The sequence below is a fragment of the Mobula birostris genome, chromosome 17 (assembly GCF_030028105.1).
Source record: "Mobula birostris isolate sMobBir1 chromosome 17, sMobBir1.hap1, whole genome shotgun sequence".
NCBI lineage: Eukaryota > Metazoa > Chordata > Chondrichthyes > Myliobatiformes > Myliobatidae > Mobula > Mobula birostris.
The window spans coordinates 10,640,673-10,784,851 of record NC_092386.1 but is presented as its reverse complement, the minus strand read 5'-3'; positions in this window follow the sequence as shown (position 1 = coordinate 10,784,851).

Below are 144,179 nucleotides of genomic sequence, written 5' to 3'. Positions count from 1 at the left end.
CATGCCCATCACCTTCCTCTGTAACGCCCCCCCCCTTCCTTTTCTCCCATGGTCTGCTCTCCTCTCCTATCAGGTTCCTCCTTCAGTTCTTTACCTCTTCCACCTTTCACCTCCCATCTTCTCACTTCACCCCTCCTCCACCACCCTCCCTCCTTCACCCTCAACCAGCTTCACATCGCACCTGCCAGCTTGTACACCTTACCCTTCCCTACCTTCTTACTCTGGCTTCTGTCCCCTTCCTTTCCAGTCCTGATGAAGGCTCTCAGCCCAAAACGTCAACTATTTATTCCTCTCCACAGTTGCTGACTGGCCTGTTGAGTTCCTCCAGCATTTTGTGTCGGTTTCTCTGGATTGCCACCATCTGCAGAATCTGTGAAGTTTATAGATTACATATAAATATTTTGTCATCATAGTAAGTGCCTGTGAGGAGGATGTAGAAAGCCTTCAATGTAGAAATACAGGTCAAGTGATTGTTCAAGGACATTACAGACTGATCATACAGCACTGTGCAAATGTTTTGGGCACCTTGATTATTTATGACCTTGGCTTCACTAAAAGGGAGATCAAGTCAACCAGCAGGGCTGTAGCTGAGGCAGCAGAGAAAGGATCAGCATGGGTGTGGACCAAGTATGTCCAGAGGGGTAGATAGTCAGACAGTGTGTACATATCTTGCAAACCCTTCAGTAGTTGCATAGACACCTGAAGAGCAGACTATCTGTTGGATGGAAGTGACCAACAACTCTGATAGAGGCAGATGCCAAGTTTTTAAGCTCACCAGTGGGAGGTGGTGCTTTAGCACTGCTGTCCCACCACCTAGAGGAAGTCTTGATCATAAGCGGGCCGAAAATCCTGAAGACAGGTGGCAGATCAACTGATGATCCCACTGGTGATAGCACAGGACAGTTATCATCTTAGTCCGTGTGTATTTTGTAACTCTATGGTTTCAGTGGTATGGCCTCCAAACAGCCCTGTTCTCAATCCATTGAGACTGACTGATTACCAGGAGAGACAGAAGTAAGTGAGACACCCAAAGTCTGCAGAACAACTGTGGCAAGTTCTCCAAGATGCTTTGAACAACCTACCTGCCAATCTTCTAAACCTGCATGACAGTGTACCTAAGAGAAATGATGTAATTTTAAAGAGAAAGGATGGGCACGTCAAGTATTGATTTGCTTTAGTTTCTTTACTGCTTTTTGTAGTAATTTTTTGATATTTAAAAATTTTTCATTATTGTTGAAAGCATCTTCACTTTAGAGGGTTTTTTACATGTGCCTGTACAGGACACTGTGGAAAAACTGTTCCACCATTGACCTTGGCAGTTAGAACAGAAACAGCACGTGTTTTATAAATGGTGAGGATCTGAGAGTCCTAGCTATTCTACACTGGGCAACAATTTTTTTTGAATATGTTGCTTCCTCAGAAATTCATTGTGATTATGATAGACTGCTTGAAGCTGAACACAAATACATTTTCGGACTACTTGTATCACATACGAATTTGGAGAGACAAGAAATTAACTTTTATTGGATATAATGTGTTTAATTGCATGATGGTGCAATAGTTATATGAAACTAAAAATGTTTTGTTGATGATTTTCACTTGTAGGCAGTGTCTGAGGCTTCTCGCTTATATATCCAACAATAATCAGCCAGCATTGATGGATTCCAGTTGCCCTGATACCGTTTCTCAATGACTGCAATGTCCTGGTGAAACCTTTCACCCTGGCCATCATTGACAGTGCCAAGATTTGCAGGGAATAAGTCTGAATGTGACCGCAGCAAACCTGAGGAGCCCAGGCTTTGTCTTGTCACCAATTTTACACCCAAGGTAGAGCTCACAGGCTTTCTTAATAAGAGGAGTTATGCTCGTTCTATGAGATTTAAGCGTATAGTCACCACAAATATAACAGACAGTATCGCGGCTGTTGCTATATGGTTTGTAGCATTTTATTGAAAAATGATTTTAGTACAGGAGTAAATAAAGGTTATAAAGGCAAAGACTAGCTTTATTTGTCACATGTACATTGAAACAGACAGCTGCAGGCATTGATCCCGTCATGCATTAGCTGCTATGCTACCATGCTGCCTGTTGCAGAAGTTATTTGTTCACTAAAAAGAGAAACTTAAAAAAAACGTAAGTTAAACTTTTTGAGGACTCTGTAGTTTTTAGCCAATTAAAAAAGAACGTAATTCATCATATTTCAAAGACATACAGTGTTGAAGGTTAATTGGTCACATGGGTGTAATTGAGTTCACTGGGCCAGAAGTTGTACCTCTAAACACAAACAATAAAACTATAAAAAAGGATCTAATGCTTTTCCAGTGTATATGATAAGTAAACTCTTCTCGGGCTTCCAACCAAGTACAGGTATTGATTATAACCAATGTTTCAATGATAAACTATGCCATCTTCATCAGGGATGATGCCTGGGCATGTCTAGCCCGGTGATATTTATACCCCTGTAGTCAATCCCTCTTCATTAGTTAGTCCTCATCCAATTAGGTTTCCACTCTCCAAACTTGAGAGCGTGGGGATCTCATTAAAACCTACCAAATGTTGAAAGGACTAGATTGGGTGGATGTGGAGAGGAAGTTTCCTATGGTGGGGGTATCCAGAACTAAAGGGCACAGCCTCAAAATTGAGGGGCGACATTTTAGAATAGAGGTAAAGAGGACTTTTTTAGGCAGAGAGTAGTGAATCTGTGGAATGCTCTGCCACAGACTGCTGTGGAGGCCAAGTCCGTGGGTATATTTAAGGCAAAAGTTGATCATTTCCTGATCAGTCAGGGCATCAAAGGATATGGCGAGAAGGCAGGTGTATGGGGTTGAGTGAGATTCAGGAACAGCGATAGGCTGAATGGCCTAATTCTGCTCTTATGTCTTATGGTCTTGTTTACAATTGCGTTCCAGTTCTTACTTAGACTGAGATCTTAGTCTTTGCTAAAATTCTTTTCTTCCAGCTTTATTTCAATAGCTCACATCAAGGAGCACAGGAGGTGGATCTATTTGGGTTACCCAGAGTCTTTGGCAATAACAAAACATTGCATTCCCAATGGCCACAGGATTGATGTTGACAGCACAAAACTACTGTGCCGTGCCAATGGCTTTTGAGGCTGCCTGGTAAAGGAAGCCATTGAAATAAAACTGGAGGAAAATAATTTTAATAAAGACCAAGGTCTCTCTCTAAGTAAGAACTGAAATTCGATTGTAAACAAGGTGGGAGAGCAGAAAACTGATTGGATGAGGAGGGATGGACTACAGGGGTATAAATACCACCAGACTAGGTATGACCTGATGAAGTTGGGAGAGTTTGTCATCGAAACATTGGTTATCATTGATACCTGCTCCTGGCTGGAAACCTGAGAAGAGTTTACTCATAATAAATCCATACTTTGTATTTTAATGTACATAATCTACTATACCCATGAAAAGTTTTACCTGCATTATTCTGTTGTTATATTTGAAATAATATACTCTACATGACTGATATTCAAATTTAGAGGTTATAGTTCAAAGTTCGAAGTAACTTTATTATCAAAATACGTATATATTGGCACATACAACCCTGAGATTCATTTTCTTGCAGGCAGTCAGAGTAAAACCAAGAAATAGAATAGAACCAAAGAAAAACTACATACAGACAAAGATTGACAAGCTTTTGGGTTTCTTGCTTTGCAACTGCCTGTAAGCAAACAAATCTCTAGGTTGTATAATTTCTACATTCTTTGGTAATAAATGTACTTTGAAACTTTGAGACAACTTAAGTGCAAAATAAAAGACAATCAGTGCAAGGAGTGTAGCTAATTATTATCATGATGTGACATGCCGTAGGATGTGGGCGATCATGGTCTACGGCCATCTTTGATCTTGGCAATAGTGTAATGTATTCTCAATAGTAAATGATAAGTCATGTTAATAAACCCGATGTTTTGGTATCAATGGTGATTCAATCTCCAGACGCATTGTTTTTATTTCACTTGTTTTTCACAGCCTCTGTGATCATTGTCTGTGGGTATGTGATAGCTTTGCTCAGCATTACATTGCTTGTCCTTTGCAGGCAGCCAACCTGCAGGAAGGTCCTTTTGGAGAGAAGCACATCTGTGGATAAGGGGTTTCCCGTGAAAAAAGGGCTCACCAACATTGTCTATATGATTCCAATAATAGTTTCCTTGTAAGCTCATAAGGTACTTCTAACCATGCCACATTTTATCCAGGAAGATTTGACAAGGTCAGAGCTCAATACTATTAGTGTTACTAATTTTTTAAAGCCTTCCTTCTTGGGTGTGTGGGATTTCTAGGAAGGGGTAGCACCTTTGGTCAAGGGGCTTGTCCTGTCCATTCTTGGGAAAGTCCTTCAACTTTGGGCACCACCAGACACTCAGCTCACCTGTGGCTCCAAATGGCCATTTGCATGTGACCAGCAGTCACACTACGGTACACTGCTTTGAAAGGCAGGCTAAACCAGATGAGGGTAGCTAGCAAGCGCCATACCCTGGTGAGATATGGGTCATGCCTGTTGTAGCATGCGAAGTCAACTCTGGCATGCTGGGCGGATGAGATCTACAGTGAGATTCAAAGTCCAGGAGAGAAAGTCATGGTCATTCACTGCAACCAAGGAAGACCTTTGTTGTGACAACTATTCTTACCACCGGACCTGGACTTTTGAGGTCAAGAGAGTGGAACTGCCTCAGTGCAATGGCTTTTTCACTTTAAAAACTCGCCCACACAGGTTTCAAACTGTCATCGTCAGATATGATGGGCAATCTATCAATCAAAGCCCTTCTTGTAAGCCAGCATGTACAAAGTTGGCCTAAATAAGGGATCATTTTTCTAAATTAAAGAAAATGGTTCTAGCTCCCTAAATATACTTCTGTTGTTTTTCTTGGACCTAATAAGTACCAGATTTATATTTTCAGTGGAGGAAGCTATCTTATGCATTTATAATTGTTCTGGTCTTTATCTTTTGTGTCTTTTCCATGCCACATCAGATCTGGAGTAATAATTATTTCGTTCTCCTCCACACTTCTACACAGGAAATGGCATTAAACAGTTTTGAACCTTGAATCTTGAAATGATATATCACAACTTTATAAGGGTTTTCAAACTGTGCAATAGGAAATGAAATGTGCTCTAGACCAGGCAGGGATTGAATAGAAAATATTTTGCCATCTTCTCATCTCCACTTACTTATTGTTACCTCCTATATATTCTTCCAATTTCATCAAGTTATAAACCATATCAGAAGGTATGGATGGAAAATACAGGAAAAATAAACTCAGGATTGGTTATTGTTTCAGTGTCCAAATTGGCAATCTTCTCAGACCTCCACAAAACAAAACAGAATTACATCTCAAAAAAATCTTTCATAAATGAATTCTGTAGAAACTAGCAAAGCAGGGAAGATATGATTTAAAATAATAGGTAAACCATTTCCCCTCAAATAAATGCTTTATACACAGAATTGTATATCAAAATGAGCCCTAAACTAACATATAGATTTCAGATAAAAAAGCAATGAAAATGTCCTCTTATTTCACCTTGAAATCGTGATGTGTGCATCTGCCTCAGGCGAACAATGCTTTGTGTGTGCGCGCCTGTGTGTGCCTGTGTGTGTGTGTGTGTGTGTGTGTGTGTGTGTGTGTGTGTGTGTGTGTGTGTGAGCAGAATCATTAGAAAGAGGTGACTTAGAGTCAGAAGGTGTAGAATCATTGTGGACAGAGCTAAGAAACTGCAAGGGTAAAAAGACCCTGGTGGAGTTGTATACAGACCCCCAGATAGTAGTAAGAATGTAGTCTACAAATTACAATGGGAGATAGAAACTGTATGCCAGAAGGGCAATGTTACAATAGTCATGGGGGACTTCTATATACAGGTAGATTAGGAAAATCAGGTTGGTGCTGGATTTCAGGAGGGTGATTTTCTAGAGTGCCTACGAGATGGCTTTTTAGAGCAGCTTGTGGTTGAGCCCACCAATGGATCAAATATCCTGGATTGGGTGTTGTGCAATGAACCAGAATTGATTAAAGAGCTTAAGGTAAAAGAAGCCTTCGGGGAAATGATCATAATATGATCAAATTCACCCTGAAATCTGAGAAGAAGAAGCTAAAGTCAGATGTATCAGTATTACAATGGAGTGAAGGGAATTACAGAGGCATGAAAGAGGAGTTGGCCAGAATTGATTGGAAAAGAACATTGGCAGCGATGATGGCAGAGCAGCAATGGCTGGAATTTCTGGAGGCAGTTCGGAAGGCACAGGATATATACATCCCAAAGAGAAAAAAGTATTCAAAAGGCAAGATGGCACATCTGTGGCTAGCAAGAGAAGTCAAAGCCAACATAAAAGCCAAAGAGAGGCATATAATAGAGCAAAAATTAGCCGGAAGTTAGAGATTGAGAAGCTTTTAAAAACCAAAAGAAGACAACTAAAAAAGTCATTAAGAAGGTAAAGATGGAATACTAAAGTAAGGTAGCTAATAATATTAAACAGGATACCAAAAGTTTCTTCAGATATATGAAGTGTAAAAGAGAGTGGATATTGGACCACTGGAAAACAATGCTAAAGAGGTAGTGATGGGGGACAACAAAATGGCAGATGAACCGAATAAATATTTTGCATTAGTCTTCACTGTGGAAGACACTAGCAGTATGCTGGAAGTTCTAGGTATCAAGGGTCATGAAGGGTGTGAATAAACCATTTCCCCTCAAATAAATCCTTTATACAATCAGAATCGCCAGCAGGTGGTAAGAGTGGGCTCGCTCACCACTGCCCCTCTGACCCTCAACACAGGTGCCCCTCAGGGCTGTGTCCTAGGCCCCCTCCTTTACTTTCTGTATACCCATGATGCATTTGCTAACGATACTATATTGATTGGCCTTATCTCAAATAATAACAAGGCAGCCTACAGAGAAGGAGTCACCACACTGATGCAGTGATGTCAAGACAACGACCTCTCCCTCGATGTTGCAGAATCAAAGGAGCTGGTTGTGGACTACAGGAGGAATGGAGACAGGCTAACCCCTATTGACATCGATGGATCTGGGGTTGAGAGGGTGAACAGCTTTAAGTTCCTTGGCATACACATCACTGAGGATCTCATGTGGTCTGTACATACCGGATGTATGGTGAAAAAAGCATTACAGTGCCTCTTTCACCTCAGACAGTTGAAGAAGTTTGGTATGAGTCCCCAAATCCTAAGGGCTTTTTACAGGGGTACAATTGAGAGCATCCTGACTAGCTGCATCACTCACAAAATGCTGGAGGAAGTCAGCAGGCCAGGCAGCATCTATGGAAAAAAGTACAGTCGACATTTCAGGCTGAAACCTTTTGGCAGGACTGGAGAATAAAAGATGAAGAGTAAAGATGGGGAGTAGGTTTGAAAGGTGTGGGGAGGGGAGAGAGAAATGCCAGGTGATAGGTGTAACTTGGAGGGGGAGGGATGAAGGAAAGAGCTAGGAAGTTGATTGGTGAAAGAGACAGAAGGCCACAGAAGAAGTTAAAAAGGGGGGGGGAGTACCAGAAGGAGGCAATGGGCGGCAAGGAGATAACATGAGAGAAGGACAAAGGGATGGGAAATGGTGAAGGAGGTGGGAGGAGGCACTACTGGAAGTTTGAGAGATCGATGCTCATGTCATCAGGTTGGAGGCTACCCAAGCGGAATATAAGGTGTTGTTCCTTTAACCTAAGTGTGGTCTTATCCCAACAGTGGAGGAGGCCATGGATGGACACATTGGAATGGGAATGGGTGGCCACTGGGAGATCCCGCTTGCTCTGGGGGACAGAGCGTAGATGCTTGGCGAAGCGGTCTCCTAATCTACAACGGGTTTCAGTAAGTTTCACCTATTGCCTGGCGTTTATCTCTCTCCTTCAGCCACCTTTCAAATCTACTCCTCAGCTTTTTTTCTCCAATCCTGCCAAAGGGTTTCAGCCTGAAACATGAACTGTACTTTTTTCCTTTGATGCTGCCCGACCTGCTGAGTTCCTCTAGCATTTTGTGTGTGTTGCTCGGATTTCCAGCATCTGCAGATTTTCTCTTGGTTGTAGCTGCATCCTGGTATGGGAACTGTACTTCCCTCAGTTGCTGGACTCTGCAGACAGGGGTGTGGACTGCCCAGCACATCTGTAGACGTGAACTTCCCACTATTCAGGACATTTACAGAGACAGATGCATAAAAAGGGCCCAAAGGTGACTCGAGTCACCCCAAACACAAACTGTCCCAGCTGCTACCATCCGGGAAATGGTACCGCAGCATAAACGCCAGGACCAATGGGCTCCAGGACAACTTCTTCCACCAGGCCATTAGACTGATTAATTCACTTTGATACCATTGTATTTCTATGCTATATTGACTGTCTTGTTGTACATACTATTCATTATAAATTACTATAAATTGCACATTGCGCATTTAGATGGAGACATAAAGTAAAGATTTTTACTCCTCATGTATGTGAAGGATGTAAGTAATAAAGTCAATTCAAATCAATTCAATTCATTATTGCCACATGTACAAGTGGCCTGTCTAGAGTCTAATAACAGTGTTCTATTAGAAGCTGTTATTGAGCCTGCTTGTACCTGAGTACAAAATTCTCCATTTTCCGCCTGGTGGGAAGGGGGGAGCGGGTTGGAATGGAAGAAGGGAGAATGTCTGGGTGGGTTTGGTATTTTGATCATGCTGACTACTTTACCAAGGCTGTGGGAAGTATAGACTGATTCCATGGAGGAGAGCTGGTTTCTGTGAAGGACTGAACAGAGTCCACAACCATGTGCAATATCTTAATGTGATGCATTCTCAGAACCAGAATCAGTTTTAACTTCACCGGCAGATGTTGTGAAATTTATTTTTTTGCAGCAGCAGTACATTGCAATACACAGTAGGAAAAATTATAAATTACACGAAGAAATATATATTAAAATAAATTCTGTAAGTAATGCAAAAGGAGAGTGGAAAAAAAAGTGAGGTAGTGTTCTTGGGCTCATTGTCCATTCAAAAGTTTGATGGTGGAGGGGAAGAAACTGTTCCTGGAACATTGAGTGTGTGGCTTCCGTTTCCTGTACTCATCCTTGATGGTAGTAATGAAAAGAGAGCGTGCCCTGGGTGATGGGGGTCCTCAATGATGGATTCTGCTTTTTTGAGACATTGCCTTTTGAAAATATCACTGATGCTGGGGAGGCTACAGCCCATGATGGAGTTGGCTGAGTTCATAACTTTCTGCAGCTTTTTCCGAACTTACGCAGAGGCCTCTCCATACCAGATGGTGATACAGTCAGTTAGAATGCTCTCCACAGTATATCTATAGAAATTTGTGAGATTCATTGGTGACATACCAATTCCCCTCAAACTCTTAATGAAATATAGCCTCTGTAGTGTATTCTGACAGTGTTCTATATGCATCTATATTGGTGCTGGTCAATAGGAACATGCCGAATTTAACTCTTTTTTTTTGCTGAGAGACACTCCTTGTATGATATCCCTACAGCACAACCTGTACTTTAGCCCACATAGGTTTCTCTGCTTCACAACTGGCGTGTGGTCAGTGAGGTGTGTAAACTCATAGAAGAAACTGAGTGTAACCGTATGAAGGACAGCATGGCAGCGTAGTGGATGGCATAACAGTTTGCAGTGCCAGCAATCAGCATTCATCTCCCACCTTTGCCTGTCGAGAGCCTGCATGTTCTCCCTGTCACTGCATGTGTTTCCTTCGGAGGCTTGGTTTCATCCCACACCCAGAGACACACGGATTAAGGTTAGGAAGTTGAGGGCATTCTGGAAACAAAGAGTCATTGAGTCATAAGGCACTGCAGTACAGAAACAAACCCTTCAGCCCATCTATTACATACTGAACTATTATTCTCTCTAGTCCTATTGACCTGCACCTGGGTTGTCCCCTGCCAGTCATGTTATTGTTCAAACTTCTCTTAAATGCCAAAATCAAACCCTCATCCTTCACTCCCACTGGCAGCTCAATTCACACTGTCGCTACCCTCTTAGTAAAGAAGTTCCCCCTCAAAGTTCAAAATTAAAAGTACATTTATTCTCAAAATATGTATGAATTATATAAAAATGAGCTTCATCTCCTTACATGTAACCACATAACAAAGAAACCCAAAGGAACCCATACGAAGACTGACAAATTCTCAACATGCAGAGAGAGAAAAAAATTGTTACCCTTAAGCATTTTACCTTTCACCCTTAACCCATGACCTCTAGTTCTGGTCACACACAACCTCAGTGGAAAAAAGCCTGCTTGCATTTACCCTAGCTATACCCTTCATAATTTTGTACACCTCTGTCAAATCTCCCCTCATTCTCCTGCGCTGTAAAGAATAAATTCTTAACATATTCAAACTTTCGCTATAACTCAGGTCTCAAGTCTTGGAAAAATCCTTATAAGTTTTCTCTATCTTCTTTCAATTTTAGTTATACCTTTTCTGTAGGAAAGTGACCAGAACTGTACACAATACTCCAAAATATGCCTCACCAATGTCTTAAACAACTTCAACATAACATTCTCACTTCTGTATTCAGTACTTTCAGTTATGAAGGCCAATATGCGAAAAGCACCATTAATGGCCCAATTTACCTGTGATGCCACTTTCAATGAATGATGGATCTGTATTCCCAGATCCCTCTGACCTACCACATCCTCAGTGACCTACCCAGGGTTCTCTTCCCAAAGTACAACACCTCACACTTGCCTTCATTAAATTCCATCTGTCATTTTTCAGCCCATCTCTCCAGCTGATCTAGCACCCACTGCAAGCTCTGAAAGTCTTCTTCACTGTCCCACAAATCACCCCATTCTTAACATAGAACATAGAAATCTACAGCACATTACAGGCCTTTCGGCCCACAATGTTGTGCTGACTATGTAACTTACTCTCGAAGCTGCCTAGAATTACCCTACTGCATAGTCCTCTATTTTCTAAGCCCCATGTACCTATCTAACATTCTCTTAAAAGACCCTATTGTATTCGCTTCCACTACCACAGCCAGCAGTGCATTCCGTGCACCCACCATTCTCTGTAAAAAACTTACCTCTGACATCCCCTCTGTATCTACTTCCATAAAAAAAGGGCATCCGTTAGTCTTGCGAGACCATGGACCTGTGCCTGGAAAGTCTTCACTCTCCAGGGCGCAGGCCTGAGTGAGGTTGTATGGAAGACCAGCAGTTGCCCATGTTGCAAGCCTCCACTCTCCACGACACCAATGTTGTCCAAGGGAAGGGCATTAGGACCCATACAGCTTGGCACCAGTGTTGTCGCAGAGCAATGTGTGATTAAGTGCCTTGCTCAAGGACACAACACGTTGCCTCGGCAGGGGCTCGAACTCACGACCTTCAGGTCGCTAGTCCAATGCCTTAACCACTTGGCCACGTGCCTAAACTACCTACTTCCAACACCTTAAAACTATGCCTCCTCATGTTAGCCATATCAGCCCTAGGAAAAAGCCTCTGGCTATCCACATGGTCAAAGCCCCTCATCATCATACACCTCTATCAGGTTACCTCTCATCCTCTGTCACTCCAAGGAGAAAAGGCTGAGTTCACTCAACCTATTCTCATAGGACACACTCTTCAATCCAGGCAACATCCTTGTAAATATCCTCTGCACTCTTTCTATAGTATCCACATCCTTCCTGTAGTGAGGTGACCAGAACAAAACACTGTGCTCCGAGTGGGGTCTGACCAAGGTCTTATATAGCTGTAACATTACTTCGTGGCTCTTGAATTCAATCCAATGGTTGATGAATGCTGTCAACACGCCAAGATTCCCCAAGAACTCTCTGATCCTCCACACTGCCAAGAGTCTTACCATTAATACTACATTCTGTCTTCATATTTGACCTACCAAAATTAACCAATTCACATTTATCTGGGTTGAACTCCATCTGCCACTTCTTAGCTCAATTCTGCATCTTATTGATGTCCCATTGTAACCTCTGACGACCTCCAGACTATCCAGCACACCCCCAACATTAGTATCAGCAGCAAACTTACTAACCCATCCTTCCACTTCTTCATCCAGATCACTTGTAAAAATTACAAAGAGGAGGGGTTGCAGAACAGATCCTTGTGGAACACCACTGGTCATTGACCTCTATATAGAATACAAACCATCTACAATCATGCTTTGCCTTCTGTGGGCAAGCCAATTCTGGATCCACAAAGCAAGGTCTCCTTGAAACCCATGCCTCCTTACTTTCTGAATGAACCTTGCATGGGGAACCTGAAATCCATATACACTACATCCACTGCTCTACCTTCAATGTGTTTTGTTACATCCTCAGAGTATTTAATCAGGCTCGTAAGGCATGACCTGCCCTTGACAAAGCCGTGCTAACTATTCCTAATTATGTGACCATCACTGAAGTAAGACTCACTGGTCTATAATTTCCTGATTTATTTCTACTCCCTTTCTTGAACAACATTTGTAACCCTCCAATCCTCCAGTACCTCGCCCATCCTTATTGATGATGCAAAGATCATTGCCAGAGGCTCAGCAATCTCCTCCCTTGCTTTCCACAGTAGCCCGGGCTATATCTCATCCAGTCCCGGTGACTTATCTAACTTAGTGCTTTTAAAAGCTCCAGCACATCTTTTTACTTAATGTCTATATGCTCAAGTGTTTCAGTACACTGTAAGTCATCCCCACAATTGCCAAGGTCAGCTTCCCTGGTGAATACTGAAGCAAAGTATTCATTAAGTACCTCTGCTACCTCTTCCGACTCCATGCACAAGTGGTGGCATCCACAAATTTTCTGATCCCGTTCACCACTTTATCATCCAGATCAGTGATGGCGGTAAAGGAGGCTGACAATAATTATTCTAATTTGACAAGAAGGCAGTCATTTTAACAGAATTTTGAGTGAGCCATTTCTCCTTCCATTGCTTGGGAAATATCTCTACCTGACACCAAATGACTTATTGCATTTGGAATTCAACCTCCCACTTTAATTTCCCTTTCTGCTAAATTTTCTATTCCCTTATGGTCGCTGCAATTCATCATTCACATCAATTCCTCCCTTCAGGACACTGGAAGTAACTTTCAATCACCTCCCATCACAACAGAACACTAGCACCTCCTTTTCACCTTGCAGCCATGTGGTACATTTTGCACTCTTAATGAATGCGTGCAACTTCACCTCCATCATGGTTGTGCAGACCAACAAGCAGGTCCAAAATATTTTTAAGTTTTAATGTATGATAGATTATTATATAAAAAAAACCAATTCCATTGATGCCTATCCATCAGAAGATATGGAGGTGGGGGTAGACATTATCCAGAAGTTTATTCCCCATCAGTAGTTTTAATTTTGCATAACTCAATAAAATCTCCCCTTATTCTCTTGCACTCTATCCTAAGCTAAAACTAAGATCATAGAACTTTAAAGCACAGTACAGGCCCTTCAGTCCTCAATGCTGTACTAGCCCTTTATCGTACTCCAAAATCAATCTAACCCTTCCCTACTAAAAAACCCTCCATTTTTCTATCATCCAGGAGTCTATCCAAGAGATTCAGGTCAAGTGAAGGTTATTGTCATTTAACTACATGCATGTACATAATGTATATAACCACATAATGTATATAGAAACGAGACAATGCTTCTCTGAACCAGGGTGTAAAGCACAGTAGTACACATAACACACGATAATTTATGAAGGTCAGGATAAAATCTACAGATGAATCTCATATGTAACAAGCAAAAGTACATTAATATTAACTATATAAGGTATGGAACAGATTAACCAGTGACACTGAATATGAGGCGATAAGGAGATTAGAAGCCTAATGGCCTGGGGGAAGAAGCTATTTCTCATCCTGACCGTTCTTACTTTTATGCATCAGAATCTCCTGCCTGATGGTAGAAAGTGTAAGAAGATGCTGGATGGATGGGTGGGATCCTTAATAATACTAAGGGCCCTGTGTATGGGCCCTTGGAGGGTCAGACACCCTGAGCCAATAGGCTGGTCCTGAACTTATTTCCTGGCATAATTTACATATTACTATTTAACTACTTATGGTTTTATTACTAGTTAATTACTATTTAATTATTTATGGTGCAACTGTAACGAAAACCAATTTCCCCTGGGATCAATAAAGTATGACTATGACTATGACTATGATAAATGTCCCTGATGGATGGTAGGGAGACCTCTATGATCCTCACAATTGCTCTCACAGTGCTTTGTAGGATCTTCTGCTCCGATGCTCGATTGCTCCCATACCAGATGGAGATGCAACATGTCAGGACACTCTCAATGGTGCTCCTGTATAACACAATTAAGACGGGGAGCGGGTACCTTGCTAGCCTCAATCTTTTTAGGAAGTGGAGATGCTGCTGTGCCTTCTTGTTCGGGGAGGTGATATGAAGGGACCAGGTGAGGTCATCCGTGATGTGAACTCCCAGGAACTTGATGCACTTAACCCTCTCTACAGAGGAGCCACGTATTCACAAAGGGGGATGGTTTGTCTGCACTTACCTGATGTTCACAATGATGTCCTTTGTCTTCTCCAAGTTCAGGCTCAGGCTGTTCTTCTCACACCAATCCACCAGCTGCTCCACTTCCTCTCTGTACTCCATCTCGTCATTATTCCTGAAAAGGCCAACCACTGTTGTGTTATTTACACACTTGATGACACGGTTTGAGCTGGATCCTGCGACACAGTCGTGTATCAGCAGTGTGAACAGCAGCGGGCTGAGCACACAGCCTTGGGGAGTGCCAGTGCTCAGTGTCATGGGATGAGAGACGTTGCCGCCCACACAGACTGACTGTGGCCTTACAGTTAAGAAGTCCAGTATCTAATTGCAGAGGGAGGTGTTGAGACCCAGCAAGGACAGTTTCCCTACCAGTTTCTGGGGTATGATGGTGCTGAATGCCGAACTGAAATCTATAAACCGCAGCCTGGCCTATGAGACCCCAGTTTCCAGGTGGGACAGGACAGAGTGGAAGGCAGAGGCTACTGCATTATCAGTGGATCAATTTGAGCAATAAGTGAACTGGAAAGAATCCAGTGTTGCCAGGAGAAAGACTTTGATGTGCTCCATGACCAACTGCTCAAAGCATCTCATAATGGTTGATATTAATGCCACTGGATGATAGTGGACAGTCACAAGGCTGCGGGACCGGATGGCATCCTAGGGTGAGTGCTTAGGATGTGCGCAGCACAACTGGCAGCTGTGTTTACAAACATTTTTAATCTTTCCCTCTCCCAGTGTAAAGTGCCCTCCTGCTTCAAATTATCCACCATTGTCCCTGTATCAAAAAAGTCTGAGATAACATGCCCGAATGACTGGCGTTCTGTCACGCTCACCTCAATAATAATCAAATGCTTTGAGAGGCTGGTCAAGGACTAAATCTGCAGCTTGCTATCACCCAAACTGGACCCCCAACTTTTCACCTACTCACACAACCAATCGACGGATGACACACGAGCCACTGCTCTAAATACTGTCCTTACACATCTGGAGAAGAAGGATACTTATGTGAGAAAGCTCTTCTTGGGCTACAGTTCAGCATTTTACACCATAATTCTATCCAGGCCCAAAAAGAAGCTCAGAGACCTCAGCCTTGACCTTACCTTGTGCAACTGGATCCTAAACTTCCTGTCAGATCACCAGCAGGTGGTAAGAGTGGGCTCCCTCACCTCCACCCCCTTGACTCTCAATACAGGAACCTCTCAGGTCTGTGTACTGTCTCCTTCTTTACTCCCTGTATATACATGACTGTGTTGCCACCCACGGCTCTAATCTGCTCATTAAATTTGCTGATAATACTACATTGATTGGCCTAATCTCAAACAATAACGAGGTGGCCTACAGGGAAAAAGTCATCTCTCTGACACAGCGGTGTCAAGAAAACAACCTCTCCCTCAATGTCGCAAAAACAAAGGAGCTGGTTGTGGATTACAGAAGGAATGGAGATGGGTTAACCCCTGTTGACATCAATGGACCTGGGGTTGAGAGGGAAAACAGCTTCAAGTTCATCGGCATCCACATCACCGAGGACCTCACATGATCTATGACAGCTTCCTCCACTGGGCCATCAGACTGATGAACTCTCACTGACTTGAGAGTACTCACTGGCTGTTCCATTTATTATAAATTATTATAAATTACTATGATTGCATATTGCCCATTTAGATGGAGACGTAACATGAAGATTTTTTCTCCTCATGTATGTGAAGGATGTAAAAAAAAAGTCAATTCACTCGTGATTTAGGCAGGTTACAGTTGCCTTCTTTGGAACTGGAATGATGGTTGCTGCCTTGAAAACTGAGGGGACAATAGATTGTTCCACAGAGGTGTTGAATATATCCATCAGCACCTCCATCTGCTGGGCTGTGCAAGCTTTTGGAGCTTGACTTGGTATATTATTGGGGCTTTGTAACTTTGCGTTTCTTAAACTCTCTAATATATCTGCCACTACTGCCATCCTGGCAGGGCGTTCCATGCACCCACTAGTCTCTGTGTGACAAAATTAACCCACCAGCACTCTATACTTTCCTCCAATTACCAGAAAATTATGTTTCCCCATACTAGCCATTTCTGCCATGGGAACCAAGTCTCCGGCTGTCCACTCAATTTATGGCTCTTATCATCTCTATCAAGTCACCTCTCATCTTCCTTTGCTCCTAAGAGAAAGGTCCAGTTCACTCAACCTTTCCTCATAGACATGCTCTCTAATCCAGGAAGCATCCTAGTAAATATCCCCTGCACCCTTTCTAAAGCTTCTATATCCTTCCAATAATGAGGCAACCAGAAATGAACACAATATTCCAAGAGTGGTCTAACCAAAATTTTATAGAGCTGTAACATTACCTCACAGTTCTGGAACTCAGAAAAGGATAGATACAACTACTGTTGGTTATGTTTGGTATCACCAACTGGAATGGCCTACTGGTCATAAATCACTGATGTTCCTCCACCCTGTATGTTTATATTCAGAGCATGAATGTAAAATAAATAGATGCAGATGTGGACTATTCACTTTCTGTGGCCCATTAGAAGAAGGATGGGGAGAGGATTTTAGCTGGATGCTGCCTAGGTCAGAGAGCATATGCTATTTGGAAAGGTTGGAACATGAGTTGCAGAGTTCTTGAAAGTGACATAGATTCTGGACTCAGTTTAATGTTAGAAAGGCCATGCTGTCTGTCCCCAACTAGGCCATGGTTTTCCAAATGTTCACAGATCTTATCCGTAAGGATCCTGACCAACAGCTTCCAGGATTTTCTCTATTTGCCATCCTGAACTAACACCTTACCGACAATGGTGGAACAGAACTCGAGTCACTGGTCCTGTAATTGTGTTAGGCTATCCGTGCTACCCTAACCTCATATCCCTCACCGCACAGATGGAGTTGTTGTATTGAAAGGCAACGTAAGGAGGTTGTAATAAGGTGACTCTGCATAGTCAATCCTCTTTCTCCATTCACACAGCTGATAAGTATGCCTAAGCCCTCAACAACTAGATACACTGTGTGTGTGTGTGTGTGTGTGTGTGTGTGTGTGTGTGTGTGTGTATGTTCTGTGGTTTATTATCCTCCCAAAATCCATTACAAAATGTAAAGCTTGAGACACATAAAACATGATGAGTTTGAGCAGACTTTTTTAACTGCCTGCTTATGCAGCTTGCAAGTTCAAGTTCGAGTTCGTTGTGATTCAACCATCTCACAGTAGTGTAGTAGTTAGCATGACACTATTACAGCTTGGGGCATTGGAGTTCAGTTCCTGGGCTGCTTGTAGGAAGTTTGTACATTCTCTCCATGAGTGTGTCGGCTTCTCCTGGGTGCTCCAGTTTGTTCCGACAGTCCAAAGACGCACCGGTTGGTGGGTTAAATTGTCCTTTAATTGGGCTAGCGTTAAACAGGTGGGTTGCTGGGGAATGCAGCTTGTCAGGCCGCAAGGTCTCGTTCTGCACTGTGTCTCTAAGTAAATAAACAAACGAGATGTCATTCTCCAGAGACCGAGGTGCAGAACACGAAACGTATCATCACGCACATCACATATAGTCACGACCCAGCAAACACAGTCACAGAGTAACATCAGCACACGTCTCAGAGTGGCATGGACTGAAGATTGACAGGCGAGCTGCTTGTTTATGTTACTGGCACTATCATAGTGAAGTAGCAGTCATATAAGTATGTGAAACATTAGCAATAAAAGATGAAAAGTGACCATAGAACATAGAACAGTACACCACAGGAACTGGTCCTTCAGCCCACAATGTTATGCTGATCCAATTAAATTTAGCAATCAAATGGGCAACCTAAGTTAATTCCGTCTGCCTGCACTATGTCCATATTCCTCATATTCATGTGCCTACCTAGACGTCCCTTGCAAGTCCCTAATGTATCTGAGGTAGGAGTCGCCCCTGTAAGTTTTGTGAAGTGTTTCTCTACCCTTACAGTGTGCAGACAGAAAGAAAAATGAGCTGGTGTGCCAAGAATTTGACCTCTCCTGCGCCATCATCCTTTGTCATATCTTCAAATCTAAACACCACTGTATCCTACAGAAAGCATCAACGGAGGGCCATAAGACATGCCAAAACAGTTCCCTGCCCTTTTTTTCCCAGCCAGTAAGATTCGGAACTGAAGTTGACGAAAGTGAGTTCACAGGCACGAAGCCAGTTGTCACGGCAACCGATTCAGGAGCCCATCAGCTGCAGGCCACAGCTTCAGTTCAGCACAGAGATGAGAGAACCTCCTCAAGCAGCGAGCTGAACACTGGCACGTCCCTCGAAGTGAACATCATGACAAACAGCGCCATTGGTGGCTCTCACAAAACTGGAGGCCCTATCTGGACTGCATTGTAGAGGAGGAGTAGAAAAATTAACTCAATCCTTTTTAAACCCACTTAGGATATCAGGCAGCATAGTGGTTAGCACAACACTTTACAGTACCGGTGACTCGGGTTCATTTCCTGCCGCTGCCTGTAAGGAGTTTGTACGTTCTCCCCGTGACCGCGTGGGTTTCCTCCGGGTGCTCCAGATTCCTCCCACAGTCCAAAGGCGTACTGGTTGGTAGGTTAATTGGTCATTGTAAATTGTCCCGTGATTAGGCTAGGATTAAATCAGGGGTTTGCTAGGGCACTCGACTCAAAGGACTGGACAGGCCTATTTCACACAGTATCTCAATAAATAAATAAACAAATAAATAAACAAACAAACAACAAATAAATAAAGCCAGAATGGAAATTAATAACAATGGAATTCAGACCTCACAGTACAGAGTCGAAAAATAATGGATATAATTCTTACAATTTAAGTCTCTCCAAATTGGCAATTTTCTGATCAAAGTACTTAATGAAGATCTCCAAGTATTTGCATATATATATTTGTATTTTACCCAGTGGTATTCAGCAAATGCATTTCATCGGGAATTTATTGCCATATCTCATAAATCACAAGCAGCAAGATCTGCAGGAAGAGAATATTTACTAAAGTTATTCATTCAATATATTTCACTTAGGGCTGAAAACTTAATGTACTGCTTCAGAATCAAAGCTGAAAAGAACTTCCAAAGGAACAAACTGCTGGAAACTTGTAAAATAAGGACTTCTTTTTTTAGACTGCAGCTTTCTCAATAACGTGCACACTTATTTGTTGCATCTGTTTGCCAGCAAATATAATGATTTAAAGTTAAGCATGTCTTAATGTAGCTGGAATGTGCAGGCCACTCATTTTTTAACTGTCAGTGAAGAGTGGAAGAGAAGAGTAATCACAGGCCAAGAGCCATCAAATGCCTCTCACACGTTAACCCTTTCATTCCTAGAATAATTCTTGTCAACGTCCTCCGGACCCTCTCCAATATCAGCACATATTTTCTTAGATAAGGTACTCAAAACAAGAACAGAATGCAAAGTAAGCTGCTAGGGTCACAGAGAAATTGCAATGCAGGCAGACAAAAGTTCAGAGTTCAAAGCAAAATTTATTATCAGAGTCCATACATGTTGCCACATATAACCCTGAGACTCTTTTTCTGTGGGCATATTTAGCAAATCTATAGAACAGTAGCTGTAAACTGTAAACAAACTGTGCAAGCGCTGATATAAATAAATAGCAATAAATAACAAACATGAAATAAAAAATATAATGGAGTCCTTAAATGAGTGTTGCTATCCTCTTTTGTTCAAGAGCCTGATGGTTGAGGGGTAGTAACTATTTTTAAACCTGCTGGTGCGAGTCTTGAAACATCTGCATCTTCTACCTGATGGCAATAGGTTGCAAGGCCATAACAAAGCAGACTGTGAGGTCAAAAGTATAATGGCCATTAAGTAGTCTTACAGCAATGGGATAGAAGCTGTCCTTGAACCTGGTAATATGTGTACTCAGTCTGTTGCGTCTTCCGTGCAATGGAAGAAGAGAGAAGAGTGAATGTCCAGTGGAATCTTTGATTATGCTGTCTGCTTTACTGAGGCTGCGAGAAGTGTAGACGGAGTCCATGGAAGGGAGGCTTGTTTCCAGGATGTCCTGAGCTATGTCTAAAGTTCAAAGAAAGTTCAAAGTAAATTTGTTATCAAAATCCGTATATGTCATCATACACAGCCCTGAGATTCATTTTCTTACGGGTCTACTCAATAAATCCAATAACCGTAACAAAATGAATGAAAGGCCGCACCAAAAGGCAGACAACCAGTGACAAAAAGGCAACAAAGCGTGAACATACAAAAAGAAAGAAATGATAATAGTAAATAAATAAGCAATAAATATTTAGAATATGAGGCGTCCTTGAAAGTTAGTCCATTGGATGTAGGAACATTTCAGCGATAGGGCAAGTGAAGTTATCCCCTTTGGTTCAAGAGCCTGATGGTTAAGGGGTAATAACTGTTCCTAAACCTGCTAGTGCAAGTCCTGAGGCCCTTTGACCTTCTTCCTGAAGGCAGCAATGAGAAGAGAGCATGACCTGGGTATTGAGAGTCCCTGGTGATGAATATTGCTTTCTTGGGACAATGCTCTGTGTATATATGCTCAGTGGTGACGAGGGCTTTACCTGTGATGTGACTGGGTCACATCCACTCTTTTTTTGCAGGATTTTCCATTCAAGGGCATTAGTGTTTCCATACCAGGCTGTGACACAGCCAGTCAATATACTCCCCACCACACGTCTACAGAAGGTAGTTAAAATTATAGATGTCATCCTGAATCTTTGCAATCTCCTTAGGACATAAAGGCGCTGATGTGCTTTCTTCGTAATTGTACTTCATTGCTGGGCCTAGGACAGATCCTCTGAAATGATAACACAAGGAATTTAAAGTTCATTTTTACACACTTCCATAAAGGTCCGTAATTCTCCATGCAATTCTTAGGTAGAGCAATTGCTATATCAAGCAGTTATGCCTTGGTGTAACAGTATAAATGATAGAAATCAGCCATGACTGAATGGCAGGGCATCGTTGATGGGCCAAATAGCCTAATTCCATTTCTATGTATTATGGTAATATGGTCTCATTGGAGACACCAGTGCTTGAAGATGTTGGAATCTGGAGTAACAAACCATCTGGTGGTGACAATAAGCATCTGTGGGAGGAAAGGACTTGTTGACATTTTGGTTTGAAATCCTTCTTCACTCTCTCAGAATCTTGTAGTTAGACAAGAATCAAACCTTTGTATTTAGCCAACTGTGGTGAGAAACAAATGCTTATGGCTATAGATGTCCTTAGCCTGTGGCTAAATTAGCTTTGGGCAAATTCAGTTTCGGAAGCTGTTTTCTTTCCGACCAAACTTCACATTTACGTTCCAGAGTAGTTGTGATTCTTTCTTTAGCATTGCCATCTGGTATGGAGGCACCAACGCACAGGATCTAAAAAAGCTGCAGAGGATTGTAAACTCAGCTTGCTCTACCAGGGGCATAAACCTCCCCACCATTGAGGACATCTTCAAAAGGCAGTGCCTCATAAAAGTCAGCAACCATCATTAAAGACCCCAGCACCCAGGATGTGCCCTCCTCTCATTAGTGCCATCAGGAAGTAAAGGAGTGAAAAGACATCCACTCAACATTTCAGAGCAGCACACACAAAATACTGGGGGAACTCAGCAGGTCAGGCAACATGTATGGAGAAGGATAAAGACCGGACATTTCAGTCTGAGATCCTGTTTTCTGAACAGCTTCCTCCCCTCTACCATCAGATTTCTGAATGCACCATGAACCCATAAACACTACCTCACTAGTTCTGCTCTCTTTTTTGCACTTCTTATATATACGAAGGGTGATTGATAAGTTCGTGCCCTAAGGTAGAAGGAGTCAATTTTACAAAACCTAGCACATTTATTTTTCCTACATCTACACACTTAGTCCAGCGGTCGTGAAGCATACAGATCCCTTCTTTGTAGAAGTCGGCGTCTTGGATCTCCAGAGTGGTCCACAGCAGGGGTGATTGATAAGTTTGTGGCCTAAGGTAGCAGGAGATGAGTTATTAACTTCAAATTTTCTGCATTTTCACTCAAGGAGTTGAACTGCACATGCATGTAACGAGAGCTATATAACTCATCCCCTTCCACCTTAGGCCACAAACTTATCAATAACCCCTGCTGTGGACCACTTCTACAAAGAAAGGATCCGTATGCTCCTCGACCGCTGGACTAAGTGTGTAAATGTAGGAGGGGACTATGTTGAAAAATAAATGTGGTAGGTTTTCTAAAATTGACTCCTATTAACTTAGGCTACAAACTTATCAATCACCCGTCATGTATATAAAATCCTATATATATAGTATTATCATTTCTAATCTATTTAATATATTGCACTGCAATACAGTTGCAAAACATCAAATTTCATGACCTATGTGTCATCAGGTGACCGTTGAATATCAATTTTATTGTTAGAGTGCACTGTGTATTCACCTTGATAATGCTAAAATGGCTGCCTGTGGCTTTAAGAGATGGCACTTTGCACGTGTGGAGTAGAAAGAAGAGCTGCAACGTTCTAGAAAGGAAGCTGAGAGCTAGTCATATGGTGAGGAAAGGTGAATAATATTTGATAATGTCTATGTAGGTTTGTTTACACTTGTTTGTAAATCTAGAATATGGGTAATTTGATGTATTTTACTTGAGGATGCTTCAGATTTTCGAGTAAGGTATCAGCGCTGGATAGCATGGTTGTGTGAAGTCCCTTATCGGCCTAGTAGATTTCTCTTTTTAGTAAATTAAATCCCAAGGTAATATATTGTAAAATATTTTGTAGAAGTTTATTTTTGTCTTTCTTTATTGTTTCATGACTAAATGTGAATGTAATGGAGTAATGTGAATGTCTTAATATCTGTTCATGTAGCGTGACCGAGGACAACTCGTTTCGGGGTCTAGCCTAAATGTGTTTGGAAGATAAACACATGTGTGCCAAAGTGAGTATATCTCCCAGTTAAGATGAAATGTATTTATTCATATTTCTAATTTGTGTAAGGTACAGAGTTGGTGGGATTCTAATGTTTGTATTGTATTTTTTAGAAGAGCCATTACCGTACTGGTTCTGTATATTTTGTTTTAGTTATTTTCATACTGCATACGTAACTAGGGTGTGGACTGAAATTAAACTGAGATTGTAACAGCAGGAACTGTGTTTTTTTTATTTTGTCATTTTTATTTTGACACCTTCTTTCTGCATTAAAACATCTAAAACAGATAAAGGAATTAAAGACACAAAAAGTATTTGTTGTCCTGGGTGTGTATTTTTTCCCCAGGCTATAAAAAATGTTAGTGATAATAAACCTGATGCTGAAATCTTTGATCAGGAGTCTCCATCCCGCAATTTTCTCACCTCTCCCCACTTTCCTCCGTTCCTCCTGAAAAATTGACTTGCGTTTGTTTGTTGCCAGTGCTTTGTCAATAGTAAGTATTGTATTGAACCGAAGAACACCCTGATTAGTCACAGGATTGCTCAGGGATTTCCATCCTTTTATATGCCATGGACCGCTAGTATTAACCAAGGATAGGAACCTACTCTAAACTGCTCCTAATCTCCCAAATGTTGTTGAAGCTTGTCACATTATAAATTCATGCGGCTTTGTGCAGCAGGCACTAAATTATTCTATTTTACTTTATAAACGCGTGATTCCTGATTAGTACAAAATAATTGCATTATTTAAAATGATGCTTCATTTATAAACCATATTAGATAGGTCTAAAAGCCAATTAATTCTGTAATCACCAGAAGCAGTTCATGTTCGAGAACTTGACAGAACTGAGCACCGCGGGCACTTGTTTCCTGATGAAGTGTTTTGGCCCCAAATGTCGATTTTTTATTCAGATCCATAGATGCTGCCTGACCTGCTGAGTTCCTCCAGCATTTTATCTGTGTTGCTGTGGATTTCCAGCATCTGCAGATTTTCGCATGTTCCTATTTTATTTATTTATTTAGTTAGTTAGTTAGCGATACCGTTACCCTCTACTACGTTGAGATTATTTTTTGCATGCAGGCATTTACAAGAAAATCAAGAAATACAGTACAATTTATGGACTGACAGCCAAAATGCAAAAGAAGACAAATTAAGCAAATACAAAAGTAAATAACACTTGAGAGTGAGGCTGTAGGTTGTGGGATCAGTTTAGAGTCATGGTGAGTAAAGTTGCCCATGTTGATCAGGAGCCTAATGGTTATAGGGTAATAATTGTAGAGTGTAGAATGAATCGAGATGAGGCTGACAATACAACACACAAGCTAGTAGGCATATCTGTCCAATGGTCGTAAAAAATTTTTATTGTACCTGCCTCCACCACATCCTCTAGCAGCTGATTCAACATACCTACACCATTAATTATGGACAATAAATTGTAAACTTACCATTTTCTTGGTGTGCATATCACGGATGACCCCAACATCACCTCTGGTAAAAAAGGCACAGCAGAGCCTTCACTTCCTGAGGAGACTGAGGTGAGCAAGGCACCCCACTCCAACTCTACCACTTTCTACAGGAGCACCGTTGAGCATATCTTGACCAGGTGTATCACCGTCTAGTTTGGGAATTGCGAGGCATCCGATTTGACCACAAAACCCTGCAACGGATTGTGAGGACTGTTGAGAGAATCTTCAAGACCTCATTCACAACAACCCCCCCCCCCCCGCAACTATCCAGGACATATATCAGAAGTGGTGTGTTCACAGAGCTCTCAGCATTGTCAATTGTCATTGTCTTGGACAATGTCTCCCATCCACTACATAATGTACTGGTTGGGCACAGGAGTACATTCAGCCAGAGACTCATTCCACCGAGATGCAACACAGAGCGTCATAGGAAGTCATTCCTGCCTGTGGCCATCAAACTTTACAACTCCTCCCTTGGAGGGTCAGACACCCTGAGCCAATAGGCTGGTTCTGGACTTATTTCCTGGCATAATTTACATATTACTATTAATTATTTATGGTTTTATTACTATTTAATTATTTCTGGTGCAACTGTAACAAAAACCAATTTCCCCCGGGATCAATAAAGTATGACTATGTATATGACTATTGTCAAAGAACCCTCCCATCTGTCCCGCAAACTTGTTGACCTACTCCCATCAGGCAGAAGTTACCGCAGTATGAGAACAAGGCCTGTGAGGCTGGGTAACAGCACCTTCCACTGGGCTGTGAGACATCGGAACACCCTATACAGCATATAGTTAAATATACAACAGTAGTGCTGTTTCTGCTACCACCCTGTACACAGAAACAGTATTACTGTTGTATATTTAACTATATGCTGCATATGCACTTTATGTCAACTTGTATATCCACAGTATACATTTTAAATTAATTAATCTACAGAAAACTTTATTTATTTATTAGTACACAGCACAGTGTAGGCCTGTCTGGCCCATTGAGCCACGCCACCCAGCAACTCCCAATTTAACCCCAGCCTAATTACAAGACAATTTACAATGACCAATGAACCTACCGACCAGTACACCTTTGGACTGTGGGAGGAAACTGGAGCACCCGGAGGAAACCCATGTGGCAATGGGAAGAACGTACAAACTCCTTACAGACAGTGGTTAGAAGCTGTTTGATATTATTGTGTTATATGTTCCAAGGTTGTCAAGCCGAGGAGTGGTAGTGGGGACAAGCTCCCACTACCTAAAAGTGCTCCTCACAGCATGCTCCTCAAATAGCCTCTGACAACCACGTCCAACTCCTGGCCTTCTCGTGTGGCTTCGCCTCTAAGCCTGGCGGAACTGTTTCTACTGACAGGAGAAGGGGCGAAGGCGGGTCCTGATGCCTTAAAACCAGTATTTCGTTTAGATGGAGTTTGTCAGCCTGGGAAGGCAGTCCATCTAAGAGAGGGAAAACTCTGATTTCAAACCTCTACTGCCTTGCGGCCATACCCACTCATGGGAAAGGCTTCGGGAGTAAACCCTGAGGACAAATCCGGAGCTGGAGTCCCTAAGACAGTCCGACGTTGCCTTCAACCCCGTTCTGGCAACTCCTGCGATGACACCGGTGCCAAGCTGTATCGGCCTTTGCCCTTCCTTGGACAACATTGGTATCATGGAGAGGGGAGACTTGCTGCATGGGTAACTGCCGGTCTTCCATACAACCTTGCCCAGGCCTGTACTCTGGAACCAGGCGCTGATCCATGGTCTCGCAAGATTAACGGATGCCACCATCACCAACATATGTAAAATACCCACTATGTTTTTCACCTTGGTCCTTGACGAATATTGTTTCGGTTAGCTGTATACATGGTTACAGTTGAATGAGAATATATTCGAACTTGAACAAAAACTTTAGTTTCATGAACAAAATATTTTTGGGGACCTTAGGAACCAATTGTTAAACATTCATTCATTATGCATCTATTCTCATGATATTAATTTGGTCAGGACTGGTCAGCAACTGTCAGAAGGCTGGATGGAGAGCGAGGTGTCTCCCAGTGGAGGCTGGTTGTAGGGGATTCATAGCCCGTTCTTTAGTTAGAGCCTTTAGCATTTTGGGCATTGAGGGAGAGAGGAAGAGGAGAGCCATCCGCAGTACCACCGATGCGGCAGAGAGGGCCTCAAGATGTCTGTGGCTCAAAAGAGGGGAGCCATGGAATCATAAGTAGCTAGCCATCTGGACACAAGCTGGGGTCTGATCAGCCCTGGCTGGGTCACCTGGAGGAGGTTGTATGATGTTGAAAGACCCGAAACACCCGATGATTCCAGGAACATCAGTGAAGATGTGTCCAGAGGCAGCAATAGATGTATGTACACAGGTTAATATAAGGCATGATGTAATTTATTCTTATGAATACTGTAAACTTCATCTGCATTTTATTAAAATTAACTGGTTTTCACTTCCAGGCCTGTTGTTCCTCATGTAAGATACGATAATGAGAGTCTTCTATACCCATCAGCCTCCCAATTTCTGATCACCGTTTGAATTACACATCATCTTCTCAAGCTTCACTGTATTAGCCAAAAAGATAAAGAGCCTTTTGTATCATTAATAGGCTAACTCAGCCTGAAGAAATTAAAATATACATGGCCATTCAAGTCATCTAATGAATACTAATACAGTGTAAATGAAGTATGCAAGGGTAAGATTAACTAAATATTCAAGAAGGCAGAATCTTTAAACTATGACTATTTCATGCTGCATTAACAATATTTTGTATAATAAAACATGCTCTATGATGTAACTTACTTAAAGGAATGGAAATCAGTCCTGATACTGATGAGCATCAACATGATTTGGCAAGCAATAAAGCCACTTTAGTATCGTGGTTAATGCAACACTATTGCAGCTCTGGACATTCCAGAGTTCGGAGCTCATTTCCGGTGTCGTCCTGTAAGGGGCCTCTGTTCATCCTCCTTGTGGAGTATGTTGGTTTTCCCCTGGTGCTCCAGTTTCTCCCCACAGTCCAGACGTGTACCAGGTGGGTTGATATGTCTTTGTCCATTGTCTTGTGGTCACATTAGAATTAATTGGGGTTATAGGGTTGCTGGACTGGCATGGCTTGGAGCTGAAAGGGCTTAATCCATACTATATCGCTAAAATAAAAAGAAAAAGCACGAAGAGGTTTATGGCACTAAAATCTGTAGACCCTGGCATAAAACTCCTAGCACTGAGAAAGGCTTATAGAGTCAGAGAGTCATAAAGCAGGCAAACAGGCCACTTGGCCAACTTGTTCATGCTGATCAAATTGCTCATCTAAGAAAGTCCATTTCTTTGTGTTGGGCTCAACTCTCTCAATTACTCATCCAAGTTTCTATTAAATGTTGTTAATGTTCCTGGTGGGTGGTGGGGTGGAGATATACCTTTACCAAAGGAGGCATAAGGCTCTCCTCCCTCTGCTAGCCTACAGATCACTCTTGGAAAAGGTGCTTAGCCCACCCCCCTCCACAGGTCAGGGTCATGTGAAGCCATGGGAGCATTTTACAGCATGTTTCAAAGTTGCTGGTGAACACAGCAGTCCAGGCAGCATCTCTAGGAAGAGGTACAGTCGACATTTCAGGCCAAGACCCTTCATCAGGACTAACTGAAGGAAGAGTTAGTAAGAAATTTGAAAAGGTGAAAATATTGCGCTGGGGGCCAGGGAACTTAAAATCATCGAAAAGTTTAAGAGCGTGAGAAGTGTCACGAACATTAAAATCATTGAAAAGTTTAAGAGCGTGAGAAGTGTCACGAACAAATCTTTTCAAATCTCTTACTAACTCTTCCTTCAGTTAGTCCTGACGAAGGGTCTCGGCCTGAAACGTCGACTGTACCTCTTCCTAGAGACGCTGCCTGGCCTGCTGTGTTCACCAGCAACTTTGATGTGTGTTGCTTGAATTTTCAGCATCTGCAGAATTCCTCGTATTTACAGCATGTTTGATGTTTTGATGTACATGTGACAAAGCAGATCTACATTGTTATCTTACCTTTAACTTTTCACTGTATCTCCAGCTTTTCACTGTATCTTGATACCTGTGACAATATAAACCAAATATCCTTGTGGATCTTTGCTCATAAATATGTGAAGCAGCTTGCCTCTTTCAGCATAGGGGAAGTTCCCTTGAACTGACCCCTAATTAGTATGATGAAAGAGGCTGGTCTGAGATCCTGCTGCTAAAGTTCTCTGCTATTCCTCTCTTGCCTGTCAGTCTCGGTCTCATTGCTCGGTTTCTCCAAGAATCTGTACTATATAGGTAAGGATATTGCCTGGAGCATAGCAGAATGATCAGAAGGTTTGGAGAGGGGGATAGTGGGTGTGATGAGGAAAATGCACAGGAAGAAGCTTCGTGGTGGTGTTGGGTTTGCAGGTACGATTCCTAGACAGTGGAGACTCCGAGTGGCGCATTTTGGCTCACATCCAAATTTTTACAAATACATCCAGTCCTTTGGGTACATAATTCATTTAGAAAAAAATAGATTAAGTCATCTTGGCTTAAGTGGAATTTACCTACCAGCTGTTATATAAGCATATATTTGCCTCTGTTGAGAATTTGATCCAGTCTAATAATCCATTTGTTTCTAGTCAAGCTTAGACCCATAGCAGATGCATCTGGGAGTTCTTCAATTAACTTGGTGAATTTCCAAGATTATAGAGACATCTGTCCAACCAAACATTGAAGGAAATTAGCTGCATGTATTTTGTGCTTTTCATAGCCAATAGAATATTCTAAAGCAATTTATAACCAATGCCAAACTTCCGAAGTGTAGCCTTTGCTCCATGATAAGAACAGTAATAGCAAAGTTTGCATGTAGGAAAATTCCACAGAAAGTAAGATAAATACTTTTAGCCATAGAAGTTAGGGTGTATGGAGCATCCAGGCAGGAATAGCGTCCCTAGTGAAAGGGGTTGTTGTGTACATTCTGGGGAAGCTCAATCACCTTTCAAGTTCAAGTTTATTGTCATTCAACTCTAATATATATACAGCTAAATGAAACATTGCTCATCGGGAGCCTAGGTGAAAACACAGTACGTATAGTTATGATCCAGCACGTACAGTCATAAAATAATATTAGCTCAAGTCCTTGAGTTCTATGGCCTGACAAACTTGACCTACTGTAATTTGTATTATTAACGTCCAACAGGGTCTTGTCATCAAAAGAAAAAGATGTATGACAAATGGTTCCACCATTTGTTGGATGAAAAGTGGTAAAAGCTTCCTCAAAAGCACAAAGTTAGTCAGACCAAAGAGCTCCTGGTCTACTTGGCAAGTGCAATGAAGTGCATTAAGTAACTGAGTCTCACACAATGTCTACATCTGTTGATCTACCTTCATTTTATTTTATTAATGAGATACGTGCAGAATTGGCCCTTCCAGCCCTTTTAAGCATAACAACCCCCAATTTAACTCCAGCTTAATCACTGGACAATTTACAGTGACAAATTAACCTACCAATTGATACATATTTGGAATATAGAAGGAAACAGGAGTACCTGGAGGAAGCCGACATGGTCACGGAGAGAACTTACAAACTTCTTCGTCCTGAAGAAGGATCTCGGCCTAAAACTTGGACTACCTATCATTTCCATAGACTCTGCCTGACCTGCTGAGATCCTCCGCCGTTTTTTGTGTGTTGCTTTGGACTTCCAGCATCTGCAGAATTTCTGCAGTGTTTATAGCTTATTATCTTGTCTGTGTTTAGAAAGTACAAAACATTATGTTGGAAGAGGATTCTACATTCCTCACAATAGGAGAACGAAGGGAGATTTGATAGAGGTATATAAAATTATAAGGGAATTGGATAGGGTAAATTCAAGCATATTTTTTCCACTGAGACTTAGTGAGACTAGAGGTCATAGGTTAAGGGTGAAAGCCGAAGGGGGAACTTCTTCACTCAGAGGGTGGTGAGAGTGTGGAACAAGCTGACAGTGGAAGTAGAGGATGCAGATTCAAAGCAGGCATTCTAGAGAAGTTTGGATAAGTACATGGATGGGAGGGGTGTGGAGATCTATGGTCCAGGTGTGGGTTGATGGGACTAAGCAAAAGAATAGTTTGGCATGGGCTAGATGGGCCAAAACCCTGTTTCTGTGCTGTTGTGCCAAAGAGACTCGCAAATTTCTACAGATATATCGTGGAGAGCCTTCTAATTGGCTGGATCAGTATCTGGAATGGGGGGAGGGGGGACTATTGCACAGGACTGAAAGAAGCTGCAGGAAGTTGTATATTGAGTCAGCCCCATGATGGGCAGTAGCCTCTGTAGTATCCAGGGCATCTTCAAGGATCAAAAAGATGGCATCCATCATTAAGGATCTTATCACCCAGGACGTGCCTTGTTCTCATTGTTAGCATCAGGAAGGTGGTACATGAGCCTGAAGGCGCACACTAGGTGATTCAGGAACAGCTTCTTCCCCTCTGCCATCTGATTTCTGAATGGACATTGAATCCATGAAAACTACCTCCGTACTTTTTTATTTTTATTTTTGGACAATTTATTTAATTCACTATTTATATGCGTGTGTGTATGTATATATATATATATATATATATAAAAAATCACGTACATACTGTAATTCATGTTTTTAATGTTTCTTTTAATTATAATGCATTGCATTGTACTGCTGCTGCAAAGACAATGAATTTCATGACATATGCTGGTGATATTAAACCCTGTTCTGATTCTGACTATTACTTTATCCGCTGTGTGAATAAAGAATTCTATATTTCCCAGTTACCAGCTTCTGTGTGTCTCAGTTTTATCAGTCCCAAGTTGGTATTTTTCTTTAAGTTGGAAGAAAAATAGAGAGTATTACTTGTCCTCATACTTCTGTGCCAAATTCAAACTGGTGATAATAAATTTCAGCGTTAATGCAATTAGAAATCTGCTTTTGGAGGTGGACCCACCTCCTTTGGCTGAAGCACTTTGATGGATGATGTAGATGCATTTTGGAATGCCATCTGGACCCAACACAATTTTCACAAAATTTTATGTGAGGGCGTGAACTGAAAATGACTTACTATTCTCCAGATGTGAATTTTACATAAGCTGGTATGCTTGAATACTTCGAGTGATTTAAATGCTTGCAGTGAGGTTAAATGAAAAGCACATATGGGACACAACAGATGCTCTGAAATTTGGAGTACTTTCTTCTAATGTCATGGAGGAGGGTCAGGATCCTGAAGACCACGCTGAATATTAGAGACACAAGAGCTTCTGTCGATGCTGGAAATCCAGAGCAACACACACAAAAAGGCGGAGCTCAGACGTCAGATAGCATCTATGGAAATGAATAAACGTCAAAGTTGTGTGAACCCATAAACACAGCCTCATTAATCCTCTTTTGGGTTATTTATTTATATTTTGTAACTGTTAGTAATTTTTATGTCTTGCACTGTACTGATGGTCTAAAGCAACAATTTTCATGAGCTACATCAATGATAAGAAATCTGATTCTGAATCCTGTATTATTGTTTAACAGAAGACCAAGGAGATCATTGTGGACTTCAGGCATGCCAGTAGTCACACTCACGTCCCCATCTACATCAATGGAGCTGTAGTGGAGCATGTATCAAGCTTCAAATTCCTTGGTGTCCACATTTCCGAGGATTTCGCCCGGTCCCTGAACTCCTCCATCCTGATCAAATAGGCGCAAGAGTGCCTTTACTTCCTGCAGAGCATGAAGAAAGCTCACCTCTGTCCCAGGATACTGACAGACTTTTACTGCTGTACCATTGAGAGCATACTCATCGACCGCATCTCAGTATGGTATGGCAATTGTCCCATATTGGACTGCAAAGCACTCCAGCATGTGATGAAAACTGCCCAGCGGATTATCGGCACCCAATTGCCCACCATTGAGAACATTTACCATAAACGCTGCCTGGGCAAGGCGAAAAGCATTATCAGGGCTGCATCTCACCCTAGCCATGGACTTTTTACTCTCCTCCCATCCAGTAGGCGCTACAGGAGCCTCCGCTCCCGCACCAGCAGGCACAGAAAGAGGTTCTTCCCTGAGGCTGTGACTCTGCTGAACCTCTTATCACAGCACTATGCAGTATTGCATCTGTATTGTACTGTCTCAGTACTTTTATATTTGTGTGCTGTAGCACTTTTTTTATTCGCAGTTATTTTTGTAAGGAACACTATCCTTTGCATTCTGGTCAGATGCAAATTGCATTTCATTGGCTTTGTATCTGTACTCGACACAGTAACAATAAAGTTGAATCTAATCTAATCTAATCTCACCTACTAACACCACCACCAGGACTCGCATAACCAGGTTCAGGAATAGTTATTACTCCTCAGCCATCAGGCTCTTGAACCAAAGGAGATAACTTCACTCAACTTAACGCCCCATCATTGAAATGTTCACACAAACTATGGACTCACTTTTAAGGACTTTTCATCTCATGTTCTTGATACTTAGTGCTTATTAATTTATATTATCTGTGCATTTGCATAGGTTCTTGTCTTCTGCACTCTAGTTGAACACCTTAGATAGGCAGTCTTTCATTGATTCTGTTACAGTTACTATTCTATAGATTTGTTGAGTATGCCCACAAGAAAATGAATGTCAGGGTTGTGTATAGTGATATATACGTACTTTGATAATAAATCTACTCGGAACTTTTTAGAGCACAGAAGACATACAACATATATAACCAATTGTTGTAAAATTATAAGCCTGCATTTTCTGGCAAAGTCCTCACCACCTACAAAAATCCAAAACTATTTTTTGTGAAGCACTCAGAATAATGCACACAAAATGCTGGAGGACCTCAGCAGGTCAGGCAAGAAAATAATTGACTTTTTCGACTCGACCTGAAACTCAGACACAGTTTTTTTTCCCTCCACAGATCCTGCCTGACCTGCAGAGTTCCTCCAGCATTTTCTGTGTGTTGCTCTGGATTTCCAGCATCTGTAGCCTCTCTTGAGCCTCCGTTCTGTGAACCATCTCTTGGTTAATTAGAAGACAAAACAAACTTACTGATCACTTATTATTCCTTTCATAGTCAGCATTATAGCTGCAACGTAAATCATTTGCTCTCTTTGCAAGTTTCTGATATAAAATCTGATAGAACATATTCAATATTAGACAAGATTTAGAGCATAGGGGCAAAGAGTAATAGAGCACAGGTGCAGGCTCTTCAGGACCATGCCTACCCCAGCATCTTCCCTGCGAGTGCAAGTTGACCGTCACCAGCCCACAGTTCTCTGTACCCCACCACTCCACACACCTATCCAAATACATCTTAAATCTTGAAATTGAACCCAGGTTCACCACTTGTGCTGGTAGTTCATTCCACACTTGCATCACCTGCTGGGTGAAGAAGCTCCCCCTCTGGTTCCCCTTAAGTATCTCACTTTTCACCCTAAACCTATGACCTGCAGTTCTAGTCTCTTCTATCCGCTTATACTTACTCTAACTATACCTCTCAGAATTTTGTACATCTATATCAAATCGCCACTCATTCTCATAATTATAGAGTCATAGAGCACTAGAGCACAGAAACAGGCCTTTTGGCCCATCTAGTCCATGCCAACCTATTATTCTGCTAGTCCCTTCAGACCTGTATCTGGGCCATACCCTCCCCTCCATGTACTTATCCAAACTTCTCTTAAGTGTTGAAATCAAGCCTAAAACTTTATTTACACACCTCATCATTTTATAAACCTCTATCAAATCTCCCTTCATTCTCCTACACTTCAGAGAATGATTGTAATTAGTTCTTCTGGCTTTTGCGAGTTGCTTGAGAGCCTAGGGCTCTGAATTGGTTTATTGTTGTTTAATAAGAGTCATTAATCGTTTAGAGTTCCTTGAGCTTGTAATGCAACCTCCTGGTGCTTTCTGTTTAAGCTTGTTAAGTTTATTTTGCCAGGCTCAGAGATTCTGGGTTACTTGTTTTAGTTAAGTGGATACCTGATTAGCCCCGATCACTGGGTCCTAGTTTTCAGAATGATTTGTTTTGCGCTGTCGCTCGGTTGAGCCACCAGAGTTCTGTTGGGATTCCTATGTATAAGCTTTTTCCTCCGCACCTGGGTTCAATTCTTTGCCAGCGCACACTGTGACAACAATGTCATAATTATTTAAAGTTCTCTATGTTTTATTGATATCTTTCCACAGGAACCATATGAGGTTAACATATGAGGAATGTTTGTCCACTCTTGGACTGTATTCCTTGGAGTTTAGAAGAATGAGGGGAGACCTCATAGAAACATTTTGAATGTTGAAAGGCATGGACAGAGTGGATGTGTCAGGGTTGTTTTCCATTGTGGGGGAGTCTAGTACGAGAGGGCATGACTTAAGGATTGAAGGGTGCCCATTCAGACAGAAATGCGAAGAAATTTTTTTAGTCAGAGGGTGGTGAATCTATGGAATTTGTTGCCATGGGCAGCAGTGGAGGCCAGGTCATTGGGTGTATTTAAGGCAGAGATTGATAGGTATCTGAGTACCCAGGGCATCAAAGGTTATGGTGAGAAGGCGGGGAAGTGGGACTAAATGGGAGAATGGATCAGCTCATGATAAAATGGTGGAGCAGACTCGATGGGCCAAATGGCCGACTTCTGCTCCTTTGTCTTATGGTCTTATGGAACAAAAGTGCAAATGGCCTGCCTTTGTGTTGTCGTACCAATGATTTTATTGTGCCAGTACACAGAAATATTAAAATACATTATTTGCCGGAGTTTGTGATCTACAGCTACGGATTGGAGTATGGTTCTGCACAAGCAGCGGGTTTTTGGACCGGCCACGTGGCCTGACATTTCGATATTTCCAGGAGTGGCCTGGAAGAAGTGCACGTTTGGGGATCGGCCCTGTAGACGATTTGGTTCTTTGGGGTTTTGAGTTGCTATCATTCATTCTTTGGGATTCTTGTTTTGTGGATGCATCCATGAAGAGTAAGAATTTCAGGTTATATACTGTATATATTCTCTGATATTAAACTGAACCATTTGTTAAAACACACTGAAGTATGTGGTGTTCTCTATGTAACTGGTACCTCAACTGTAAGGACAGTTGCACAGTTAAATAAAAATTTGCAATCCTTTTTGTCCGTGCGACACTAGCTCACCCCGCTCTTCTGATAAACTGCAAGTGGCATCACTAGAACGTGAAGTAAAATGCGAACTTGCTGCAATTGCACAGAATTACTGAAGTGAATTTGGTGTTATTTACTTTTTATCTTACACAATTTGTCTTCTTTTAAGACCATAAGACAAAGGAGCAGAATTAGATCATTTTGCCCATCAAATCTGCTCCGTCATTTCATCTTGGCTGATCCATTTCCCTGTCAATCTCATTCTCCTGTCTTTTCCGTGTAACCTTTCATGCCCTGACTAATCAAGAACCTGTTATCCTCTGCCTTAAATGCACCCATTGACCAGGCCTCCGCAGCCACCTGTGCAACAGATTCCACAGATTCACCACTCTCTGGCTAAAGAAATTCCTCCTCACCTCCGTTCCAAATGGACGTCCCTCTATTCTGAGGCTGTGCTCTCTGGTCCTAGACTCCCCCACTGCAGGAAACATCCTCTCCACATTCACCCTAACTTAGCCTTTCAACATTCGATAAGATTTCAGAGAGATCCCCCTCATCCATCTAAATTCCAGTGAGTAAAGGTCCAGAACCTTCTTTTGCACACTGGGTTGTTTACCAGCCTTTGTTTATGTGTAGTTTTTCACATTCTATTGTATACTGTAAATGCCTGCAAGAAAATTAATCTCAATTTACTATATTGAAACATATATGTACTTTGATAATAGACTTACTTTCACATTGACTTTCATTCTGTAATGGTATTCCTTCCCCTCTCCGCAAACTTCTGGTACCCTTCCTGCTTCCCATTTTGCTCGGGTCCACTGTTGTCTCTTATTATATTGATTCTTCTTCAGCCCTCTACTTCATCCACCTGTACAGAAAGGGAGTGTGTGTGTATGGGGGGTGGGTGGTTGAAGTCAAATTCCACCTATTACCTCTCAACTTCTCACTTCATCCTCCCCTCACCCTCCCACAGACCTTCCCCCTCACCTGGCCTCACTTATCACCTGCCAGCTTGTACTCCTTCCTTTCCTCCCATGGTTCACTCTCCTCTTCTACTGGATTCCTCTATTTTCAGCTCTTTACCTTTTTCCACCTATCACCTCCCAGCTTCTTACTTCAACCTCCCCCCACCCCACCCCACCCACCTTCTCCCTCGCCTGGTCTCACCTACCTCCCAGCTTCTTACTTCACCCTCCCCCTGCCCCACCCACTTTCTCCCTCGCCTGGTCTCACCTATCACCAACCAGCTTGTACGCCCCACCCTCCCCCACCTTCTTATTCGGGTTTCTTCCCCCTTTCTTACCCGTACTGAGGAAGGGTCTTGACCCAAAATGTCGACTGTTTATTCCTCTCCATTGATGCTGTCTGACCTGCTGAGTCCCTCTAGTGTTTTGTGTGTGTTGCTCAGTATTTTAAACATTTGTTGCCAAGTTACACTGTTAACAGGTTGTGCTGACGGATTTTGCCATCCAAAAGTGAGAACAAACAGAGCAATGGATTCTTGCTTGCACTCACCGATGGTTGAATAGGAATGCACAGACATGCTTCAGAGACTTTTACTGGAGTGGACATCAGGAGGTGAACAAGGTTAAAATGAAAAGATAATGGAAGTGTGTTGAAACGTCCTTAAAATGACCTTTACAGGTGATGAAGCCAGAGGCATTTTTGGAGAAGATTGCAGAGCAGAAGTGCATAGCAATTTGAGATGGAAAAATGGCGGGCTTGGATGAAGACTGGAGATCAAAGGGAGAGTATGGGGAGACAGGGCTGGTAGTAAAGATGTGATAAGTGTATGTGTTGCAAAGCGGGCAGAGCCAATCTGAGTTTGCTGCAGAAATCAGGAATCAAGATAATGATTGGAATTAGGACTGGCATTGGTTTATTATTGTCTCCTGTATGGGTATATAGTTCCCATCATCCAGGCTATGCTCCCTTCTCACTACTACCATTGTGCAGGAGACACAGGAGTTTTATGTCCCACACAACCAGGTTCAGGAACAGTTATTACCCTACAACCATCAGACTCCTGAACCAGTGTGAACTAACCTGAACATTGAACAAACTCCACCACTCACTTATAGAATCACTTTCAAAAACTCTACCACTCAGTAGTAATTATTTTCTTTTTTGATATTATTTGCAGCATTTGTCTTCTTTTGCACATTGGTTGTGTGCCAGTCTATGTTATTTATGGTTTTTCATAAATTCTATTTCATTTCTTTATTTTCCAGCGAATGCCTGCAAGAACACAAATCTTAAGGCAGTATATGGTGACATATGCATACTTTAGTAATAAATTGACTTTGAAATTTAAAGTTTGAAACAGTGAGTGAAATGCTGGTTTTGCACATGTTCATACTGATCAGGTTGTTACACAATGTTCATTTGTTATGTGCCATGTTGTATGACATAGGCAATCATGGTCTTTACGTGACCATAATCGTTCTTGGCAAATTTTTCTACAGAAGTTACAGAAGTGCTTTGCCATTGTGGAATGGCAAACTGGAAACTGTTACACAGTGTATAAGGGTAAAACAAGGAATTGCTGGGGGGTGGGAAACAAACTGAAGTGACGGAGGAAAGGGAGGTTGGCTCACAAATAGAGAAAGCTTGGAGGCAGTGCAAAAGGGAAGATAAGCAAGTGATAGAGAAGGGACACACTCAAACCGATGGTTTGAGATGTATCTATTTTAATGCAGGGAGTATTATGAATAAAGAGAATGAGCTTAGAGCATGGATCAGAACTTGAAGCTATGATGTCGTGGCCAGTACAGAGACTTGGATGGTGCAGGGGAAGGAATGGCTACTTCAAGTGTCAGGATTTAGATGTTTCAGAAGGGACAGGGAGGGAGGCAAAAGAGGTGGGGTGTGGCACTGTTGATCAGAAATAGTGTCATTGCTGCAGAAAAGGAGGAAGTCATTGTCTACGGAGTCACTGTGGGTGGAAGTTAGGAATAGGAAGTGGTTAATAACCCTACTGGCTGTTTTTTACAGACCACCCAATAGTAACAGGGACATCGAGGAGCAGATAGAGAGACAGATTCTGGAAAGGAGTAGTAATAACAGGGTTGTTGTGGTGAGAGATTTTAATTTCCCAAATATTGGTTAGCATCTCCCTAGAGTGAGGGGTTTAGATGGGGTGGAATTTGTTAGGTGTGTTCAGGAAGGTTTCTTGGCACAATATGTAGATAAGCCTACAAGAGGAGAGGCTGTACTTCATCTGGTATTGGGGAATGAACCGGGTCAGGTGTCAGGTCTCTCAGTGGGAGAGCATTTTGGAGATAGTGATCACAATTCTATCTCCTTTACCATAGCATTGGAGAGGGATAGAAACAGACAAGTTAGGGAAACATTTAATTGGAGTAAGAGGAAATATGAGGCTATCAGGCAGGAACTTAGAAGCATAAATTGGAAACAGATGTTCTCAGGGAAACCTACAGAAGAAATGTGGCAAATGTTCAGGGGATATTTGCATGGAGTTCTGCATAGGTATGTTCCGATGAGACAGGAAAAGGATGGTAGGGTACAGGAACCGTGGTGTACAAAGGCTATTGTAAATCTAGTCAAGAAGAAAAGAAGAGTTTACGAAAGGTTCAAAAAACTGGGTAAAGATAGAGATCTAGAAGATTATAAGGCTAGCAAGAAGGAGTTTAAGAATGAAATCAGGAGAGCCAGAAGGGGCCATGAGAAGCCCTTGGCAGACAGGATTAAGGAAAACCTCAAGGCATTCTACAAGTATGTGAAGAGCAAGAGGATAAGATGTGAGAGAATAGGACCAATCAAGTGTGACAGTGGAAAAGTGTGTATGGAATCGGAGGAGATAGCAGAGGTACTTAATGAATACTTTGCTTCAGTATTCCCTACAGAAAAGGATCTTGGCGATTGTAGGGATGACTTACAGCAGACTGAAAAGCTTGAACATGTATGTATTAAGAAAGAGGATGTGCTGGAGCTTTTGGAAAGCATCAAGATGGATAAGTCACCAGGACCGGACGAGATGTACCCCAGGCTACTGTGGGAAGTGAGGGAGGAGATTGCTGAGCCTTTGGCAATGATCTTTACATTATTAATGAGGATGGGAGAGGTTTCAGAGGATTGGAGTGTTGCAGATGCTATTCCTTTATTCAAGAAAGGGGGTAGGGATAGCCCAGGTAATTATAGGCCAGTGAGTCTTACTTCAGTGGTTGGTAAGTTGATTGAGAAGGTCCTGAGAGGCAGGATTTATGAACATTTGGAGAGGCATAATATGATTAGGAATAGTCAGCATGGCTTTGTCAAAAGCAGGTCATGCTTTACGAGCCTGAATGAATTTTTTGAAGATGGGACCAAAGACATTGAGGAAGGTAGAGCCATAGATGTAGTGTATATGGATTTTAACAAGGCATTTGATAAGGTACCCCATCGAAGGCTTATTGAGAAAGTAAGGAGACATGGGATCCAAGGGGACATTGCTTTATCGATCCAGAACTGGCTTGCCCACAGAAGGCAACAGGCGGTTGTAGATGGGTTATATTCTGTATGGAGGCCGGTGACCCATGGCTTGCCTCAGGGATCCCTACTCTTTGTGATTTTTATAAATGACCTGGATGAGGAAGAGGAGGGATGGGTTAGTAAATTTGCTGATGACATAAAGGTTAGGGGTGTTGTGGATAGTGTGGAGGGCTGTCAGAGGTTACAGCGGGACATTGATAGGATTCAAAATTGGGCTGAGAAGTGGCAGATGGAGTTCAACCCAGATAAGTGTGAAGTGGTTCAATTTGGTAGGTCAAATATGATGGCAGAATATAGTATTAATGGCAAGACTCTTGGCAGTGTGGAGGATCAGAAGGATCTTGGGGTCTGAGTCCATAGGACACTCAAAGCTGCTGTGCAAGTTGACTCTGTGGTTAAGAAGGCATATGGTGCATTGGTCTTCATCAACCATGGGATTGAGTTTAAGAGCCGAGAGGTAATGATGCAGCTATATAGGAACCTGGTCAGACCCCACTTGGAGTACTCTGCTCAATTCTGGTTGCCCCACTGCAGGAAGGATGTGGAAACCATAGAAAGGGTGCAGAGGAGATTTACAAGGATGTTGCCTGGATTGGGGAGCATGCCTTATGAGAATTGGTTGAGTGATCTTGGCCTTTTCTCCTTGGAGCAAAAGAGGATGAGAGGTGACCTGACAGATGCGTACAAGATAATGAGAGGTTGTCATAAGGCGGTGGCTAGAAACGGACCAAAGTGCAAGATACAGACACTGAAGTACTAGGGACAGGACTAGGATACAGGGTAAGAGCAAGGACATGGACACAAAAACTGGGAACCCAGAACAGGACTGGACAAGAGAGCTAGGAGCCCAGGCTTGGACTCCGAGGCAGAGACTGGACAAGGACCCAGTACCTGGGTTTTGCTTCTGGCTCGGACCCCAGAATTAGGCAAGGACAAGGCTTGGCTGGCAGGCAGGATGAGGCTGGAGTCTTAGAGATTTGAGGCAAGGCTTGGCAGGAGGCAGGAGACTTGAATCTTCAGGCCTGAGCCTAGAGACTTGAGGCGAGGCTTGGCTGGAGGCAGGAGGCTAGAGACTTGAGGTGAGGCTTGGCAGGAGGCAGGAAGCTGGAGACTTGAGGCTTGAGGCTAGAGGCTAGAGACTTGAGGTGAGGCTAGGCAGGAGGCTGGAGCCTTCAGGCTTGAGGCTAGGTATGAGGCTGAAGTCTTCAGACTTGAGGCTAGGCAAGAGGCTGGAGTCTTCAGGCTTGAGGCTAGGCAGGAGGCTGGAGTCTTCAGGCTTGAGGCTAGGCAGGCTCCTCCTGGGCAGGGTGTGGTTCACCTGGGCAGGGCGCGGTACTCCTGGGCAGGACGCAGATCACCACCCGACGCAGGCATGGGACAGGAAGGGACAGAACCAACTGCAGGTAACGGCAAGATGGCCTGGCTTACCCGACGGAGGCAAGGGACAGGAAGGGAACTAGGTACAGGGTGGCTCCAGGACAAGACTGCAGGCAAGAGTTACCAGCAAGACAAGGCGAGGCTTCAGGCAATGCAAGGCGAGACGAGAACTTCAGGAGAGGCGAGAGTTACCGGCAAGACAAGGCAAGGTTTCTGGCAAAGCAAGGCGAGACAAGGACTTCAGGTGAGGCCAGGGTTACTGGCAAGACAAGGCAGGGCTTCAGGCATTGCAAGGCAAAACGAGAATTTCAGGCAAGGCGAGAGTTACCGGCAAGGCTTCAGGAGAGGAAACAGAAGGCAGAGGAAGGGGTACAAGGAGTAAGAACAAGAACAATCCAGCCACCACGCGCTGGTCTCTGAAGATATTTTTGCAGCCAGCCCCAACGAGCATCAGCTGCCTCAATTAGAACTCAACAAGAACAGAAACAGAGTAGACAGGAAAACCTGGAGCAAGGGTCGATGGACTGGACCGTGAACCAGAATACGGACTTCACTGACTGGACCATGACAGAGGTATTGATAATGTGGATAGTCAGAGGTTTTTTCCCAGGGCTGAAATGGCTAGCACTAGAGGGCATAATTTTAAGGTGCTTGGAAGTAGGTACAGAGGAGATATCAGGGGTAAATTTTTTTACGCAGTGAGTGGTGAGTTCATGGAATGGGCTACCGTCATGTTTGGCACAGATTTGTGGGCTGAAGGGCCTGTATTGTGCTGCAGGTTTTCTATGTTTCTAAGGTAAAACATTAAAAGAGTGCAAAACTGAGTGTGATTGTAACAGATAAATTACAGTGCAGGTAAACAATAAGATGCAAGATTGTGAAGTCAAAAGTACATCTTATTGTACTATGGGGTTATTCAATAGTCTTATTAAAGCAAGATTGAAGCTGACCTTGAGCCTGGTGATGTGTGCTTTCAAGCTTTTGTATCTTCTGCTAGATGGAAGTGGGATGAGAGAGAATGTCCATACAAGATCGGAGCAGAATTAGGCCATTCAGCCCATCCAGTTTTCTCTGTCATTCCATCACATCCATGGTGGGTGGGGTGATTATGCTGGCTGCTTTATTGAAACAGCAAGACTTGTTTACAGAAGGGGCAAGGGTGGTTTATGTGATATGATGAGCTGGGCCCATAACTCTCTGCAGTTTTTTTTTTGAGGTCTTAGGCTGAAGTATTGCTGTCTGTGTGCTTGGCATTAGAGGTGAAATGATAGAGTTGGAGCAGGACCATTGTTCCCTCTAAACTGTGCGGGTGCACAGCCGCACAGTAACTGAAATGTTCCCATGCACATAGCCTTTGTTGCCGTGCCACTGGAATTGGGTACAGCTAGAAAAAGTCTACGACACATGAAAGATTTTCTTTGTTGTACTATATTTCATTATACCCTTCAATTAATAAATAAAATCAGAAGTATGTGATTTTTCACTTTTCATTGTAAGCGTTCATAGTATGCATATTACAAAAAAAAAACATTTAAAGTGCTGCACAGTTTTCAGGCCATGTAAAAATAGCAAAAACAATTAATGTGAAAGTTGAGCAGGACCTGAATTCTGATAATATGATCTGAAAAGAAATTTCAAAGTGCATTTATTATCATATACTGAGATACACCAGGCTCCTACTGTGGAACATTTCAAAACACTTCTAAAAACCTACTTTTAAAAATTTGGCCTACTTATAGTATTACTCAATGCCTGTTATTGTTGATCATATTTATATAATTTGGAATATTAGATTACATTTTATTCTATATAATGTTTGTACTTATGATTTTAAATTTTGACTCAGATTTTTAGGACTATATTGATTTTTCTTTACAATCTATGTAAAACACCTTGAGCCTGCATCTTAATGTATGAAAGGTGTTATATGAATAAAGTTATTATTATTATTATTATTATTGTTGTATTTTTATATTTTCTCAGTTCAAGCTGGTAAAACCTGAGGTATGGGCATAGCCGAACACACTCATTTCTCAATTGCTAGTAACTTCCTGGGTGTCAAGATCTCTGAGGATCTAACCTAATCCCAGCATATTGATGTAGTCATAGAGAAGGCAAGACAGTGGCTATACTTTATTAGGAGTTTGAAGAGATTTGGTATGTCAACAAATACACTCAAAAACTTCTATAGTTGTACTGTGGAGAGCATTCTGACAGGCTGCATCACTGTCTGGTATGGAGGGGCTACTGCACAGGACTGAAAGAAGCTGCAGAAGGTTGTAAATCTAGTCAGCTCCATCTTGGGCACTACTCTACAAAGTATCCAGGACATCTTTAGGGAGCGGTGTCTCAGAAAGGCAGCATCCATTATTAAGGACCTCCAGCACCCAGGGCATGCCCTTTTCTCACTGTTACCATCAGTTAGGAGATACAGAAGCCTGAAGGCACACACTCAGTGATTCAGGAACAGCTTCTTCTCCTCTGCCATCCGATTCCTAAATAGACTTTGAAGCTTTGGACACTACCTCACCTTTTTTTTAATATACAGTATTTCTGTGTTTGCACATTTTTTAATAATCTATTTTGGTTTCCTTGTTTATTTATTATGTTTTATTTTATTTCTCTCTCTCTCTGCTGGATTATGTATTGCATTGATCTGCTGCTGCTGAGGTAACAAATTTCACGTCACACGCCGGTGATAATAAACCTGATTCTGGTTCTGAACTTTCAGACTACTCTAGTGGTGTTTAGTATTGTGGCTTTCTGGAGATTTACATAAATATTGCTGTCCAGCACTAATTGTGTCGTGACTTTGAGATGATACCAGTTGTAGATATTATTGTTATTATTAGGTTATAAATACCACATACAACATTGAGATTCTGGAATGGGAACATTAAATGATATACATCAACTATAAAATACAACTGAGACTCATTTTCCATATCCAGGTTAGATTATTCCTGGGCCTTTACATCGCCAAAGATTTATCCTGGACTCAACCCATTAATGCAATCATACAAAAGGCATGCCACGAGCTCTACTTCAGTCAGAGTTTGAGGAGATTTTGTATGTCACCAAAGACTCTAACAATTTCCTACAGATGCACAGTGGGGATAATTCTGAACAGTTGCATCACACGTACATATACACACACACACACACACACACACACACACACACACACAAACAGACTCACACTCACAAATACACACACTCACAGACATACACAAACACACTCACAAACGCATACCTACGCCCACAAGCACACACACCTACTCACAAACACATACACACACACACACACACACACACACACACACACACACAAACACACAATCACAAACACACGCACTCACAGACATACACAAACACACCTACAAACACATGCACATTCATAAATACGCACCCACTCTCTCTCTCTCTCTCACACACACACACACACACAGCTCGCAAGGCAAAGAAAGGTCAGTTGTGGTTAAGCTATAAGCTACCATTCTACCATTTCATGAACTATAGCTCACTCGTTATTCTTATCTTGGCAAAGAAAGATGAAGTCAAATGCTGTACAAGTTCATAACAATGTAAAGAATTGTCACCAGCAACAACCTCCTTTCTCAGTGTCAAAAGCCGGTTCCATTAGCATGACATTTTCATGCCATTTCTTGAGCCATTCATATTATTCTGTCAAAAGCGGATTTCTTGCTGCTAATTTATTCAGTTCTGTGGATTTTTTTTTCACATCGTAGCATTGCGGCCACTGAATCTACCTCCTGAGAAGTTTAATCAAACTGAGGTGGTTTCAGAAAACTTTCCTCTATGTTAAATCTGGAGTAAGTTTTCACGCAAAATGTGAACTTCATGACATGACCATTGATTTCAAAATTCAGTATTTAAAATAGTATGATCTTGCCAGCCAGTGAAAAAAAACAAACATCTGTTTAAAAAGCAAATTTATGAGTTTTAGGGCAAGAGTAACATACGGTATGTAAGATTATTACAAAACAGCTAGAAAGAAACAATAAAATCGATTTTCATTTTTGAAGATGTGTCACAGTTTATTCGGTTCAATTGACTATGGAGAGATTTGGAGAGCAGAACCTTACCCCTTCTCTCTTCTTCCGTTCCTCACTCTGGCACTTCCCTTACTGCTTCTCTTCTCTCCTGACTATTTCCTCCTCCTGGTGCCCCTGCTCCTTCCTTTTCTCCCGTGGCCCACTCTCTTCTCCTATCAGATTCTTTCCTCTCCGGCCCTTCACCTTTCCCACCAATTACCTCCCAGATTTTCACTTCATCCCCCCGCTCCCACCCACCTTCCCCCTCATCTGGCTTCACCTATCACCTACCAGCTTATCCACCTTCCCCTCCTCCCCGCCCTCTTATTCTGGCTTTCTCCTCCTCGCTTTCTCCAATGCTGTGAAGTGTCCCGGACCAAAACGTCGACTTTTCATTCCTTTCCGCAGATGCTCCCTGACCTGCTGAGTTCATTCACCATTTTGTGTGTGTTACTTTGGAGTCCAACTTCTGCAGAATCTCTTCTGGTTTAGTTTTCCAAGGACAAAGGTCAGTAGGGAAGGACTGCTACTTTAAACACACTTGTTTTCTTTCAAGTAATTAATGATCAAGTTCAAGCACAGATTTAATATAATTCAACCTTATACATATATACTGCCAAACAAAACAATGTACCTCTGGACCAAGGTGCACAACACAGTATATATAACTTACACAGACTGTTAACACCCAAACAACAAGGACACATTTTTCTTTTGTTTAAACAACTTTGCTTTCAAAGTATCCATTCAATTCCTGAGGGCCACCATCTTTCCATCCCACAATTTCCCTCTCTCCTCCCTCGTACACGCACATAAGATTGAGAGTGTGCTCGCGTACTAAATACTTACATTGCCCAAATGAACAGAACTCAACAATCTCCCATCCTTTTATGTATGCTACACATTAAAAATCAAATTTGAAAAAAAAGTTAAAGCCAATTCAAATGTCCAAACAATTCAAATATCTCTTGGGAAATGTGAATTCTTTCTAACCCTGCGTGTGTGTGTGCGCAGCCCTCCGGTGAAAAATGATATTGTATCTGTTAAATAGGGGCCGTGGACAATTCTGATTTGATGGAGAATGGTTGTGAAAGCACAGAGGAACATCTGGAGAAATTTCTGAAACGCCCGTTCGCTGCTGTCGTAACTGTTTGGTCGGGAATCTTCTTGAGGGTAGGCTTCAAAATCCCCGGCCTTGCCTGCTTTTGGCGACCGAGAAGGAGGTCGAATCGTTCGGACAGAGATGGCACTCAGTACTCGGTGTCGGAGAGCTGATCAGAGCTCGAAATTTTCGGATGAGTGAGAGTCGGATTGTGGTCGGCATGGCAGGGAGAGTTTTTCCTCCTTCTCCCGTCTACGTGAGATGTGGGACATTTGAGAAACTTTGAACTTTACTGTGCTCACGAACTTCTTCATCAAGTTATGATATTGTTGCACTGTTGCAACTATATGTTATAATTATGTGGTTTTGTCAGTTTTTTCAGTCTTGGTCTGTCCTGTGTTTTGTGATATCACACCAGAGGAAATAATGTATCATTTCTTAATACATGCATTACTAAATGACAATAAAAGAGGACTGCGTGTCCTCATAATCGTAACCCTTGATGTTAACACAATTCTTAAGGTACAAAATGCCTTCACTAATTGCTTTTAGTTGGAGCTACCTTCTTTGTGAGACAGTCAGTTAGTTATTCCTTTGTAGTTGACCATAGCATGTGATGAACTTTCTGTGCTTGGACAAGTTCTTTGACTCTGCTTATCTCTAGATAAAGCCTCTTCTCTGTCACAGACTTGGCGGATTTGACGGCATCAACTGAAGAGTAGTTGTCTGTGACACAAGTTATCTGTAGACTGTCCTTTGGGTCACCATGGAAAAGCTCTGAATAAAGTGTGGCCAGAAAAACAGCATTATCAATACCTTCAGACATTACAAGGGTTGCTCCTGTCAGCACATCCCTACTAAATACTTAAGTTGTCCAAATGAACAGAACTCAACACACACAACACATAAAGTAATATTACCACTAATAAATTTACAAATAATAAGGTGCATATCCAATACAAGTTAAAAAGTAAACAGTATAACACTACTGGTGCTTTATACATGATAAGACTGGTCGGTGGCAGGGAGTTCAGTAGTCTTATGACTGGGGAAGAAGCTGTTTCCCATTCTAACAGTCCTTGTCCTAATGCGATGGTATCTCCTACCTGATGGTAGGGGGGTCAAAGAGATTGTTGAACTGATGGGAGGGATCGTTAACAACGCTAAAGGCTCTGTGTATGCAGTGCTCTTGGTAAGTATCTCTGATGGGTGAAAGGGAGATCAATGATCATGTCAGGAAGTTCTAGTCTCTGTATGTTGATCCTGTTAGCAACCTTCACAACCCTTTGTAGCGACTTGCAGTCGGATGCCCTGCAATTCTAGCACCACATGGTAATACAGCTGGTCAGAATATTCTCAAAGGTGCGCCTGTAAAGGTTGGTTAGAAAGGGGGTGGGAGACCCTTAGTCTCCTCAATCCCCTCATGACGTGGAGCCGCTGTTGTGCTTTCTTGATCAAAGAGGTGGCATTGAGAGACAAGGGGATGATTTATAAATTAATAATTTTGATATTCTCCATAATCAATTCAGCTGCATAAAGTGTGACACAGTGCACATCTTTAAAAATTAAAATTGATTTTATTGTTTTCAGAGGATTTTTTTTAATGATCTTAAATGCAGTTATATTGTGTGCTTTTCTTGCTCTGAAAATCATAAATTTGCTTTTAAAACAGATGTCTGCTTTTTTCACTAGTATGATCATCTGATTGGTTTAAATGTTGAATTTTGAAATCAGTGGTCTTGACAGGAAATCCTAGTCTCTGTACAGTCAGATATTTTCTAGTGGCATTATCCTTCCATTTAAACCGGGTTTGTTTGTGTTTGTTCTGGATGGTCGTGCCATGGTTAGCAATCTGCTGGGAAATTTTCTCTGGAAAATAATAACATGTAAAATAAAAAGGAAAAACAATTCCCTTCCCATCAATCTCTTACTAAGGACTGAGGACAATGTCTCTCTTGTCAGTCGCAAAATTGAAATGCAAAATACACACTTCCAATTCTTTTACATCCAAAATTGCGATAATTAACTGTCCACGTTGCTTTATGTACTGCCTGTGATTCATTGCTTATAATCACATGGTCCATTAAGGAACAAGGCTATCGTCTAACAGGACAAGGTGATGAATGTCTTTGTGTAATGTCATGTCATGCCATTATCTATTACAAAAGATTCAGACGACGTGCCTGCACGACTGTACAACCCAAGAATGAATTGCAGATTGACTTCAAGGCTAGGTGGAAATTGCATACCAATGTTTATAAATTTGGCATTCACATCATGCATTTTTTAGAAAATAATTAGGGAGCATTTCAAATAATTTCAGACTAATGAAAAATGAGGATTGATTTAAGAAAGAACCTACCAATAAGTATACCCTTCCACAACACTTGTACCTCAGCTTGATTGGATTTCCTGAAAATGTCAGGAAAATGACATCATCTGGTTGGAATGAAATATTTTTCTTTCAGATGGAAGAGGACTAATTTAGTTTTCTATCCATTGCACACAGAATTCAGTAGTAAGTGAATTGGATGAGCCTATTTTAAAACTACAAAAGAAAACAATTCAAATCAAAATGTTGAATGTGCCACTTTTTTTTATAGGTGTCTCCAGAAAATAATATTTTATGGAATTTATTGACAGCCTTGTGAAATTCAAACCCTGGAAAATATAATTAAACTACTGACTGGTCCTCTTTTTAAAATTCAGTGAGATCCAGTGAAGAGTGGTGCTCTTATAATGTGGTCAGTTGCTGGCATATTGACAAGCTGGATTTTTTAATGCAAGTATTGTAAATCATGATGTCAGGTAAACTGGTTAGAAATGAACTCTAAAATGTACATACCTTCCACGTTCCCTTAACAAATGCATCACTTGCAATGCTTGACATCAATTAAACTACAAACGTTTGTAATAACCGCTTATAATTATTAATTTAATTGCTACTCAATTTTTTACCAAGAAAATTTGATAATTCTATATATTAAACTTAAAAATCTCAAAGATTAAAGAATAGTTTTTTTTTATTTGTCACAAGTACAGTGAAACTTCAAAGCATGCAATGAAATTCATTGTTTGTGTCAAAAAATGTGGAGTAGGCAACTCACAAGTGTTGGCTTGCTTCTGCTGTCAACTTAACATGACCACTGTTTACTAACTTTAACCGGTAGGTCTTTGGAAAGTGGGGGGAAACTAGAGCAGCTAGTTGAAACCCACACAGTCATGGAGAGAAGGTCAAACTCCTGACAAACAGTGATGGGAATTGAAGCCTAATCTTCCAATCGATCGCCCGTGCTGTAAAGCATATCATTAACCGTGCCGCTCAATTGGAACAAACATGAGTTATGCTAACATGTTGAGTCGCTGGCAACGACTCAGTCCATGTGCGGAAGAACAGCAGACTCTGTCATGGTGAGTACTGGACACAACTCAACCCAGGTGTGAAGGAATAGCAGGCTGCCACGTAGAGACAAGCAAGGGGTTAGACACAGGAATACCAGTAGAGCTTTGGAGGCACAGCCGAGCTACACTGCAAGACAAATCATTCTCCACACACAAGGACTCCCCAAGAGCTAAACGAGAGTCTGCTTTAAACAATCATAAAATGTGGAAAACTCAAGCCAGTCACAACTAATTTGACATGATTTATGCAGCAAACAAGGCTGATTTATGAACACAGATAACAACAGATGAGATGTTGAGATTTTTTCTGAACGATAGTATTTTCTTTTGGATGAATCTTGCTCCATTTTTATGTATTCAGTTATGGGATGTGGATATTACTGACAAAACTTAATTTATCCATCATTAACGATGCATGAATTGAGACAGCTCCTGAAAGCCAACTGGTTTGACTGTAGGTCCTGGATTCAGACAGCCAGGCCCTACAGACCTAAAGCCCATAAGGCCTGATGCCAGGAGAAGCCTGCCAGACAGCCCATATTCAAATAGCCAGGCACTTAACAAAAGGCTTCGCACGGAGCATAGAGCATAAAATTTCCTCAGCAAACTTGCTCAATCAATTATTCAGCGACTGTTGACTGTTGTCCAGGCATCCGTTGCTACAAAGCAGGGGCATGCAGTACCTGTGCACCGTGTACAGCTCTCTGTTGCTAATTGCTTGACTCCTCCATCCTCACTGACATTAACCACAAACTGCCGGGCAAACTTCCCAGCATAAAAAGACTTGTACTTGGTATGTCTAATGACATTCTGCAGAGCCTGATGCATTGAATCCAAGTTCAATGTTCAAAGTACACTTCTTATCAACATATGTATACTACATATAGCGATTAGAGGTTGAAGTATGGATATGGAATAAAAGGTGCATAAATACATAGATATCAACCTGTATTTTCAATATAAATAACATTATAAAACATGGTTTAAAGTGTTTACAGTGCATTGCAGTGATGGTGTCGTGGTGTCACAGTGGCAATGAGTGAACCCAGGTGCAGAGAAACGGCAGACTCCCCATGAAGAGACAATAACAAGGAAGTAGAAATACCAACAGAGCATCAATGGCACAAATGAGTGACACTGCGAGACAAATCATTCTCCACACTCAGGGACTCCACTTTACTAAGCAAGAGTCCACTTTAAATAATCATAGAATGCAGAAAACCCGTGCCAGGCACAATTAACTTGACAAGATTTATCAGAAAACACAAGGACTTAGTGACTCTAGTTAAGACAACAATTAGTAAATGCAGATACTCAAGAAACCTAGAAGCCCAATGCTAGCCATAGAGGCCCACAGGGATCCAATTTATGAAACTGCTTTGGATCCAATGGGCTTTACTCTTTTGGAACATCGTCCCATGTGAGACCTTGTGAAAGCCTTATTGAAGTTCACATAAATCATACATACTACTTATCAATTCATTCATTCACTGCCCATTACACCGCTGGCATTTAGGGTAGCAATGAAGGCCGTTCATCTCTTAGGTGTTCATCATGACAGTAGCTTCCTCCTGGTTTTCACTACTGTCAGTCATGCAAGTCCCGAGCAAAGACCCAGGAATACATCACGCTCAGATGCAGAAGGATTCTTCATTGCTGTTTGACCAGTCAGGGTAGGTAGCCCTGAGCTGAACCCCCAAACCTGGAGGACTGGTGTACTACTCTTAGTCTGGTCTCTACCCTTTGACTTGTTTGGCGTGGGTGACTCTACCAAGAGCCAAAGCATAAAACCCTGACTCCAGCCAACATAGCTCTCCAGGTCATTGAGGCACGCAAACCTCCGCATTCTACAATAAAGCTGCCCTCATCAACATATTTTGTTACTTTCTCATATAGTTCAATCAGATTGCTCAGACCAGATCTGTCCACGAAAAAGCCATTCTGGCTATCTCTGGTTATTTATTTAACTTTAATTTGTTTAGCGATCAGCACAGTACAGGCCTTTCCAGCCCAACGAGCTGCACTGCCCTGCAACCCCTCTGTTTAATCCTAGCCTATCAGAGGACAGTTTACAATGACCAATTACCAACTGACCATTAGGTCTATGGAAACTGGAGAGTCCACAGGAAACCCACGTAGTTCTTGAGGAGAACAGACAAACTCCCTCCGGTCGGCGCTGGAATTGAACTCTGAATCCCAGAACACCTCGAGCAGCAATAGCTCCATGCCATCCACTACACCACAGTGGCACCCATGGTTAGTGCTTCCCTTCCCGAGTAATCATAAACCCATTCCCTTAGCAGTTTTTCAAATAACTCCCCTACTTCTGATATTAAGCTTCTTGGTCTGTAACTACCAGGCTTTGCCCTGCTGCCTTTCTGGAGCAGCTGGGGTGGTGTGTTGTCAAATATGTTGTTGCTTAATATCCCCATTATTCAGGTGGGGGCTGTGACTGCATGTCTACAAAATGGGGACAAATTGTCTGTCCCCAATCTCCCTCAACACCCTCTATTCGCATTACTCTCACATCTCCCTCAACTCCCTACATTTACACCCCCCACGCATCTCCCTCAACACCTTCTATTCACATCCCCCCCCCACACATCTCCTTCAACACATTTCATCCACATCCCTCATCCCCCCACCGTATCTCTGTGGACTCTACTTTAATCCATTTTCTGAACTGTTACTCTCTCTACATTTTTTACTCTCCCATTTGGAGACTCAGACTTAGATTCATTTATTTATCACACGTACATCGAAATGTACAGCGAACTGTGTCATTTGCGTTAACAACTGACACATCCTGAGGATGTTGCTGAGGGCAGCCTGCAAGTGTTGCCACACATTCTCTCACCAACATAGCATACCATGATGCTCGGCAGAACAACACAATCAACAATAACAACAACAGCAACAAAACAAACCCATTTCACACACACACACCACCTCCAGTCCCAGGACAGGCCACAGCTAGGCCTCAGTCCTCCGGTCCGTAGCCTGGACTCGCAAACCCCTGCAGACGTCGAGCCTCAATATCCAGATTCACCAACCTTAGTCTTTGACCTTTAATCTTTAATCTTTGGTATCGGCACTAGAATTTGCCAATCACAGGAATTTAAACTCCAGGCTTCAAACTCTGGACTCCTGTAGACCTCCGATCCCAGGACTTGCTGTTTGATACTAGTGCTGTTTGATCAAAGAAATCAAAAATCTAGTTTGGCACTGCTGGCAAATTTCCAGGCCAATTGTTTTAAGTAAAGGAATTTTTTTGAAATTATGTAAATCGTCTGGTTTTTTTTCTAATTTTAACACAATAGTTTTTCAGACAAAGTTTTATCTTCACAGGACTTTGAACAAAGGAGATATACTCTTTACTCTGCAAAGTAATAGGTGGATTATTTGTGCCTAATTATTGGAATGCAGATATCAATTTACAACACTAATGATCTATTTTATAATTATACAGGGAACCAATCACTGGTGGGATGACAGGATATTATTATGAGCCATGTCTCCACACATTTGATTGCAACCTCAGTGGTTTCAAAATGACCTTTTTTATTGTGTTATGTCTAGGAGGCAATTCATTTTAGCAACGCTTCACAAAAATTAAGTTTAAACTGTTTTAAATTGTTTCAGTTGTATGAAAATAATTACAGCCTTTATAGAATATCAAACCTTGGAAATGGAATAAAACATTTTCAATGTTTCATATTTTATATTTATCTTGTGTTACTGGTCTACTTAGCACTTAAAACATCAGGCTCTTCAAAGTTCAAAGTAAGTTTATTATCAAAATACATACATGTGATTTTATACAACCCTGAGATTCATTTTCTTGTGGGCGTGCACAATAAATCCAGAGTAGAATAATAAACGTAATATAATTAATGAAAGACCACAGCAACTTGGGTGTTTAACCAGTGTGCAAAAGACAAAAAACTGCAAATACAAAAGAAAGAAATGATAATAGGAAATAATAAACAATAAATATTGAGAACATGAGATGAAGAGTCCTTGAAAATGAGTCCATTGGCTGTAGGAACGTTTCAATGGTGGGGCAAATGAAGTTTGGTGAACCATTGGGGACAACTTCACTCACGCCATCACTGAACTGGACTCACTTTCAGGGACTCTTCATTTCATGCTCTCGATACCTATTGGTCATTGATTATTGTGATTACTTTCTTTCTTTCTTTTTGTATTGGCTGAGATTGTTGTTTTTTTGCACATTGGCTGTTTGTTCATCTTGTTGGGTGCTGTCTTTCATTGGTTCTATTGTGTCTCTTGTATTTACTGTGACAGCCTGCAAGAAAATGAATATATATATAGTTGATAATAAATTAACTTTGAATCAAGCTGATAGGTTCACTCCTATTCCTGCCACATTTTATACAGTAACAGAGTTATGCAGCACTACAGGCCCTGTAAACAGTTCCTGAAAATAGGCCCTTTGGCCTGATGTGTTCAGTATTTAGTGCAGAGCACACCAAGATGCCAGGCATGCAGGATATTCCTCTGAAATGTATTGATAATGCTGCTTGTACAGTATGTGAGCTCCTTCCATGTGGGAATGGCTAACCGAGTGGCACAGGAATAACACTATTAACTACCACCACATTGCCCCTCCTTGAAAAAAAAACAGAAAACAGGTATGTACTTCTTGTCTCCAGAACTGCATTGAGATTAGACTTACTGAAATTGAGCGATTCAGTTCACTTCCCCCATAGCATGTTATTTATGCTCCTTATAGAAACATAAAAAAAATTGCCAAAATTATAACTGTCTTTCTTTTTGTTTTAATGGTCATTCACTCTCTTTGCATACCTCCTTTATTTTCTCCAGTTTCTTTTTTTTTTAAGAACAGTCTCATTTTGTGAAATGTTTTCAACATTTGAACTCTTTTTAAAAAAACGATAAATCTAATGGAGGTCAGGGTAGACTACCTGAACACTTCAGTTGACGGTGCCTGGAGGTTTATGGCAGCCAGTTTCTCCCTTCTGCCGCCTGCTATCGGGGACTCGGGAGTCGATCGACTCGGGACTTTTGAGACTTTATTTACCGTGCCCATGGCCTGTTCTTCATCAAATTACGGTACTGCTTTGCACTGCTGTAACTATATGTTATAATTATGTAGTTCTGTCAGTGTTAGTCTTTGGTTTGTCCTGTTTTCTGTGATATCACTCCGGAGAAACATCGTATCATTTCTTAATGCATGTATGCATTTCTAAATGACAATAAAAGAGGACTGAGTGTTCTCATAATCTAAAAAAAATGAGCGGATTATTTTGCCACTACACAGGTTGCCATGCTCCTAGGCGACATTTTTCAATGCCTTGTTGTACTTGGTGGATTTAATTGATGATCGTGGCATGCATGGAAGTAGGAATGATGAGTCTGGAGCCCTTTAGCAGCAAACCATCAAGAATAGTGAGTGTGTCTCTTTCAAGCCAATAAGGTATAAGTACGTGAGTTCCTTTTGGTTTTTGGAACAGTTGACCATCCATGCTTACAGTACTGCATGACCGTGCTGCAGATTTGGTCCTTTTAGGTTAGATTAGACATTTATATTCACATGTCTGTATATCGCATGCAAAGATTTTACTCCCTCATGTTGTGGGATGGATGTAAGATTTTAAACAAATTCTAAAAATTCTAATTTTTCAACTCAGCACGAATTTTGTCCAGATTACTCTGTGATGGAGGAAAGCTTTCACATACCTGAGCTAAGTAGATATTGGTATCCTCCATGAGGGTAGAGTCATATTCCATCCACTCACTTTTGCATGGCACCTTTGACAAAATGTCGGGTGTTGTGAAAGATTTGCCAGGAACATGTTTAATGTCATAACAGTCTCACATATGCCTCATCCTGAATCTTTGCAGATGTGGAGGTGAGTTATCCAAGTGTTTTGAGCTGAGGAGGCTGGCAAATGGCTTGTGGTCTATTCTATTTCAAGCAGCAATTTAGTGCCTATCAAGTAACAGCTGAAGCATTCACAAGCCCACATGTTGGGCATTGTCTCCTTCTCGATTTGGGTGCAACGCTGTTTAGTAGGAGTCGGTGTTCTTGATGCATATGTCACCGGTTTCCATACACCACTGCAGCTTTGCATGAGTATTCCCCTAGAACAAAGGAAGAGATGCCTACTGAGATGTTGGTTGCTTTGTTCATGTCAATGAACGCCAATATTTGGGGAGACATAAACTCTGCTTTAAGTGAGCAGAATGATATGTCCTGTGGTGCATCCCAGGTCTAAACATTTCTCTGAGAGAGGATGTCATGTAGTGGCATTGTTTTCTCTGCCAAATCTGGAATGAACTTTCCCAGCTGGTTTTCCATGCCAACGAAACTGTGGATCTCTGATACATTTCGAAGGCTGGTGCATGTTTCCAGCTCCTGCCAGTTTGCCTGAATCTGGTTACTCTCCCTCTGAAGACAATTGGTGGTCTAAGGACTTCACCTCCAAATTCCCAAATTCACATTTCATTTTGTTTTGGGTGATCCCAGCCTGCTTCAGTTTCTCCAAGGCAGCTTCCACTCTTTTGTCATATTCCTCATTTGAGCCGTCCATGTGGCAGATTACTGCTTCCAGTCCCTCCAAAATTTGGCTCATCCTCATCTGAAAGAGTTCAAGGGCTGATGAGATGCCAAAAGGGAGTCTATTGAAGGCATGGCATCTAAATGGTGTGGTAAAGCTCATGACTTTCTGTGACTCAGGAGCTAAATGGATCTGCTAGGACCCTGAGTTTGCATCTGGTTTGGTGAAGAACTTTGCTCTATCCAGCATACCTGATGTGTGCTCAACAGAGGGCAGAATAAACCTCTCCCACCTCACTGCATTATTAAATTCTGTTAGATCAGCACAGACCTTCACTGGGCCATCTGCCTTGGGAACAGGAACAATGCCTGCACACCAGTCAGTAACTCCATTCACTCTAGATATGATTGCAAGTGCCACCATTTTCTTAAATTCAGTTTTGACTTTGTTCCTCAGTGTAACTGGTATATCCCTCACTGTGGTCAAAATGTAGTGTCACTCTTGGCCTCAGATGGATAAGGTCATCTTCTTTCAGCTCCCCAGACCTGTGAACAATGCTAAGTACTTTGCCTGCCAGTGAACATTGTTTAGCAAATCCAGCCTTGCAAGAGCCTCAACTTCTCGATGGCATGTCGTTCCAGTAGTGGTGAGAAGAGATTCTGAACAATGTAGACATCTTCTTTTAACTGTTTTTCATTTTTTTTTTATGGATGGAAGTAGTAAACGTTCCCTTCACACTGAGTTTATGTTTCTCTGGGCCCCATGAGCACAATTTTTGTTGGATTTAGCGTAATGCCTGTTTTCTTCGCCAGGTTTTTGAATCGACATTTGCCCCAATATTCATTTTGAATGTCACTGCCTCATTTTGCAACTGAACCGTAATACACCGGCCTTGACTATTTGAATCTAGAAGCCCAAGAAAAGTTCTCTCTTCGCCTGAATCTTGTCTTCATTGACCTCCTGAAGAATTGCTTTTGTGTAATACTGGCTTTTATAATGGCCAACTCTATTGCATTGGTGACATTTCAGTTCTTTTGCTGGACGGAGCTCTTTGATGTGGAACGGAGACTTGCTGCAAATCCTGCTCTTTGTTTTTCTTGCCTGTTTCGTTTAAGCTGGCCTCTACTGTCCCCTCTTTCTGTAGACTTTCTGACTGCACCTTGTTTGTATCCTTATTTCCGGACAGTTTGGAGTGTATGTTTGTGGTCTGCTGCTGCTGTAGCCTATCCACTTCGAGGTTTAATATATTGTTTGTTCAGAGATGTTCTTCTGCACATCATTGTTGTAATGCGTGGTTATTTGAGTTACTGTCACCTTCTTGTCAGCTTGAACCAGTCTGGCCATTCTTCTCTGACCTCTCTCACTAACGAGGCATTTTTAACCCAAGACCTGCCATTTGCTGGATGTTTTTTGTTTTTCTTACTATTTGCTGTAAACTCTGGAGACTATTGTGCACGAAAAGCATGGCAGAGTCGCATAGTGGTTAGCACAATGCTTTACAGTAGCAGCGACCCGGGTTCAATACCCACTGCAGTCTGTAAGGAGTTTGTACGTTTCCCCCATGGCTACGTAGGTTTCCTCCGAGTACTCTGGTTTCCTCCCACATTCCAAAGATGTACTGGTTGGTAGGTTAATTGGTCATTGTAAATTGTCCCATGCTTAGTTTAGGGTTAAATCGGGGGCTGCTGGGCGGTTCAGCTCGAAGGGCTGGAAAGGCCTATCTCAAAAAGTAAACAAATAAATAAAATCCTAAGAGACCAGCAGTTTCTGAGATACTCAAACCATCCTGTCAGGTGCCAGCAATCATTCCATAAGCAAACTCACTTAAATCACATTTCTTCCCAATTGAATCGAATTGACTTTATTTCTTACATCCTTCACATACATGAGGAGTAAAAATCTTTACATTACATCTCTGTCTAAATGTGCAATCTGTAATTGATAGTAATTTGTAATAAATAGTACGTACAACAGCACAGTCAATATAGCGTAGAAATACAATTGTATCAGCATGAGTTAATCAGTCTGATGGCCTGGTGGAAGTAGCTGTCCCAGAGCCTGTTGGTCCTGGCTTTTATGCTGCAGTACCTTTTCCCGGATGGTAGCAGCTGGAACAGTCTGTGGTTGAGGTGACTCAGATCCCCAATGATCCTTTGGGTCATTTTTATGCACCTGTCTCAGTAAATGTCCAGAATAGTGGGAATTTCATATCTATAGATGCACTGGGCTGTCCACACCACTCTCTGCAGAGTCCTGCAGTTGAGGAAAATACAGTTCCCATACCAGGCAGTGATGCAGCAAGTCAGGATGCTCTCAATTGTGCCCCTGTAGAAAGTCCTTAGGATTTGAGAACTCATGCCAAACTTCTTCAATCATCTGGGGTGAAAGAGGCCACGTGAGATGGCCACGTGAGATCCTTGGTGATGTGTATGCCGAGGAACTTAAAGTTGTTCACCCTCTCAACCCCAGATCCGTTCCTCCTGTAGTCACAACCAGCTCCTTTGTTTCTGTGACACTGAGGGAGAGGTTGCTTTCTTGACACAACCGTAGGCAGCCTTGTTTTTATTTGAACACAGGCAGGAGGCAGTGAGTGGGAATAAAGGGGCCTTTTCTGGTTGACTGCCAGTAACTAATGGTGTTCCTCAGGGGACAGTATTGGGACCGCTACTTTTCACATTGTTTGTCAATGATTCAAATAATGGAATTGATGACTTTGTGACAAAGTTTACAGATGATATATGAAGATAGGTGGAGGGGTAGGTAGTGCTGAGGAAGCAATGCGATTGCAGAGGACTTAGACAAATTGGAAAAATGGGCAAAAAACTGGCAAATGGAATACAGTGTTGGGAAATGTATGAGAATGCATTTGGGTAAAAGGAACAATAGTGCAGACTTTCATCTAAATAGGGAGAAGGTTCAAACATCAGAGGTGCAGAGGGACTTAGGAGTCTTCGTGCAAGACTCCCAGAAGGTTAATTCTGTGTTGTGACTGTGGTAAAAAAGGAAAATGCAATGTTGGCATTTATTTCAAGGAGAATAGAATATAAAAACAAGGAGATAATGCTGAGACTTTATGAAATACTGCTCAGGCTGCACTTGGAGTATTGTCAACAGTTTTGGGCTCCATATCTCATGACAGATGTGTTGTCTCTGGAGAGAGCCCAGAGGAGGATTGCGAGGATGATTCTGGGAATGAAGGGGTTAACAAATGAGAAGCATTTGGCAGCTTTGGGCCTGTACTCACTGCTTTAGACAAATGTGTGGAGATCTCATTGAAACCTATTGAATGTTGAAAGGACTAGATAGGGTGGATGTGAAGAGAATGTTTCCTATGGTAGGGGTATTCAGAACCAGATGGCACAGCATCAAAATGGAAGGGTGACCTTTTAGAACAGAGGTAAGGAGGAATTTTTTTAACCAGAGAGTAGTGAGTCTGTGGAATGCTCTGCCAGAAACTACAGTGAAGGTCAAGATTGTGGGTATATTTAAGGCGGACGTTGATCATTTCCTGATCGGTCAGGGCATCAAAGGATATGGCAGGAAAGCAGGTGTATGGTGTTGAGTGGGATCCGGGATTAGCCATGATGGAATGGTGCAGCAAACTCGATGGGCTGAATGGCCTAATTCTGCTCCTATATCACATAGTGTCACGATTTAATGCAACACATGATAGTGTAGAAAAAAAACAAATCAGTTACAGTAAGTTTATATAAATTAAATTAAATTAAAAATAGTGCAAATACAGAAATAATAAAAAAGTGAGGTCGTGTTCATGGGTTCATTTAGGAATCGGATGAGAGAGAGGAAGAAGCTGTTCCTGAATTGCTGTGTGTGTGTCTTCAGGCTTCTGTACCTCCTTCCTGATGGTAACAGTGAGAAGAGGGCATATCCTGGATGACAGGGGTCCTTAATGGACCCGCCTTTCTGAGACACCTCTCCTTGAAGATGTCTTGGATACGATGGAAGCTAGTACCCAAGGTAGAGCTGACTAAATTTACAACTTTCCATAGCTTCTGTAAGAAGAGTGGGAGACTTAAATGGTTTAAGGGAATGGGCAAAAGTGGCAAATGAAATACAATGTTGTACAGTGTATGGTCATGCACTTTGGTGGAAGAAATAAACGGGCAGACTATTATTTAGATGGGGAGAGAATTCAAAATGCAGAAATGCACAGGGACTTGGGAGTCCTGGTGCAGGATACTCTAAAAGTTAACCTCCAGGTTGAGTCGGTTATGAAGAAGGTGAAAGCAATGTTGGCATTCATTTCTAGAGGTATAGAATATAAGAGCAGGGATGTGATTTTGAGGCTCTATAAGGCACTTGTGAGATCACACTTGGAGTATTGTGTGCAATTTTGGGCTCCTTATTTTAGAAAGGATATACTGACATTGGAGAGAGTTCACAGAAGATTCACGAGAATGATTCCAGGAATGTAAGAGTTACCGTATTAGGAAAGTCTGGCAGCTCTTGGGCTGTATTCCCTGGAGTTCAGGAGAATTAGGGGGATCTCATAGAAACATTCAGAATATTAAAAGACCTGAACAGATTAGATATGGCAAAGTTATTTCCCATGGTAGGGGATTCTAGGACAAGACGGTGTGACTTCAGGATTGAAGGATACCTTTTGAGAACTGAGATGTGGAGAAATTACTTTAGTCAGAGGGTGGTATATCTGTGGAATTTGTTGGCACAAGTGGCTGTGGAGACCAAGTGATTGGGTGTTTTTAAGGCAGAGATAGATAGGTTCTTCATTAGCCAGGGCGTCAAAGGGTATGGGGTGAAAGCAGGGGAGTGGGGATGCCTGGAAGAATTCGATCAGCCCATGATTGAATGGTGGAGCAGACTCGATGGGCCGAATGACCTACTTCTGCTCCTATATCCATCCTGTGCAGCAGCCACCACCCCACAGCCCACATCAGACAGTGATGCAGTCAGTCAGAATGCTTTGCGCTCTACATCTGAAGACATTCTCAAGTGTTTTCAGTGATAAACAAAATCTCCTCTAACTCCTAATGAAGCATAATCCCTGTCTTACCTTCTTTATAGCTGTATCAATATGTTGGGATCAGGTTAGATCCTCAGAGATTCTGACACCCAGGAACTTGAAATTGCTCACTCCCTCCACTTCTGATCCCTTCATGAGGATTGGTTCATGTTCCATTGCCCTACCCTTCCTGAACTGAACTGAAGCTCTTGACTGTGTCTGCATGCTTTTTTGCATTGAATTGCTACCACATGTTTGGCTGATTAATTATTTGCATTATCAAGCATGTATGCAGGTGCATCAAATAAAGTGGCCACTGAGTATGTATGTACTGTGATAATAGATTTACTTTTAACTTTGAACAAGAAGATGTGGAGTGGGACTATATCTGCACAGGGATTGTGCTGCACATTTCTTCCAATTCAATCAGACATACATTACATCCATATGCAAACATTTGATTGGTTCTCTCACCCACTGCTTTGCTCCTAATCTCGTGGCTTTGTCCCTCAGGAAATCAGCATTGACAGTAATGCACTTGATCGTGGACTTTGAAGACCCCCAAGTCAATGTAAATGAGAAAGATTTGTATTTATAATGGTTTTCTTGAGAACAGGGTAAAACGAAGAACTTTATAGCTGGTGAACTACTTTGCAAATGTGTTCACTGATATAATATAGGAAAATTGGCTGAAGCTAAGTTTAAAATAGCATTGTGACGTGAGTTTATAATCCATTTTCAGCGATGGAGTTTGAATGATAAATGATGGCAAGAAAACCAACGAAAATTATTCCGTTCTTTTATGTTATTTTATCCTAAATCCCTTATATTCTCTGGGGAGTGTAGAGCGGGCCAGCATTGAATACAAAAATCTCTTCACTTCTGTGCTAATAATGTCTTCTTTAAGTGAGATCTAGAGTCATAGAGTCACAGTGTGAACAAGGCCTTCGGCCCAGCTGGTCAGTACTGACCACAACGCCCTGTCCAATCTAGTCCTGGTGGCATGGTTGCATAACATTTAGCATAACACGATTGCAGCGCCAGTGATCGGGATTTGATTCTCACCACTGTCTGTAAGGAGCTTGCATATTCTCCCTGTGACCACATGGCTTTCCTCCAGGTTTTCTGGTTTCTTGCCACATTCTAAAGATTAGGGTTAGTAAATTGTGGGCCTGCTGTATTGGCAGGTGAAGCATGGCAACACTTGTGGGCTTCTCCCAGCACTTCCCTGAACTAAGTTAGTTACAGACTCAGACAACGTATTTCACTCTATGTTTTGGTGTTTCGATGTACATGTGGCAAATAAAGCTATCTTTACCTTAATTTTTACTTTTATATAATCTACAGTCCCATTTGGCTATAACCTTCCAAAGACGTATTGGTTAGAGTTAGTGAGTTGTGGGGATGCTATGTTGGTGCTGGAAGCATGGCGTTACTTGCAGGCTGTCCCTACAAATGTTGATTTGATTTGATGTAGATGATGCATTTCCCTGTAAGCTTCAATGAACGTGAGACAAAGTAAGCTAATCTTTATTTTCTTTATCCAAATCCTTTCAGCACCCTTTCCAGGTTAACAACATCCTTCCTGCAGCAGGGTGACCAAAAGCAAACACAAATCTGAACATGAGTCTACAATCACTTAACACAAAGTATCCAACTTCCTGCTCACCTCAGCTGACAAAGAAAATTCACGCTGCCCCCGCTCTTCCTGTGACACATTCAGATTAGTCACATGCCATTGCTCAGGACTTGCATCTTATCTATTTTCTACTCAGAGAGATGGGGATCAACTTGCTAAACTTCAATCAACAATTATCACTGACTTAAAATAAGCTTCTTATACTGTATCGGTTATGAGATTCTAGCCATCCAGCTGAGGGAATGATGCAAAGCATTCAGTATTCCTGTCAAACTAATACTGATAACGCTCTCAGTTTCAGTTAGATTTATCTTACAAACTGTTTCCCAGTCTACTCGGGGAGTCTACAATCTAAAGATTTCCTTGTGTTGTTTAAATGGTGTGCTGCATGATTTGAATAACAAAGTTTTTCGGTTCAGGGTAGTTGACACTGCTGTACCATTTCAGACTTCTCCAATGATCATCATCTCATCGTGCTGGAGAGGCTTGTGAGTTGCTGAGATCCCGAGAGTGATATTGTCTGGAGCTAAGCTCCTGGTAGGGCCATCCATTATGGTAAGGTGAAGGAGAAGAATGCAAACACAGAGCGACTCAGCCAAGTCCCCATTGGTGGAGCAGGTGGAAGGTGATGACACATCACAATGTCAGAGTGTCCCCAGTTCTCTTGCACTTCATACCACCGGACCCTGATCCTCATCTGTCAAGCCCCGTGTGATGGCTGCCATGCATCAGCCTCCCCACGTTAAGCAAAGTCGTGCACAGGCGTTCTCCATTAAGGGAATAACCCCTTAGGAGAACATTATACTTCACACAAATGATTGCACAATCATTTCAGAATTTAATTGTGTTCACTGTTAAATATTTGACATACAATTTTTAAAAGCTAAATGAAACTCACAGTATTTTTCAAATTCACTCATGAAGCTTCATCTTTGTTTGGAACAATATCCAGTTTTTCAGAAGACTCTTGAACAGACATCTTATACAATAGCAACACACACAAAATGCTAGAGGAACTCTGCAGACCAGGCAGCAATCTATGGAAAAGAGTAAACAGTCAACCTTTCAGGCCGAGACCTTTCATCTTGTACGGTAATATGGTCTACCCCAATGTGATCTTGCCCTTTATCGTTTACCTGCACATCACGTTTTTTGGTAGTTTTTACGTTTATTCTGCATTGTTATTGCTTAACTCACTGTGTAATGAATTGGTCTGGGTGAATGGCATGCAAGACAACATATTCACTGTAAACACAAGAAATTTTGCAGCTGCTGGAAATCTGGAGCGACACACACAAAATGCGGGTGGAACTCAGCAGGAGAGATTTAACAGTCAACGGTCTTTGTCGTGACCTTTCCTCAGGACTCCTTTTCACTGTATTTTGGCACATGTGACAATAATTAACCAATCACAGTGGGATCTAGCTACCAGAATCTCATTGTAGGACGATGCTCACCAACATCTTTTCAGAAAGGGCCCCGAAGGCTTTTGCACGGTACTGTATTTGTCAACGTGGAGCGGAGAGAGAGTTTGTAAATCTGGTGGGAACAAAGGATGTTGGAAATGGCGAGCAGGGAACATCGTGGCAGGGGTGTGGGGCAGGTGGCAGAGAAGCAGTGCCAGACATGGGGGCTGGCGTAGATAGCACCCAGCCCTGAGACTCTTGGCAAGGTGACTTGATTCCAAATAATTGGTTTATTGATCATTACAGAATGTCTTTCTTGTGCTTTTCCCAACCATGATACCCCTCTCTTTGCCTCGTTCCCACTCCCGGACCACAATAGAGACCTGTATCAGCATTGGATTTATCATCACTCACATATGTCATGAAATTTTCCTGCATATTCCAAAGGTGTATGGGTTCGTGTTAGCAAGTCATGGAAATAATATGTTGGTGCTGATAACATGACGAGTCTTGCAAGCTGCCCCGAGTGTATCTTGTACTGTGCTGGTCATTGATGTAAATGAAACATTTGTATGGCTTAACGTTCGATGCACATGTGACAATTGAAACTAATCTTTAAATATTCCTGTTTCTCTCACCCAGAACCGGATCTCCTTTCTGGATGCATCACAACTTGTTATGGCAACTGCTAAGATTGTGAGACCATGCAGAGTTCTGAATGCAGCCTGATACATGATGCAAACCAACCTCTGATCAACGGCAACACCCACAAAATAAAAAGGTTGGGAGAGGGGAACGAGGATAGCTAGAAGGTGAAAGATGAAGCCAGGTGGGTGGGAAAGGTAAAGGGCCAAAGAGGAAGGAATTTGACAGGATTGGAGAATGCACCACAGGAGAAAGGGAAGGAGGGGGTGTTATGTTTTGTAGCTTCAGAATATTAAACTAATTCAAATGAAGATATGAGAGTCTGAAGCATGGGTCTAACTATGGGCTTGAGGTGTGCAAATATCATGTGGAGCATGATGACATACATAGCTAACTCATTTTTAATATAACCTGTAATTAATTATTTAAACAAGAATAATTAACCAAGATATATACTAATTATAACTCAAATATAACTGAAGTAGTAAATATACAACAGAAGGGACCCGGGGGAGGTGATAGGCAGGAGGCAAAAGTGAGAAACAGCAGAAGAGGGAAAGGAGAAGGGGGAAAAATTGTTTTACTGGAAGGAGAAATCGATATTCGTGCCATCAGGTTGGAGACTACCCAGACGGAATACAAGATGTTTATGATGCAAACCAGCTTCTGCTCTATTGACTCTGTTTACACTTTCTGCTACCTTGGAAAAGCAGCCAACATAATCATCACTCCCTCTTTTCCCATCTCCCATACGAAGAAAAATAAAAGACAAATGTACAAATAGACTAAGGGACAGCTTCTCTTCTACTGTTATCAGAAATATCATTCACTAAAGGTGAACTCTTGGTCTCCCAGTCTAGTGGCCCTTACACACTATTGGTTACCTGTGCCACATTTTCACTGTAGCTGCAACAATTTATTCTGTGTTCTCCAACCTGTTTCTTTTTACTACCTCAATGGAGTGATGGGGTGGAGATATGTCTCTGCCAAAGGAGGTGCTCCTTTCCTCCGCTAGCCTGCTGTTCACCCTTGGGCAAGTTGTAGCACCTGCTTAGCCCCCCTGGTCAGGGTCATGTGAAGCCATGGGAGCAGGTGGTGGATGGTTGTATGAGCAGCTGGTACATATCACAAATCCTAGTTATGCAACCATTGACCCCCAAGCAGACAATCTCTGAAGAGATTTGATAATGATTGGGGTCATCCGTCTTATAAAGACACTGCCCAGAAGAAGGCAATGGCTAGCCACTTCTGTAGAAAAATTTGCCAAGAAAAGTCATGGTCATGGAAAAAGACCGTGATCACAACTGCCATACGACACAGCATGTAACAAATGAACGAGTGTCCCTAATATGGTAAGTTCTGCCTGTTTGACACAAAGAAAAGTTTATTTTATTTTATTTTTTATTTAGAAATGCAACACCTAGCAGGTCCTTCTGATCCAATGAGCCCACTCGACTAATGACCCACATGTGACCAATTAACCTACTAACCCATATGTCCTTGTAATGTGGGAGAAAGCTGAAGCACCAGCTTTCACAGAGAGAACATGCAAAGTCCTTACAGACAGTGGTGGGAATTGAACTCTGATCTGTGATTATTGACGATAGTAAACATTCTGTACATGTGATAACAATAAACAAATTTACCGATTTTCCAGTCAGTGTCAGGAAACATAGCAGAGCCTTGACCCAAAGGCAAGGCATCTGAGACGACTCAGTGATGACAACAACTTTAATAACAGACTGCAAAATAACAAGCCATGAGGGGCCTCGAAACAAGAGAGAAACGAAACTAAATATAACAGGCACCTAGGTAAACTTTAGGGAGGGAGATAGCTAGGAGCCACAGGTGAGGCTGGCTGGTTCAATGAGCGAACAAGAATGGTGAATGAGAACGGGGGTTAAATAGGCTGCAGGTGACGAGTTTGGAATGAGCAGCAGGTGAATCGTATTAGACAGGTGGAGACTGAGAAGTTCCTATATGTACAGTCTGAGAGGAGTCAGTGGGAGCAGGCCATACAGGAACTCCTCCTCCAACCCCGCCCCCCCCCCCCCCGACTCCCACCGTGGCCAGTACCTGATAGCCCAGGATGATCTGAATGGGTCTGGTGAAACTCATCAATGAACGATAGATCCAAGATGTAACTGGGCGGCACCCAATGCCACTTCCCTGGGCTATACTCTTCCCAGTTGACCAGGTACTGCACACCCTATCCACGCTGAAGTGAATCCATTAACTAGTGAGCCGTGTATACTGGATCACCTTCCACCATCCTACGTTCCAGAGGTGCAGGCTCAGCTGGATTGAGTGGTCCATGGACAATGGGCTTGACGCAGGACATGTGGAAGGTAGGTATGATCCTGAGGGATGGTGGCAGCTGTAAATGGTAAGTGACTGGACTAATGCAATGGATGAGCTTAAAAGGTTGAATGAACTGGGGTCAGTCAGTACGCAGGGTCAGTTCTCGGGTGCAGAGCCGCACATGGCCCCCGGGCTGGAGTAATCTGGCCAGGCACTGACTGGGGTTGGCCTGATGGCAGTAGGTACAGTTGCGGCTAGGATAACCGTCTGTGCCCTCCTCCAAGCATTCTGGCAATGGCACACCGGGGCCCTGGCAGGCAGGATCTCCACTGTGGGCTCTTCTGCAGGGAGCAATGGGGGTTGCTAACCATGAAGCTCCTCAGATGGTAACTTACCCATGGCATTGGATGTGTGCACTTTGTGGGACAGCTCAGCCCAGAGCAAATACTCCGGAAAGAGGAGAAGGTGGCAGCGCGACGGCAGCGCACGCAGCCTCTCCAGTGAGTGATATCTGTTATCTGTTAAGTAGGGGACCATGCACAATTCTGATTTGATGGAGGCGGACGTGAGAGTACTGAGGAATATCTGGAAAACTTCTGAAATACCCACTTCGCTGCCACTGCTACTGTGTGGTAACCGGAATCTCCGGAGCAGAAGGCCCCAAAATCCTCGGCTTTGTGTGTTTCAGCGGCCGGGGCGAGGTCGAAGGCGCTCGGCAGAGAATGGTGCTCGGGAGGCTGTATCCGAGGGGCTGGTCGGAAGCTCAAAGTTTTCGGACGGATGGACTCAGTGTCGGCTGTGGTCGGCTGCTTCCAAGGCATCGGCAAGTTGACGGTGCCTGGAGGTTTATGGTAGGGAGTTTCTCCCTTTTGCCACCTGCTATCGGGGACTCGGAAGTCGATCGACTTGGGGACTTTTGAGAATTTTTTTGCTGTGCCCATGGTTTGTTCTTCATCAAATTATGGTATTGTTTTGCACTGCTGTAACTATATGTTATAATTATGTGGTTCTGTCAGTGTTAGTCTTTGGTTTGTCCTGTTTTCTGTGATATCACTCCGGAGAAACATTGTATCATTTCTTAATGCATGTATGCATTTCTAAATGACAATAAGAGAGGACTGAGTGTTCTCATAATCTACACACATTTGTAAATACTTCTTCCATGTTGACGGGTTAGAGGTAGTGAAGAATTGCAGAAACTTCTCCACTTGCTGATTGGCTCTTTCTGACTGACCATTGGTCTGCAGGTGATAGCCAGAGGGCAAACTCCATGCTGTGCAGAGGAGGAAACAAAAGGTTTGCCAGAAATGCGAGACAAATTGTGGACCCCGGACCGACACAATCTCCTGCGGGAAGCTGTTGAGGCAAATTATATTTTGGAGAACCAGGTCCACCATCTCAGAGGCTGATGGAAGCTAGGAGAGGGTGATGAAATGGGTCACCTTGGAGTAGCGGTCCATACTGTCTGGCGCCGTGGCCCAATCAGAGGTGAAAAACCCATGATGAAGTCCATGGCGATGTTGGACCATGAGTGTCAAAGGACCGGTAAGGGACACAGGAACCCAGAAGGGTGTTTTTTGAAAGAATTCAACCAGGAGCATCAGGCAGCAACAAACCAATAAACATGGTGGGCCACCAGAACTGGCATCGCGTAAAATCCAAAATCCATCGTGCTCCTGGGTGGCCGGTGAGTGGTGAGGAGTTGGCTCACTGGAGGGCATCAGAGTACATGTCTGCCGAGACGTACATCTGATTATCAGGTGTGTTGGCCAAAGCAGGCTTGTGCTGTGGGGCCCGGTGGATCTGGCTCTCACAGTCCCGACCATCTGGATCTGAGAGGATAGAATGATGGACCAAGAGTTGGTCTCCTTTTCATCTGGGCAAAACTTTCCTGACAAGGTGTCCATTTCTGCGCTCTTGGAACTGGGTCAGTAGGTGATGTTGAAGATGAATTGTTCAAAAAAGAGAGCCCAGCAAGCATGATGTGGATTGAGTTGGTGGGTCTGATGTACGGATATGAGATTCTAGTGGTCACTTCAGATCAGGAAGGGCTTGATGCTTCGTGTCAACCAACGTCTCTATTCCTCCAAGGTCCATTTAATAGTGAGCAGCTCCCTGCGTCCTGTTCAATAACGGCACTATGTGGGTTGAACTTGCACAAGAAGAAGGCACAAAGGTGTGTCTTCCTATCCAATCCTTGCTGGGTGAGGATGGCCTTGAGGCCCACATCATATGCGTCCACCTGTACCACGAAACGTCTAGACGTGTTTGGATGGCGGAGGATGGGAGCGGTGGTGAAGCATCGCTTGAGTTCCTTGGAAGTGTGACCCGTGGCAACAAACCATGTTGTCCACAGGGTTGTTGACTTGGTGGTGGAGGTGAGAGGAGTGGTGATTTGGCACCAGTTCCTGATGAAATGGCAGAAGAAGTTGCAGAAGCACAAGTAGCACTGTGGCTGATGAAGGTGAGCGGTGGCCAGAGTTAACAAAGTTAATGTGGAGATTTTGAGCATAAATTTATTGCTGTTAATCTCTGGATAATCTTTAACAGAGGCACCTGCATATCTGGACCCCTAGGTTCCGTATCAGAGTGGAAACTGATAAAACCTAGCTCTGAAGAGGACTGAATTAGAATAAACAACCCTCTCTGCCATTTGTCCTATAGTTTATCTAGAATATCATTTGCTTTATCATAAACTTATTATCCATTTTGTTGATAAGAAGTTTGGCAGTATATTTCTTTTTATTTCCCTATAGGTAGATCGAACAAAATTTCAGGATACGATCTCCTCTATTTCACATTTACAGTGACAGCCTGTTTCCCATAATGCAATGCTACTGAGATGCCAGCAAATTCATGTTGTCTGTGTGGATTTTTCCCCTAGCTGATATAATCCAATAACATTGAAATATTATCAGAAATATTTTACACCTTTTATTATTGTCTTTAATAAACATCATGGGTATTTCATAATCTCACTCTACGGTTTATCAAGTGATTAAAAAGTGGTCCATGAAAATCCAAATAATTGCAGATGCTGGAAGTCTGAAATAAAAACAGAAAATGCTGGAAACACTGAGCATGTTGGACATGTCTATGAAATTGGAATTGCTTTATTAGTGCCAGGTATGCTGGCATACAGTAAAAACCTTTAAGGGTTATGGGGAAAAGGCAGGTAGGTGGAGATGAGTCCTTGGCCAGGTAGAGCAAGCTCGACGGGCCTGATGGCCTACTCCTGCTCCTATTACCTACGTTCCTAAGCTTGTCTTGCATACTGTTCATTCAGATCAATTCGCTGGATAGTTCAAGGTAAAACGATAACAATGTAGAATAAATTGTAACAGCTACAGGGAAAGTGCAGTGCACATAGACAATAAGGTGCAAGGTCATAACAAGGTAGATTGTGAGGCCTGTAGTCCATCCTATCGTACTAGGAAACCACTTAGTTGTCTTCGATCACTGGGATAACAGCTGTCCTTTTGCCTGGCAGTATGTACTTTCTGGGTTTTGTAACTCCTGCCTGATGGGAGAGGAGAGAAGAGAGAATGTCTGGGGTTAATGGAGTGTTTGATTATTCTGGCTGCTTTACTGAGGCAGTGAGTATAGGCAGAGTGCATAGAAGTGAGGGTAGTTCCTATGTTGTGCTGAACAGTGCTCACATCTCTACAATTTCTTGCAATCATGTGCAGAGCAGTTGCCATAGCAAGCCATTTTACTACATCCAGACAAACGTGTGCCTTCTTTACCGTGTTACCTACCTGTAGACTGTTGATGCTCAGACAAGTCCTTGCATTCCTCAGGGGCAGAAGCTGTTCTTGAAACTGGTGGTATGTGATTCATGCACTTGTATCTTCTGCCCAAGGGAGAGAGGAAATACAATAGCCTGAAAGCACTTACCAGCATGTTCAGGGACATCTTCTACCTAACTGTAGTATTTTTTCTTGTATTAAAGGGGAGAAGAGCAAATGTCTGAAAAAATAAAGAAACGGAGTTGATATTTCGGGTCTCTAATCCTTTGCCAGAACTGGTTAAAAAGATAAATAAACTAGTTTTAAGTTGTTATCATATTGGTTTTGTGTTGGATTGCGTTCAGGGATCATAACACATGGACAAATTCTACAGATTTGCATGCTGAGACACTAAACTAGATCATATTCTGTTTTGAAGAATCTCTTGTATTTGCCTTTTTTATCATTTCTAATTGACTCAGTTTATCAACATGGTAATTTCTTTTTGTCAAAATGCTTTTACCATTTATTTTTCAGTGATTTTATTTGCAGAAAGATCAATAAAAGCCTAAATATGAATGTGCTGCAGATTTTAATGTGACCTGTCACCTACAGCATGCACTCCTCCCCTGTACCTCACCTTCTGCCCCCAACCTTTCCAGTCCTAGTGAATGGCCTTGGCCCGAAATCTCTCCATAGATGCTGTCTAATCTGCATTTTGTGTGTGTTCCTCTGGATTTCTAGCATCTGCTAAATTTCTTGCTTTTATACACAGTGCCTAAAAATATAACATTTTGTTGCACTCCGTAGATTAAACAGCTTAGTCTCTGTACAGTTGACAGTTGATCAAGTTTCTTGACTTAGCTCATAGCTGGAGAAGAACTTTTGGCCCGCAAAGTGGTTAAACATTTGAACATTGCATTTACAATTCAGCTTAGTGTAGAGGTTGGTTACTATCTGTGTTACTTTCAGTGTGGCCTAACTGAAATGATGAAATTTATCAGCAGGATAATGGAAACTATCCTGAGCCTGTTAGACACAGCCAAGAAGTAGATTGAGAATAATAATTCAAGTTTTTTTTTCTCTTTTATGACTATCATCGCTGTGGCCTTTCTGCCCCAGAGTTGTCGTGGATATTATTGACTTTTCTAAATTCACCATTGTGCATTTTTCACAGCTTTACAATGACTTTAGATTCATATTCAGACTTATTTATCATGTGCTGGTGGATTGAAACACACAGTAAAATCTGATGTTTGCTTTAACAAACAATACAACTTAGGGGTGTGCTGGGGTAGCCAGCAAGTGTTGCCGCACATTCTGGCATCAGCATAGCATGCCCACAGTGCTCGGCAGAACAACACAGAACACGACAAGCAACAAAACATGACCCTGTCCTCTGTCCCACCCACCCACCCATACAGTGCTCCAGCTCCAGATCAAGCCTGCAGCCTCCTGTCCCCAGCTTTTAGGCATCACTGGAGAAAATTTAGTTTCTGTTCTCATAAAGTATTTATTTTTAATTTTATTTTATTCAGAGATACACAGGGTATCAGGCCCTTCTGGCACGACCAGTCTGCACTGTCCAATTATGTGCACGTGACCAATTATCCTACCAACCCATACGTCTTTGGACTGTAGGTAGAAACCAGAGCACCCGGAGGAAACAGATGAAGTCAAGCGGAGAATGTACAAACTCCTCACAGACAGCAGGGCAAACTGAACTCAGGTTGCTGGCTGTGATACCACTGTACTACTGCGCTGCCTCTATGTCCTGTTTTTCTAAAGTTAATCAAAATAAATCCAACTCAGGGGCACTTATGTAAATTTATACTGAAAGATTAAAACAAGTGTTACATCTCAATTATATTTTAAAGACCATGCTTACATTAAAATATTTGCTTGAGCAATGCATTGTAGTGCAGAATGCTGGAATTTTGATTACTTAACCAGTAATGAAATATAATTTCATCTTGAGAGACGGGCTGGACAATTTTATCCCTGCATCAGTCTTGCCTTTGAGGTGACCTCTCATATAATTGGTTACTGCATAATTTTAAGCTAGGAGACAGACACTGCAGTGGGAAGCATACAAAAGAGAGACAGCTTTCAATTTTGCACTTGCAATCTTATTTAAGCAATAATCTCTTTGCTCTTAAGTACCACTCCACAATTCTACATCAATGCATGCTGACAATATTCATCAAAATTACTCGTGGCTTTACGGCTGGTCCTGCACATTGCCTGGGAATATGTGCTGTATAACTCAATCATGTATCAAGAAATTAGCTGTGGTAGTGTATCATGCTTAGTTTCACTTCTGTTTCTTAGGGCAATACAAGTTAATAATTTGTTTAGCATGATCTTCTGCATCTGATGCAAATAACTTTGCTGATTGCCTTTCCTTTGTCACCATCATCAAATTATTTTGAACCTGAGGTTCTTTCAGATGACATGTGCCAGAGCACTTCACTGAAGATCCCAGCTAGACAGTTTTGATAAAAGGATACTTTCAGAGTCAGATTCATTTATCATGTATGCCTTGAAACATTCTGTGACATGTGTCATTTGCATTAACAACCAACACACACAAGGATTTACCAGGGGCAGCCTGCAAGTATCACCACACATTCTGGTGCGACCTACACTGTGGCCACTTTATTAGGTACACCTGTACACCTGCTCGTTAATGCAAATATATAATCAGCTAATCACGTGGCAGCCACTCAATGCTTAAAAGCATGCAGACATGGTCAAGAGGTTCAGCTGTTGTTCAGACCAAACATCAGAATGGGGAAGAAATGTGATCTAAGTGACTTTGACTGTGGTGTGATTGTTGGTGTTAGATTGAGTGGTTTGATTATCTCAGAAACTGCTGATTTCCTGGGATTTAATGCACAAATCTCTAGAGTTTACAGAGAATGGTGCAAAAAACATTCATTGTGTGGTATTTCTGTGAATGAAAATGCCTTGTTAATGAGAGACATAATGAGTCGACAATGCACACCACATTTAGCAGAACAACACAGAGCAAAATAGGCACAAAATAGGCAAAAAAACAACAACAGCAAGCCTTTTTCCTCCCTCTGACACACACACACACACACACACACACACACATACACACATAGAGACACACACACACATACACAGACACAGACACACACACACAACACACAACACACACACACACACACACACACACACACACACACACACACACACACACACACACACACACTATTCCAACACTAGGACAGGCCTCTGCACTTCCAGTCTCTAGGCTTTAACATCTGGACATCTGATCAACAATCAGGCTCCAATATTTGCTGTCAACCCCTGGACTAGCCAATAAAGGAACCCTAATCTCCAGACGTGCAGACCGACCAGCAACAGTGCCTCCTTGCACTTCTTGCTTACACGGATTCTGATCCTAGCTGGCCTTTGAGCACGAAGTGGAAATGAGTCTGGATGTCCTTTGTCCCATGTCCACAGCGTGAAGCTGAGGCATGCACATCTGACGCCCTTCATGATCTGTCGCTGACCTCTGAACCAGGAGCGCAGAGTGGAGTTCTGAATTGGTAAGGTCAGGGCTCTGCTTCTATAATTCCTCCACATCATTGTCCCTAAACCCTAACCTGACTCCTAACACCCTTCTCTGGACCCAAAACTATCTCAACAAATTTTAAAAAAACTATGCCTGATCCATAATGTCAATGGTGATCTTACATGCATTGCTCTTATAAGTTTAATGTGGAATTGCACTGTACTGTTGCCACAAAACAAAACTAATTTCATGATAACGTATGTAAGTGATGATAAACCTGTTTCTGATATGGGTCTTTATTGTGGAAGGGAGCAGGGCAAGGGGAATCAAGGTTGGGAAAAGGGGAAGGGGGAGGGGAGGGAGCAGGAAGCACCAGAGAGACATTCTGTAATGATCAATAAACCAATTGTTTGAAATCAAATGATCTTGCCTGGTGTCTCAGGGCTGGGTGTGTCTGACCTGAGCCAATCCCCACCCAATCCACTGGAACTCCTTCTCTGCCACCTGTCCTAAATCCCTCCCATGGCACTTCATGATCACCATTCCCAGCATCCCTTGCTGTCGCCAGATTTACAAACTTGCTCTCCAGTCCTGATTGGCAAATACACTATTGTGCAAAAGTCTTAGGCACCCTAGTTATATATACGTATGCCTAAGACTTTTACACAGTACTGTATATAGTAATAATAACAATAAAATAACAACAGAATAAAATGTAACAGCTACAGGGAAAGTTTAGTGGGGGTAAAAAATAGGATGCACGATGCTGGAGGAACTCAGCAGATCAGGCAGCATCTATGGAGAAGAATAAACAGTCATCATTTCTGGCTTAGATGTTGTGACACCATGTCACTAGGCTCTCCATGCCGCTAATTGTTTAGATCAGCAATGGAATTTCATTACTGTTTCCATTACAATTTATTTTGACCAGTCAGGGGTATTAGCCCTGAGCTGAACTCCCGAACCTGGAGGACCTGTAGACCACTCTTAATCTGGCCACTACCCTTTGACCTGTTTGACATGAGGTGATCATACCAAGAGCCAAAGCACAAGGCCCTGGCTCCAGCCAACATAGGTGTCCAGGTCATCGAGGCATGCAAGCCTGCAAACCCTATGACAAGACCATGGTCATCTTGTGGTGTACGGGAAATACAAAATGATTCTGAGGATGCAACCTTATGGCGCAGCAGGATGTTCAGAATAATTGTGGTAAATACTGTCAAAGTCCTGCCTTCTTTTTTGTCGTTAGCGGTTACTGAGAAACATGCACAAAATGCTGGAGAATCCCAACAAGTCAAGTGGCATCTATGGAGAGGAATGAACAGTAGATATTCATTGGGTTTGGCCAAAATGTTGACTGTCTATTCCTCTCCATAGATGCCGCCTGATCTGCTGAGTTCCTCCAGCATTTAGTGTGTGTTACTCTGGATTTCCAGCATCTGCAGAATCTTGCGTGTTCATGATTTACTGGGAAACTTGTGCTTCTTATTTTTCATTAATTTTATTTTCCAATCTGTTCATTACTTTATTTTTAAAATTGTAGCAGTCTAATTTGAATTATATAATGTTGAAGCTGTAAATTGCCCAGATGAACTCCCAACCAAAGTGTCAGTGGACAGGAAGATGGCAGGAATAGAAGTCTAAGTTTTGTATCTTGATGAGGAGCCCCAAAGCAGAGTGTTGACTCTTATTCCTCTCCAAAGATGCTGCCTGATCTGTTAACTTCCTCCAGCATCTTTGTTTGTGTTACTCTGGACTTGCATCATCTGCTGAATCTCTTGTGTTTATTCTAAGTTTTATATTCTAATTTCAAGCATATTATTTTTCCCATTTTGTTGCAATGGTGAAAGTGAGGAGTATTGAATGCATACTGATGCCAGGTACTTTGGCCCCAGTTTGCAGAATCATACACAGCATACAGTACTACAGTGAAAAACTCGAACAGTGGAGTGGAACATGCTGCTGTAATTATGTGGCTAAAGAATGCAAAATTTTATAAAATTGGGCAATCACCTTCCCAATAACATTGAAAAATATTGCAATATAGTGATTACATTTTTTGTCTTAATTCTGTAAATAAATTCTTACAACAATCCATGTTCTGGTAACGCTTCAATCATTTGTGGTATAGACATTGAAAATGTAACATCTTCTTTATTGAAAGATCAGCTTGAAACAATTCTGTTTATATAGTGTAAGTGAGAATTTATTGGAGAGAAGTAAAATTGGTTGGAGTGCAGATAAAAAAAACATTAAGATTACCTACCCACAATTGAAGAGTGTCTGTTCAGAGTGCCAGATAAATTGCTTTGACATGCAAACTATATAAGTCTTCAAATGATCCAATCTGCCTCTCCGAAGATTCTTTTGTTATCAAATCATGTTGATATGAAGCTATTTGATTTTAGCTATGAGAAGTGACATTTATTCATTCACTGTTCTAATTCTTTTTGATGTAAAACAATCTTCTATATTTTGATTCAGCAATAAACCATTCACTGAAACTCATGGGAATGCTCTATTCAAATCGGATAACTTCACATGCAAAGTTAGTTACTAACTGTTATGCAGCTGGTGTTTAGGGCAGCAATGAAGGGCTTCCATCTCTGTCTATCCTTGGGCATCCTCTCTTTTGTTCCCCTAGTGTGGTTTAGGGTGCTCATTTCTGCCTCCACAGTATGATACCAAGTTGCCTTTGGTCTCCACTTTTCCTTTGCCCTTCAGGGGCCTAATGAAGTGAAGTTTTCATGATGGAGTTGGCTTTTCTTCTCATCATGTGCCCAATCAATCTCCATTATTTCCTCATGATGATTGTGGCCATGTCCTTTTGATGACAGCGAAGGAGAAGGGTGTGGCTGGAGATTTTTCTTGGCCAGAAAATATGGACAGATTTCCAGAGACTCATGTTCTGCAATGATGACCGCTTGGCAAGGCCGTTCTCTGTCCTGTGTCAGCGTTCTTACCCATTTATCAGTACGGACAGAACACAGCTCTGATACAGCTTCACCTTGGTGTGGACACTATATTTGGTTGATCCCCATATGTTGTTCATTGATCTGAAGACATTACTTGCTTTGCTGAATCTGCACTGGATGTTGTCTTTGGTCCCACCATCCTACCAAATGATGCAGCCCAAGTAGGGTTTGATATGTTATGGTCTCAGTCTTTGTCTGGCTGTCTCTGAGTCCAACCTGTCCATAATGATACACAGGTGCTAAGTTTTCTCTTGCATGTGCTGATATACATGTGATAGGCATATGGATCAAGGCAACACACTAAAAACTGGAGGAACTCAGCAGAGCAGGCAGCAACAGTGAGGAATAAACGGTCAATGTTTTGGGCCAAGACTGGAAAGCTTCCTTGGAGCTCCTTCCTCTCCAAGTCCAAGTTGCAGTGAGTGATCCACTCAGCAGAGATCATTGCCTGTCACTACTAATATTAGAAGAGCCATTCATCACCAGAGCAAGAAAAGAGCTGGAAGAATTGCTGCTGACCCACCCACCCTAGCCATCACCTATTCACCAAATTGCCTTCAGGAAGACGCTGCAAGCCCATCACCACTAGGACTACACCTCATCTCTGCAGCTTCTTTCCTGTAGCTATCCAGCTTTTCAACAAAACTCACTCAGGTGTAATACCATAACCAACCCTGCACAACATCCTTTAAATGGTATTTCCTGCTCTCCTTGTCCTGTTGATAATTATTGAGTCTGATATTCTCATCTATTTAAGTTTGATTATTGATCTTTGTGCATGTGGCTGTTCTGCTAGTTGTTGATTGCTCATGGCTGCTGGAACTATTGTCTTGTAAGTTGTTTGGTTGCTGTTGTGTTGAGTGTTCTGGTATTGTCCTGTGTTTTATGCTTGGGCACCTAACCATTCATTATCAATTCTGGTATGTTTCATTACTGGCAATAAAGTGACTCTGATTCTGATTCTGAATAAGAAGGGGAGGGGAATGAGGACAAATTGACAGGAGATGGGTGAGACCAACAATTCCTCAATCTCCACTCCATCACCAAAGCAACTTGAGTTGCTGAGTTCTTCCAGCAAGTTGTTTGTTGTTTCTTAACATTACCCTTCTGATCAATATTCTCCCACATTGCTGCTGGGAGGGGATATCCGGCAAAGTCAAAGGACTAGAGAGACATTTCCAAAGCAGGATGAAAATAAAATGAAATGCTGAGATTTACGTACCCTACGTATCATCTGGTAACCAAGACAGATAAGTTTATTTACTGAATCATCTCTTGATTCAATGTGATGATCATTGTTCCCTCTAAGCTGTGCTAGTGTGTGGCCGTGCACTAACTGAAATGCCCCCGTGCACATAGCCTTTGCTGCCGCACAGCAGTAATATGACGCAGCAAGGAAAAGTTTACAAAACATGAAAGATTTTCTTGGTTGTACTGTATTTCATTATACCCTTCAATTAATAAATAAAATCAAAAGTTTGTGATTTTTCACTTTCCTTTTAAATATTCATAGTATACTGATTACACTTATTGTACTTATTTTACGCTCAGTATTCAGGTTGTGCAAAAATTTCCTGCTCAGGGGAATGGTTGGTCCACGCAGCTGTAGAAAAATAATTAGAGGGAATGTTGGTGATGACGTATGAAGCTCACTGTCTGAAAGGATGGTGGAAGCAAACGTCCTCGCATCATGGAATTGAGGAGGTGTACAGAAGTGAGATAGATAGAGTAGTGTTGCAACAACAACTCTGCACTCAGCTTAAGCAAGAACAAGGAATTGATTTTGGACTTCAGGATTGAGAAGCTGGGAGAACAGACACCAATCGACATTGAGGGGTCAGTAGCGGAAAGGGTAAACAGTTTCAAGTTTCTGGGTGCAAACATCTCAGGGGATATTGTATATCATGGGTTTAAACTATTGATACAACCATGATGAAGAGATGCCAGTGCTGTATTTCATTAGGAGCCTGAGCAGATTTGATATTTCTCCAAAAGCTCTTGCAATTTACTACAGATGTACAGTGGAGATCATCCTGAATGATTGCATCACCACCTGGTATGGTGAGACCAATACATAGGATCAGATGAGGCTGAAAAATGTTGTAGCGAATTCCATCAAGGCCCAACTCTCCCCACCAATGAGCACATATTCAAAAGTAAATACCTCAAGAATACATCAATACTATCCATCATTAAATACCCTCAGCATCTGGGACATCTACTCCTCTCAATGCCCTGGTGGTGGAGGAACAGAAGCCTGAAGACCTACACTCAATAATGTAGGAACAGCTTCTTCCTCTCTGCCATCAGATTTCTAAACAGCCCATGAACCAATGAATGTTAACTTGCCATTTCTCTTTTCAAAGGTTCAAAGGATCATTTATTATCAAAGGGGAGGTGCAGCGAGACCTGGGTGTCATTATACACCAGTCATTGAAAGCGGGCATGCAGGTACAGCAGGTGGTGAAAAAGGCGAATGGTATGCTGGCATTTATAGCGAGAGGATTCGAGTACAGGAGCAGGGAGGTACTACTGCAGTTGTACAAGGCCTTGGTGAGACCACACCTGGAGTATTGTGTGCAGTTTTGGTCCCCTAATCTGAGGAAAGACATCCTTGCCATAGAGGGAGTACAAAGAAGGTTCACCAGATTGATTCCTGGGATGGCAGGACTTTCATATGAAGAAAGACTGGATGAACTGGGCTTATGCTCGTTGGAATTTAGAAGATTGAGGGGGGATCTGATTGAAACGTATAAAATCCTAAAGGGATTGAACAGGCTAGATGCAGGAAGATTGTTCCCGATGTTGGGGAAGTCCAGAACAAGGGGCCACAGTTTGAGGATAAAGGGGAAGCCTTTTAGGACTGAGATTAGGAAAAACTTCTTCACACAGAGAGTGGTGAATCTGTGGAACTCTCTGCCACCTGAAACAGTTGAGGCCAGTTCATTGGCTATATTTAAGAGGGAGTTAGATATGGCCCTTGTGGCTACGGGGATCAGGGGGTATGGAGGGAAGGCTGGGGCGGGGTTCTGAGTTGGATGATCAGCCATGATCATAATAAATGGCGGTGCAGGCTCGAAGGGCCGAATGGCCTACTCCTGCACCTATTTTCTATGTTTCTATGTTTCTATACAACTCTTCTGGAGATCCTTCTTCTCCAGATAGCCATGAAACTAAGAAAAAAAAGAATGGCAACATGATCAACCCCCCCCCCAAGCCCCACTCCCCTGCACATTCAAGAAGAAAGACAGATGTAAAATGCAGAAAAAAGAAGTGAAATTAATAGTTTTGTGGTCTATCCAGAAGATGTCAACCTTTTTGCACTATTTGTTTGTTTATTTATTTATTTATTAGTAATGTATATGTAACCCTCAGGCTCAGCTAGCACGTGTTCGTCTAGGGGAAAATAGCTTCTGGGCCCGCCAAACTGAGAAATCTCGCTTGTGTGGATGTTGCGTCATGAGTTGCTCGGTTACAAATCCGCACCTCAAAATATCAGACAGTACACCATATCACCATATGATACCGCTATTCATCGACCTCCTCCGAGCGTCGCTGACCTCTTAGCGTAGCCAGCCCTTGGACCCTCACTCCTCAGTCCACTCTGTTCGATGGTCTTCCGACTCTTTCCATTCGTGTCCTCTCTCTCCATCCCACCCTGACGAAAGATTGCGAAAAACCCGACTCCCAGACACACAAGAAAGAACAAAATTTCTCCCATTGGATAACAAACATTCCAAAGTCCCGTTATCTCTGGTCATAACCCAAACATTGCTACTACAGAGAAACCATTACCTTTACAGTGGAACATTACATAGAAGCCATTACATTAGCCTTAGCAGTGAGACCTTACAGTGTGTTACATATAGATATTTTTATGTTTTGTACTCTAGATTTGTAGATTCTTACTTTCTTAAGTTATTTTATGTTATGTGTACTACTGTCCTTTACACCTGGGACCAGAGAAATGTCTCATTTAACGGAATACATGTATATAGTTAAATGACAATAAACTTGACTTGACTTGTATTGCCACCACAAAACAATGAATTTCATGGAACAACTCTCAAGAATCAAGACAGGATTATATGAAAGTAAAGTTTGAAGTACAGATATGGAATAAAATGTGCACAAATGCATAAATGCCTTCATGTATTTACAATGACATATGTCAGTGATAATAAACGTGATTGGGAATCTGATTGCCTTTGTGGGAGTACTTGAGTGAACAGTTGCAGAGCGATGGGCTGTGAGATTGGAATTTCGGCTATCAGAAAGTACATTTTTGTCCAGCAGTGATTTAATGGGGGGAATGGCATGCCATTAATTTCCATGGCTTTTGTATTCAGTATTGTGTGATTTGGAGGGAAGCCGAGCAGAGTTGATGGCACAGATTTGAGAAATGACGCCAGAGTAGATTTGGCAAGTAACTGCAGTGTGTCGTGAGGATGGTATGAGGATGCAATTCATCCTGAGAACACATTTGTCTGTAGATGCTCAAGTCGTCTATGGAACAGCTGTTCCAATTGGGAAGCACATCATCAGGTAGTTGTAAGAAGTACTTTGCAAGTTTAGACCATAACACATAGGAGTAGAATGAGGCCACTCCACACACTGAGTCTGCTTCACTGTTCCAACACGGCTGATTTATTATTGCTCTCAATCCCATTCTCCTGCCTTCTCCCCATAACTTTTGATACAATCACTAATCAAGAACCTATCAATTTCCACTTCAAATATACCCAAATGACGGAGTCCACAGCTATCCGTGGCAATGAATTCCATAGATTCACCACCTTCTGGCTAAAGAAATTCCTCCTTATCTCAGTTCTAAATGGACATCCCTCCATTCTGAGGCTATGCCCTCTGGTGCTAAGCTCCCCCACTCCAGATCCACTCCTGTTACTAAGTACAGTGTTGTCGTGTCTGAACTGAATGCTCAGGCTGTGCAAAGTAGTCAAGCTGGTTTTTATTTATGATACAACTCAACTGATTGCCTGATTATTTCAGATTATCATTAAGAGAGCCGGCCGGTGGTGTAGTGGCATCAGCGTCGGACTTTGGGACGAAAGGTCCTGGGTTCGAATCCAGCCAGCCGGCTCCAATGCAGAGAGGCGTGAAGGGAAATCATTCACTAACCGGAGAAACTCCGGATGCAAAGTACCTTTCCTTTTCCTATCATTAAGAGCCAATTACACTGCCTTATGTCTGGAGGTTTACAAAGGCCACTTACTGCAGAGACATCAGATCTCTTCCACTGAAGACAGTGCAAAGGAGGTTCACCAGGTTGATTCCAGGGATCAAGGGGTTAACCTATGAGGCAAGATTGAGTCGCCTGGGACTATACTCTCTGGAGTTCAGAAGAATGAGAGGGGATCTTATAGAAACATACAAAATTTTGAAAGGGATAGATAAGATAGAGGTAGGAAAGTTGTTTCCATTGGTAGGTGAGACTAGAACTAGGGGACATTGCCTCAAGGTTCAGGGGAGAAGTTTTAGGACGGAGATGAGGAGAAACTGTTTTTCCCAGAGAGTGGTGAATCTGTGGAATTCTCTGCCCAGGGAAGCAGTTGAGGCTTCCTCACTAAATATATTTAAGAAACAGTTAGATCGATTTTTACATAGTAAGGGAATTAAGGGCTATGGGGAAAAGACAGGTAGATGGAGTTGAGTTTACGGACAGATCAGCCATGATCTTATTGAATTGCAGGGCAGGTTCGATGGGCCGGATGGCCTACTCCTGCTCCTATTTCTAATGTTCTTATGTTCTTATACAAAAGAACCAGGTGGATTATGTAACACAGCCCAGGGGTTGCATGGGTACAATCACTAGGACTAGCTTCTGCCGTAAATTCCTGATTATTTAATTAACTTAAAGCAAATTTGGGTGGCACAGTGGTGTAGCGATTAGCGCAATACTATTACAGAGCTAGCGACTCAGGCTCAATTCCTCCACTGTGCTGTATCCCTAAATAAATAAATATTCTAAGATTAATTTAATCCTTCCTCCACATACACATAGCCTTCACTTTTCCTTCATCCATGTGCCTAAGAGCATCTTAAATGTCCCTAATGCATCTGCCTCTACTGGCACCCTTGACAGATGGCTGTTGAGGTCAAATCATTGGGCATATTTAAAGCGGAGGTTGATAAGTAAAACCATCAAAGATTACAGGGAGAAGCTCGGAGCTTTGAGATGGATAATAAATCAGCCGTGATGAAATGGCACTTGATGGACTAAATGGCCTAATTTTGCTCCTGTATCTTATGGTCCTATAAACTGCCAACACAAGTGGTGCACATGAACTCAATTTCAAAGTTTAATCAAACTACATGACTGATAGGGACATAGGAGGCTCTGGACCCAGTGCAGATCAATGGAAGTGGGCAGTTTAAATGGTTCAGTACATATTAGATGGGCCAAATAGCCTGTATATGCGCTGTACTTTTCTGTGGCTCTGTGACAGTATGTCCACATAGTGACTGTGAGCTGCACATTTCTTCCAATGCAACCGGGCCTGCAGATGTTTAATTGGTTCTGAACAACAGCTGACCCTCTTGACCATGTCTGCATACTTTTATGCATTGAGTTGCTGCCACATGATTGGCTGATTAGATATTTGCATTACAAGCAGGTGTACAGGTGTACCTAATAAAGTGGTCACTGAGCTTATTTGTGATCTTGAAGAACCATTTGGGAGTGGAACCGTAGATATGCAAGGCTTTATTCAGACATCCATGGTAACAGCTTCTTTCCAACTGTGGTAAGACTGCTGAACGGATCCTGACCCGGATCTGGGCCGTACCCTCCAAATATCCGGACCTGCCTCTTGACTTTTTTGCACTACTTTGCTTCCCATTTTTCTAATTTCTATTTATGATTTATAATTTAAATTTTTAATATTTACTAATTTTAACTATTTTTAATATTTTTAATATTTTATATTTGTAATCCAGGGAGTGTGAAGCACAGAATCAAATATCGCTGTGATGATTGTATGTTCTAGTACCAATTGTTTGGCGACAATAAAGTATAAAGTATATACAAGGTAGATCAGGTGAAGGAATTTCCCTGACAACCAGATAATAGATTTGCATACTTTGTAGTTACAATGATAATACAATACAGGTGATTGACAGACCATCAAATATTGCCATGACCACCTTAGTGAGCTTAGGCAGCTATAGAGTATTGTGTACTGTTCTGGTCACCAACCCATGAAAATGATATCAATAAGATTGAAAGAGCACAGAGAAAATTTACAACAATGTTGTTGGGACTTGAGGACTTGAGTATTAGAGAAAGTTCAAATTTATTTACCTATTTATTATCACCATATATGACATTGAGATTCATTTTCTTGCAGGCATTTACAGGAAATACAAATAAATACAATAGAATTTATTAAAAGCTATATATAACAAGGACTGATGGACAACCAATGTGCAAAAGAAGACAAATCTTGCAAATAATTTTTTTTAAAAAGCAAAAGGATCTCTTGTGTTCACGGTGATCAATGTGGTCAAAGTGTTGCTAAACTGTAGTGATTAGAGTTGTGCGATTAGCTTTTCAGCTTAAACAGGTGTCTAATTGCTATTGCAACGCATGCAAAACGCTGGAGGAACGCAGCAGCCAGGCAGCATCTAAGGAAAAAGAGTAAACAGTCGGCATTTTGGGCTGAGAACCTTCATCAAGACATGAGTCCTTCTAAAAGGTTTCAGCCTGAAACGTTAACTATTTATTCATTTGCATAGATGCTGCCTGAGCTGTGGGTTCCTCCAGCATTTTGTGTGTGTTGCTTTGGATCTCCAGTATCTGCAGATTTTCTCCTATTGGAGGAGCATGTGTGTGTGTGTGTGTGTGTGTGTGTGTGTGTGTGTGTGTGTGTGTGTGTGTGTGTGTGTGTGTGTGTGTGGCTGGTAGCGAGGCAGGGATGAATGGGGCTTGTTTTTCAGTTGGTTTTTTTTTTGGCTGTATGCTCTGTCTGTGTTGTCGGCCGAACATTTTGGGCATGCTGTTGGCACCAGAATATGTGGCAACACTTGTGGGCTGCCCCCACCACATCCTTAGGTTGTGTTGGTTGTTGATACAAACAGTGAATTTCATTGTATGTTTTGATGTACTGTACATGTGATAAATAAATTTATCTGATTCTGAATCTGAATCTAAATGCCAAAGACAAGCTTCACAACAATTTATAGCTAGTATGTTCCAACCAACAAAAGAAGTATCACTTGTTTTCCACTGTTCTATTGTTACGGAACTGAATTTGAATCAGGTTTAATACCACCGGCACAGGGTCGTGAAATTTGTTAGCTTCACGGCAGCAGCACAGTGCAATACATGGTAACAGAGAGGAAAGGAAATTTTAATTACAGTAAGTATATGTTTTTTCTATTAAATAGCTAAATAAGTAGTTCAAAAAAACTAGGGCATAAAAAAGGAGAGAGGTAATGTTCATGGGATAACTGTCCATTCAAAACTCAGATGTCAGAGGGGAAGAAGATATTCCTGAATCATTGATTTTTCAACAAAAGTGTTTTTCAAATAAACTTCCCAAGTGAGCTCAGGACAACAGTTCTACTATTTTATTAATTTGATAGGATTTGGAAAAAAGTTTAAAAATCAAGTTATTATGTAATTACAAAGTTGACAAACAAGGTCTGAATAAACCTAAAACACATTTATTAGAAACTTGTATGTGTAACCTTTAAATCAGCTTTGATATTTTCTTTGACAGGAACCAATTTGTGGATTCTCACTGCTTTTGGAAGAAAGCCCAGAGTGTTAAGAAGTGCCCAACATTAAAAAGTGTGGCAGACAGGAAGGCTCTATAATAGTTAACAAAAACTGCGCAATGCATCACCGGTACCAGACATCCCATCAACAAGGACATGTATACAGATAAGTTCCAGAAAAGGGCCAATAACATCATGAAGGATGCCCCATACCCTGATCATGGATTGCTTGTCCCACTCCCATCAGGAAGGAGGCTACGCCGGGACCACCAGACTAAAAAACAGTTACTTTCCTCAAGTAGTAAGGCTGATCAACACTTCCACCCACTAACCCACCCCTCCATACCCCCAACCACCACTACGTTGTCATTTTCTGTCACTTACCTAGAGTAAAGACACTCCTATGCATAGCATCACTTTATTGTCATGCAACCAACCTACGTATATAAGCTATTTTATGTATTTATATTTATTGTGTTTTATTATTATTGTGTTCCTTATCTTTTGTGCATTTTTTGTGCTGCATCAGATCTGGAATAACAATTATTTAAGCAACACACAAAAATTGCTGGAGGAACTCAAAGGCCAGGCAGCACCTGTGGAAAAGAGTATAGTCGACGTTTCGGGCCAAGCCCCTTCATCAGGACTACAATTATCTAATTCTCCTTTACACTTGCTAACTGAAACTGACACCAAACAACGATGAATCTTGAATCTTGAACATAATTTACCAGCAATTACTGTTGTGAGTCAGAAAGCTCAAAGTGAAATGCACGAGAAATGAAGAGCAATCAATGTAATTTTATCTCATATTAATTCATGAATAAATGACTGGGAAAGTGATGTTACTTTAGTCTAATTAACCCATCACACGTTAGCGTTTTATTCATCAGTTTGATTTCATTATTTTCCAATTAAAGTAACTACGATAGGATGTAAATGAAATAAGATTAAAACAGAATAAAGAAAAATAGGTCAAGCAGCCAAGGTCATTATCACACAGACTAAAATATTACCAAAATTAAAAATAATATTAAATAAATAAATTATTTATAACACACTCATTACTTACTGCCAATTCTGCAACTGGCGTTTGGGGCAGCATTGCAGGTCCTCCATCTCTGGTGGTGTTCATGGCTTCCTTCATCATGTCAGTAGCTTCCTCCTGGTTTTCACTACTGTCAGTCATGCAAGTACCAGGTGGAGAATGCAGAATACACTCACACTCAGATGTAGAAGGATTCTTCATTAGTGTTTCTGTTAAGGTTTTGTTTTTTACCAGTCAGGGTTGTTAGCTCTGAGCTGAATCTCTGAACCTGGAGGACCAGTGGACCACTCTTAGTCTGACCTCTACCCTTTGACCTGTTTAGCATGGGTGACCCTACCAAGAGCCAAAGCATAAAGCCCCTACTTTATGGGTCAATATAGCTGTCTGGGTCATTGAGACACACAAGCCTCCAAACCATGACAAGTTTGTGGTCCTCTTGGAAGGTAACACTCTCAGGGGGCACTTTATTAGCTACACCTGTACACCTGCTTGTTAATGCAAATATCTAATCAGCCAATCGTGTTACAGCAATAAAAGCAGACTTGTCCAGAGGCTCAGTTGTTGTTCAGACCAAACATCAGAATGGGGAAGGGAGCAGGGAGAGGGGAATCATGGTGATCTAATTGACTTTGGCCATGGAATGATTGCTGGTAGCAGATGGGGTGGTTTGTGTATTTCAGAAGCTGCTGATCTCCTCAGATTTTCACACACAACAGTTTACAGAGAATGGTATGAAAACAAAAAAAAACATCCAGTGAGCTGCGATTCTGTGAGTGAAAATGACATGTTAATGAGAAAGACCAGAGGAGAATGGTCAGATTGGTTTAAGCTGACAGGAAGGTGACAGTAACTCAAAAAAAATGCATTACAGCAGTGGTGTGCAAAAGAGCATCTCTGAATACACAATGCGCTAAACCTTAAGTGGATGGGCTACAGCAGCAGAAGACCACAAACATATACTCATTGGTCATTTTATTAGGTACAGGAGGTATCGAATAAAATGGCCACAGAATGTATTTAACAATGTGAACAAATAAACACAAAACAGTAGGAAAACTTTAGCAAAAACCTCAAAACTTTAAAACAAGCATTTATGTCAACATACTCTGTCTCCTTCCAGGTCTAAGTTCTCTTCATCTGCAAGGTATCCTCAGACTGAGCACCACTGTCATCATATCCTCCCAAGTATTACGTACATAAGTATATTTCTCAATGTGTCTCTTTCTTTGTTACTGTTTCCTTTTGGTTAGAGGGGAAACAATAGTGAGGGCTGGGAAGTAGTAAACAGGGATTGTGTGGTGTCCGTACAACTACATATGAAATAAATAAAGGCATGCAGTGGGAGAAGTTAGAGTGTATATTCACTTTGCAGAGACAGCCGCAAATCAATGTGCATGCGTAAGTTTCAGTCAATAATTAGTACTAAGGAGAGTCATTGCACTAAAAGAAATAAATCCATACGTTACAGATTGTGCTAATGTGGTAACAGGAACCTGCAGCCAAAGCCAAGACAAGCTCTCTTCTTGCTGCGGCCATCAGGAAGAAGGTACAGGAGCCTCAGGACTCTCACCAGCAGGTTGAGGAACAGTTATTACCCCTCAACCTGTCAGGCACTTGAACCAAAGGGGATAACTTCACTCACCTTCACTTGCCCCATCGTTGAACTGCTCCCATAACTTATGAACTCACTTTCAAAGACTCTTCGTCTCACATTCTTGATATTTATTGCTTATTTATTATTATTATTGTTTCTTATTTTTCTGTTTGGACAGTTTATTGTCTTCTGCACTCTGACTGAATGGCCAAGTTGACTGGTTTTTCATTGATTCTATTATGGTTATTATTCTACAATGGATTTATTCAGTATGTGCACAAGAAAATGAATCTCAGGGTTGTATATTGTGGTGACATAAATGTATTTTGATAACAAATTTACTTTGAACTTTGAACATAGAGACATGGACTGCAGCAGTGATAACAGCCAAGTTTCAGGTACTTCATTACTGATGTTCTAGTGTATACACATTATTGTAATCGAAAACTGGACCCATGAATAATCACACGCAAAATGCTGGTGGAACTCAGCAGGCCAGACAACATCCATAGGAAGAAACACAGTCGACGTTTCTTCCTATGGATGCCGTCTGGCCTGCTGAGTTCCACCAGCATTTTGCGTATGTTGCTTGAATTTCCAGCATCTGCAGATTTCCTCGTGTTTCCATGAATCATCATATTATTCTGTAATTAGGACCTAGTCTGCTACTTAATTGTCTGCCTGTGGTCTCCATTCTGTTATCATAAGTAGTTTTACTGGTAATGTGGTCAACTGAGAATGTAAAACTTGTACCAGATTCATGTTCAGGTACAGCTCTGACTGGTCTCCTTGTGCGCATCAGATCTTCACTAATTCACCCATTATTTCCAACACCTACCCCATGTGATCTTTCAGTTTGCATCTACATTGCTTTCATTGAAAAATGTGCAATTGTCTTTTTATTGCACCATGGTTGTTGATTAGTCTATGCATAGTTCTTCATAAATTTATTTGTATTTCTTTATTTTCCTCTGAATGCCTGCAAGAACATTAATCTTATGGTAGTATATGGTGACATATACGTACTTTGATCATTTGAATTTACTTTGAGCTTTGACTTTGAAGAGAAAATCAGATACCATGATTATCTCACCAAATGCTTGTTAATTTTTGTGAGAAATACTGTTTCCACTGAAACATAATAATTGTATCTGACTCCACCATTTCCTTAGGCAGTGAACTTTAGATATCATTCATACCGTGTAACAATAGTACCCCTCATATCTCAAAACTCCTGCATGTGTGAGGAGACCAGAGCTCCCAGAGGAAACCCACATGATCACAGGGAGAACGTACAAATTCCTTAGAGACAGTAGTAGGAATTAATCTGTGAAAATTATTGTGTAAGTTGCTAAGCTAACTTGCCTTGCAATGGTTGGAATACAAAAAAAGTGGATTCTAGTTACTTGGGCTAATGGTTAATTTGCACAGCCATTTATTTGGGACAACTCTTAAAGAACAAAAGCTAAATTGAGAAAATAGCTTGGATTCCCAAGTGTTTATTTGGGACACTATACTGCTTTGTGGGGACAGGAGACTGTTGCCAATCAGTTTCTAAACAGCATCAGTCAGCCATGAGCACTTGCTTGGCTGTTGGACACTATACCATGCTTAAAGTGATCTGTTTTTAAATAGCGTCAGCTGCGTGTGTTTGTGTTCAAAAAGCAGTGCTTTTTGTCACCGATAGATGTCGAGAAATAAGCATTAAGAAAGCTAAGAATTGTTTTGCTCACCGTGATTTCAAGCATTCAGGCTTGGAGATGACAGAAACTGTCAGAGGAGCAAGTGAACCAATTTCACTACTTCAACAAGGTATGAATTACAAAGGTGTTGACAATCATTTTGAATGCTACACTGACGATGAAGATTTAGAGAACGCAACCATCTAAAACATTGTATGATGGTAGTCAATTATCTTCAACTGGGTGTCTGCGATGATTTTGTTTATTAATAGTCAAACAAAAGAACACAACAGATGAATTCCTCTGTCGATGATTATTAGGAATAAATCCAGTTTTATACTCGTTTGGAGTTATTGGTAGTGTTCTAATTTGTTCTGTATTTCATTTAAGTGCATCATTTATTACTCAGTTAAATGGTAGTTTGCCTCTTTTATACCACTTAACAATCTTCATGAAATTTTGGCTAATTGGAGCTGCTGCTTAAATAGGCTGAAATATACTGGTCCCCATGTGTCCCAGTGAAGTGGAATCCTCTATTGCATCTGTATACTCAATTATATGGTACTGTGCAAAAGTCTTAGGCACATATATATCGCTAGGATGTGTAAGACTTTTGCACAGTACTGTATATGTCAATGTGGAGTAGTGAGAAAGTTTGTAAATCTAGTGGGAGCAAAGAATGTTGGGAATGGCGAGGGTGGAGCACCGTGGAAGTGGGTGTGGGACAGATGACTGAGAAGGAGAGCCGGGGTGGGGGGTGTCATGGGTGCAGACACACCAAGCCCTGAGACACCTGGCAAGGTTACTTGATTGTGAACAATTGGTTTATTGATTATTACAGAATGCCTCTCTGATGCTTTCCATTCCCACCCTTCTCCCTTCCCCTTTTCCCAACCATGACTCCCCTCTCCCTGCCCCCTTCCCACTCTCAGTCCACAGTAGAGACCCAGATCAAAACCAGGTTGATCATCACTCATATAATGTCATGAAATCTGTTATTTTTTTGCAGCAATAGAATTACTACAGTGCTGTGCAAAAAATCTTAAGCATCCGAGCTAAGACTTTTGCACAGTACTGTACATAAACTGCCAAACTGTAAAGATTTTGTTGAACATTGTGGCTGAACTTAGAGAAGAAAAGGGAGGGATAACTAAAACAGAAGCTAACATCAATGCAGTTTTGCTCTACCTTTGTCACCTCAGTGAATTATGTCAAGTATCGAGAGTTGATGCAGAAATCCATCTGACCTACTATTTGGGATTAAAAGGTGGCCACAGAGATTTAACTCAGCCACAACGGATGAGGATGATGGACTGTAGTTAAGTGGAGATGCAGCTGGGATGAGAGTACTGAAAGCTGTGGGGACATTTATATAAAGGTATTGAAAATAATGAGTGTTTCTGACAAGTCAAAAGACATGAATGTCACTGAAATATACATAACTTTTTGTTCGGCCTTGGCTGACCTTGAAGAGTTGGATCCTTGATGTATCTAACTGTTGATAGACAGGAGTCTGAAATTGTTGATTGAACAGAGAAGGAAATATTGCATGCACTCAGTGGCCACTTGATTATGTATCTTAGGAGAGTTTGTACCCCCTCCCTGGGTTTCCTCCAGGCGATCCATCTTCCTCCCACGTTTCAAAGACGTACAAGAGGTACCTAATGAAGTGGCCATGGAATGTAATTCCCTCCTTTAGCCCCAAACTGGACCCCCTACAATTTGCCTACCAACACAACCAATCGACAGATGATGCAATAGCCACTGCTCTACATAACGTCCTTACACATCTGGAGAAGAAGGATGCTTATGTGAGAATGCTGTTCTTGGACTACAGTTCAGCATTCAATGCCATGATTCCATCCAGGCTCGACAGGAAGCTCAGAGACCTCGGCCTTGACACTGCCTTGTGCAACTGGATCCTGGACTTCCTGTCAAATTGCCAGCAGGTGGTAAGAGTGGGCTCCCTCACCTCCAACCATCTGACTCTCAACACAGGAGCCCCTCAGGGCCGTCCCTTCCTTTATTCCTTGTATACCCATGACTGTGTCACAACCCACAGCTCGAATCTGCTAATTAAATTTGCTGACGACACTACATTGATTGGCCTAATCTCAAACAATAACGAGGTGGCCAACAGAGAAAAGTCATCTCTCTGACACAGTGGTGTTAAGAAAACAACCTCTCCCTCAATGTCGCAAAAACAAAGGAGCTGGTTCTGGATTACAGGAGGAATGGAGATGGGCTAACCCCTATTGACATCAACGGACCTGGGGCTGAGAGGGTAAACAGCTTTAAGTTCCTCGGCATCCACATCACCGAGGACCTCACGTGATCTGAACACACCAGCTGTGTGGTGAAAAAGGCACAACAGTGTCTCTTTCACATCAGACAGTTGAGGAAGTTTGCTATGGGTCCCCACATCCCAAGAACTTTCTACAGGGGCACAGTTAAGAGCATCCTAACTGTCTGCATCACTGCCTGGTATGGGAACTGTACCTCCCTTAATCACAGAATTCTGCAGAGAGTGGTGCGGACAGCTCAGCGCATCTGTAGTTATGAACTTCCCATGATTCAGGACGTTTAGAAACCCCATACTGTTAGGGGTCTAGATGGTTTAGAGTTTGTAAAATGTGTTCAGGAAAGTTTTCTAAATCAATATATAGAGGGACCAACTCGAGGGGATGCAATATTGGATCTCCTGTTAGGTAACGAATTAGGGCAAGTGACGGAAGTCTGTGTAGGGGAGCACTTTGGTTCCAGTGATCATAACACCATTAGTTTCAATTTGATCATGGACAAGGATAGATCTGGTCCTAGGGTTGAGGTTCTGAACTGGAAGAAGGCCAAATTTGAAGAAATGAGAAAGGATCTAAAAAGCGTGGATTGGGACAGGTTGTTCTCTGGCAAAGATGTGATTGGTAGGTGGGAAGCCTTCAAAGGGGAAATTTTGAGAGTGCAGAGTTTGTATGTTCCTGTCAGGATTAAAGGCAAATTGAATAGGAATAAGGAACCTTGGTTCTCAATCGATATTGCAACTCTGATAAAGAAGAAGAGGGAGTTGTATGAAATGTATAGGAAACAGGGGGTAAATCAGGTGCTTGAGGAGTACAAGAAGTGCAAGAAAATACTTAAGAAAGAAATCAGGAGGGCTAAAAGAAGACATGAGGTTGCCTTGGCAGTCAAAGTGAAGGATAATCCAAAGAGCTTTTACAAGTATATTAAGAGCAAAAGGATTGTAAGGGATAAAATTGGTCCTCTTGAAGATCAGAGTGGTCGGCTTTGTGCAGAACCAAAGGAAATGGGGGAGATCTTAAATAGGTTTTTTGCGTCTGTATTTACTAAGGAAGCTGGCATGAAATCTATGGAATTGAGGGAATCAAGTAGTGAGACCATGGAAACTGTACAGATTAAAAAGAAGGAGGTGCTTGCTGTCTTGAGGAAAATTAAAGTGGATAAATCCCCGGGACCTGACAGAGTGTTCCCTCAGACCTTGAAGGAGACTAGTGTTGAAATTGCGGGGGCCCTGGCAGAAATATTTAAAATGTCGCTGTCTACGGGTGAAGTGCCGGAGGATTGGAGAGTGGCTCATGTTGTTCCGTTGTTTAAAAAAGTATCGAAAAGTAATCCGGGAAATTATAGGCCGGTGAGTTTAACGTCAGTAGTAGGTAAGTTATTGGAGGGAGTACTAAGAGACAGAATCTACAAGCATTTGGATAGACAGGGACTTATTAGGGAGAGTCAACATGGCTTTGTGCGTGGTAGGTCATGTTTGACCAATCTGTTGGAGTTTTTCAAGGAGGTTACCAGGAAAGTGGATGAAGGGAAGGCAGTGGATATTGTCTACATGGACTTCAGTAAGGCCTTTGACAAGGTCCCGCATGGGAGGTTAGTTAGGAACATTCAGTCGTTAGGTATACATGGAGAGGTGGTAAATTGGATTAGACATTGGCTCGATGGAAGAAGCCAGAGAGTGGTGATAGAGAATTGCTTCTCTGAGTGGAGGCCTGTGACTACTGGTGTGCCACAAGGATCAGTGCTGAGTCCATTGTTATTTGTCATCTATATCAATGATCTGGATGATAATGTGGTAAATTGGATCAGCAAGTTTGCTGATGATACAAAGATTGGAGGTGTAGTAGACAGTGAGGAAGGTTTTCAGAGCCTGCAGAGGGACTTGGACCAGCTGGAAAAATGGGCTGAAAAATGGCAGATGGAGTTTAATACTGACAAGTGTGAGGTATTGCACGTTGGAAGGACAAACCAACGTAGAACATACAGGGTTAATGGTAAGGCACTGAGGAGTGCAGTGGAACAGAGGGATCTGGGAATACAGATACAAAATTCCCTAAAAGTGTCGTCACAGGTAGATAGGGTCGTAAAGAGAGCTTTTGGTACATTGGCCTTTATTAATCGAAGTATTGAGTATAAGAGCTGGAATGTTATGATGAGGTTGTATAAGGCGTTGGTGAGTCCGAATCTGGAGTATTGTGTTCAGTTTTGGTCACCAAATTACAGGAAGGATATAAATAAGGTTGAAAGAGTGCAGAGAAGGTTTACAAGGATGTTGCCGGGACTTGGGAAACTCAGTTACAGAGAAAGGTTGAATAGGTTAGGACTTTATTCCCTGGAGTGTCGAAGAATGAAGGGAGATTTGATAGAGGTATATAAAATTATGATGGGTATAGATAGAGTGAATGCAAGCAGGCTTTTTCCACTGAGGCAAGGGGAGAAAAAAACCAGAGGACATGGGTTAAGAGTGAGGGGGGAAAAGTTTAAAGGAAATATTAGGGGGGGCTTCTTCACAGAGAGAGTGGTGGGAGTATGGAATGAGCTGCCAGATTAGGTGGTAAATGCAGGTTCTTTTGTAACATTTAAGAATAAATTGGACAGATACATGGATGGGAGGTGTATGGAGGGATATGGTCCGTGTGCAGGTCAGTGGGACTAGGCAGGAAATGGTTTGGCACAGCCAAGAAGGGCCAAAAGGCCCGTTTCTGTGCTGTAGTTTATATGGTTTAAAGACAGGTGTGAGAAAGGGGCCCAAAGGATCATTGGGGACCTGAGTCACCCCAACCACAATCTATTCCAGCTGCTATCATTCGGGAAACGGTACTGCAGCATAAAAGCCAGGACCAACAGGCTCTGGGACAGCTTCTTCCACCAGGCCATCAAACAGGTTAACCCACGCTGATATAGTGCATTTCTATGTTACATTGACTGTGCTATTTAGATTAGATTAGATTATGAGGACACACAGTCTTCTTTTATTGTCATTTAGTAATGCATGCATTAAGAAATGATACAACGTTTTTCTGGAATGATATCACAGAAACACGTGACAAACCGACTGAAAAACTGACAAAAACCACATAATTATAACATATAATTGCAACAGTGCAAAGCAATACCGTAATTTGATAAGAACAGACCATGGACTCAGTAAAAAGTCTCAAAGTCTCTCGAAAGTCCCATCATCTCACACAGACGGTGAACCTCCAGTGCTGTAATCTTGCCGGTGCAGTGCAGCATCCTGGAAGCACCCGACAACAGTCCGACTCCAAGTCCGTCCGAAAACTCCAAGCCTCCGACCAGCTCTCCGACACCGAGCACCGAGCACCATCTCTGCCGAGCGCTTCGACCCTGGCCCCGGCAACAGGCAATAGGCAAAGCCAAGGATTTGGGGCCTTCCCCTCCGGAGATTCTCGATCGCACATTAACAATAGCAGTGAAGCGGGCATTTATTATAAATTATTATATATTACTATGATTGCACATTGCACATTTAGACGGAGACGCAACGTAAAGATTTTTACCCCTCATGTATGTGAAGGATGTAAGAAATAAAGTCAATTCAATTCAATTCATTGACCAACCTGTGTGAACTTGAACTGTGTAAATGATATTTCACTCTCACTGAGTCAGAGAGTCTTAAGACCAGAAGGCACAGGAGCAGAATTAGTCCATTTGGCCCGTTGAGTCTGCTCTCCTATTCCATCATAGCTGATTTATTATCCCTCAACCCCATTCCTCCGCCTGCCCCTCGAAACAATTGATGCCCTTACTAATCAAGAATTTATCAGCCTCTGCTATAAATATACCCAATGACTTGGCCTCTGCAGCCATCTGTGGCAATGAGTTCCACAGATTCACCACTCTCTGGCTAAAGAAGTTCCTCCTCATCTCTGTTTTAAAGGGATGTCTTTCTCTTCAGAGTTGTGCCCTTTGATTTGAGACTCCCCCACTACAGGAAGTGTCCTCTCCACATCCAATCTATCTAGACCTCTCAATATTTGGTAGGTTTCGATGAGATACCCCTCTTCCTTCTAAATTCTGTCTGTAGCAACAAATTCCACAGAGTCACTTGTTCAAGTTTATTGTCATCCAAAAGTACAAATGTAAACAGCTAAATAAAACAACTATATATATATATACAGTTGAATTGAGTTGAATTGACTTTATTTCTTACATCCTTCACATGCATGAGGAGTAAAAATCTCCATACCAATCAAGGTGCTTCCTGAAATAGAACAGAATAGTTTGTTTAGCAGCAGTTCAATGAAAAACATAATTTAGCAGAGCAAAAAAAAACAAATAAATCGATTAAGTATATTGAATAGATTTTTAAAAACATACAAAAACAGAAATACCATATATTAAAAAAAGTGAGGTAGTGTCCAAAAATTCAATGTCCATTTAGGAATCGGATGGCAGAGGGGAAGAAGCTGCTCCTGAATCACTGAGTGTGTGTCTTTAGGCTTCTGTACCTCCTACCTGATGGTAACAGTGAGAAAAGGACAGGCTCTGGGTGCTGGAGGTCCTTAATAATGGACGCTGCCTTTCTGAGACACCGCTCCCTGAAGATGTCCTGGGTGCTTTGTAGGCTAGTACCCAAGATGGAGCTGACCAGATTTACAAACCTTATGCAGCTTCTTTCGGCCCTGTGCAGTAGCCCCACCTCCCCCATACCAGACAGTGATGCAGCCTGTCAGAATGCTCTTAACAGTACAACTACACAAGTTTTTGAGTGTATTTGTTGACATGCCAAATCTCTTCAAACTCCTAATGAAGTATAGTCACTGTCTTGCCCTCTTTATAACTGCATTGATGGTCAGACCAGGTTTGGTCTTCAGAGATCCGGACACCTCGGAACTTGAAACTTCTCACTGTCTCCACTTCTGATCCCTCTATGAGGATTGGTATGTGTTCCTTTGTCTTACCCTTCTTGAAGTCTACAACCAGCTCTTTCGTCTTACTGACGTTGAGTGCCAGGTTGTGCTGTGGCACCGCTCCACTATTTGGCATATCTCACTCCTGTACGCTCTCTCGTCACCACCTGAGATTCTATCATCAGTAAATTTATAGATGGCATTTGAGCTATGCCTAACTACAGTCATGTGTATATAGAGAGTAGAGCAGTGGGCTAAGCACACACCCCTGAAGTGCTCCAGTGTTAATCGTCAGCGAGGAGGATATGTTATCACCAATCTGCACAGACTGTGGTCTTCTAGTTAGGAAGTCGAGGATCCAGTTGCAGAGGGAGGTACAGAGGCCAGGTTCTGCAACTTCTCAATCAGGATTGTGGAAATGATGGTATTAAATGCTGAGCTATAGTCGATGAACAACATCCTGACTTAAGTGTTTGTGTTGTCCAGGTGGTCTAAGGACATGTGGAGAGCCACTGAGATTGCATCTGCCATTGACCTATTGTGGTGATAGGCAAATTGCATCGAGTCCAGGTCCTTGCTGAGGCAGGAGTTCAGTCTAGTCATGACCAACCTCTCAAAGCATTTCATCACTGTCGATGTGAGTGCTACCGGGTGATAGTCATTAAGGCAGCTCACGTTATTCTTCTTAGGCACTGGTATAATTGTTGCAATTTTGAAGCAAGTGGGAACTTCTGCCCATAGCAGTGAGAGGCTGAAACTGTCCTTGAATACTCCCGCTAGTTGTTTGGCACAGGTTTTCAGAGACTTACCAAGTACTCCATCGGGACCTTCCGCCTTGCGAGGTTTCACTCTTTTTAGAGGCAGCCTTACATCGTCCTCTGAGATGTAGATCACAGAGTCATCAGGTGCAGCAGGGATCTTCACAGCTGTAGTTGTGTTCTCCCTTTCAAAGCGGGCATAGAAGGCGTTGAGTTCATCTGTTAATAAATCATCGCTGCCATTCATGCTATTGGTTTTTGCTTTGTGGGAAGTACTGTTTTGCAGACCCTCCCAGAGTTGCCATGCATCCAATGAACAAAAAACATTCCTCCTCATCTCTGTTCCAATGGGACATCCTATTCTGAGGCTGTGCCCTCCGGTCCTACACTCACTCATTATAGTAAAATATTCATTAAGTTTCAATGAGATGCCGCCCTGCCCCCTTTATTCTTCTAAACATCAGCAAGTGCAAGCTCAGAGCCTTCAAACACTCCCCATCAATGTTCCCTTTAATTTTTAATAGCCAGTGTGCGCAAAAATGTTGTGCAAATTTTTTTCATGTGACAAAAGTATGTGCGCACTGAATGTACACATGGCATAGTTTATGTAGGTTTACAAAATATTTGACATAAAACTACACAGAATAACAACAAAATAACGTACATATTTAAGTCACTCAGTTATTTTTTCTCTCTCCTGTCTTTGGCATTTGCCCATTCTTTGTAAACTCTATCTAGACGAATAGAACTTCCATCCAATTGATAGCTTTTGATTCTTATTAACATATCCAAATGACATTCACCTAAACGGTTTCACAGTTTGCTTTTGAGTTGATTCATTAGGCTAAAACCTCTCTCACAGTCCGCACTAGATGCAAGAAAGGTTCCCCCAATGTCCATCAACTGTGCAAGGTCACAAAACTCTTCATTTTGAAGTACAAATGCCACCATTTGAGCAAAGTTTGAAATCAGTTTGGATTTAATTTTTTCTTGCACGGAAATTTGAAATCATTAAACTGTCTAACTATTACAGTATCTTCATCTAGAAAATCATGATATTTTAGACATAAGGCATTAACTTGTTCATCGCCAAATGTGAAGTCACAATCTGCAATTGCGGAAAAATCAAAAGCTGACCATTCTTCTGCCTCATCTTCAGCAAACCTTTCTTCTAAATGAACACAAAGACTATTTATAAAAGTCAACAGCGAACTTGTATCTACTGTGATGTTTTCTTCACGTTATTGGCTTAGCAAAACTTTAACTTTGTCACTCCATAAAACATTGTCTCCCAGGTACTGCTTTCTTATCTTGTTAACTTTGCCTCGCGCAAAGTGAAGTGAATTGATCGGTGTCAGGCCACTCTTCTGCAGAATCTTGCACAGTGCAGCCAGTTCATCAGAGACATCACTTAAAATGTAAACTACTTTGTATGTGATGTTTATCAATTTCTTGTGACAGTATTTAGCCACAGGGTCATTTGACTGATCTTTTTCAATAAAAACTTAGTAAGGTATCTACAGGATTTGAAACAGATCTTTGTAAACTTTACAATATGAACACTGTCCGCCAAAGATGGTTGCCGCCGTGATGCAGCTGTACAAATGGAACAAGAAAGGTGAGGTGACGTAAATTAGTGATGTGCATTGTGATATTTGAAAAGCTAACTAACTAGTTAACAGAAACATTTAGCTAAAAGATTATTTTCAATAAGTATAATGATTAATTACTACATTATTTTGGGTAACTAAACTTTCGTGGGCACATTAATTTCCTTTGTGCACTGGTTGAAAAACGTGTGTGCGTACACACACACGCACAGCTTAGAGGGAACATAGCTCCTCATACATTAACCCTTTCATTCTTGGGATCATTCTCTGCAACACATTCAGTGTCAGAGAGTCAAGGAGTACTACTGCACAGAAACAGGCTCTTCAGCCCAAAGCTTTTATCTTCGGAGTGAAGGAGGCTGAGAGGTGACTTGATAGAGATGTATAAGTTGAGAAGAGGAACAGTATAGATCAAGTGGGAAGTTGGAGACTTCTCCCAGGTAAATGAGGTTAGTCCTGACGAAGGGTCTTGGCCTGAAACGTCGACTGCACCTCTTCCTAGAGATGATGCCTGGCCTGCTGCGTTCACCAGCAACTTTTATGTGTGGGGCATAACTTTAAGTTGTTTAGAGGAACGTGTAGGGAGAATGTCAGAGGTAGATTTTTTACGCAGTGAGTGGTAGGCTCATGGGATGTGCTGCTGGGGGTGGTGGTAGAGGCAGATGCATAAGGGACATTTAAGAGACTCATAGATAGGCACTTGCCTCCAAGAGGACCACAACTCCAATTTAATGTCAGAGAAATGTATACAATATACATCCTGAAATGTCTTTTCTTCGCAAACATCCACAAAAACAGAGTAAGTCCCCAAAGAATGAGCAATAGTCAAACGCAAGAGCCCCAAAGTACCCCCCAGCTCCCCTCCCTCCTACGTGTAAGCAGCAGCGAGCAACAATTTCCCCCCTTCTCCCACCAGCAAAAACAAAGCCAGCATCGGCACCACCACCAAGCACTCAGTGTGAGCAAAACAATAACAAAGACACAGACTGACAGTTACCCCAAGCACTTCGCGTTTCACTTGGCATTCGACATCCCACAGTCTCTCTCTTTCCCTGATAAGGGAGAAAGAGGTGTCTCCATTTTCCCAGCGAGTAGGGAGACATAACAAACAACTCGCTGGCTTACGATGTTAAAAGTTCATTGAAGTTGCTTTTTCCGAGCTCTGTTCCCAAAGATCGCAAAGATCCTGGGTCTTTGGGCACACAGCAGTAGATCTCCCGACTCTTCTGACGACACACAAGTCTCCTGCCATTACACTGACCCTCGATCCGCCCGTCTCCAGAGCCCCAAGATCCTAGGCTTCCAAATTCGAGCCGAAATCTAGGGCCTAACCCTTGGCATGCCAAACAATGGCCAGTCCGAAAACCCCGAGAACAGATCCCATTCCTGCAAAGAACCGAAGTCAGCGTGTAACTCCAGGTCAGGGTCTTCAAAAGAACCCTGAAAGGGAAAAATAAAGATATTAAAGCTGGAAATAGAGCTGTTTCTGAATATGCAAGCAAATGAGTTGCTGTTTAGCGCCATCTTAACTTCACTCCACCCCCGTCGTTTGTTTGTTTGTTTGTTTTTTATTTTAATTTACTTTTTGTATTGGCACAAAAATTTGTATTTGTCATTCTATCATCTCTTTCACATTGGTTGCTTGCTCATCTTTGCTTGTGTGTGCAGTTTTTCATTGATTCTATTGGCTTTCTGTGTTCTATTGCGAATGCCCACAAGAAAATGAATCTCGGCATATTATTTGGTGTAGTTTGATAATAAATTAACTTTGAATTTTGAACTATGATTCTGTGGACTGACTGTGTTTGTTTTTTTAGAAACTGCCTTCATTTTTTTAGAAAGTATAGAGAACTGAATTAACAGATTCACATTTGAAATTATGAAAATTCCACTAATAGTATGCAAGGAAATCTTCTCATTTCAAGCTTATGTTCCGGCATAATTTTTAGCTTTACCATCACACTCAGCTGTATTTACTAAGTTAATTTTGGTTGAATTCACATCACTATTCCCCTCCAAGGATTGCGTTCCCACATACTGAGTGACAAATTAGCCCGCAATTAGAGATGCAAGATCCAACTATCTTCTGGCTCCCTGACAAAAACAAAGCTCTCAAGCAATAGTTTAAGTGTCTGTTCACAGTTAAAATAACAAAATACCAAGCTTCAGCATCTGCAGTGAATCAGGTTTTCATTGCTTTATGATCAACATATTTATTATTTTTGATATTCCAATCCCTGTATTAAAGCCACATTCAACAGTGAACTGACAATATTTCACTAACAGGGCTTCAGTCTGCCATTAAGTTTCATTTGTAACATTTTTTTTACACTCAAAATTTGTTTTGTTTTAACTTCATTGTCTCATGATCTTTGACAGTCTTGTTGGAAAGCAGACCATCTCAGACAATTCTCACGATCTTTGACAATCTTGATGGAAAGCAGATTATATCAGACAAGGCCATAAGTCCATCAGACACAGGAGCAGATTTGGCCAAGAGTCTGCTACGCCATTCCATCATGGCCGATCCGTTTCCCTCTCAGCCTCAATCTCTTACCTTCTGCCCATATCCCTTCATGCCCTGACTAATAAAGAATCTATCAGCCTCTGCCTTAAGTATACCCAACGGCTTGGCCTCCACAGCCACCTGTGTCAACAAATTCCACAAATTCAACACTCTCTGGCTAAAGAAATTCCTGCCTGTCTCCGTTCTAATTGGATGTCGCTCTATTCTGAGGCTGTGTCCTCTGGTCTTAGACTCTCCCACGATAGGAAACATCCTCTCCACACCCACTTTATTGAGGACTTTCAACATTTGATAAGTTTCATTGAGATCCCACCCTCATTCTTCTGAATGCCAACAAGTAGAGGCCCAGAGCAGCAAACACTCCTCATATGACAAGCCTTTCAATCCTCAAATCATTTTCTTGAATCTCCTTTGAACACTGTCTAATGTCATCACGTTCTTTTAGAAAAGGGACCCAAAACTGGTCACAATACTCCAAGTAAAACCTCATCAATGCTTTCCTGTCTTTATATTCCAGTCCTCTCGAAATAAATTGTAACATTGCATTTGCCTTCCGCACCACTATTTCAACACGCAAATTAAACTTTAGGGAATCCTGTGCAAGGACTATCAAGGACCTTTCCACACTGTATTTTTAAATTTTCTCACCATTTAGAAAATAGTTTATGCTTTTATTTGCTCTACCAAAGTGCATAACCATACAATTTCCGACACTGTAATCCATCTGCCACTTCTTTGCCCATTCTCCTCATCTGTCTAAATCTTTCTGTAGCCTCTCTGCTCCTCAGAACTACCTGCTCTCCACTTGTCTTTGCATCATAAGACAATTCTTACAATCTTCCATAGTCTTCATGTAAAAACCTATTGAATATTGAACCTATCAAAATCTATTGAAATCTCATTGAAATCTATTATATTGAAAGGCCCAAATAGAGTGGATGTGGACAGAATGTTTCTAATAGTGAGGGAGTCTAGGACCAGAGGGCACAGCATCAGAATAGAAGGGCATCCATTTAGAACCAGGAGGAGGAGAAATTTCTTTAGCCAGAGGGTGATAAATCTACGGAATTCTTTGCCACAGACGGCTGTGGAGGCCGGGTCATTGGGTATATTTAAAATGAAGGCTGATAGGTTCTAAATTAGTCTGGGCATCAAAGGTTATGGGGAGCAGGTAGGGGTATGAGCTAGTGAGAGATAATAAATCAGCAATGATGGAATGGCAGAACAGATGTGATGGGCCGAATGGCCTAATCTGCTTCTCTGCTTCTCTATCTTATGGTTTTATGGTCCTAGTCAGAGCAAAGTGAATGCCTCTTCCCTGATGGCAGTGAGACAAATAGTCAATGATCAAGGTCTGTGAGTCCCCTATTTATTTATTTGTTTGTTTGCTTGTTTGTGTTTGTCTGTCTGTCTATCTATTTATTTATTCAGCGATACAGTGTGGAATAGGCCCCCCCCCGCCCCCCCCTCCATTGAGCCGCACTGACCAGCAATCCACCGATTTAACCCTGCCCTAATCACAGGACAACTTACAACGACCGGTTAACCTACTCACCAGTACATCTTTGGACTGTGGGAGGAAACCAGAGCACCCGGAGGGAAACCTAAACTCTCAGGGGAAGCATCGTACAAAATGCTCACAGACAGCATTGGAATTCAACTCAGGACTCCACAACTGTGAGCTGAAATACTGTAATAAAACTCAAGAGGTCTGGCAGAATCTGTGGGACGGCAAACATGTATTTCAGATTTTCAGCATTTTGTTCTTCTTTTTCTATATTTTCATTAATTTAAAGCAAGTGTTCCCAACCTGGGGTCCTTGGTTAATGTTAGGGATCCATGGCATAAACAGTTTGGGAACCCCTGACTTAAAGCAATTAGCATTTTTAGCTTTTATTCATCTTCGAGAAACAGCATGGTAACAGGACCTTCTGCCCCAACAAGTCTGCGCTGTCCAATTACACCATGTGACCAATTAACCCACAAACTTGTAGGAATGTGGGAGGAAACCAGAGCACTCGGGGGAAATCTACACTGTCAAGTGGAGAATGTACAAACTCCTTACAGAGAGTAGTGGAAATTGAACCCAAGTTGCTGGCAGTTAAAGCATTAAAGCTAGGCACAGTATTAATGTACCACCCCATGCTAATAGGCTGCTTGGAGGGGAAGAAGTTGATAGACACCTGGACCTCACTAACTCTAAGGATGTTTGAGACACATAAAACTTTATAATGGTTAAAGCCCAGGAGCCCAGGATATGGTATTTACATTGATAGCACTTGTCAGAAGGTATGGGTATCTGAGATCGTCCTGTGTCTCAGAAAGATGTGATTCTACCACTGCACGGCTTCAGCATGCTGTACCATTGTCAATTATTAACTGATTCACAGCAATGTGCAAATCATTTTGGGCTTGATTTGAAGATTTTAAGTCCTAAGACTTGAATGAGATTGAATGTAAAAATAACTGGTGACCCCTATCTTCTTTCTCACGAGAAAAATCTCCTAAACATTCACATAATGAGCTCGTAATGTACAAGAACAAGTATGTGAACAGGCAGGCCAGATGTGAGCATAATTGGTGAAAGATTTAATTAGGTACAGATCATCTTGAATGTGTGTCATTTCCTGCTAGAAGTAATATCTTTGCAGCTGAGAAAAAAAAAGTTCTTGAAGTTAGGCTGTAACAGTATTCCTGCTCTTTTTCTATCTAATTGGTTTTAAAAAATGTGCAAATGGAAACTTGCAAAACCATCTTAAAATTCATAGCCTAAGATTTGATTATACATCAATATTAATATCAGAAGTTGGAAATGCACAACTTTCAAATCAATGTTAATCAATTAACAGCAATGACAAACCTTTGAAGAGGGTTGATTTCTTAGATTTTTCTCAATTACAGAATCTCTTGTTAAGATCTCCCAGATATATGACAGTGCACTTTACGGGCAGTTAAATTCCATTAATTAAATAATTTAGCAGGAATTGCTACTTGACCAAGAGGGTTGCAAAGGAATTGCCCGTGGGGCTCCATGGTAGCAGTTAGCGCAAGGCTATTGCAGCTCGTGGAGCTGGAGGTTGTATTCAATTCCGACGCAGTCTGTAATAAGTTTGTATGGCCTTCCTGTAAGCACGTGGGTTTGCTCCGGGTGCTCCAGATTCCTCCCACAGTCCAAAGACGTGGCAGAGAGCGGGTTATTTCATTATTGTAAATTGTCCTGTGAATAGGCTAGAGTTAAATAGGTGGTTTGCTGGGTGGTGTGGCTCGCTGGGCCGGAAGGGCCTGTTCTCTGCTACATCTCTAAATAAAATAAATAATTAGAGATCAGTCTCCAGTATGCTAAACTTCAAAGAATGAACAAGTTCACTGTGAGGTCCGGAAAGTCTACAGTCTGGTGAAAGGTTTGTGTGTGTCTCCCAGCACAATTTGTACAAGTACAAGCTGGGATGGCACAGTAGCACAGCCATTAGTGCATCACTGACAGCAAATCAGCTGTAAGATCCATGTTCAATTCCCTGGTGTCTGTGAGGAGTTTGTGTGCCCTTCCCATGACTCCGTGTATTCCCTCCAACTACTCCAGAGTCCTCCCACATTCCAGAGACATCCGGGTTAGGGGTTAGACAGCTATGGACATCCTGTGCTGGAGCCGGGCAGGCTGCCCCCAGCACAATCCTCACTGATATGATTTGATGTACAGTGCATTTCACTGTGTGTTTTGATGTTTCAGTGAACATGTGACAAATAATGCTCATCTTCCTTTACTGGAAAATAGTTTGCTAAACGTGAGCTAGCAGGGGCTAGATACTATAAAATATCGTTTGTACGTACCAAGTTCCAAGTGCAGAGATTCTCAGGCACGTGCTAAAATGTCCGGCTCTGCACATCACATCTCATGACTAGATGCTGCATGCTTCCATTCGATTCACTCGTGTGTAGGCCGTACATGTAGAAGTCAGCCTTTATAAGCTATCTGAGATTAACTTTATCTCTTACTGAGGAGTCTGGCACTGGGGAGAGTCTTCAAACAATCTTTGTTAAAGATCCTTCCGCTCCTTACCCTCAGTAACTACCTTTGGGCTTCCCAAACACAGTTGAGTTTTGGCCTCTGACCACCCCTCCTTATCATAAGCCCAACACAGCCACGAACTGGATTCATCATGGTCTGGTATAGAGATGTGGGCACGTAGCCAAGTGATTAGGGCATTGGACTAGTGATCTGAAGGTCATGAATTCGAGCCCCAGCCAAGGCAGCTTGAGCAAGGCACTTAATCACACATTACTCTGCGACGACACTGGTGCCAAGCTGTATGGGTCCTAATGCCCTTCCCTTGGATAACATTGGTGTCGTGGAGAGGGGAGACTTGCAGCATGGGCAACTGCTGGTCTTCCATACAACCTTGCCCAGGCCTGCGCCCTGGAGAGTGAAGACTTTCCAGGCGCAGATCCATGGTCTCACAAGACTAACGGTTGCCTTTACCTTTAGAGACACCAATGCTCAAGAATGGAAAGGCTACAGAAAATGGTAAGTACAGCCCTGAACATCACAGGCAAAGACCCTCCCATGAAGTGTTGCCATCATCAAAGAACCTCACCATCTAGCTTATGTTCTCCTCTCATTGCTGCCATTGGGCAGGAGGTTCCAAAGTCCTAGTTACCACATTACCAGGTCTGGAACAGTTATTACCCTACAACAGGAGTCCCCAACCTTTCTTATGCCATGAACCAATTCATCAAGCAAGGGATCCATTGACTCCAGGTTGGGAATTCCTGCCCTACAATCATTAGTCTCCTGAACTGGTGTGAGTAACTTCATTTGCAACTACACTAGATTGATTTTTCAATCCACAGGCTCACTTTCAAGGACTTCTTACAATTCATATTCTCAGTATTATATTTTATTTGCACAATTTGTCTCTTTTGCACATTGGTTATTTATCAATTGGTTGTTTTTGCATAGTTTTTTTTCATAAATTCTATTGTTTCTCTTCATATCCATGTAAATGCCTACAAGAAAATTAATCTCAAGGTAATATATTGGAATATTTGATAATAAATGTAATTCGAACTTTGAACCAGGACATGCTCTGTTCTCACTTCTGCCATCAGGAAGAAGGTACAGGGACCTCAGGACTCACAGCAGCAGGTTCAGGAACAGTTACTACCCCTTAACCATCAGTCTCTTGAACTAGTGGGCATAATGTCACTTAACTTCAGTTGCCCATCACTAAACTGTTCCCACACCCTACGGACTCATGTTCTCAAAATATAATGCTTCTCTTTTTCCTTTTGCATTGGCACCGTTTGTTGTCTTTTGCACACTGGTTGTTTGTCTGTCTTGTCGGGTATGGTCTTTCATTGATTCTATTGTGTTTCTTGTATCTACTGTGTAAGCCTGCAAGAAAACAAGCCTCAGGGTTGTATAGGATGACATATATGCACTTTGATAATAAATTTACTTTGAACTTTGAACTTTGAATACTGACTCTTCAATAACTGATCATATTCATAGTCATAGTCATTGTCATACTTTATTGATCCCGAGGGAAATTGGTTTTCATTACAGTTGCACCATAAATAATTAAATAGTAATATGTAAATTATGCCAGGAAATAAGTCCAGGACCAGCCTATTGGCTCAGGGTGTTTGACCCTCCAAGGGAGGAGTTGTAAAGTTTGATGGCCACAGGCAGGAATAACTTCCTATGACGCTCAGTGCTGCATCTCGGTGGAATGAGTCTCTGGCTAAATGTACTCCTGTGCCCAACCAGTCCATTATGTAGTGGATGGGAGACATTGACCAAGATGGCATGCAACTTGGACAGCATCCTCTTTTCAGACACCACCGTCAGAGAGACCAGTTCCATCCCCACAACATCACTGGCCTCACGAATGAGTTTGTTGATTCTGTTGGTGTCTGCTACCCTCAGCCTGCTCCCCCAGCATACAACAGCAAACATGATTGCACTGGCCACCACAGATTCGTAGAACATCCTCAGCATCGTCTGACAGATGTTAAAGGACCTCAGTCTCCTCAGGAAATAGAGACAGCTCTGACCCTTCTTATAGACAGCCTCAGTGTTCTTTGACCAGTCCAGTTTATTGTCAATTCGTACCCCCAGGTATTTGTAATCCTCCACCATGTCCACACTGACCCCCTGGATGGAAACAGGGGTCACCGGTACCTTAGCTCTCTTCAGGTCCACCACTAGCTCCTTAGTCTTTTTCACATTAAGCTGCAGATAATTCTGCTCACACCATGTGACACCATCTCCCTCCTTTAGAGCTCCCCCCCCATTATACATATTTAGTGTACCAAGGTTGATTCACCGCCCCTCCCCCCCCCCATTAAAGGATAGTGGTGAGGGGTGAATCAGCCTTAGTACACTAAATATGTAAGGTCTTGTTGATGTTGCATAGTTTATTTATTTTAGTTATTTAGAGATACGGCGTGGAACAGGCCTTTCTGACTCAATGAACCGTAACGTCCAGCAGCTCATCTATTTGACCCTAACCTGATCTCAAGCCAATTTATAATGACCAACCCAGCATGACTTTGAAATATTAGAAGAAACTGAAGCACTTGGAGGAAGCCCATGCATTTCATGGGAAGGAGGTGCAAACTCTTTACAGATGACAATGGAATTGAACTCCATACTCCGACTCCCTGAGCCGTAATAACTTTGTGCTGACTGCTACACTTCCATGGCTCACAGTGAATTAGACTGTGATAGAATTTCTCTGAAACAAGCAGATATTGGCCAAATATAGAATAAAGAACATAGAACATAAAACATAGAACAAGCCTTTTGTGACCCTGTGCACATACCAGGAGGACACAGTACAGTCCAATCAGTCCACAATGTTGTTCCAACCTTATAATCTACTCTAAGATCAGTGTAACCCTACTCTCCTACATAAACCTCATTTTTAAAATCATATATGTGCCTTTCTAAGAGTTTTTTTTAATGAGAAAATTTGCAAGGATAGATTTTTTTAGATTATGAAGACACGTAGTCCTCATTTATTGTCATTTAGTAATGCATGCATTAAGAAATGATACAATGGCAATGGCAAACCACTTCTATAGAAAAAATTACCAAGAACAATCATGGTCAAGACCATAATCGCCAACATCATATGGCACAGCGCATAATGATGGTGATTCTTTGTTCACATTTCTCTTGCAAACATTAAGTTTTTGTTCTGTCAAACAATGAGCCTGAATGCAAATTCATTCCAATGTTATTGCTAACAAATTATTTAGCAGTTACACTGAGTGCTGTTTTATAGAAGTGTGCTGAAAAGAAAGGGAAGCAACTCTTTGGCAAAGCTCATTTTTACACGCCTACCATCTGCTCTCAAATGTGGTTAGGATTTTAAATGTAAAAAAAAGCATTCTAACATTTATATCAGAATTGAAAATAGCATAATACAAACCCTCTATTGTTCCTTTTTCAATATGCCTAACCAAGAGTCTAGCTAAGGATACCTCGTGTATATCTGCCTCTAACACTGGCAGGGTGTTCCACACATAAGTCACACTCTATATAAATAGCTTACTTCTGATATCCACCCCCCATACGTTCATGCAATCACTTAAAATTATATGCCCTTCTATTAGCTAATTGTGCCCAGGGGGAAAAAGAACTTTCTGCCAATCTTGCATCGTGAAGCACAGGCAAGCCAGCCCATCCGAAGGAATCACTGTCATGGAACAGTTGTACTCATGCAGATGAAGAACAGAGGTATGTGGCCACACCGCTTCTTTCAGCTTGTACAGATGAGAAGCATTTTGCACCATTGTTGCTTTCAACATTATCGAGGCTGGATTCCTTTTCTCTTTCCAATTATTTTATAATATTGGGAGTTTAACACTTCCAGTTTACAGCTAGATACAAGCTAAACTTTAAAAATGCAACTCTGCACAGCTCTGGGATACAACCAAACCACAGAATTCTCCCTGTCTGCTTCTATTATTTGGTTTACTATCTACATTGCAAACAGCACCTGGAAAATATCTTTGCAGAGGTATATAATGAGCCAGATTTAATTAGGGAGCTTAATGTAAAGGAACCCTTAGGAGATAGTGATTATAATATGATAGACTTCACACTGCAGTTTGAGAGGGATAAGATAAAGTCAGACACATCAGTGTTACAGGGGAGTAAAGAGAGTTACAGAGGCATAAGAGAGGAGCTGACCAAAGTTAATTGAAAGTGAACACGAGCAGGGTTGACAGCAGGACAGCGATGGTTGGAGTTTCTGAGGGCAATTTGGAAGACACAGTTTAGGTCCTTCTCAAAAGTGAAGTATTGTAAAAGGAAGGTGAGGCAACCATGGCTGACACATGAAGTCAAAGACAGCAAAAAATTAAAAGAGTGGACCTATAATACAGCAAAAAAAATTAGTGGGAGGTTGGAGAATTGGGATGCTTTTAAAAAACAACCATTTAAAAAAAATAAGGAGAGAAAAAAATGAAATATGAAGGTAAGCTAGCCAAAAATATCAAAAAGGATACCTGGCAATATTTCAGATATATAAAGAGTAGAGAGGCAAAGGTGGATATTGAACCGTTGGGAATGATGCTGCAGACGTAGTAATGGGGGACAAAAATGGCAAATGAACTTAATTTGCGCCACTCTTCACTGTGGAAAACACTAGCAGTATGACAGATGTTCAAGTGTGTCAGGGGGCAGAAGTGTGTGCAGCAGCTATAACTAAGGAGAAATTACTTGAGGAGCTGAAAGGTCAGAATGTAAATAAGTCACCTGGACCCGATAGACCAGACTCAAGGTTCTAAAAGAGGTAGCCGAAGAGAATGTGGTCACATTAGTAACGACCTTTTAAAAATCTCTAGATTCTGGAATGGTTCCGGAGGACTAGAAAATTGCAAATGTCTCTCCACTATTTAAGAAGGAAAGGAGGCAGAAGAAATGTAATTATAGGCCAGTTAGCATGACTACAGTGGTTGGAAACATGTTGGAGTTCATTATTAAGGATGAGGTTTCGGAGTACTTGGAGGTGCATGATAAAGTAGGCCAAGCTCAACATGGTTTCCTTCAGGGGAAACCTTGTCTGACAAATCTGTTGGAAGTCTTTGAGGAATTAACAGGCAGGAGAAAGAAAGGAGAGTCAGGGGATGCTGCTTACTTGGATTTTCAGAATGCCTTTGACAAGATGCCACGCATGAAGCTGCTAATAAGATAAGAGCCCATGGTATTACAGGAAAGATACCAGAATGGGTATAAGATTGGCAGGTAGAGAAGTGTTGGAATAAAGGGAACCTATTCTGGTTGGCTGCCGGTGACTAGTGGTGTTCTGTAGGGTCAGTGTTGGGACCAATTCTTTTCAGGTTATATGTCAATGATTTGGATAATGGAATTGATGGCTTTGTGGCTACGTTTGCAGATGATCTAAAGAGAGGTGGAGGGGCTGGTAATGTTGAGGAAGCAGGAAATTTGCAGAACAATATGGACAAAGAAGTGGCAGGTGGAATATAATGTAGGGAAGTGTATGGAGATGCACTTTGGAAGCAAGAATAAAGATGTAGACTGTTTTATAAATGAGCAGAAATTCCAAAAGTCTGAGGTGCGAAGGGTCTTAGGAGCCCTTGTGCAGGATTCTCTACAGGTTAATTTCCAGGCTAAGTCACTGGCAAGAAAGGCAAATTCAATGTTAGCATTCATTTCGAGAGGTCTAGAATAAAAAAGTAAGGTTGTAATGCTAAGGCACTGCTGAGGCCTCACTTGGAGTATTGAGAGCAGTTTTGGGCCCATTATTCAAGAAATATTGGACAGGGTCCAGAGGAGGTTTACAAGAATGATTCCGGGAATGAAAGGGTTAACATAGGAGCGGCGTTGATTGTTCTCGACTTTCACTCACTGGAGTTTAGAAGAATGACAAGGGGTGTCATTGAAATCTAATGAATATTGAAAGACCTGGACAGAGCGGATGTGAGGAGAATGTTTCCTGTAGTACCAGAGGGCACACCTCAGAATTGAGGGATTTTAATTTAGAATTGAGATGAGAAAGAATTTTTTTAGCCAGAGGGTGGTGAAACTGCGGAATCAATTGCCATGGGTGGCTGTGGAGGCCAAGTGTATATATAAAGCAGAGGTTGATAATTTCTTTGTTAGGGCGTCAAAGGATATGGAAGAAGGCAGGAAATGAAGTTGAGAGGGATAATAAATCAGCCATGATGGAATAGTAGAGCCGCCTTGATGGGCTGAATGGCCTAATTCTACTCCAATGTCTTATGGTCTTATGGCTGTCCACTCAGTCTATGCCTCTTATCATCTTGAACACATCTATCAAATGGCCTCTCATCCTCCTTTGCCCCAGCTTGCCTAACCTGTCTTCATAACATATGCCTTCTACTCCAGGTAAATTTCCTCTGCACCCTCTCTAATGCTTCCACATCTATATTGCAATGCATTTTCTTTATTATGTTGTGAATCAAAGGAACAGGCATTGCTTTAAAAATTAACAAAAATAGAGATGAGTAACACTATGTGACCTTCTGAATTCTTGCTGCTTATCTTTAATCAGGGACATGTATTTCTTGTGGTAGAATGCATGCTGTGTGCCTCAACTCACCCTGTGTGCCACAAGGTGAGGTATAAGTTGCCATTCCATCACGGCCAGACCATCACAGGTAAAGCCCTCCCACAGTTGAGCATACCTACACAGAGTGTTGTCGCCGGAAGTAGCATCCATCATCGGGAATCCCTCTATCCAGAGCACGCTCTCGTCACCATGCTGCCATCAGGAAGGAGGTACAGGAGCCTCAGGATTCACATCACCAGATAAAGGAACCCTTCAACCATCAGGCTCTTGAACTTCACTCAACTTCACTTGCCCCATTACTGAACTGTTCCCAAGGACTCACTTTCAAGGACTCTTCATCTCATGTTCTCAATATTTATTGGTGATTTATTTTTTTTTATATTATTTGTACCATTTCTTGTTTTTGTACACTGGTTGAATTCCCAAAGATCTTTCATTGATTCTATTATGGTTATTATCCCATGGATTTATTGAGTAAGCCTACAAGAAAATGAATCTGAGGGTTGTAAATGGTGACATATACAGTATGTACTTTGATAATAAATTTACTTTGAAATTTGACTTTCACAGATAAATGAGAGGCAAATGTTTTCAAGAACAATTGTGGAAATGATTTCCTGGGCAGCCATGTGGGGTTTGACGGCAACTTAATTTATGAAAACAGATGTTGCCATGAAGTCAGTTGAGTTAATTATGAGGGAACAGAAGGCGATCATACAGTCTGTGCTGGCTCCCAGCAGAGTAATCCCATCAGCCCTGCTTCTCCTTAATATTCTGTGCTCCTTCTATTAATTTTGTCATGAGCCCATTTCTTCTCCATTAATTCTTTTTGAGCTCACCTACATTAAATGGGCATCTAAAGCAGACATTTAATCCATGAAAACATCTCATAGAGTCATACAGGCCTTTCAGCCCAGCCACTCAATACTAACCACAGCATCCTGCTTGCTAGTCCCAGTTGTCCGCATTTGACCCATGTTTCTAAAAGTCCCTCTCCTCCATGTACCATTCCAGGGGAGCGAACGTCGACTCAGACCAAGAGAGGCCTGCATCGGGCATTTTCATGCCTTACAAGGCGCAGATTTGAAGTCTGTGTGGGGTGCCACTCCTCGCACAGATATTAGAGCAATGTGTGATTAAGTGCCTTGCTCAAGGGCACAAACACGCTGCCACAGCTGAGGCTCGAACCAGCGACCTTGAGATCACTAGACGCACGCCTTAACCACTTGGCCACGTGCCCAACACTGCCTCTTAAATATTGTATTTGTACCTGTACCTCGAACTTGCTGCCCCCAGCGTATCCTCAGGCATATTGGTTGTTAATGCAAACAACAATCAGTATTTCACTGTATGTTTTGATGTGCACGTGATAAATAAACCTGAATCTTGAATCTTGTCTCGACCTTTTCGTCTGGCAGCTCAGTCCAGGTATTCATTACTGTCTGTGTAGAGAAGTAACCTCTCAGTTTTCTGTACATTCTCTCCCCTCTTGTGTCTGCGTCTTCCACTTTTGAACTCCCCAACCCTGGGAAAGGAACACAGACCAAATGCAGGAGGAACTCAGCAGGCCAGGCAGGCAGCACCTATGGAAAAGGTGACACCCATCATGAAGAACCCTCACCATGCAGAAAATGCTCACTTCTCACTACTACCATCAGGTAAAGGAGCCTGAAGACACAGTTTATGGTTCAGGTACAGCTTCTTTCCCTCCACCATCAGATTCCTAAACAAACCATGAACTCTACCACATTACTCCTTGTTCACACCACTGATATATTTTATCACTTGGAGTAATTTTCATGTAGTTCACTCTCTCTATAAGACAGTGATAATGAAATGATTCTGCCACATGTAACTTGAGGTAATACTTTAAATAGTATTAACATTGAATCCAGCTTCCTAGATTTGGATCCTTCAAGAACCCATGAAAACAATCCTATATTATGTCGAAGGAAAGGAGTGAGGGATGGGGAAGGGGTGAGGGACGGGGAAGGGGAAAGGGATGAGGATGGGATGAGGAATGAGGAAGGGGAGAGGAATGAAGATAGGGTGAGGAATAAGGAAGAGGTAAGGGATGGGGAAGGGGAGAAGGATGAAGGTGAGGGATGGGGAAGGGGAAAGGGATGAGGATGGGATGAGGAATGAGGAAGGGAAAAGGGATGAAGATAGGGTGAGGAATGAGGAACAGTTGAGGGATGGGGAAGGGGAGAAGGATGAAGGTGAGGGATGAGGTAGGAGTGAAGATTTATGATGATTTTCAATGAGAGGAAAGTGTTTCTTTTTTCTGTGCAATTGTTTTCTGCGACAGGGAAATTTGTTGCGGTAAGTTTGATCATGGAGAACATTCTGACCAATTGTATTGATGCCTGGTATGGAGGAGCCATGGCACAGGATCAGAAAAAGCTGCAGAAATTTGCAAACCCAGCCCCGCTCCATCAGGGGCACTGGCTTCTCCAGCATCAAGGACATCTTCAACAGCAATGCCTCACCCAGGACATGCTGAATTCTCATTCATTTCATCAGGGAGGAGGTACAGGAGCCTGAAGGCACACACTCAATATTTCAGAAACAGCGTTTTCCCCTCCGCCATTACATTTCTGTATAGACATTGAATCCATGAACACTACCTCACAATTTTTTCCTCTGCTTTTCACTATTTATTTTATTTAATTTTTTATATATACTTACGTTAATTTATAACATTTTATTAGGCTTTATAGTATTTTTGTTACAATATACTGCTGATGCAAAACAACACATTTTATAACATATGCCCGAGATATTAAACCTGATTCGGATTCTTCTAAATCTGAATGGACAACTGAGTCACTCGGGAAATTGTGTCTTCTCTTTAATCCATGGTGTCATTGAGTTCATGCTTAGAACAAAGGAGGTCTCCCTTGAGCCCCCAGACAGCTGTTTCTCAAACACAGCCAGAGAAAACTCCTTGTGCAGATGTCCATGAAGTTCTTGCACAGCTGCTGTGAAGTTTTTGGCTGTAACTGTGCATTCGCCCCATATTACTCAAAGCAGGATCACTGCTCTTAGATGAAAGATGCCCATTCAAAACACATCTCATGATACACTCAGTGGTCACTTTATTAAGGACTTCCTGTACATAATTAAGTGGCTACTGAGTACATATTAATGGTCTTCTGCTGTTGTGGCCCATCAACTTTAAGGTTCTATGTGCTGTGCATTCTTCTGCACACCACTGTTGTCAGTCAGTCAGTCAGCGGGTGCCGTCCTGAATCCGGGGTTGGCAGATATGCACCTCCATCTTCTTCGGTCTTGTGACAGCACCGAGTACAGCCTCTCCTCCAGTTTGTTCTCGCTGGCCGCCTTGGCACCGCCAGCCACCACCCCCGTCGAACTCGAGCCTGAGGCTGCATTGGCCTCCAGCCGCGGCCGCTTCTTCGAGCTCAGCCTTTCCTTAGGCGGAGGCCTTGGGCAGGTCCAGGCACACGGTGCAGCATCCAAGTTCATCATCTCTCTTCTAAGTGCATAGCACACGATTCGTAGCTACGTGTTGAGGCTTTAATCTCTTCCACAGAAGATGGCTGTTGGCTCACAAGGAGTTCATCCACCCTTTGTCAGGTCTTGTTTTTTTCAGTCCTGCTGGGTGTCCTCACACCCTCCTCACCAGACTAAGTTCGGTGGGGGAGCCAGCCGAAATCGCCGACCACTGGACCTCGGCCTTGTGACTACCGAAGAATTAAAGAATGTAAAGAAAGGCATCATGTTCTGCAGACATTTAATGTGGCTGTCTTAACACATTTTAACTTACTGCAATCCTGTTTCAAATTAAACCATTACAAGAATGTCTTTAAGTTCATTTTACTTCAACTCACTGTTGTAATGTGAAGTTATTTGAGTTATTGTTCCCTTCGTGTCACTTTGAAATAGACTGACCATTCTCCTCTGACCTCTTTCCTTAACTAGGCATTTTTGCCCTCAGAACTGCCATTGGATATTTTTTGTATAATTTTTCACATCATTCTCTGTAACTCATAGAGACTGACACGTCTGTAAATTCCAGAAGATCAGCAGTTTCTGTGATTCTCAAACCAGCTCATCTAGCACCAAAATTTCTTCCATGGTCAAACTCAATCAGATCGCACACCTCACCCATTCTGATATTTGGTCTGAACAACAACTGAACCTCTTGGCCACGCCTGCATGCTTTTATGCATTGAGTTGCTGCCACATGATTGGCTGATTAGATATTTGCATTAATCAGCAGGCGTACAGGTGTACCTAATAAAGTGGCCACTGAGTGTACATGGGATATCCTAGAGGTGATTGGGATCTGCCAATAAGTATGCACTGATGAGCTCTTCAGAATTGTTGTTCTGCTCTCTGCAAGCATCAAGGAAAAATGCAGAGCAGAAACTTCTATAATTTGGAGAAGAAGGACGAGATGGGCAAACTGAAGAGAATGCTGGAAACACTATGAAATTCAGGCATCAGGGAAGGAAATTGAATCATGTTTCAGGTGGGTAACCACTATCCGAGGCTTGTTTTTGATGAGGGTTTGACCTTCTGCTTCAGTTTTTTTTGGTTTGGATTTTCAAGAACCGCTTCTGATTTTTATCCAAGCGTCACGAATAACGAAAGCAGAAAGCGAGAAATGCCAGAGTGTTTCAGCCGAGCCATTCCAGAGAAGATGACCTTTCAGTGTGCTGTACCCGTGACGGTGGAGCAGAGCTCATTCCTTCCTGGGAGGTCCTCATTATTTCAAGGTTGATATAGTTTCTGATGCCGATACGTGGAATGTGACTGAATAAAAAGATGGCTGGTCTTATAAAAATTAGCAAAATCAGCAAAAAGAAAAATGCCAATATCTGCAAAAAGATATCCACCGGCAAACGCAATAACAGCTCCGTACTTTGTCCAGTGTGAAATTCTGGCAGCTCGATCTCTCTGCCACCAAGAGTGCTCAGCCCGTTTTTCAGGCATCACGTCATACCGTTTCAAAGGTTCGAAGCTTCATTTATTATGGAAGTATACAACTCTGGAATTCTTCAATTCTCCAGGTAACCATGAAACCAAGAAAGAAAAGAAAGGCAGCACAATCATCAACCCCAAAATCCCACCTCCCTGTTAAAAAAAGGAACAAGAACTAAACAGGTACGTCAATCCCCAAATCCCTCCTCCCACACAAAAACCGAGTAAAGCAGATCAGACATATCAACGCCCAACTGCCCCTCCCTCCTCAAAAAAATAAACAAAAATGGAACAGACAGTTTGACCCCCAAATCCCTCAATCTGCACAATAAAAAAAAATGAACAAAACAGATCAGGCACATGGACCCCTCCTCCCACAAAAAAAACCCAGAAGATCAGACAAATGAAATAAAGAATATAAAACCCAGAAGACTGAATAATAGAGTCAATAGTTCAAAGTCGAAATCCAAAACACAAAAAACCTGGACAATACTCTCCGGGCCCGGGCTCAGCAGCAGGCTCTCCCCTCTCTGGTACAGAGCAACTGATCAAAAGACAGGTAGCCTGCACTCACCCTTTGCACTCACTTCGATGCTTCAATCTCCCTCGTTGTTTTAACCGGCGAACCTTGGGAGCTTAAATCGGCGAAATGGAGCCAAACAACAGCTTACGCCTCATCCTGCAGCCTGCCTGTCATGAGGTTCTCACACACCGCCTCTCGGGTATCCTCTCGGAGAGTGCTGAGCACTGGACACCCAAATGATCTCCAAACTTCCGCACTCACCTTGGTGTTTCAATTGCCTTCTTTGCTTTGAGCATTGAACAATGGAAGCAATTGTTCTTGCTATGAGGTTCACTCATGTTGCCTCTGCCTCCGGAAATCAAAATCTGCAAACAGCAAAACATGGGCTCTGGCAGCCCCAGGATCACATTAAAGACGAGAAGCAAACACAAAAGACACAAAAGAAGTGAAAAAAAAATGGTTTCATGATCTATTCAGAAGATATCGACCAAAGGAGCACTGTACACAGGTGCCTTCTTGGCCGGAAGCCATCTTTAATTACCCACAAAGTTAACTAAAGACTACACATGAATTAGAATATGAGGTACCCCACAATGTAGTTACAATAATATTACATATTGAACAGAAATATCTACCTTAAATACAATAAACAATCAGCATATACACATCCCCATTACTGTACAAATGAAGTATTCCACTGCAGAGTATAAGGCAGGAAAGGCATCAATATGCCAACTCATTATGAGAATACACAGGGGAAGACATTAAAGTGTACACACTCAGCACAATGACAGCAGAATGACAAGGTAGTGTGAGTGCTCTTGTGTGAGTGAATGTGTTTGTGTAAATACGCATACGGAGTGCGTTTTTAATGAGCGCTCTCAGCCACAGTTTTGTGGGTCCATTCTCCTCATTGAAGCATGGATAAGACCACTTCTTCTGATATACAGTAGAGCCTAAGAATGCAAAGCCGTCCCTTTAATAGCAGAAGTGGAGGAATTTCTGTTGTAGTGGATCTGTAGTGGGAGGGGAGGAGAAGATGGTGGAGCGACGCGGCATGCGCGGCCACTCCGAATGATATCGTATTTGTGAACTAGGATGCCGTGCACAATCTGATTTGATGGAGACAGATGTGAAGAAGCACGGAGGAACATCTGACGAAACTTCTGAAATGCTTGCTTCGCTGTCACTGCTACTGTGCGATCGAGAATCTCTGGTGGGGAAGGCCCCAAATCCTCGGCTTTGACTATTGCTTGTTGCTGGGACCGGGGTCGAAGCGCCCGGCAGAGATGGTGCTCGGTGCTCAGTGTCAGAAGGCTGGTTGGAGGCTCGAAGTTTTTGGACGGACTCAGAGTCGGACTATGATCGGGTGCTTCCAGGATGCTGCATCGGCAAGTTTGCGGCGCTGGAAGCTCATGGAAGGGAGTTTCTCCCTTCAGCCGTCTGCGTGAGATGATGGGACTTTCAAAAGACTTTGAGACTTTTTCTTACATGCCCATGGTCTGTTCTTCATCAAATTACAGTATTGTTTTGCACTGTTGCAACTATATGTTATAATTATGTGTTTTTTGTCAGTTTTTTTAGTCTCGTTTTGTCTTGTGTTTCTGTGATATCATTCTGGAGGAACAAATTGTATCATTTCTTAATGCATGCATTACTAAATGACAAAAAAGAGGACTGAGTGTCCTCATAATCTAATCTAATCTAATAATCTAATCTAATCTGAGGAATTCATTTTCACAGGCAGCTGTGGAGGTCAGCTCATTGGGTGTATATAAAATGGTGGGTGATAAATTGCTGAATAGTAACACTATCAAAAATTACAGGGAGAAAGCAGGAGAATAGGGTTAAGAGGGAAAATAAATCAGTCACGATGGAATGGTGGAGAAAAGGCAATGGGCTGACTAGCCTAATTCTGCTCCTGTCTCTTATGGCCTTCCCCATCATCACCACAAAACCATCCCCTATCTCTCGCCCTTTTATTTTAATATAAATCTGGATCATGTTTGTGAAACAGTCTTTCTGTCATACCCTGCTCTGTCCTCCTACTCTATAGCTGTTTCAGGGGGTTGAATTCTCTTTATATCTGACCCCTCAGTTCTGTCCCAAGACATGGTTGTTGCATCGAGTGTGGCCTTTGCACAATTGATTCATCCATCAGGATTTAAGTTTATTTATCACATGTATAAAATGGGTGTGCAGGGGTGGGGGAGTTGATGTCTTTTCTTTTAACAACACCCATCGGTTTTCTGTATATGGCTATCTGGGGAAAGCAAACGTCAGAGCTGTTTTGTACATGCATACTTTGACCTTTGAACCTTTGAAACATAGGGTGAAGTGCATTGTTTCTGTTAACAACCAACACACTGAGGGTGTTCTAGGGGCAGCCCACAAGTGTCGCCACACATTCCGGAAGCAATATAGCATTCCCACAATGTTCATCGGAGCATCACGGAACATAACAAAACAGAGCGCCACAGGTAATAAAATATCAACAGCAACAACATGCACGCATCACCCAGGACATGCCCTCTCCTCATTTCTACCATCAGGGAGGTGGTACAGGAGCACAAAAGCACGCATTCGATGATTTATGAACAGCTTCTTCCCCTTCACCATCAGATTGCCGAATGGTCCATTAACACATGATCACTACCTCACTACCCTTTCTCTCTTTTTCATGTATTTGTTATTGTAACTTCAGAAATTTGATATATTGCTCTGTACTGCTGCTGCAAAACAGTAACTTTCACGCCTCTGATAATAAACCTGATTCTGATTTTAATTTTGATTCTAATTCTAAAGCTCAATGACGTTATTTTAACTAATCGATTAATTTATTTGTAACAGTTAAACAAGGCTAAATACTTCTTCATGCTTAATTGGTTGAATTGTAAAATTAGTCTGCTCCATTACGGGCACTAGCCTCTGTAGTCTCCAAGACATCTTCAAGGAACGATGCTTCACCCAGGACATGCCCTCTTCTCATGGTCACCATCAAGGAGAAGGTACCACACTCAGCAATTCAGGAGCAGCTTCTCCCCCTCTGCCATCCGATTTCTGAATGGACATTGAACCAATGAGCACTACCTCACTACTTTTTTATTTATGTTTTTGCACTATTTATTTAATTCAGCTCTTTAATCTACATATATATATACTTGCTGTAATACAGAATTTTTTTCTCTGTATTTAACGTGTATTGTATTGTACTGCTGCTGCAAAGTTAACAAACTTCATAACATATGCCAGTGCTGTTAAACCTGATTCTGAATTTTTAAGTCTTTTTATTGCCAAATATCAAATACTTTTGAAGGCAGTTGAAAACGTCTTTTGAGTATTAGCTATCACATGGCCATCAGGGTGTTCTGGAAGTAGAGTGGGTTGGGGATGGGGGATGTTCAGATCTGATACATGAGACCTGCTCCACGTCCCAGTACGAATACAACAGAAAGGTCCGCAACCATATTTATACAACAGAATTGCAAAAATGCAAAAAATCACTTGAGAGGCAGACTCAGATTGGCAGAGTGCAAGTCAGCCCAATAGTGAATGCTTTACATTTGGATTCAAACATAGAATGTAGAACATAGCGCGGTACAGAGCCTTCAGTCCTCAATGTTGGTCGACCCTTTAACCTGCTCCAAGATCAATCTCACCCTTCCCTCATACATAATCCTCCACTTTTTTATCAACCATCTGCCTACCTAGCAGTCCCTTAAATTTCCCTGATGTAGCTGCCTCTACCATCATGCCTTAAAGGGGGTTCCATGCACCCTCAACTCTGTGTTAAAAATGTACCTCTGATATCCTCTATAAGTTCCTCCAATCACCCTAAAATTATGCCCCCTCATTTCTGCCCTGTGAAGAAGACTCTGGCTGACCTTGCTATCTATGCATCTTGTCATCTTGAACACCTCTATTTAGTCTCCTCTCAAACTGCTGGACTGCACATATTGCCTGGGTTTATTAGTGGCATCACCTCACCATTCATTCATGCCAGTTTCTCAGTTGTGAGAACCTGTGAGTTGTCAAGCACAATCTAGCAAAAATCACAGGATGACAATGACATGCTTTCCAGTTTTTAGAAAAAAGAATAACTTTGTTGTTAATACTACTTGCAGTCCACAGTTGCCGAGGAGGACAGCTGTCACATTTGGTCTATGATAACTTGGTGGCAGTTTAAGAAGCAAATAAATTCAAGGTTATCAGAATGATCCAGTCTGGAATATCAAAGTCATGTCAAAATCGGTGGTTGATTCTAATTGCTGTGTGCTTTGCACTGAATTGTAAAGAAAATAGGCAAACTCAAAGCTATATTTAGACTCAAGTAAAAGAGTAGCACAACAATTTTGATATTCAATCATTTTGTTTATGATCAGTTTTGCGAGAACCATAACTCAGTGTCATCTTTAATGTTATATACTAAGATACCACTGAGAATCATGAAATGATTATTATGCCAGTATTCGACTAGACTAATTAAATATAACCTAAAAATATCAGCAGTGTTTTGTCTGCTAAAACTCCAGGGTTAAAAATTAGCAAAATTATCCTTGCTAATTCCATCCCATGACTGATCTATACTTGTTTTGAACATAGAGAGAGACAGAGAGAGAGAGAGAGAGAGAGAGAGAGAGAGAGAGAGAGAGAGAGAGAGAGAGAGAGGGAGAGAGAGAGAGAGAGAGGGAGAGCAATATTTAGATCATCTATGGACCTGCAAGCTACTTTATGCTCAACCCTTTACATCTTGCAGATGCTTTGGGATATTTGTATTTTTCTGACTTTGATTGTGCCTTTATCTTCTTGATTCTGTACTCTTTAAGACTTCTGAAGTAGAGCCCAAGCCACACGCATTGACCACTTTATTAGATACCTCCTTTGGGTACCTAATAAAGTGACCACTGAGTGTATTTCTGCAGGTTAGTGGTCTCCTGTTCCTGTACCCATCCAATTCAAGGTTTGACGTTTTGCGCATTCAGAGGCTTTTCTGCATCCCACTGTTGTAACACATGCTTATTTGAGTTACTGTTGCCTTCCGGTCAGCTTGATCCAGTCTGGCCATTCTCCTCTGACCTCTCTTAATAACAAGACATTTTCGCCCACAGAACTGCCGCTCACTGGATTTTTTTTCCTTTGTTTTTGACATCATTTTTTGTAAACTCTAGAGACTTCTGTTTATGAAAATCACAGGAGATCAACGGTTTCTGAAATACTCAAACCACACCGTCTGGCACCAACAATCATTCCATGGTCAAAGTCACATGGATCACATTCCTTCCCCGTTCTTATGTTTGGCCTGAACAACAGCTGACTCTCTTGACCATGTCTGCATGCTTTTATGCATTGAATTGCTGCTACATGATTGGCTGATTATCTATTTGCATTAATGAGCAGGAATAGCCACTGTGTATATGTTACTGCAGGAAAATTGATCACTAGACAACACAGAGAGCAATCTCTACAATATTTATGAACCAAGGAAGAAGGCACAGAATTGTATTTTAAAAAGATTTAAAGTTTATCTCTATTTGTCACATGTACATAGAAACATCAACTGAATATGACCAGGAAGTTATTCAAGAAAGCTTTCCGAAGGGAGGTAACGGTCTCCACGTTTTCTGAAGCTGCAACTGAAGAATGTTGGATTTGAGCTAGAGAGGAGAAGAAGCTTCTTATTTTCTTATGGAAATGGTGAGTCCTTCAGACAAACATATTGGAAAGAATTTCAACCACAGTAACACACATAAACTGTGAGAGGAACTCAGCAGCTCAGGCAGCACCTATGGACAGGAATGAAGAGCTGATGACTTTGGCCAAGACCCTTCAACAGGACTTCTCTATAGATGCTGCCTGACCTGCTAAATTCCTCCAGCGTTTTGTGTGTGTTTCTCTGGATTTCCAGCTTCTGCAGAATCTATTGTGTTATACAGTACTGTGCAAAAGACTTAGACACGTATACTGTATATACCGAGGGTGCCTAAGACCCACCGTAATTTTATTTATCACAAAAAAAATTAATTTCATGATATATGTGAGTGATGATAAATCTGAGTCTGATATGGGTATCTATTTCTGGCTGAGAGTGGTAAGAGTGCTGTGAGAGGGGAATCATGGTTACGAAAAGAGAAGGGGGGGAGGGAGCAGGAAGCACCAGAGAGATATTCTATAATAATCAATAAATCAATTGTTTGGGATCAAATGACGTTGCCAGGTGTCTCAGGGCTGGGTGTATCCGCACTCACGCCAACCCCCCTCCCCCCACCCAGTACTCCTTCTCTACCACCTCTCCCAGATCCCTTCTGCGGCTCTCTACCCTCACCATTCCCAGCATCCTTTGCCCTTGCCAGATTTACAAGCTCGCTCTCTGCTCCACATTGTCAGATACAGTACTGTGCAATGGTCTTAGGCACCCCAGCTATATATATATATATGTGCCAAAGACTTTTGCACAGTAATGTGCATAGCAGCCTTTGGTTCAGCACTCTCCTGTCCCATTCCTCCACGTGGCTCAATCTCCCCGTTACCCCACCCCTCATCTGGTTCCTCTCTATAGCGCTCCCTTCCTCTTACCGTTGACTACCTCAGCGGGTCAGGCAGTATCTATGGAGGGGAATAAAGAGTCAATGATTCAGTCTGAGACTCTTCATCAGGACCGGAAAGGAAGGGGAAGAGAGCAGAATAAGAAGCTGGGGAGAGGGGAAGGAGGACAAGCAACAGGTGATAGGTGAGACCAGGCGAGGGGGCAGGGGGGTGGGTAGAGTAATGGGGTTGAAATAAGAAACTTGGAGGAGATTAGATTAGATTATGAAGACACTCAGTCCTCGTTTTTTGCCATTTAGAAATGAAGGCATTAAAAAAATGATACAATGTTCCTCCAGAAAGATATCACAGAAACACAGGACAAACCAAGACTAAAACTGACAAAACCACATAATTATAACATATAGTTACCACAGTGCAAAGCAATACCGTAATTTGATAAAGAGCAGACCATGGGCACAGTAAAAAAAAGTCTCAAGTCCCGATAGCCCCATCATCTCATTCAGACAATAGAAGGGAGGAACTCTCCCTGCCATGAACCTCCAAGCACCGCAAACTTGCTGATGCATTGGAAGCACCCGACTGCAGCCGACTCTGAGTCTGTCCGAAAACTTCGAGCCTCCGACCAGCCCTCTGACACTGAGCACCGAGCACAATCTCTGCCGAGCGCTTCGACCCCGGCCCAGCTGCTGAGCAACAGACAAAACTGAGGACTCGGGGCCTTCCCCTCCGGAGATTCTGGACCACACAGTAGCAACAGCAGCGAAACAGGCATTTCAGAAGTTTCACCAGATGTTCCTCCGCGCTCTCATGTCTGTCTCCATCAAATCAGGATTGTGCACAGCACCCTACTTGACAGATAACAGACATCTTTCACCCAGAGTGGCCACTGCAAGCTGCGTCGCGCCGCCATCTTCTCCTCCCATAGGCGGATTTTCCATTCCTCATTCTGGTTCCCAGCTCAAAAATTCTCACCTGCCCATCACCTCCCTCGGGTGTCCTACCTCCTTCCCTGTCTTCCGTGAACCACTGTCCTTGCCTATCAGATTCTTTCTTCCACACCCCTCTGCTCTTCCACCTGATCTCTCCCAGCACCTTACATCAATCCACCAGCAGTGTTCTGAAGTAGGAACAGAGAAAGTCCATTTGTATACAGAACTTAAATAGTTAACCATACCTTGTGTATGTTCAAATTCCTTATTTGCATAATCAATCACCAATCACACCACATTAAGGCAGCACAGTAGCGTAGTGGTTAGCACAAAGCTTTAGAGTACAAGCATCGCAGGTTCAATTCCTGCTGCTGCCTGTAGAGAGTTTGTACGTTTTCCCCGTGATCACATGGATTTCCTCTGGGTGCTCCAGTTTCCTCCCAGAGTCCAAAGACATACTGATTCATAGATTACTTGGTCATATTGTAAATTGTCCTGTGATTAGGCTAGGATTAATATCGGGGCATTGCTGGTTGACGCAGCTTGAAGGGCTGGAAGAGCCTATTCCATGCTGTATCTCAATGAATAAATAAATTGATACTGTTTATCAACGCAAGAGATTTTGCAAATGTTGGAAATCCAGAGCAACACACACAAAATGCTGGAGGATCTCAGCAGGTCAGGAAGCATCCATGGAAATTAATAAGGAGTGGACGTTTCAGGCCGAGACCCTTCTTCAGGACCAAAAAAAAAGGGAGAAGGTGACAGAATGAAAGAAGTGGGGGAGGGGATGGAGGCTGGCTGGAAGGTGGGGAAGGTAACGGGCTGGAGAGGAAGGAATCTGATGGGAGAGGAGAGTGGACAATAGGAGAAAGGGAAGTTGGAGGGGACCCATGGGGAAGTAACAGGCAGGTGGGAGGGGAGGGGACGTCGACTCAGACCATGAGAGGCCTGCGTCGGGCATTTTCATGCCTTACAAGGCGCAGATTGGAAGAGGCAGGTGAGAAGAGGTAAGAGGCCAGAGTGGGGAACTAATAACCTATAGAACCTACACATTAAAGGCTAAAAATACTTCAGAATTAGTGAAGTGACTGACCAATAGCAAATGTCACTTAAAAAACGTTGTTTACATCCTTATCTTGTTTCAGTATTCTAAATAGCTCTGGGCTACTGCTGTGCAAAGGGAAACTGTGCTCTTCAAAGACCTTTCTTTCCTGGACTGTTTGCACACTCTCTATAAAATATCATTACCTGGACATTATCTTAAACCTTGTCTTGTTGCAACTTTCACACCTCCTCCTGTTTCTCCTGCCATCCAGCTGCTTCAGAGGCCATTTCTAGCTGCTGGTTAACCTAACCATGTGGGCGAAAGCTGGAGTGCAATGTTGGGAAGCAGGAAGGGAGGTCTCAATTAAACCTATCGAATATTGGAAGGCCTAGATAGAGTGGATCTGGACAGAATGCTTCTGACGATTGGGGAGTTCAGGACCAAAGGGCAGAGCGTCAGACTAGAGAGTCATCCCTTTTGAATAGAAATGATAAGGAATTTCTTTTGCCAGAAACTGGTGAGTCTGTGGAATTGGTATTGAGGAGGTTGATAGGTTTTGACTGGTAAGGTTGTCAAAGGCTACTGGGAGAAGGCAGGGGAGTGGCATTGAGAGGAATGATAAATCGACTATGATGGAATGGCAGAGCAGACTCAATGGGCTAATTCTGCTCCTATCTCCTCAAAGTCCTTAAATCCTCTAGACCTTCTACAGGGGCACCGTTGAGAGCGCCCTGACTGGCTGCATCACTGCCTGGTATAGAAATTGCACCAACCTTGACCAATGGGCACTGCAAGGAGTGGTACGGTTAGCCCTGCACATTTGTGTATGTGACCTTCCCTCGACTGGGGACACTTAAGGAATCGGAATCAATCAGGTTTATTATCACCGACACGTGTCATGAAATTTAACTTAGCAAATTTGTTACAGCAGCAGGTGCATAAAGAAGACCTGAAAGACATTGGGGATACAAGTCATCCCACCCGTAAGCTGTTCCGTCTGGCAAATAGTACCGCAGCGTTAAAGCCAGGACCAACAGGCTGCGCCACAGCTTCTTTCTACAAGCCATTAGACTTATAAATTCACAGGTCTGTTCACTGCAACAGAGTCATAACACAAAGATTTTTACCCCCTCATGTTGAGGGACAAAAGTAAGATTTAAATAAATAACTTATGGCCTCAGCCAGGGGAAACTCCACAAAAACAGCAGAGGAGATGAAGAATGAGCGAGGGGAGGGGAGGGGAGGGAGGGAATATCGACCCAGACCATGAGAGCCTGCGTCGGGCATTTTCATGCCTTACAAGGTGCAGATTGGAAGTCTGTGTGGGGCGCCACTCCTCGCACAGATACTAGAGCAATGTGTGGTTAAGTGCCTTGCTCAAGGACACAAATACGCTGCCACAACTGAGGCTCGAACTAGCGACCTTCAGATCACTAGACGAACACCTTAACCACTTGGCCACGTGCCCAACACAAATGAGCGAGGGTACCCAGTACTTCTTGAGGCAGTTGGCAAAATTCCACCTTCCCCAGAACGTATTGGAGCAATTTTCCACTGCCATCATAGAGACCATTCTCACATCAGCCATTGCTTCCTGATTTGGTGCGACATCCTCCCACAATGGACTAAAACTACAGTGAACTACGCCGGTCAGCAGAAAAGGTGACCAGCTGCAGCCTGTCATCACTGCAGGACTTGTCTGTGTCCAGCACAATGAAGCAGACAGGAAAAATCATTCCAGACACGACCAATCCTCAAACGGCCTTTTCCGAAAGCTCCCTTCTGGAAAGAGTTATAGGTCTATTAAAACAAAAACTTCACACTATCTTGAAAGTTTTTACCCCCAGGCAGTTAATCTGATCAACCATCCTAGTTAGCCTCCCAACCCCTGTCACTGATCATTTCATAACTCTGCTTACACTGTAGATGTATGCTGGTATTTATGTATTTATGCACATTTTATTCCATATCAGTAACATTATTTTTAATTTTTTTATTATTTATATTTGTTGACCATTGTTTTTTTGTGCCCTGACCCACACACACCAGCAAATTCCTAGTACATGTAAGTGTAAATTGGAAATGAAGTTGATCCTTTGTCCGTGGAGCTCTGTGTCAGCTGCAGTATCTGTTACCATATGTCACCTATCTCTACAAACTCATGCACTCATCCAAATTCTAATTTCTAATACCCCGGCAGTGTTTCAGATACCCATGCCCTGCCCTCTGGAATTCCCACAGTCTCTTTTCCTTTCCTGCTCCCTATAACCTACGTTTTGACCAGGTTTTTGGTCAGTTGTTCAAATGTACGCTCATATACTCCGATGTAATTCAGCTTCAGACGCTGGTTGAAAATGCACAGTGACTGGAATGATTGATAGTTCTGGAGATCAATAGCTCCATTTAATACCAGAGAAATATTTACAATATACATCCTGAAATTCTTGTTCTTCGCAGACATCCACAAAAACAGAAGAGTGCCCCAAAGAATGAGTGACAGTTAAAACATTAGAACACTAAAACCTCATCCCACTTTCCTCTCCCACATAAAAGCAGCAGTAAAGCATCAACACTCCCCACCCCCACGCACTTTCACAAGAAAGCATAGCACCCTCCAATAGCAAAGCCCCCAAGAAAGACCATAGTCTGTAGTACAATGAAAAGTAGTTGTTCTTCCTGATAATTCGACATCCCACAGGCTCTCTCTCTCTCTCTTTATAATCAAGGGAAGAAGAGGTGTTCCCTTTCACAGTGAGAGGAGAGAGATAACAAAACAACTTGCAGATTTACAGTGTTAGAGGTCTGTTGTGCCGCTTTTTTTTTCCCTGAGTTCTCTGCCCAGGGAATCAGCAACAATCTGTGTGAGAGAGAGAGAGAGAGAGAGAGAGAGAGAGAGAGAGAGAGAGAGAGAAAATTCACAGAGTACACAGACTCTGACAGCTGATCCGCTGTTCCCGATGTTCCATACTCAACCACAATGCTTCAGTCAGTGGCCACTGGCTTAGAATCAGCCCGTCCACAGGGCCGCAGAGCCTCAGAACCCTGAAGGTGTGCTCGTCTTCTTGGCTGCGTCCTTGGGATATCGAAAAGCAGCCAGCCATGAGCCCCAGGGAGCAGGTCCCAGCACCGCAAAAAATTGTTGGTTAAGCTGTTGGATAAGCAGGAAGCAGAGGGGTTGGCACGACGCTAGTACAGCTACGGGCATCAGAGTTCAGAGTTCAATCCCAGCATCCTCTGCAGGGAGTCCCTGTACGTCCTTCCTGCAGAATGTGTGGGTTTTGTCCGGGTGCTCCAGTTTCCTCCCACAGTCCACAGATGTATGGGTTAGGTTAATTGATCATTCAAAATGGTCCTGTGATTAGGTTAGGGTTAAATTGGGATTGTTAAGTGTTGCTGGGATGGCGCTGCTTAAAGGATCGGTAGGGCCTGTTCTGGGTTGTATTTCAAAATAAGTAAATAAATGCAAGTTATTGATATATGCAATAACTGATTTTGACACAGTTATTATTGAATTTACTTCCAACTCTCTCCCATACAAAGTAATTAGCTGTAATTAGGAAGTAGCTGTGGAGATTATGGAGGCATTAGCAATGATCTTTCAAAAGTCAATAGATTCTGGCATGGTTCTGGAGGACTGGAAGATTGCAAATGTCATCTCCGCTATTTAAGAAGGGGGCAAGGAAGCAAAAAGAAAATTATAGACCTGTTAGCTTGACTTCAGTGGTTGGGAAGTTGTTGGAGTCGATTGTCAAGGATGAGGTTACAGAGTACCTGGAGGCATATGACAAGATAGGCAGAACTCAGCATGGTTTCCTTGAAGGAAAATCCTGCCTGAGAAACCTATTGCAACTTTTTGAGGAAATTACAAATAGGCTGGACAAGGGAGATGCTGTGGATGCTGTGTATTTGTAGTATAATTTTTATTGAATTTTCAAAAAGAATACATGAAAAAATAGAATCTACCCTCCCCCCTCCCCTTAACCCTCCCCTCCCCCATATGTAGTCCTACCTAAAAAGAAAGAAAGAAAAAAGAAAGAAAAAAAGAAAAGAACTGCCTGGGTATTGGAAGGTTTCCACATGCTCCATGGGATTCAAAATAAATTTGGTATAATTATCCGTTACTTTCCCCAAGTGACCAAAGTCTTTATTGGAGCACTTAAATATGCCATCCTATCTTTTGTAAATAAGGGCGCCAAATATTCAAAAATATTACATATTTGTCTCTTAAATTATAAGTAATTTTTTCGAGTGGAATAGAACTAGCCATTTCATTATTCCAACGATCCATACTTAAATACGAATCAGATTTCCAAGTAACTGCTATAGTCTTCTTAGCTACTGCCAACGCAATTTTTATAAATTCTTTCTGATATTTATTCAATTTAAGTTTCGGTTTTATCCCTTCAATATCACCTAATAGGAATAATACAGGGTTATGTGGAAGTTGAGTTCCAGTAATTTGTTCCAATAAGATTCTTAAATTTATCCAAAAGGGTTGAATTTTAAAACAAGACCAAGTAGAATGTAAAAAAGTACCAATTTCTTGATTACGCCAAAAACATTTATCAGATAGATTTGAATTTAATCTATTTATTTTTTGCGGTGTAATATATAATTGGTGTAAAAAATTGTATTGTACTAATCTAAGTCGAACATTTATTGTATTTGTCATACTGTCAAGACAAAGTCTTGACCAATTTGTTTCATCAATATTAGTATTCAGATCTGTTTCCCATTTTTCCTTTGACTTAATGTGTTCCTTGTTTAATTATCTGTTCTTGAATCAAATTATACATACAAGAAATGAATTTTTTAATTTTCCCTTTTTGTATTAAAATTTCAATTTCATTAGGTTTTGGCAAAAACATTGTTTGACCCAGCCTACCTTTTAAGTAAGCCCTTAATTGAAAGTAACAAAAGAAAGTATTATTAGATATTTTATATTTATCCTTTAATTGTTCAAATGACATCAATATACCTCGTTCAAAACAATCTCCTATAAATTTAATCCCTTTTTGGTACCAATTATATAAAAGTTGATTGTCCATTGTAAAAGGAATAAGTCTGTTTTGGAACAAAGGTCTCCTTGCTAATAGAGATTTCTGTGTTTCATTATCAACATTTATCTTATTCCATAGATCAATCAAATGTGTTAATATAGGAGATTCTTTTTTAGATTCCCATTTATATATAAAATCTTCAGGTCTATTTTCTCCTATCTTGTCTAGTTCTATTTTAATCCATGCTGGTTTTCGATCATCGAAGGAAGATGCAATAAATCTAAGTTGATTTGCTTTATAATAGTTTTTAAAGTTTGGAAGTTGTAACCCTCCTAACCCAAATTTACATGTCAATTTTTCCAATTATATTCTTGACATTTTACCTTTCCAAAGAAATTTTCTCACACATTTATTTAACTCTTGAAAAAATTTCTGTGGCAATTGTATTGGTAATGTTTGAAACAAATACTGTAATCTAGGAAATATATTCATTTTTTCAACATTGACTCTACCTACTAATGTTATTGGTAGTATCATCCATTTGTCAAGATCTTCTTGAATTTTTTTCAATAGTGGTAAATAATTAAATTTATATAAATTCTTTACACATTATCAAGTCTTATACCTAAATACTTTATACCATTTACCGGCCATCTAAATTGGGTTACTAATCGACATTGACTATAGTCTCCTTTAGTAAGAGGTAAAATTTCACTTTTATCCCAATATATTTTGTAACCTGATACCTTCCCATATTCATCCAATCTAGAAGATAATTTATGTAACGAATGTTGTGGGTTTGTTAAATAGATCAAAATATCATCGGCAAAAAGATTAATTTTATATTCTTCCTGATTAACTCTAAAACCCATAATATCTGGATCAATTCTAATTAGTTCTGCTAATGGCTCTATCGCCAATACAAATAAAGCAGGTGATAGTGGACAACCTCGTCTAGTTGACCTTTTTAACTGGAATGGTGTTGAAATTTGAGAGTTTGTCACTACTTTAGCTTTAGGGTTAGAATTTAAAGTTTTAATTCAATTTATAAAAGATGTTCCTAACCCATATTTTTCTAGTACTTTAAATAAAAAATCCCATTCTAATCTATCAAATGCTTTTTCTGCATCCAAAGCTACTACTATACTCTTCTCATCTCTTTTTTGTGCCAAATGAATTATACTGAGTAGCCGGGTTACATTATCTGCCAATTGTCTATTTTTAATAAATCCTGTTTGATCCATATGTAATAATTTCGGTAAATATTTAGATAATCTATTCAATAAAATTTTTGCTATTATTTTATAATCCGTATTCAATAAAGAAATAGGCCTATATGATGCTGGTTTCATAGGATCTCTGTCTTTTTTTGGCAATACTATTACAATCGCTGTTGAAAAAGATTCTGGAAGTTTATGTATTTTTTCTGCTTGATGTATTAGTTCCATAAAAAGAGGAAATAATAAATCTTTAATTTTTTTATAAAATTCAGGTGGAAAACCATTTTCTCCTGGAGGTTTATTACTTTGGAGTGATCCTAAAGCTTCTTCAACTTCTTTTAATGTAAAAGGCATATCTAATCCCTTCTGTTCTTCCAAATTCAATTTTGGAAGAGAAACTTGTGATAAAAACCTTTCTATCTCGTTAACATCATTTTGGGATTCTGATTGATATAATTCAGAATAGAAATTTTTAAAGGTTTCATTTATTTCAAGAGGTTTATAAGATATTTTATTTGCCCTTGTTCTAATTGCATTTATTGTTTTGGAAGCTTGTTCTGTTTTCAACTGCCAGGCAAGAATTTTATGTGCTCTCTCACCTAACTCATAATACCTTTGTTTAGTTCTTATAATTGCTTTTTCCGTTCTATATGTCTGAAGCGTATTATATTGTAACTTCTTATTGACAAGTTGTTTTCGTTTTTTTTCTGACATATATCTTTGAGATTCTTTTTCTATTTTTGTAATCTCTTTTTCCAATTGATCTAGTTCTGCCATATATTCTTTCTTAATTTTAGATGTATAACTTATTATCTGGCCCCTAAGATATGCTTTCATCGCATCCCATAATATAAATTTATCATCCACTGAATGAAAATTTGTATCCAAAAAAAATTGAATCTGTTTTTTCATAAAATCACAAAAATCTTGATGTTTTAATAATGTTGAATTAAATCTCCATCTATAAGCCACTTCTTCCTTATCAGCCATTATTATTGTCATTAATAAAGGGGAATGATCTGATAATACTCTTGCTTTATATTCCATATTTTTCACTCTGTGTTGAATATGCATTGATAATAGAAACAAATCTATCCTCGAGAAAGTTTTATGTCTATGGGAGTAGAACGAATAGTCTCTTTCTTTAGGATTGATTCTTCTCCATATATCAATCAGATTTAAATCCTTCATCAATGATAAAGTTAAATTTACTACCTTCGATTTTATAACAGCCTTGGTAGATCTATCTAAGACTGGGTCTAAGCAAAAATTAGTCTCCTCCAATAAATATTTTTTCATGTGCATCCGCCAAATTCAGAAAAGCTTCTTGTATGAATTTTGCATCATTTTCGTTTGGTGCATAAATATTCATAAAAGTCCATAGTTCAGAAAAAAGTTGACAATGTATAATCACATATCTCCCCGCAGAATCAGTTATTACATTTTGTATTCTAATTGGTAACGTTTTATTGATCAAAATTGCTACTCCCCTCGCTTTTGAATTAAATGAAGCCGCAACAACACTACCCACCCAATCTCTCTTTAGTTTCTGATGTTCTGTTTCTGTTAGGTGCGTTTCCTGTAAAAAAGCTAAATCTATCTTCATTTTTTTAATATGTTAAGATTCTTTTTCTTTTCACTGGTCCATTAAGCCCGTTAACATTAAAACTCAAAAAATTCAATAAATTAGTCATTATTCTTAACAAAGTTACTCCAATCTAAAACATTATTTATCTTCTCAACTCTCATAGTTCCTTGGGGAATCTCTTTAAACTTCACCATGTTGCTATGTGTCTCCCTCCCAACCTTCCAGGCAGAAAGAAAAAAGAAGATAGAAAAAAAACAAAAAAAGAAAAAACAAAATACCCCCCCACTAATGTTGTGAATGAAAAGGTACACAACACTACCCCCCTCCATTTTACGGGTCGTGGCAAAAGCCACGCTTGCACACATGACTAGTGTAGCAATCGATCAGTGCTTCTTCCAGCTCCCCCGCAACAAAAAAAAACATTATATATATATAGACAAAATTAGTATTACTATTCCCAACTAATATTCCTCCAGTTTTAACCTTTCTTACCCCCTCGTATAATTAATAATATATTTATACATTCATCCAGCTTCAAAAATCCAACAAGTCCATTCTTTAACCCAATCTTCATCTTCAATCTATCTCGCTCTCCTGGGTTTGTTCTTGTATCTGGTGAATATTCAGAGAATCTCGCACAAACTGCTCTGTTTTCTGGTAGTCATCAAAAAATCTTTTTTCTCCACCAGGCAAAAAAATCTTCAAGGTTGCAGGATAACGCAGTGTAAATTGATAACCATGATCCCATAGGGTTTTTTTCACTGGATTAAATTTCTTCCTTCTCTTCAAAAGTTCGTAACTTATATCAGGGTAGAAAAAAACTTTGTTCCCTTTAATTATCAATGGCCCTTTTCTATCTTTGGCAGCTCGAGCAGCTGCCTGTAGAATCCTTTCCTTGTCTTGAAATCTTAAGAATTTTATTAAAATCGATCGTGGATATTGGTCATCTTTTGGTTTTGGTCTTAAAGCTCTATGTGCCCGCTCAATTTCAATTGGTCGATGCTGTGTATTTGGATTTTCAGAAAGCCTTTGACAAGGTGCCGCACATGAGGCTGCTAAACAAGGTAACAGCCCATGGAATTATGGGAAAGTTACGTACGTGGATAGAGCATTGGCTGATTGGCAGGGAACAGAGAGTGGGAATAAAGGGATCCTATTCTGGTTGGCTGCCGGTTACCAGTGGTGTTCCACAGGGGTCCATGTTGGGGCCGCTTCTTTTTACGTTGTACATCAACGATTTGGATTATGGAATAGATGGCTTTGTGGCTAAGTTTGCTGATGAAACAAAGATAGGTGGAGGGGCCGATAGTGCTGAGGAAACAGAGTCTGCAGAGAGACTTGGACAGATTGGGAGAATGGGCAAAGAAGTGGCAAATGAAATACAATGTTGGAAAGTGTATAGTTATGGACTTTGGTAGAAGAAATAAATGGGCAGACTTTTATTTAAGTGTGTGTTGGGCACGTGGCCAAGTGGTTAGGGTGTTTGTCTAGTTATCTCAAGGCCGTTAGTTCGAGCCTCAGCTGTGGGAGCATATTTGTGCCCTTGAGCAAGGCACTTAATCACACATTGCTCTCGTCTGTGCGAGGAGTGGCGCCCCACACAGACTTCCAATCTGCGCCTTGTAAGGCATGAAACTGCCTGACGCAAGCATCTCATGGTCTGAGTCGACGTTCTCCCTCATTATTTAAATGGGGAGAGAATCCAAAGTTCTGAGATGCAACAGGACTTGGAAGTCCTCGTGCAGGATACTCTTAAGGTTAACCTCCAGGTTGAATTGGTGGTGAAGAAGGCTAATACAATGCTGGCATTCATTTCTAGAGGAATAGAGTATAGGAGCAGTGATGTGATGTTGAGGCTCTATAAGGCACTGGTAAGACCTCACTTGGAGTACTGTGGGCAGTTTTGGGCTCCTTATTTAAGAAAGGATGTGCTGACGTTGGAGAGGGTTCAGAAAAAATTCAATAGAATGATTCCGGGAATGAGAGGGTTAACGTTTGACCGCTCTTGGACTGTACTCCTTGGAGTTTAGAAGACTGATGGGGGACCTCATAGAAACATTTTGAATGTTGAAAGGCATGGACAGAGTGGATGTGGCAAAGTTGTTTGCCATGATGGGGGAGTCTAGTACAAGAGGGCATGACTTAAGGATTGAAGGGCACCCATTCAGAACAGAGATGCGAAGACATTTTTTTTTAGCCAGAGGGTGGTGAACCTATGGAATTTGTTACCACAGGCGGCAGTGGAGGCCAAGTCATTGGGTGTATTTAAGGCAGAGATTGATAGGTATCTCAGTAGCCAGGGCATCAAAGGTTACGGTGAGAAGGCGGGAGAGTGGATCAGCTCCTGATAAAATGGCAGAGCAGACTTGATGGGCCAAATGGCCGACTTCTGCTCCTTTGTCTTATGGTCTTATGGTCTAAGCAGAAGGGAAGTAACACACAGAGTTAGGAGCGGTGTGGTAGTGTTGCGACTGGCATAAAGTTTTACAGTGTCATTAATCAGCAAACAATGTTCACTTCCCACCTCCATCTGTAAGGAGTTTGTACGTTCTCCCCTTGACAACAGGGGTTTCTTCCGGGTTCTCCGATTTCCGCCCATATTCCAAAAGCATACGTACAGATTAGGGTCAGTAAGTTGGCGCCGGAAGTGTGTGGCGACACTTGCAAGCTGTCCCCAGAACGTCCTGGGACTGTGTTGGTCGCTGATGCAAATGGCATATTTCACTGTATGTTGCAATGTTTCGTGCAACAAGTAAAGCTAATCTAAGGTAATCTAATCGAATCAGGACGGTCTGCTGCTGCCCCAGCTAATAAACGCAATCTCCTGGTGAGCGAACTGCCATTGTATCCTGTTCTCACATCTCTCGCACCTTCACCCAGCCAACACAGTCCCCAATGGTAGTCTGCTCTGTTGCAAAGGGATACAAGTTATTTTCCTACTAATAAGATTACGTTATTTGCTGTCAACTGTGTCTTGGTTATTATTCTCCCTGGGTCTTCAAAGAAGATACAAGGAAATGAAGAAAAGAATTATTTTATGTTGAAGTGTACACAGAAGGGCATGCATGTGTAAAAAAAATTATTCTCTCAGATTTAATCCTATTTTGTGACAACACAATTCCTTTATTTCTGATTGAATTTGATGCAATGATAATACTCAAAGCCTTATCTTCTGAAAAAGCAATTCTGTCCTTTTTAGATATGGAAGAGTCTTTGAATAACTCAGACATTTATCTCATCCATTCCATTTGTAGGTGTGGAGAAATTCTTGATGATGGAGGCACTCATTGTACAACAACGTAACACATCTTGATCACTTTCGTTTGACGGCTCTCTCCAGTAACCCGAAAAGTGCTGAATGCCATTCCCAATCTTGGTGTTTGAGTGAGGTTTCCACTTTGTTTGATGAAATTTGGTGAACCTATTCCAGATTACAATATTTTCAGGGTTGTCACAGTAGCACAGTGGTTAGCACAACGCTTGACAGTACCAAGGACCCAGGCTCACCAAATACCACTGCCGCCTCTAAGGAGTTTTTATGTTCTCCACGTGACTGTGTGGGTTTCCTCCAGGTGTTCTGGTTTCCTGCCACAGTCCAAATACGTACTGTTGGTCGGTTAGTTATAAATTGCCCCGTGGTGGACTAGGATTAAATTGGGGTATTGCAGATAAAAGTGCTGGAAGTGCTATTCTGCACTTACGTCAATAAGTAAGTCAGTTGACTGTTCTATTTATTGCAAATTATTATATATTACTATTATTAGATTTTTACTCCTCATGTATGTGAAGGATATAAGAAATAAAGCCAATTCAATTCAGTTCAATTCAATAAATAAATAAATTACCCAAACGCTTAGAGAGTGCAGAGGATATTTATCAGAATGCTGCCTCGATCAGAAATCATTTCTTATAAAGAAAGGTCAATTGAGCTAGGGCATTTCTCTTTTGAGTGAAGCAGGGTAATAGGGGTGTACAAGATGATCTAGATCAAGTGGACATGCAGAGACTTTTTCTAAGGGCAGAAATGGCAAGGCGCTACTGCAGCTCGGGGCATTGGAGTTCAAAGTTCAGTTCTGATGTTATCTGTAAGGATTGTAACCTTCAGTTTCGGCTGGCACGTGTTAGTCTAAGGAAGACAGTCTCCAGCCCCACCAAACGTGTGAAATCTCATTTGTGTGGATGCAGCGTGATGTGCTACCTTGTTACAAATCAGTACCATGACATATCAGACAGTACACCATATGCAATTAAATGATTGAGATTTATAATTCTTAATTTGACTATAGAGTTAGTAAAGAAAAAGGGCCTATTTTAATGAAACAGACTAATGTGCACGTTGGCGCTCACTGTTTTCCGTCTGTTAGTCCTCCATCAATTTCCTCCGCGCGTCATCGTCTCCTGGACCCTCACTTCAAGTCCACTCTGTCCTGCGTTCTACAAGCTCTCTCTTCTCGCATCTTCTCTCTTCATCTCTTGCCGACCAAAGATAGCGAATACCTTGCTCTCGGGCACGCAAGAAAGGAGAAAACACTTTCCTCATTGGATGGGGCACATTCCAAAGCCTATTCCCACACTGTACAGTTAAATTTTGACTGGCCTACTGATTAACTTGGTGAGAGGTGAAGCATCTTAATGAACAAATTTGAACTGGAAGTGGTGCATTATTATCATATGTACCGAGATACAGTGAAAAACTTGTTTATATATCGTTCATATGGAGCAAATCATTACTCAGTGTATTGAGCTAGAATGAGGTAAAACAATAACAAAGCAGAATAAAGGATAAGAGTTACAGAGAGAGTTCAGGGTATTGATTACGAATGAAAACAACATGAGTGGATCAGGATTTTAGGAACCAGATTCATTTTTCCCCTTCGGCTTCAATTACTCCTGTAACACATTCTCAAACTCAAGCATACCAGCATTCTTAGATAGTGTTTTCCTTACTCCCCAGCCTGCACATTGCATGATAGCAAGCTGAAGTCCCGTAGTTTGGCAATTCGTTGTCCCCTGAGTGTAAGTTACAAAGATAGCATACGCAATGGAACAGGGAGGGGTAGCACCTCTGGTGAAGGGGCTTGTCGTGGCCATTCTGGGGCAGCTCACTCACCTTTGGTCACCCCTGGACACCCAGCTCTCACTTGTGGCTCCAAGTAGTTGTTTGCATGCAACAGCGGCTACACCCCGGCACACGGCTATGACAGGCGAGCTAAACCGGGTGACGGCCTCACACCCCGGTGAGATAGGAACATGCATGTCCTAGCATGTGAAGCCAGTTCTGACAAACTTGACAGATGAGATATACAGTGGGATTCAAAAGCCAGGAAAGCAGTTCTGCAAAGCTTTGTGGAGAGCAAAGGGTGTGACAAGGCACAGAAGACGCCATAACCATCCACTGCAACCAATGAAGACCCCAGGCTGTGATCCTTGAACCTGGATGTCTGAGGTTGAGAGAGTGAACTACCCTAGTGCAATGGCTTTTACAATTTAAAAACTCTCCAACCCAGGTTTCCTGCCATCGTCTGACATGATGGGCAACCACCCTACAGATGGAACATTTGGCTCATTATATCTAAACTTTCATGAAATCATTGTGCACAGATGCAGAGGTTAGCATGACAACACAAGAGAAATTAATGAGAGAAATAAACAGCTTGAATTTTGCACAGAGCACACTACAAAATAAATACGTTGTTCTCTTAATGGACGAAAACATTGAGAAAAAAGCATACCTTTATCCTGAACACATCAGAATCTGTAAAAGCTGGAATTCTTGAGGGGCACAATGTTGGAAGAACTCAGTAGGTCAGGCAACATCCATGGAGGGGAATAAACAGTCGAAATGTTTGGACTGAGAACCTTTACCTTTCCCTTCCATGCTCTGACAGTTCCAAAAACACATTTACTGTGATGAATGTGGGTAAGGGTGTGTGTGTGTGTGTGTGTGTGTGTGTGTGTGTGTGTGTGTGTGTGTGTGTGTGTGTGTGTGTGTGTACATTTGCACTGTACGGAACACTAGACACCATATTCAGAAAGACATCAGGTTAACATTGCTATGGGTTTTTCACTGACCAGCCTCTGTCATGCCTGGGTCCAAGAGGAACAAAACTATGAGCATGTGAATGAGTGGAAGGTGCTATCAGTCAGAATGTTATGGTAAATGAAAATTATTTAAAAAGCATCTGCAGATACGGGAAACCTAAAATAAAGACGCGATGGAATTAAATCTAGGTTGCTGGTGGTGTAGTAGGTCCGGCTCTCAACTCTCCACCACTTACCCTACCCAGTCTCTACCCAGCACAGCACATCACATCGCCTGCTCACTATCCGATGCCATTTCTTCCCAACTGCAGCTCTGTCCCTTCATCAGGACTGGAGAAAAAGGGCAAAGAAGACAAACTAAGAAGGTGGGCGGAGGGGAAAGAGTACAAGCTAGAAGGTTACAGATGAGACCACGTGAAGGAGAAAGTGAGTGGATGGGTGGTTGGGAGGGAAGGGATGTAGTAAGAAGCTGCGATGTGATAGGTGGAAAAGGCAAAGGGCTGAAGAAGGATGAATCTGATACGAAAGGACGGCGGACCATGGGAGAAATGAAAAGAGGAGGTGCAACAAAGAGAGGTGATATGCAAGAGAAGGATCTTATCTTCTTCTTCTTTCCTTTCCAGTCCTGATGAAGGATCTTGACCTGAAATTTTGCCTATTTATTCCTCTCCTTAAATGCTGCCTGAGCTGCTGAGTTCCTCCAGCATTTTGTGTATGTTCTCGTCTGTTTTGTTGTGTAATCCTCCCCCACCCCCATTCCAACACTGCTTTAATAGAGAGTTCCAACTCTTTCTTTGTGTTAATAATATTGATACAGTTGTAATGGGAAGTGTATGACTGATCAAATAACATTCACCACGCGCAGATATAAATTGGATTGGTACAGGAGTTTGAAATTAAAATTACATTGATCAAGAAACATTGTAATTTGACTTCAGGAACTGAGTGAAACTACGAGATCTATAAACATTTTAATTTACTTCCTTTTCTCTTTTTTATTTGAATTGTGTTCAGGTGAAATCCATTTTACTTCCAAATAATATAAAATGGGAAAAAGACTCAGTATACAAATAAATGGGTTAAGACATTCATTTGACTAGGCTAGAAGATGTGAGATGGAATCATAATGTAACCATAAGACACGGGAGCAGAATTAGGCCATTCGGTCCATCGCATCTGCTCTGCCATTCCATCATGGCTGACTTATTATCTTTTTCAGCTCTATTCTCTTGCCTTCTCCCCATAACCTTTGACAGTATAACTAATCAAGAATCTATCAACCTCTGCTTTAAATATATTCAATGAATTGACCTCCATAGCCATCTGTTGTAAAAAATTCCACAGATTCACCACCCTCTGGATAAAGAAATGGCTCCTCTTCTCTGTTTTAAAGTGATGTCCTATTCTAAGTCTGTGCCCTCTGGTCCTAGGCTTCCCCACTATTACAATGCAAGTTACATTTGAAATTTAAGCAAACATCTTATTATAATGATTCAGATCAGGTTCAGATTTATTTACCATATGTACATCGAAAAATACGTACATAGGTAGGCACATGATGATAGAAAAATGGAGGGGCACGTTGGATGGAAAGGCTGGATTGATCTTAGAGTAGATTAAAATGTTGGCACAACATGGTGGGCCAAAGGGCCTGTACTGAGCTGTAACGTTCGATGTTTGATGTCCAATGATAGGCATCATTTGTGTTAACAACCAAAGATATGTTGGGGGTAGCCCACAAGTGTGGCCATACATTTTGGTGCCAACATAGCATGTACAGAACACAAATAGCATCAAAAACAAGAATCTGACAGCAAAGTAAGCCTCTTTCCTATCCTCCCAGTGACACAGCTCTTCATGCACACAGATAGACGTGCCTCTAAACCCAGGGCAGGCCACTACCGGCCCTTCAGTCCTTGGCCCTGGATTCACAGGTAACAAACAAGCAACAGATCTAAGGGAGTGCTGGGGGTAGCCCACAAATGTGGGCACACATTTCTATTTATGTCTCTTCATAGGAGTCTGTTGTTCCTCTGCAACTGGATTCATTCATTGCTGGCGCTCACAGTGACACACACACACCTCCTCACGCACGCAGATAGTCCTTGGGCCCAGACTAGCAGACGTCAGACCTCCAAAGTCCTGTCACTGGCCCAGGCTCACAGAATGCCCTTCGTTTAATGCAGGGATCCCCAACCTTTTTTACACCATGGACCGGTTTAATATTGACAATATTCTTGTGGGCCAGCCGACCGGGGGGCGGAGGAGGGGGCGGGGGTGGTGGGCAGTGTTCAAGTAGGGTTGCCAACTTCCTCACTCCCAAATAAGGGACAAAGTGGCAGTCAAATACTGAACACTTGTGTTTATCCCAGGAAATACTACCATGACCATGAAGCCTTGCACGGGCACCTGTGTGCGCACGCATGTACATGCTGATTTTTTGTACAAATCAGTTTAGGCTTAATCTTCCCAGTTCTGTTAAGTGAAACTACACTGTGCATACATCATATCATTCCTGCTTTTACTATATGTTAGTATTATTTTAGGTTTTATGTGTTGTTTGGTATGATTTTGTAGGCTATTTTTTGG